Genomic DNA, 144179 nt, shown 5'->3' with positions numbered 1-144179 from the left:
TTTATAGCTCCCTAAGAGTTTGACGAACGGGTCCGTGAACGCGATTCCAGATATATTTACCTCTGAATAAACTGCCTTTATTACACCATATCCACATCCAGTAAACTTGTGATTATCAACACTAACCTCATCGTTGTGGCGGCGGACAGCTAGCCTGTATCCCTCGTCATCCAGTTGAGTGAGTGGCAATGTCTTTTTTCGTTCGTACCAATTTTTGGAAAATCCTCGGGTGTAGGACTTTCCGCCTTTAGTAGAAACCTGTTGAATTATTAAATTTGGTCTGGGAGGTCCTAATTGTTTCGTTGCCAATTTATCTTAATTTGTTCGCCGACAAAAAGGAACTTCTTTCAAACAATCCACTCTTTTCTCAGTTACGTTCATGGTTACGTAACGTATGACGAAAGCGCGTAAGTGCAAGCCCACAGACACCCATTGAGATTGTATTGAAGGCTCTGAAATTTGAAAAAAATAGATTTTACATGGGAGTCTATGACAGAAGTTCTGGGCGATTTTCAATCTGACTGAAATCGCCCCAAAAGGGGGTGGAGCCATTTGAAGCACGACTTTAGCCTGATTCGACATTTAGTGGCAGTGTGGCACTGTGGCAGATCAGACGTATAGATTACAACACTGATAACTACTGTTGCCGTGATATAATTGATTAGAAAAAAAATCCCTTCCTTTTCCCGTTTGGCAGTGCGTCGCCCATATCGCCCTATTGAACAGGCCGTCCCTGGTAAGAACGATACGTGCTTTCATGTCAGAGTCTCCAATAACACCAGAGAAAGTCGCTAGATTTGTCGCTAGCCGCTTTTTTGAAAATGTGTTGCTAGAGGGGTCTGAATACTCGCTAAATATAGCGACAAAGTCACAAAGTTGGCAAACCTGCTCACTAAACACACATGCTTCATGTGTAAATGATGTATGCACGTTGGAGTGTGCCCCTGGATAACGTACATTTAAAAAACAAGAAAGTGGCGCCATTTGGTTTGCTTAATATAAGGAATTTGAAATGATTTGTACGTTTACTTTTGATACTTAATGATATTTAAAACCAGTTACTTTTAGACTTTTACTCAAGTAGTATTTTACTGGGTGACTTTCACTTTTACTTGAGTCATTTTCTATTAAGGTATCTTTACTTTGGCTGGGGGGGCTTTACTTGGCTCATCGCGCTCTAGCGACTCCTTGTGGTGGTCCTCAGCTGAACGGTGTTTCCTCCGACACATTGGTGCAGCTGGCTTCCGGGTTAAGTGAGCGGGTGTTAAGAAGCAGCGCGGCTTGGCGGGTCATGTTTCAAAGGACGCATGACTCGACCTTCGCCTCTCCCGAGCCCGTTGGAGAGTTGCAGCGATGAGACATGATCGTAATCACGAAATTGGGGAGAAAAATAATAAATAAATCACATTTACATAAGTATTCAGACCCTTTACTCAGTACTTTGTTGAAGCACCTTTGGCAGCGATTACAGCCTCAAGTCTTCTTGGGTATGACGCTACAAGCTTGGCACACCTGCACTTCCTGCCATCCAGGACCTCTATACCAGGCGGTGTCAGAGGAAGGCCCTCAAAATTGTCAAAGACTCCAGCCACCCTAGTCATAGACTGTTCTCTCTGCTACCGCACGGCAAGCGGTACCGGAGTGCCAAGTCTAGGTCCAAAAGACTTCCCAACAGCTTCTACCCCCAAGCCATAAGACTCCTGAACAGCTAATCATGGCTACCCAGACTATTTGCACTGCCCCCCCACCCCATCCTTTTTACGCTGCTGCTACTCTTTTAATTATTTATGCATAGTCACTTTAACTCTACCCACATGTACATATTACTTCAACTACCTCAACTAGCCGGTGCCCCCGCACATTGACTCTGCACCGGTACCCCCCTGTATATATAGCCTCCCTACTGTTATTTTATTTTACTCTGCTCTTTTTTTTCTCAACACTTTTTTTGTTGTTGTTTTATTTTTACTTTTTTTGTTAAAAATAAATGCACTGTTGGTTAAGGGCTGTAAGTAAGCATTTCACTGTAATGTCTGCACCTGTTGTATTCGGCGCATGTGACCAATAAAATTTGATTTGATTTGGGGAGTTTCTCCCATTCTTCTCTGCAGATCCTCTCAAGCTCTGTGAGGTTGGATGGGGAACGTTGCTGCACAGGTATTTTCATGTCTCTCCAGAGATGTTAGATCGGGTTCATGTCCGGGCTCTGGCTGGGCCACTCAAGGACATTCAGAGACTTGTCCCAAAGCCACTCCTGTGTTTTCTTGTCTGTGTGCTTAGGGTTGTTGTTCTGTTGGAAGGTGAACCTTCGCCCCAGTCTGAGGTCCTGAGTGCTCTGGAGCAGGTTTTCATCAAGGATCTCTCTGTACTTTGCTCCGTTCATCTTTCCCTCGATCATGACTAGTCTCCCAGTCCCTGCCGCTGACAAACATCCCCACAGCATGATGCTGCCACCACCATGCCTCACCGTAGGGATGGTGCCAGGTTTCCGTCAGACGTGACGCTTGGCATTCAGGCCAAAGAGTTCAATCTTGGTTTCATCAGACTAGACAATCTTGTTTCTCATGGTCTGAGAGTCCTTTAGGTGCCTTTTGGCAAACTCCAAGCGGGCTGTCATGTGCCTTTTACTGAGGAGTGGCTTCCGTCTGGCCACTCTACCATAAAGGCCTGATTGGTGGTGTGCTGCAGAGATGGTTGTCCTTCTGGAAGGTTCTCCCATCTCCACAGAGGAACTCTGGAGCTCTGTCAGAGTGACCATCGGGTTCTTGGTCACCTCCCTGACCAAGGCCCTTCTCCCCCAATTTCTCAGTTTGGCCGAGCGGCCATCTCTAGGAAGAGTCTTGGTGGTTCCAAACTTATTTTATTTAAGAATGATGGAGGCCACTGTGTTCTTGGGGACCTTCAATGCTGCAGAAATATTTTGGTACCGTTCCCCAGATCTGTGCCTCGACACAATCCTGTCTCGGAGCTCTACGGACAATTCCTTTGACTTCATGGCTTGGTATTTGCTCTGACATGCACTGTCAACTGTTGGACCTTATATAGACAGGTTTGTGCCTTTCCAAATAATGTCCAATCAATTGAATTTACCACAGGTGGACTCCAATCGTTGTAGAAACATCTCAAGGATGATCAATGGAAACAGGATGCACCTGAGCTCAATTTCGAGTCACATAGCAAAGGGTCTGAATACTTATGTGAATAAGGTATTTCTGTTTTTAATTTTTAATAAATGTATTAAAAATGTCTAAAAACCTGTTTTCGCTTTGTCATTATGGGGTATTGTGTGTATATTGATGAGGAGCGTTGTTTAACAAAATGTGGAAAAAGTCAAGGGGTCTGAATACTTTCCGAATGCACTCTATTTGTCCTTAGGTCCTGCAGATGTTGACAATGCACGCAGAGAGAGTTCAGCCGCAGACAGTGACCCCCCTGCAGGAGACGGAGAGGAAGTAAAAACAGAGCCCACATCAAGAGACACTGAAACTGATGAACACATCAATGATGCTCTCACTGATCAAAACACAGGGCAATAGAACAAATGAAGAAGTTTCATCTACTGATGTAACAGAAACTACAGAGTGCAGCAGCCTCAGAACAAACAGATATTTCCCAAAAGGAAGAAATCCTTTAACTGTGACCAGTGTGGGAGGCGTTTTCATCTGAGCAGCTTTCTGAAACTGCACAAGCGAGTTCACACGAGAGAGAAGCCTTTCTGTTGTGGCCACTGTGGAAAGAAGTTTAAATACTTAACTTCTCTCAACAAGCATGTCTTGGGTCACTCAGAAGGGAGGACTTTCGGCTGCACAGTTTGCGGAAAGACATTCCGTGAGGAGAGAGCAGTAAAGTCACACGAGTTTGTTCATTCAGAGTCAAAACCATTCAACTGTCTGACTTGTGGACAGGGTTTCACAACAAGAAACAGTCTTATGGTGCACCAGAGAATTCACACAGGTGAAAAACCATATAGCTGCGCTATGTGTGGAAAGAGTTTTGCACAATCCAGTTACCTCACGACACATAAGAGAACACACTCCCTCGACAAGCCATTTAGATGTGCTCAGTGTCAAAAGGGTTTCATGACTGAGCGGGCATTGAAATCTCACCAGGTAGTGCACACGGCTGAAGGCAATTAAATGTGAGATATGCGGAAGCAGTTTTGGTCACGAGGTCAACCTTAAAAGACACAGTTTGATTCACACAGACACTAAACCGTTCAGCTGTAAGGTGTGCGGAAAGCAGTTCAACCAATCCAGCACCCTCAAAGGACACATGCAGGTACACGAAGGATTGAAGGCCTTTATGTATGACATTTGTGGAAGAACGTTTGTATACAATTACGCTCTGAGAAACCAGCAGCAGACACACATGGATGATGAAAAGAAGGACAAACACAGGAAACCACAAAGTTGTGAGATGTGTGGGAGGCGCTACAGCTCCATTGGGACACTTAAAATACACCAGCTTCTTCACACAGGTGAGAAGCCATTTGTTTGCTCTACATATGGCAAAACCTTCACCCAGCGAGCCGCTTGTGTCATACATCAGAAGGTTCACACTGGAGAGAAGTCTCACGTGCGGCGTGTGTGGGAAGAGCTTCAGTTTGCCAAACAGTCTTAGACGACATGAACAAATTCAAACTGGCGAGAAACCTTACACATGTGAAACTTGTGGGGTGACCTTCCGTATCAGCGGTAACCTTAAAAGGCATATGTGGGAGAGAGGCCCTTTAGCTGTGAAGTATGTGGGAAAATGTTCAGCCAAGCTAATAATGTCAAAGCTCACATGCAGGTCCACAAAGGAGAAAAGCCATACTCGTGACAATTGTGGAAAAAGCTTTGCCTATGTAAGACATTTCAAAGAACACAAGTGTGCCAGTAGATAACCATTTGCAGCACTGTGAGGATTGTATCACAACATTTATAGCTAGGGGTACCTACATGGTTGACATCATGTCATTGTTATCAGCTTTTATTAGAGAGTGGGCATTAAAAAGTAAGTCTGTTAGTTTTAGGGTTGATGATGCTGTAAACCGATATCTGGGCATTTGTTGAGCAGGAAGATTACATGGTCTCAGTATTATCATTCCAAGTGATTTATTTGTATCAAAACTTTTTTTGTTCTTTTGCACTTTTTGTCAAATCGCATAAGCTTATTTTTTCTTTAAGGGACACATCGACATTTACTGGGGGGAGGGGTGGTCCAAAATAGGGGAAGAGGCGACTCCGGGATGCTGACCTAAACAGAGGTGCAAAGAAAAAGTCCAGTGTCTGTGTTCTTTTGCCCATCTTAATCTTTTCTTTTTATTGGCCAGTCTGAGATATGGCTTTTTCTTTGCAACTCTGCCTAGAAGGTCAGCATCCCGGAGTCGCCTCTTCACTGTTGACGTTGAGACTGGTGTTTTGCGGGTACTATTTAATGAAGCTGCCAGTTGAGGACCTGTGAGGCGTCTGTTTCTCAAACTAGACACTCTAATGTATTTGTCCTCTTGCTTACTTGTGCACCGGGGCCTCCCACTCCTATTTCTATTCTGGTTAGAGACAGTTTGCGCTGTTCTGTGAAGGGAGTAGAACACAGCGTTGTACGAGATCTTCAGTTTCTTGGCAATTTCTCGCATGGAATAGCCTTCATTTCTCAGAACAAGAATAGACTGACGGGTTTCAGAAGAAAGTTCTTTGTTTCTGGCTATTTTGAGCCTGTAATCCAGATACTCAACTAGTCTCAAGAAGGTTTTCAGCTGTGCTAACATAATTGCAAAAGGGTTTTCTAATGATCAATTAGCCTTTTAAAATGATAAACTTGGATTAGCAAACACAATGTGCCATTGGAACACAGGACTAATGGTTGCTGATAATGGGCCTCTGTACGCCTATGTAGATATTCCATTAAAAATCTGCCGTTTCCAGATACAATAGCCATTTACAACATTAACAATGTCTACACTGTATTTCTGATCAATTTGATGTTATTTTAATGGACAAAAAAAGTGCTTTTCTTTCGAAAACAAGGACATTTCTAAGTGACCCCAAACTTTTGAACCGTAGTGTATATCTGTATAGCAGATGCTATAGCCTACAAATAAATACATTGTGAAGCATTTGCGAGTGCGACACACTAGCCTGGTAGGGAGTCAGGGACATTAAGCGCTCAGCATTTAAACCACTTTGTTGTATTAAATCATTATAGTCTATAAATTGCACATAGGCTGTGACTTAGAATTAAATAGAAATTAAACGAAAAATGCCTTATTAGGCTCAGTCTACAGTGACTTTGAGTAAATTTTTAGAAACACCAGTTTGGCCAGAGTCTGTGGCTTCAGGCTCATGCGATGATGCCTGGAGAGCAGGCCAGCAGCTGAGAATATCCTCTGCTCTTGCAGAGCCACCGGGGATGCTAAACACCCTTTTGGTCACTCTCGCCAGGCTGGGCAGGGATGCAGAGTTTTTTTTATATATATATATATATATATATATATATATATATACACAGTGGGGGAAAAAAGTATTTAGTCAGCCACCAATTGTGCAAGTTCTCCCACTTAAAAAGATGGGAGAGTTTTTCATCATAGGTACACATCAACTATGACAGACAAAATGAGGAAAAAAAATCCAGAAAATCACATTGTAGGATTTTTAATGAATTTATTTGCAAATTATGGTGGAAAATAAGTATTTGGTCAATAACAAAAGTTTCTCAATACTTTGTTATATACCCTTTGTTGGCAATGACACAGGTCAAACGTTTTCTGTAAGTCTTCACAAGGTTTTCACACACTGTTGCTGGTATTTTGGTCCATTCCTCCATGCAGATCTCCTCTAGAGCAGTGATGTTTTGGGGCTGTCGCTGGGCAACACAGACTTTCAACTCCCTCCAAAGATTTTCTATGGGGTTGAGATCTGGAGACTGGCTAGGCCACTCCAGGACCTTGAAATGCTTCTTACGAAGCCACTCCTTCGTTGCCCGGGCGGTGTGATTGGGATCATTGTCATGCTGAAAGACCCAGCCATGTTTCATCTTCAATGCCCTTGCTGATGGAAGGAGGTTTTCACTCAAAATCTCACGATACATGGCCCCATTCATTCTTTCCTTTACACGGATCAGTCGTCCTGGTCCCTTTGCAGAAAAACAGCCCCAAAGCATGATGTTTCCACCCCCATGCTTCACAGTAGGTATGGTGTTCTTTGGATGCAACTCAGCATTCTTTGTCCTCCAAACACGACGAGTTGAGTTTTTACCAAAAAGTTCTATTTTGGTTTCATCTGACCATATGACATTCTCCCAATCCTCTTCGGGATCCTCCAAATGCACTCTAGCAAACTTCAGACGGGCCTGGACATGTACTGGCTTAAGCAGGGGGACACGTCTGGCACTGCAGGATTTGAGTCCCTGGCGGCGTAGTGTGTTACTGATGGTAGGCTTTGTTACTTTGGTCCCAGCTCTCTGCAGGTCATTCACTAGGTCCCCCCGTGTGGTTCTGGGATTTTTGCTCACCGTTCTTGTGATCATTTTGACCCCACGGGGTGAGATCTTGCGTGGAGCCCCAGATCGAGGGAGATTATCAGTGGTCTTGTATGTCTTCCATTTCCTAATAATTGCTCCCACAGTTGATTTCTTCAAACCAAGCTGCTTACCTATTGCAGATTCAGTCTTCCCAGCCTGGTGCAGGTCTACAATTTTGTTTCTGGTGTCCTTTGACAGCTCTTTGGTCTTGGCCATAGTGGAGTTTGGAGTGTGACTGTTTGAGGTTGTGGACAGGTGTCTTTTATACTGATAACAAGTTCAAACAGGTGCCATTAATACAGGTAATGAGTGGAGGACAGAGGAGCCTCTTAAAGAAGAAGTTACAGGTCTGTGAGAGCCAGAAATCTTGCTTGTTTGTAGGTGACCAAATACTTATTTTCCACCATAATTTGCAAATAAATTCATTAAAAATCCTACAATGTGATTTTCTGGATTTTTTTTCTCAATTTGTCTGTCATAGTTGACGTGTACCTATGATGAAAATTACAGGCCTCTCATCTTTTTAAGTGGGAGAACTTGCACAATTGGTGGCTGACTAAATACTTTTTTTCCCCACTGTATATATATATATATACAGTACCAGTCAAATGTTTGGACACACCTACTCATTCAAGGGTTTTTCTTTATTTTTACATTGTAGAATAATACTGAAGACATCAAAACTATGAAATAACACATGGAATCATGTAGTAACCAAAAAAGTGTTTAAAAAAATCTAAATATATTTTATATTTGAGATTCTTCAAAGTAGCCACCCTTTGCCTTGATGACAGCTTTGCACACTCTTGGCATTCTCTCAACCAGCTTCACCTGGAATGCTTTTCCAACAGTCTTGACGGAGTTCCCACATATGCTGAGCACTTGTTGGCTGCTTTTCCTTCACTCTGCCGTCCGACTCATCCCAAACCATCTCAATTGGGTTGAGGTTGGGGGATTGTGGAGGACAGGTCATCTGATGCAGCACTCCATCACTCTCCTTCTTGGTAAAATAGCCCTTACACAGCCTGGAGGTGTGTTGGGTCATTATCCTGTTGAAAAACAAATGATAGTCCCACTAAGCCCAAACCAGATGAGATGGCGTATCGCTGTAGGTAGCCATGCTGGTTAAGTGTGCCTTGAATTCTAAATAAATCACAGACAGTGTCACCAGCAAAGCACCATCACATCTCCTCCTCCATGCTTCACGGTGGGAACCACACATGCGGAGATCATCCGTTCACCCACACCGCGTCTCACAAAGACACGGCGGTTGGAACCAGAAATCTCAAATTTGGACTCCAGACCAAAGGACAAATTTCCACCGGTCTAATGTCCATTGCTCGTATTTCTTGGGCAATCAGGTCTCTTCTTTTTATTGGTGTCCTTTAGAAGTGGTTTCTTTGCAGCAATTCGACCATGAAGGCCTGATTCACACAGCCCCCTCTGAACTGTTGATGTTGAGATGTTTCTGTTACTTGAACTCTGTGAAGCATTTATTTGGGCTGCAATTTCTGAGGCTGGTAACTCTAATGAACTTATCCTCTGCAGCAGAGTTAAGTCTGGGTCTTCCATTCCTGTGGCGGTCCTCATGAGGACCAGTTTCATCATAGCGCTTGATGGTTTTTGCGACTGCACTTGAAGAATCTTTCATAGTTCTTGAAATGTTCTGTATTGACTGACCTTCATGTCTTAACGTAATGATGGACTGTCGTTTCTCTTTGCTTATTTGAGCTTGTTACGTTCTCCCCTAGGGTGTAGCTCGTCTGAGGAGGAGACGTAAATGCTTGTGCCTGCGCACACAATGTAAACTAGATGGATGGGGAAGAAATGTGCAGTGTAACTAACTAAAATAACCAGACACAACAACCAGAACTCAATATTAGCCCTCTGGGGACGTTTAGAAAGGTACTAAACAAAATAATATACAACACCCATAAAGAAACAGTAATAAAACAAAGACCAATCAAACAAACCAGGGATGGTAAGAGAAGGGAATGTTTGGGAACGGGGTCCATGTAATGAAAGTAAACAAAAGGTCCCTCCACTTCTACACACCTAATCCTTCCTAACACACTCTAAGCCTTAACCCGCTTTCCTACCTGTTACCACAAATACAGGGGTGACACTTGCCCGGCTAACCTAGTGTGTAAAACAGTGGGTTATCTACGTATGAATGTACACCCATGGGCAGAACTACCTTTCCCTTCTCCAGGACCCAGGTAGGGTGGAATACAGCAGGAGGACAGGCTGGAACACAAACAAAGATAAATCAAAACAACCAATAACCAAATCCTCAGACAAACAGCCAAACAAAAAAGTGCCCCCTCTCTCTCTTGAGCTCACACAGCAAACAGTTTATATACTCTAGTCAATCAGTCACTCAACCACAGCTGCCAGGACTCCGGACCGAAGCCACGCCCACCATCGTCAGCTGCAACTCAGCACACCTGTAAAACCAGAACACACAAACAGAACAACCATTCTGTTACTTGAACTCTGTGAAGTGACACTGTCTGTGATTTATTCTTCAAAGGAAGAAAAACATGTCACACGTAACAGAGCTGTTCTTGCCATAATATGGACTTGGTCTTTTACCAAATAGGGCTATCTTTTGTATACCCCCCCCCCCCCCCCCCCCCCTACCTTGTCACAACACAACTGATTGGCTCAAACGCTTTAAGAAGGAAAGAAATTCCACAAATGAACTTTTAAGAAGGCACACTTGTTAATTGAAATGCAAACCAGGTGACTACCTCATGAAGCTGGTTGAGAGAATGCCAAGAGTGTGCAAAGCTGTCATCAAGGCAAAGGGTGGCTATTTGAAGAATCTCAAATATATTTTGATTTGTTTAGCACTTTTTTGGTTACTACATGATTCCATATGTGTTATTTCACAGTTTTGATGTCTTCACTATTATTATACAATGTAAAAAAACTGTCAAAATAAAGAAAACCCTTTGAATGAGTAGGTGTGTCCAAACTTTTGACTGGTAGTGTATATGTAGGCCTAAAGGTTTTTAGGCAAAATAACCCAATCAAAACGGAAAGCTCCTTGAAAGTTGGAATATGCCAGGCCTATTGGGCCAAAATCAATGATGGCCTATTGTATAGATTGTATGAAGGAAACTTAAAAGATCTGATTTTTCGTTTATAAATACTTTGCTACAATGACACACTTAATTAGCTACCCACCTCGTTCCTTTCTTTTAGCATGTGCACGTAGTAAGTCCACCATCATGCTTTCGGGATTCCACAATGATTATTTAGTCGTGGACATGACATCACCGCTCTTGCTCTTGGTCCTCATCTTTGTAAGTCACCTTGATTTTGCACCTGTGTGTTGTATCTGTTTCTTTTTGAAACTATTTAGCGAACTCCATGACAGTAGTTAAAGCAATGGGCAATGGGCTATATTAGCACACAAGTAGACTACAAATGCATACTGAGCCGGGCATGCCCAGAGCTAGTGAAGTGAGCGCTATTGCAAGAAGGCGGACACTCCAGCCTTTAGTAATCTCGCTCTGCTCTCCAGTCAAATTGGGCACGCTCCCACTCACATACTCTGGCCCTGATACATTTAGTACTCAAATCTCTGACAACTGAACCGTGAGGTGGACAATTATTATTTTAGAAAGTAGCCTAAAAACCAATAAAAAAAATAGGCTATCAAGTTTTGCATATGCTACACATCGAAACACAAGGAATAGTGTTTTTGTAATTTGTTATAGCTGTTTAAGGACACTTACATTTGGCTCATTTGACCAACATCCCTCGTTTATTGATGGCGCCAGGTCGGATTTGAATGTCCGGTAAATTAAAATATTCCCTGTCATGTTGTCCAGTGCCAAATTTTCCTAAAGAAAACTCTGAAATGGCATATTGGTTTTATTAAGATTTTAGAATATTCGCATGAAAATCTGGCGCCAATTGGATGGAAACCTAGCTATAGACACCTTAAAAAGACTCTGGCAGGTGCTCTAATCCAGTTTCACTTTGATTATGCCCCCATATCATGGTTTACCAGCAGCCCCAAACATCTAAAGAATAAACCAGCCAAACAAGCTTGTAAGAATTGTACTTAAACGTCCCCTCATACTCATCTGGAGGTTGAGCATATTTCGTCTGTCTCTGGAATGTGTCTGTATCTATGTAATTGTATATGTATTTATGTAAAAATATATATATAATGGGACCACAATGGAAATAAATCCCTGACTTCGTGGAATACCGGTCACTTTTTACAATATTTGTGTTTATATGTATTATTTTAACTGACAAATAAAATCAATCAATCCAAACTGTGCAGCAGCCAATTGATGAATGGAAAGAGACATCTGTTACAAAACACCAAAAAGTTGAATTACATTCGGAGATTGTCAAGCCAAGCCTTCAATGCCTACAAGGTAGGGAGGGATGTATTTTCTGTTTGTCGAGATTGACATAATGTCTTTATTGTAGTGTTGAAAACGCAAACTATGATATTGAAGTGCCCTAAGTAGTCGGTATGCTTTGTTTATTGGTTGTGTGGTGCATTGGCACAGAAACCTGTTGATGGAAAATGTGTTGCATAGATTTTATATAATTATAAATATGGCATCAAAATGTAGAAAATCTTATTTCCCCCTAGCTGATCATTGTCTGCAACCGGCTCTGATTGTGAAGTAATGAAACAGGCAGGGAGAGTGAGCTCCTCTGTAGTGGTCGGAGAACCGTCAAACTTCTGGCCCCTAGCCCTGTGTGGCATTGACTGTGCCACAAAAGCATGCTGAAGTGGCAAAGTCGATATCCACGTTTATAAACACAGAACCGCAACAGTTATTGTTATTTTGGATCTTAAACATTATTTTGAGTTAATTATATGAGGGGGGAGGGTGTTCCATTTATTTTACAGTACAAGGGGTTGGACCAGCCCATGACACCTTGAGTTGGACCAGCCCATCCCGCCCAGTAAATTTCAATTCTTAACCATATATTAACATTCCCTACACACCTGCAAAGCAATCCTTGGATTCTTTGGAAGTGCAAGTGCATTTCACTTTTGTCAAAATTAAAAGTTCATTTGGCAGGAGATGCATTTGTTTGTAATGATTTCTGCGATTTTTTAATAGTGTATGAAATATTTTTCTTTAACAATAATTTCTGTCTACCAGTACATTTGCCACCAACATCACTCTTTCCCATATAGCTCATTTATAACTGAAAACAGTTACTTTTATTTTGAAATACAAAAAACTGTCGTCACTAGTTACCACAGCCACAAAGTCATAAACCCCGCCCATTTCTACAATTTATTTTCTTAAAATGTGATTTTAAACTCAACCTTAACCACACTGCTAACTTAATGCCTAACCCTAATTTAAGACCAAAAAGCAAATGTTTGTTGTCATGAATTTTAACGATATGGCCACATTGACTTTGTGGCTGTAGTAACTAGTGGAAACTACTAAAAACCCATGCCTCGACCTGGAAGGACATGTGACGTATGTCGTTCGAGTTGTTTCAGGTCAGTCGGACAACAACACTGCAACAGCACTAGCTACACTTATTTTGTAGTTAACGTTACATAGCGCTAGATCAACTTGGCCAATAGCGCATATTTACAGAGATTTGTAAGTGCGTTGTGATTTCGACAAAAATGTCAATTTTGCAAGGACAGATTGGATCCATTTTGGAGATAATGGTCAGCGCGACTGTTACAGAAATTAGCAAAGTTATCGAGGGTACTGCCTCGTCTGAAGTGCCAACAACGGGAGAGAATGCGAGTGAAACACCAAACGAACAGGTATATCTGCTGATTGTGTAAAGTAAGGCATTTTGTAAACTAGCCCGCTAGTTAATTGTATGGACGTTGCAGCCTCCACTCCACCCTTGGGCGTAATCATTACGCCGAAACCGTAACGGAAAACGCAAACGTGAGTTTCTATTGGACAAATTCAAGAAGAGCCCTTCCCATTTCGTTACGTTTGCTTCAGTTTGGTTCTTAAAGACACACTATGCAGAAATCTTTCCGCCATTTCCTTGTTGCTAAAATTGTAGTAGTTCGCCTAATATCAGTTTGTGACAAAACAAGTAAGTATAGTGTAGAGAATCATTGTACCATCTAAACCGCTGTGAAATCTTTTCCATAACCAAAAATATTGTGTTTTCAGCTGTTTGTAGCTGTTGTACAAAAGTAAAATATTCAGAAAACGAAATGTAAGCAGGGGAAACATAGAAATAACTCACATAGAACAGATCTACTGCTTCTTAGGCTTGTTTTCAATGAGCGTGACAGATCAATGAGAATGACAGATCTATAACTCATGCCTTTGCAGCTGAATGAACACTGTTTTAGGGATGAACCGGTCCACGGGGATACCAGTGTAGTGCCTGCTGCATACAATGCGTTAGGATGGTAAGATGAAATCATCAATATCGCCAATGACAGCTTTTGGGCTACATTCTAAACTGAAGACCATGATTAGTTGGTTATTGGAGTCAGGTGTGTTAGTAGCAAAAGTGTGTCACCAGCCAGCCCCAGAGGAAGAGGCGAAGCGAGAGGGGTTACTGGGCCCAAAATCAGTTTTCTCCAGCAGGTGGCATTTGTAACGTTTTTTTCGCTCACAAAGCGAGGAGTTGTTGTTTGGATGTCAATGAGTATGGAATTTGGTTAAAACCAAATGGAATGGCTTATTTGATCGAATAGAAGTTTCATAATGATTAGGTTGTTACAAGTGTACTGATATAAGTAGGACACGTGTCATCCCAGCTACTTTGAGCTGTGCCTGGTCGTCACTAGTTACCACAGCCACAAAGTCATAATGCCCGCCTATTTCATTCTTACAGCGGCCACTAGAGTATCTGGTCAATATAATAGATCTGTGCCATCCCTTATCCCAGGGCCAGCGTTATGGTGGGGCCTGGCCCGCCATACCGTACCTCCTTGCCCATCCAAATAAAATATTTAAATATTTATGATTTATTTGACCAAGACGTGTCTACAGAAAGACTCGGTGCCCCTCTGTCTCAGTATTTGTAGCCCATGGATATGATGCTGTCTGGACAAAAATAGTATGGCATGTCATACTCTTTTTGGCCAGACAGCATCAGATACATGGGCTACAAATACTGAGACAGAGGGGTGCTTTTTCAATCGCTCAGATGCTTTCTCTGGTGATATGGTAGTTTCAGCCACTTGCGAATTGAAGGAAAGTTGGCGGGTGCGCTGTTCTGATGCTGGAATTATTTTCGGATGAAGGTAACCTACTTGAAGTGTATTGTTTGACAATCAGATGAAAGCATGACTGGTTGTGTCTTTACTATAAAACCCACACTAGAACCGCTAAAGCAGTCATTTGGACTGCTCATGAATAAATAAATAAATGTATTACTCCATCCTTAACTATTCCTTTAATAAGTCTATAAAACACACTGTAGTTGTTAGAATCTTAATATCGCAAACAGAAGTAGTATTATAACCAGTTTTAGGAGGGCATGTCATTTTAAATGGTTTTCCCCCGTTGCCTCTCCTCCCGACAGTAGGGCCTGCGCCCCTCCTCCCAATAGTTGAAGCTGCCGTGCCCAGTTGATAATCACCCCGATAAGTGCCTCAACTGAACCTAAACTATACCAAAACTAATTTCACACATCACAACAGATCAAATAAATGAAGTGAAGTATGATGGTGCAAATGGATGAGTTGATGAGCGAGGGGAAGCGGACAATGCATAATTATGTAATCACCAATTGTAAATTACGGAAAGGGCGGGCCATTCTATTGTATTGATCTATTCTAATTATAGTCACTCCACCGAATCCAAGCAGTCCTATCAGTCTACTCTGGCCTTGGAGTACATAGTCAGTGAGGGCGTGCATCATTCACAATGGCAAGAAGACCAAAACAAATGGATGCACATGCTGCGTTAGCTTTGCTACCAAATCTGAATGAAAACGACTGATGGTGGGGAATAAATTAATCCTGATGACATCTGATTATTCTTCTGATTCTGAGCCTCAGTCTGAATTTACACCTCCGAGGCTTAAGTGTCAAAAAGCCAGAATGGTGCGCACTCAGAGAAGAAGGGACGGCACCGTTTGCAGAGAACAAGCCAGTGACAATGCTACTGTCCGATTATCAGCACAAAATGTTATCACTGAGAGGGCAGGCCCTAAATAACATTAGCAACAAACTCACCAGCGTCGTTTATGTGACATGCTCTAACTGATGCCATTGCATGAAGACCACACCATGTAAGCACGAGCATACAATAATTGACTATTTTTGACTGCTGTCTTTTCGACACTTACAGTATATTCATTAAAATGTAATTGCTTTTGTGCTGATTTTCACTGTTTATGAAGCACACCTGACACTTATAATGATGTTTAGGCTACTGATGTTTTCATAATTTGGCCGCGCATGTTGCTGGCGGTGCGTCTTGGTGGTTGGGGTATTTTGTAATCTGTTACCGTGTTCCAACACATACTTTCAGTTTCATAGTTATAACAAAGGCACTCCACAAATACAATTGATAGAACACTTGAATTAGTGTTTTTTGTTTTATCCTACAGTAACAAACTAATAAATGATTTTGTGTTATAAAAAATAAAAAAATCTGTATATTCTGTTACCAAAACCTTCATAAACACAACCAAATGATAATTTTTGCGATAGCGTATATGAAATGTATTAATTACACTGTTGGAGTGTTGCAGTCAGAATGACTGCTCATTAGCTTGAAGGGGGGTCCCTCGTGGCCCAGCGGTTCTAGGAGGTCCCGTGAAAGAAACCATGCCCCTCTATGGAAATCAAATGCCCGTCCAACTGATTTGTTCTGGTGCCGGCCCTGCCTTAGTCTGGAGACCTGACATTGAATTTCATTGGATTCAGCATCGGGCATAAATGAGCGTTTGGATCAGGAAAGTTTCCTCTCACGACCTCTACAAGCCAGAATGTTACCAACCGCACAGACAACCGGTAAAGTAAGTTAAAATATAATTTGATTTAACATTCTGGCTTGTAGAGGTCATGAGAGGAAACTTTCCTGATCCAAACACTCATTTATGCTTGATGTAGAATTCAATGAAATTCAGCGTTGGTTTTCCAGGCTTCCCATACCTGATCTAGGGCTAGCTAGGGTATGTGTTCTACGTCTGGTGGATTTAGCTAACACATTACACTAGTACTTGCCACAGGGTTGGCTCAACTGGAAACACGTTTGTTTAATTTAGAGCTACAAGCATTTATCATTTTCGGCAGAAATACTTGTCAGCGACGTTTATAATGGTAACTAGCTAGTTAAGTAAACTGAAGTTTGTTCTGTGAATAATCTGTATGCCCTCAAACTTGCTTTTGCTCTTTTCACTCAGTTGACCCAGTTGACTTCTTTCGTGGAGATACTGGCTAAGGAGGCTGTGGACAAAATCTACAAGCTATTCAACGAGTGCTCCTCTGTTCTGCATCTGGAAGTGTCTCGGAGTCAAACTGAGAATGAGGACTTGAAGAAGAGGCTAGACGCGGTTGAGACCGAACTGAGGACTGTCTTAGAAGGGAGTGGAGGACAAGAGAACATGTCAGCAAATGGCTGCTGCAGTGAAGTCAAGATCATCCACCAGTTAAAAGGCACACAACCAGGTGAGAGTTGGCATTATTTCAGATTAGCCATCAATGGGGTTTTAGATTGCTTTGGTACACTGTTACTAAAACCAGTACTTTTGAATTCAATGCTAACCTTTTTGATTTTGACTGCAATCTTTTTCAGGCTTATGCGCTGGTGATGCAGAAGTGAAACGATCCCCCATCCTCCACCTGTGGAAAGGGAGAGTTCCCTCAACTGTAAACGAGGTAGGTCTATTTGCATAACTGACAATATTCTGTTAAAGGTTTAGTTCTTGGATAGCTGTCTGGAATTACTAGGGGATACAGAAAGTAATAACCTATTTACTTGTCTGTATCTGTATCACACAAGTATCATTATGCACCATTTGGTACCAGGTAGTTACCAATTGTATTTAATTATTTGAAGTGAGTACAAGTAGAAGCATTTAATCTCTTTGTGATGATTTCTGTTGTATGATATCATTATATATAGATCGGACTCTAAACCTGCGTTCCATTAAATCACTTTCCCTCTCCATCTCAGCACTCCAACATGGAGGACACGATCGAGTCAGTTATTATCAAAGAAGAAGGGTTTGAAGAATACCTGTACAGCAGCACCTCAGACCCAAGTCCTTTTATAGAAAGCCAGGCCCAGGAGTTGAGTGACCCAGAGAACCCTACAGAGGACCCAAAGGACAAAGGCGGCGACGCAGGGCCAAAGTGTTTGAGAAAGCCAAAGATCACAGGGGCTCGTCGGGCAAGGCCCAAAAATGAGAACCACCTTAGCTGCAAGCACTGCAGGAAGACATTCAGCAAACTGATCCAGCTGAAAGCTCACCAGGCCATCCATGCGGCAGCGGAGAAACCTTTTATCTGCCAGCAGTGCGGTCGAGGTTTTTCCTTTAAACGCAGTTTTGATGCACACCAGCTGCTTCACACAGGAGAGAGACCGCACACCTGTGGCGAGTGTGGTAAAGCTTTCACCCTAAAGCAGCTGCTCAAGAATCACCAGAGACTCCATGCAGGGTTGAGACCGTTCCGCTGCGACGAGTGTGGCAAGAGCTTTAACCGGGCCCACGGTCTTAAGATGCACCAGATCGTCCACACGGGAGAGAGGAAATACAGCTGTGAGATCTGCAAGAAGAGTTTCAGCATACCAGGAAATCTCCACAGGCACCAGCGTATACACACTGGTGAGAAACCGTTCCGTTGTGATACATGCGGGAAAAGCTTCAACCAAGCAGACACTCTGAAAGGACACCAGCGGATCCACACAGGAGAGAGGCCATTTACCTGTGAGACGTGCGGGAAGTGTTTCATTCAAAGAAGTGCACTGAAAATGCACCAAAGAACCCATGCAGGAGAGAGCGCCTTCCTCTGTGTGGTGTGTGGGACAGTCCTGGCTTGCGTCAACTCTCTCAAGACACACCTTCAGACTCACACAGCAGAGATGCCTTGTATGTGCTCAGTGTGCGGTAGTAGTCTCAGTTCACTCACTCACCTCAAATCGCACCAGCAACTCCACACTATGGAGAAGCCGCACAGCTGTGGCCTCTGCAACAAGAGCTTCAAGTCGGTCAGCTACCTGAACATACACATGAAAACTCACACTGGGGAGAGACCATTCACCTGTGATGTGTGTGGAAGGATGTTCACTCAACACAGCAGCCTGAAAACCCACCAGGCGGTCCATACTGGGGAGAAACCTTTCAGCTGTGAAACGTGTGGGAAATGTTTCAGCAACACTGGGAACCTCAACAGGCACCAGCGGATACACACTGGAGAGAAGCCTTTTAGCTGTGACCTCTGTGGGAGGAGCTTCAACCAGGGCAACAGCCTCAAAGCCCACAAACAAATCCACACAGGGGAGAAACTTTACATGTGCGACAAATGCGGAAAGAGTTTTTCCTACCTGAGGAATCTGAAAGATCACAAGTGTTACTATATCTAAAACCAATAGGCATAGCCTCTTATTGCGATTGACCACACTTGGTTTGAACAATTCTCGGCATTCAAAATGCATTTATAGGTCAGTGAGTGGCATACTAACATATGAAGTATACTGATCAGATTGGTTGCCAAGAAAGCCTTTTTCAAAGTATTTAATTTGAAACATGACTTGTTTTAGAAATCAACTATGATTTTGAAAAATGAATAACCAGTTGCCTTTGTTGGGTAGAAGGACTTTGAGTAGATTGGCTGGTGGTCCAGTAACTGTTCAATGGAGCAGAGCCTAATTTATTTGAGAAGGATATACAGTTAGGGAAAAAAAGTATTTGATCCCCTGCTGATTTTGTACGTTTGCCCACTGACAAAGAAATGATCAGTCTATAATTTTAATGTTAGGTTTATTTGAACAGTGAGAGACAGAATAATAACAAAAATATCCAGAAAAACGCATGTCAAAAATGTTATAAATTGATTTGCATTTTAATGAAGGAAATAAGTATTTGACCCCCTCTCAATCAGAAAGATTTCTGGCTCCCAGGTGTCTTTTATACAGGTAACGAGCTGAGATTAGGAGCACACTCTTAAAGGGAGTGCTCCTAATCTCAGCTTGTTACCTGTATAAAAGAGACCTGTCCACAGAAGCAATCAATCAATCAGATTCCAAACTCTCCACCATGGCCAAGACCAAAGAGCTCTCCAAGGATGTCAGGGACAAGATTGTAGACCTACACAAGGCTGGAATGGGCTACAAGACCATCGCTAAGCAGCTTGGTGAGAAGGTGACAACAGTTGGTGCGATTATTCGCAAATGGAAGAAACCCAAAATATCTGTCAATCTCCCTCGGCTTGGGGCTCCATGCAAGATCTCACCTCGTGGAGTTGCAATGATCATGAGAACGGTGAGGAATCAGCCCAGAACTACACGGGAGGATCTTGTCAATGATCTCAAGGCAGCTGGGACCATAGTCACCAAGAAAACAATTGGTAACACACTACGCCGTGAAGGACTGAAATCCTGCAGCGCCCGCAAGGTCCCCCTGCTCAAGAAAGCCCATATACAGGGCCGTATGAAGTTTGCCAATGAACATCTGAACGATTCGGAGGAGAACTGGGTGAAAGTGTTGTGGTCAGATGAGACCAAAATCGAGCTCTTTGGCATCAACTCAACTCGCAGTGTTTGGAGGAGGAGGAATGCTGCCTATGACCCCAAGAACACCATCCCCACCGTCAAACATGGAGGTGGAAACATTATGCTTTGGGGGTGTTTTTCTGCTAAGGGGACAGGACAACTTCACCGCATCAAAGGGACGCTGGACGGCGCCATGTACCGTCAAATCTTGGGTGATAACCTCCTTCCCTCAGCCAGGGCATTGAAAATGGGTCGTGGATGGGTATTCCAGCATGACAATGACCCAAAACACACGGCCAAGGCAACAAAGGAGTGGCTCAAGAAGAAGCACATTAAGGTCCTGGAGTGGCCTAGCCAGTGTCCAGACCTTAATCCCATAGAAAATCTGTGGAGGGAGCTGAAGGTTCGAGTTGCCAAACGTCAGGCTCGAAACCTTAATGACTTGGAGAAGATCTGCAAAGAGGAGTGGGACAAAATCCCTCCTGAGATGTGTGCAAACCTGGTGGCCAACTACAAGAAACGTCTGACCTCTGTGATTGCCAACAAGTGTTTTGCCACCAAGTACTAAGTCATGTTTTGCAGAGGGGTCAAATACTTATTTCCCTCATTAAAATGCAAATCAATGTATAACATTTTTGATATGTGTTTTTCTGGATTTTGTTGTTGTTATTCTGTCTCTCACTGTTCAAATAAACCTACCATTAAAATTATAGACTGATCATGTCTTTGTCAGTGGGCAAATGTACAAAATCAGCAGGGGATCAAATACTTCATTCACTCACTGTACATCTGTAACCTTTCTTGTCTTGTGTACCTTTTTATTACTGTTGTTATCTCATATTTGTGAGCCAATGGTAAATAAAACTCTTGAAATGAGTCCTTCGTTTGTGTGTATATATTTTGAAGCATTACTTGTTGCTTTCTGTGCATATAGTCCCTCTTACAGCTGCAACATAACATTGAGCAAATTAAAGGGTTGTTGAGGGAGAAAGAAAATGGTTTATAAGGGAGTGGCTTGTCAGTAGAGTGCAACATGCCTGAAACCCTGATGAAGACAGCTTGCAGTCGAAATGTTGGTTATTAAATTATTGCATCGGAGCTGCTAGTGTGCTGCTTTAAATTTTTTTTGCTAATTATCGGCTGCCTGCAAGTTGGTATCCCTCTATGGTGCCTTATGAAGTGCCTCAGGTATGACTGATATTTTGACAATTCCACAATAACAAAGACTCACATGGATATTATGTAACAAGGAGAAACAACAGGAAAGCAAATATATTTATCAGTCCATTTTTGGCACTGATATAGCAGATCATCCAGTTCACATGAAATTAATTAGAATTGTGTCAATGCATGAATTCCTCCATGAGCGGACTGTGGACTTGTGGTGTGCCTCCCATCTAGAGGTCTGCATTACCAGCAAATGTGTTCCCAAACCCAAGCCATACCTCAGCCAATGTCACTATGATAGAACTGTGCAGTGCTCTCTTCCCTTCCAAGAGAAAAGTGGATGTTTTAACTGTTTCCTGAATCGAGCCAAACTAGTTTAAAAAATGTTTTTATATGAATAGGCCAAGGCAACGCTGTAGGTCATGTGAAAAGAAGTGTACATGTGACCAGAAGATTATTATCTTCAGCACTAATAGAAGTTGACTATGCTAGGGTGATATGGTAGGGTGAAATGTTTGTGCAATAGATATTATGCCGGCACATTCATAATTCATGTTTGGTTACCTTGGGCACTTCAAATATGTAAATCCTCATAGGGTAATCAATTAAAGATGTTCCTAATATTGTTGCACACTTTACATTGATTAATTCATTTAATTTGTGGTTATGGTGGTCTGCCTCGCACCCATCTATGATCAGCCTTCCTGAAAATCACAAGTCTACGTACAGTGGGGAAAAAAAGTATTTAGTCAGCCACCAATTGTGCAAGTTCTCCCACTTAAAAAGATGAGAGAGGCCTGTAATTTTCATCATAGGTACACGTCAACTATGACAGACAAATTGAGAAAGAAAAATCCAGAAAATCACATTGTAGGATTTTTAATGAATTTATTTGCAAATTATGGTGGAAAATAAGTATTTGGTCACCTACAAACAAGCAAGATTTCTGGCTCTCACAGACCTGTAACTTCTTCTTTAAGAGGCTCCTCTGTCCTCCACTCGTTACCTGTATTAATGGCACCTGTTTGAACTTGTTATCAGTATAAAAGACACCTGTCCACAACCTCAAACAGTCACACTCCAAACTCCACTATGGCCAAGACCAAAGAGCTGTCAAAGGACACCAGAAACAAAATTGTAGACCTGCACCAGGCTGGGAAGACTGAATCTGCAATAGGTAAGCAGCTTGGTTTGAAGAAATCAACTGTGGGAGCAATTATTAGGAAATGGAAGACATACAAGACCACTGATAATCTCCCTCGATCTGGGGCTCCACGCAAGATCTCACCCCGTGGGGTCAAAATGATCACAAGAACGGTGAGCAAAAATCCCAGAACCACACGGGGGGACCTAGTGAATGACCTGCAGAGAGCTGGGACCAAAGTAACAAAGCCTACCATCAGTAACACACTACGCCGCCAGGGACTCAAATCCTGCAGTGCCAGACGTGTCCCCCTGCTTAAGCCAGTACATGTCCAGGCCCGTCTGAAGTTTGCTAGAGTGCATTTGGATGATCCAGAAGAGGATTGGGAGAATGTCATATGGTCAGATGAAACCAAAATATAACTTTTTGGTAAAAACTCAACTCGTCGTGTTTGGAGGACAAAGAATGCTGAGTTGCATCCAAAGAACACCATACCTACTGTGAAGCATGGGGGTGGAAACATCATGCTTTGTGGCTGTTTTTCTGCAAAGGGACCAGGACGACTGATCCGTGTAAAGGAAAGAATGAATGGGGCCATGTATCGTGAGATTTTGAGTGAAAACCTCCTTCCATCAGCAAGGGCATTGAAGATGAAACGTGGCTGAGTCTTTCAGCATGACAATGATCCCAAACACACCGCCCGGGCAACGAAGGAGTGGCTTCGTAAGAAGCATTTCAAGGTCCTGGAGTGGCCTAGCCAGTCTCCAGATCTCAACCCCATAGAAAATCTTTGGAGGGAGTTGAAAGTCTGTTGCCCAGCGACAGCCCCAAAACATCACTGCTCTAGAGGAGATCTGCATGGAGGAATGGGCCAAAATACCAGCAACAGTGTGTGAAAACCTTGTGAAGACTTACAGAAAACGTTTGACCTGTGTCATTGCCAACAAAGGGTATATAACAAAGTATTAAGAAACTTTTGTTATTGACCAAATACTTATTTTCCACCATAATTTGCAAATAAATTCATTAAAAATCCTACAATGTGATTTTCTGGATTTTTTTTCTCATTTTGTCTGTCATAGTTGACGTGTACCTATGATGAAAATGACAGGCCTCTCTCATCTTTTTAAGTGGGAGAACTTGCACAATTGGTGGCTGACTAAATACTTGTTTTCCCCACTGTATGCTGCCTGTCAGTTACATTGAGCATGGCAGAACCTCTGTGTTTAGACCAAACTCACCAAGACTAAAGACCTTTGGTTATTTTCCCCAAGGTTCTCTGACGTACTCCATGCACATAACAGCAGAGAACTTGTCATATAGATTAAGGGGCACTTCCTAGCCACCCAGACACCCTTCAGCAGCACCCCACCTAGAATGCAGTGCAGGAGGTGAGGGACCAAACCTTGTTCCGCTGTCGGGTGCCTGACCTGACCCCGTGTTCCACAGTTTCCTTAATTTCTTTCCATTTAGGGTTAATCACATTCAACCTCATAAAAGGATGACCCAAGGCTCACTCACAAATGCTCAGCAGTAATGCTCCTCAGCACTTGTAGGCTAATGTACAGTGCCTTGCAAAAGTATTCATCCCCCTTGGCATTTTTCCTATTTTGTTGCATTACAACCTGTAATTTGATTTTTATGTGGATTTCATGTAATGGACATACTCAAAATAATCAAAATTGGTAAAGTGAAATTAAAAAAATAACTTGTTTAAAAAAACACTTTTAAAAAAATCAATGAAAAATGCTGCGTGCATATGTATTCACCCCCTTTGCTATGAAGCCCCTAAATAAGATCTGGTGCAACCAATTACCTTCAGTTGCATGAAAGCAATAAACATAACCATCTGAAAACAAGAAAGAAACCGCCAAAGGATGTCACAGAAAACCAATACCTAGAAGCCAAGCTGTAAGCACTGTCAGCATCTCTAGGGGAAATTTGTTTCTGGGGCAGCATGCAAAGCTCACACAGGGCTTTAATAAGTGTGCAGGCTGTGAAATGGGTTGGCTGAGTGTGGAACACATGGGTTCATCCTGTAGTTTCTGGGTGTTGTTGATGATCCAGTTACTGATGTACAGGATGGGTGATCTGCAAGAGCAGTCCCAGGGGTTCCCCTCCAGGTGGAGGACCTTCAGGCTTTCCAGAGGCTCCAGTGTCCCATTCACAAGAGCACTGAGGCGGTTTGATGTCAGGTGCAGTTTCTGGAGGTGGTGAAGGCCTTGAAACATGTCAGGGTGTAGCAGTTCAATCTGGTTCTTGTCCAAGTCAAGCTCCTGTAAGTCGGCCAGGGGGGCGAAGACTTGAGGGTGCAAGGCCACCAAGCAGTTGTTCTGGAGAAGGAGTGCAGTGACACATCCTTGAAGGCAGCAACGGGCACAGAATCTAACCTGTTTCATTTTAGTCATTTAGCAGACGCTCTTATCCAGAGCGACTTACAGTTAGTGAGTGCATACATTTTTCATACTGGCCCCCCGTGGAAATCAAACCCACAACCCTGGTGTTGCAAGCGCCATGCTCTACCAACTGAGCTGCAGTTTCCTCTGGTAACCTAATTCATGTTAGGTTACCTTGGGTACTTCAAATTGCTATGTTAAGTGTACAAATATGCAAATCCTCATAGGGTAATCATTTAAGGATTTCTGCCTCGCACCCATCTATGATCATCCTTCCCTCCGATCCTCATTCCTGAAAATCACAAGTCTACATTTGCTGCCTGTCAGTCAAATTGGGCATGGCAGAATTGTTATGTTTACCGACCAAACTCACAAAGACCTTTGGTTATTTTCCCCAAGGTTCTCTGATGTACTCCATGCACATAATAGCAGAGAACTTGTCATATAGATTAAGGGGCACTTCCTAGCCACCCAGACACCCTTCAGCAGCACCCCACCTAGAATGCAGTGCAGGAGGTGAGGGACCAAACCTTGTTCCGCTGTCGGGCGCCTGACTTGACCCCGTGTTCCACAGTTTCCTTAATTTCTTTCCATTTAGGGTTAATCACATTCAACCTCATAAAAGGTTGACTCAAGGCTCACTCACAAATGCTCAGCAGTAATGCCCCTCAGCATTTGTAGGCTAATGTATCTTTGACTCTGTACAGTGGGTACGCAGTGATGTCTAGTGGCATTTAGACTAACGAGCAGTTGTATCTCTGTTTGAGTGTGCGACTGCATGTCTTGAGTTGGAGAGAGTATGTACGTTTTATATCCATGGATGGGCAATTAGTCATACATTATGCAGTAAATGCCTAAAGTTTATTAACTCTGAACAACACTCTTTTTAGTCTAATTCACATCAAGATCACACATTATGGCAGATATTGTAACATATCAAGAAATTAAATGAAATAATTACTTTTATTTAAAAGAAAAACATAAAATATTTAAAAATATCATTATTTACACTACATCCACTTAAATTATTTACAATGCATGTGCAATAGACAGTTGCATGAAAGCAATAAACCATAAACATCTGAAAACAAGAAAGAAAACCAAAATGAGGAAACCGCAAAAGGATGTCACAGAAAACCAATACCTAGAAGCCAAGCTGTAAGCACTGTCAGCATCTCTAGGGGAAATTTGTTTCTGGGGCAGCATGCAAAGCTCACACAGGGCTTTAATAAGTGTGCAGGCTGTGAAATGGGTTGGCTGAGTGTGGAACACATGGGTTCATCCTGTAGCTTCTGGGTGTTGTTGATGATCCAGTTACTGATGTACAGGATGGGTGATCTGCAAGAGCAGTCCCAGGGGTTCCCCTCCAGGTGGAGGACCTTCAGGCTCTCCAGAGGCTCTAGTGTCCCATTCACAAGAGCACTGAGGCGGTTTGATTTCAGGTGCAGTTTCTGGAGGTGGTGAAGGCCTTGAAACATGTCAGGGTGTAGCAGTTCAATCTGGTTGTTGTCCAAGTCAAGCTCCTGTAAGTCGGCCAGGGGTGCGAAGACTTGAGGGTGCAAGGCCACTAAGCGGTTGTTCTGGAGAAGGAGTCTACGTAGATCACCCAGGGTGTAGAAGGTGGCATATGGGAGATCACGGAGCTGGTTGAAGCTGAGATGGAGCTCCTTTAGGGCACTTAACCCATCAAAGCCTGTAGGAGCCAGTGCTGTGAGGCGGTTGTTGTCCAAATCCAGCATCTTGAGGCTTCGAAGCTCAGAAAATACGCCTGTGGGAAGATCTTCTATCAGGTTTTCATTCAACAGGAGCTCTCTCAGGTCACCAAGGGTAGAAAACTGCTCAGGGTGAATAGCTGTGAGACGGTTGTTGAAAAGCTTCAGGGAGTGGAGTTTAGCCAGACCATGGAAGATGGACCTAGGGAGAGACCTGAGGTGGTTATTGTCCAACTGTAGCTCCCTGAGGTACTTGGTCTTGTGGAATAGGCCTCTGGGAATCCTGCTTAGTGCGTTGTTGTCCAGGTAGAGTTTCCGTAGCCTCCTCAGGCTGAAGAACAAGGCATTGTGTAGGTCAGCTATCTGATTGTTGGCCAGCTGGAGTTCCCTTAGCTTAGACACCATGTGAAAGAGCCCTGGTGGAATGTACGAGATCTTGTTGCTGTCAAGCTGCAGCTCTCTCAGCCTAGTTAGGTTGTGAAACAGGTCCTCTGGAAGGTATGTCAGGTTGTTGTGGTAGAGATCCAGGAGCTCCAGTCTGCCTATATATTGAAACACTTCAGAGGGAAGGGATTGGAGGTTATTGTAGCTCAGATCCAATTGACCGAGATGGGATAGACCACTCAATGAGTGTTCAGCTATTATGCTCAAGCAGTTATTATTCAAAACCAAAACCCTTAGATGGCTGAGCTCAGAGAAAGCATCTTCTGGTAAGAAGGTGATGCTGTTCTTCTGGAGGTACAAGCTGTGCAGCTGTGACACATCCCTCAGGGCAGCAACGGGCACAGAATCTAACCTGTTTCCACTGAGGTCCAGATGACTCATGTTAACTGCTCCCCTGAATGTGCCATTCCCAATGCTAACCAAGTTGTTCTTGGACAAAATCAGCTTTACCAACTTGGAGGAGTTCTCAAACACCCCTTCCTCAAACTCCACAATATTGTTGCTGCTCAGGTGAAGGTCAGTGAGTGCAGGGGCTCCACTCAGTGCCCCGTACTGCAGGCTGTTGATCTGGTTCAGCGTTAGAATGAGCGTCTTCAATTGACCAAGGCCTTGGAGAGATCCTGGGTGCAGGGCCTCCATGTGGTTCTCACTGAGGTCCAGGAAGGTGAGAGCTGAGAGGCCTTGGAGCTGCCCAGGGCCCAGTGAACCCAGGAAATTACCCCTGAGAAACAGCTTGACCAGGCTGCTCATGTTGGGCCAGATGAAGTTGGAGGTCAAGGAGACATTGAGGCGGTTCTTGGTGAGATCCAGGACCTGCAGCCGCTCCAGTCCACTGGTGGGGAATGCCTGGATCAGGTTGTGGGCCACATAAAGCTCCTCAGTACCATCTGGGAGGTTAGGGAACTTCTTCAGCCTCTTGTCCGGGCAGCTGACTGTAACTTTGTCCAGACATTCACAGGGTGAGGCAGGGCAGGTAGCAGCTACTGAGATGAGGGCCATGATGACCGTGCTTAAAATCCCCATCATCGCCAGGAACTAATGTTGATGTGACAGGGAAGAAAAGGGTGCCAATGTGAGATGTGAAACAAATATATGAAACTTCTGTTGAGCCATAATTCCTGTTTACCGGTACACATCCTGCTCAACAGTTTCAATGTAATCTATGCATTTCATTGTTCCTTTCTTTGGATATCCAGTACAATGTCTTGTTAATTACTTGAAAATCTTGCGACTCTATAAACTTGTTGGATGCATTTGCAGTACAGAATGAAAACATTTCATCACAAATTCAAAATGCTTGAGTATGAGCCAAATTAAAAGTTTTAGCTTCACTGTCTAAGTAAATACATAGTGGAGTTTGTCTATAAACATGTCAGCACTGTGTAGCAATGAGTACATTATAATTACACTGTGCTTGCCAACTTAATAAATATATACAGTGTTTTGCAAAAGTATTCATCCCCCTTGGCGTTTTTCCTATTTTGTTGCATTACAACCTGTAATTTAAATTTATTTTTATTTGCATTTCATGTAATGGACATACACAAAATAGTCCAAATTGGTGAAGTGGAATGAAAAAAATAACTTGCAATCTAAGTGTCACATGATCTCAGTATATATACACTTGTTCTGAAAGGCCCCAGAGTCTGCAACACCACTAAGCAAGGGGCACCACCAAGCAAGCGGCACCATGAAGACCAAGGAGCTCTCCAAACAGGTCAGGGACAAAGTTGTGGAGAAGTACAGATCAGGGTTGGGTTATAAAAAAAATACCCGAAACTTTGAACATCCCACGGAGCACCGTTAAATCCATTTAAAAAAATGGAAAGAATATGGCACCACAACAAACCTGCCAAGAGAGGGCCGCCCACTAAAACTCACGGACCCGGCAAGGAGGGAATTAATCAGAGAGGCAACAAAGAGACCAAAGATAACCCTGAAGGAGCTGCAAAGTTCCACAGCGGAGATTGGAGTATCTGTCCATAGGACCACTTTAAACCGTACACTCCACAGAGCTGGGCTTTACGGAAGAGTGGCCAGAAAAAAGCCATTGCTTAAAGAAAAAAATAAGTAAACACGTTTTGGTGTTCGCCAAAAGGCATGTGGGAGACTCCCCAAACATATGGAAGAAGGTACTCTGGTCAGATGAGACAAAAATTGAGCTTTTTGGCCATCAAGGAAAACGCTATGTCTGACGCATACCCAACACCTCTCATCACCCCGAGAACACCATCCCCACAGTGAAGTATGGTGGTGGCAGCATCATGCTGTGGGGATGTTTTTCATTCGGCAGGGACTGGGAAACTGGTCAGAATTGAAGGAATGATGGATGGCGCTAAATACAGGGAAATTCTTGAGGGAAACCTGTGTCAGTCTTCCAGAGATTTGAGACTGGGACGGAGGTTCACCTTCCAGCAGGACAATGACCCTAAGCATACTGCTAAAGCAACACTCAAGTGGTTTAAGGGGAAACATTTAAATGTCTTGGAATGGCCTAGTCAAAGCCCAGACCTCAATCCAATTGAGAATCTGTGGTATGACTTAAAGATTGCTGTACACCAGCGGAACCCATCCAACTTGAAGGAGCTGGAGCAGTTTTGCCTTGAAGAATGGGCAAAAATCCCAGTGGCTAGATGTGCCAAACTTATAGAGATATACCCCAAGAGACTTGCAGCTGTAATTGCTGTAAAAGGTGGCTCTACAAAGTATTGACTTTGGTGGGGTAAATAGTTATGCACGCTCAAGTTTTCAGTTTTTATGTCTTATTTCTTGTTTGTTGCACAAGAAAAAATATTTATACAAACCCTCCAAAAATCCATTTTAATTCCAGGTTGTAAGGCAACAAAATAGGAAAAATGCCAAGGGGGGGGGGGGGGTGAATACTTTCGCAAGCCACTGTAGTTTCCCTGTCACTTACTATAAAATGGGACCTAACGGATTGCTTGGGAGTGACACAATCTGTCTTTCCAGTAGATTCCCTTATGTAAAATGTAATCATTAAAACTTTTATTGATTTAAGGGGCAACCTGCAGTTCAAACAATAACAAAGCGTAACCCCGCCACTGTTTTGGTAAAAAGCTGGGGCTGCAAAAATGTAACACTCTCAAATTCATGGATACAAGGAAAATTATAGTGTAAACCATGTTTTGATGCTATCCATTGTTTGTTTACAATTACAATGTTTACTAACAAAGGAGTAAAATAAGCTTATATTTTTGATTCTGATGGGGTACGACAGTTGAACTAAGCTAATGAGGCATTATATTCTTCAAAAATCAATGGGTATAATATCATTAATTTTTAAGTCTAAAATGGATATAGCAAGGCAGATTGCCCCTTTAAGGAGTTGCATGTTTATCATGTTTTAGCAATGACAAAAGTGTCAAATGTGTGCATGCATTTAATTCTGACTTTGAAAGTAAGAGTAAACGCACAGTTGCATAAAAATATTTAATCAAAAATGCTATTCACTAATCATAAATCAACTTACCTTTGAGGAGGAGAGATTCTTGCTGCATGTGATAGTTGTGAGTCATAAATTGTGAAAGGCACTGAGATTGATAGATTGATTCTTCATTTTAAAGGTGAGGTTTTTAGGAAGTGTCTGAAACTTTTTTTCAGAGTATTACAATAGCAACAGAAAATAATTCCCAATAGGGCAGCGCAAATGTTGTGGTTTAGAGCCCTTATCTGTGACATCAGATCAGTCTCATATTTGATTACCACAGAAGACTAAGCAGGTGTCTAGATGTGAGAGATGCATGTCAGTACCAAGAAAATGAAAGAAACCACTTCAAAGCTTTATCTGTGACTGCACTGCAATCAGTCTAGTCTGTGTCTAGGGGTAAAGTATACTGAAACTATCTTGCTGTGTTTGATAATGTAGAAAATGCAAAAGGCACACACATTTTGATGGAAAATATAGTATTTGTAACCTTATTGTAACATAACATTATTATTGTCCCCTGTAGCTCAGTTGGTAGAGCATGGCGCTTGCAACGCCAGGGTTGTGGGTTCATTTCCCACGGGGGGGCCAGTATGAAAATGTATGCACTCACTAACTGTAAGTTGCTCTGGATAAGAGCTTCTGCTAAATGACTAAAATGTAAAAAAAATAGTAATGTACTGTGCTCATAGAGAGAGAGAGAGAGAGAGAGAGAGAATGCAGCAATGGTCTATTTAGCTGGTTTACTTTCTATTTCCTTCTGTTTTTTTAAATGTCCTTCTATAATGTATTAGTTTAAATCCCAAGCGTATATCTGAGAGCCTAGAAGCATGGCAAGTAAGGCTATGCTAGATGAAAGGGAGACCGTCCTTAACAGGCATGACTAGCACGACTAGCTCTTTTTGTTTCGAGTGGCTCTTTTCTTTTTCACCCTTTTAAGCATCTTGTGATCAAGTTGATCTCATAATAGACACAGATATAAATGATAACAGTAGAGAGTGGGACTATTCAATTTGTGACCCAAAATGTGGCAAGAGGTTCATATAAGTGCTGAAATAGTTGCAACTTGAAACAAGGATGAAAAGATTAAAGTAGTGTAGGCCTATGTGCTTCCCCTGCTGTTTGAAATAGGCTTCCCTATGCTGCACTCTATCATCTCTCTTATATAGACTACACAAATGGAAGAGGGTTTTGGGGCTCAAAGCTGCAGGCACTCATCATGTCACAATTCTATGGTTAAAAGGGGGTTTTGCTGACGATGCACCAAAACACTGCCACCACATAAGCAAAAGAACCATTGATAACCACAAGATGACGCCATCACAACAGTTATAACGATGCCGCCTGCCATGATGAGGCTACTACTCCACTAGGTGGCCCTCTACAACATACACAATTGCAACACAGCACAGAGAGCAAACAGGATGACATTGCAACTTCTCACCAACATGATGTTATCTAAAAATGTAAATCAACAAACAAGGTCAACATAGCAAGCAAAAGTATGATAACTATACATGAGATATTTAGAAACATAATTCCTAAAAAAGCCAATTTCAATGGTTTTATTTATTTAACCAGGCAAGTTAAGAAAAAAATCTTATTTAAAATGACGACCTACACCAGCCAAACCCAGCCAACGCCGGGCCGGTTGTGATACAGCCTGGAATCGAACCAGGGGGACTATAGTGACGCCTCAAGCACTGAGATGCAGTGCCTTAGACAGCTGCACCACTTGGGAGCCCACTGGAAGTATGGTAACCTAACCAATTCATTATTTTGTTGCCCATATACTCTTGAAAACCATAATGTATCAAATCAATGGTCTATATTTGGTTCCTTTAACAATTTGCATTCAAATAAACAGTTGGACAACATCTTCAAGCATATTTGAATTACAGTCAAGGCTCATCAAATATAATAATGATTATATTGCCTGATTTTGTTCACAAAAAGGTATTTGTAAACTTTGAACAACAACATCCTGGGCTTCAGGGCCAGTCAGGATTGGACAGACGCTTGATTAAGGGCAGAGCATGGCCTCCAGTGTGCCTCCAGAGCTCATAATCTCTGCCAGATTAGAGATTAATGCAGTGGGGGGTTGGCGCTGCCTACCAACAGCTGTAATTAGAATGTTGAGATGACTAGCTCTGAAATACAGTAGGTCAACTGGAATAGAGAGAAGTTACAGTACTTTGTAACTCTCCTCCAGTGGTGTCAGCACAGAAACAACCAGTGTCCGAGGATATGTAAAGCATTTTGGAGTTTGGATAACAGCTGATACCGTTCATGTTGCCATGTGATGTATAGGCCTATACTGAGTATGCCTGTTTTTTTTATTATAATGTAGAAGTCAAATAGTTGAAATGGTTCAACATTCTCTCAGCTGAAGTTGTAAGGTAACATGTTTGGAATTAATGGACTACTAATGGGTTATTAATAATTACTAATACTATTAATTCATGAAGCTGTATCAAATCAGATCTGCCAAGAGTCTTGAGTCAGACAGTGGGGGCCCTGTCGGACTGTGGACCTGACTGGAGGCGGTTTGTGTTCAGTTCCTCAGGGTCAACCAGGGTTGCAGTGGCGGGGCTGGGCCCTGGTCGATCACCCTGACCCGCTCCGTGTGCACACATCACTTACAATTATGTCCAGGCTCTCTCCATGGTACACACTGTGGAAAGAGCAGCATCAACTGATGCCCACACTTTACCTGCCTTCGCACATACCCCATTAGGAGTATTGAAAATTCCACATAAAGCAGTTCCCAAATGATTTGGTCCCAAATGACTGCCTAATGATGCTTAGGGACTAGATGCTGATTAGAGAGAGTCTGACGCGTGGAACTTGTCAGGTTCACACTGTTTCTCAATAGTGACTCACACACTGCTTTTCTGTGCTCTCACACTGCTCTTTCACCCATGCAAAACCAAGAAAAGCGCTAAACCAACATTCACTATATGCCTATCTCAATAACAAAATACCAAGGGCCCGGGGACCACAGCAGAATGAGGTGTTCATGGGCCCGACCCTCTCGTGTCCGATTTGTACAGGTGAGATTATAGTCTTTGGTGGTGTGCTTCTGCTCTCATCACCCACTTGGTATAATCTATAAATAGATGTGAATACTATAGCTAGATTAAAACATAGAAATGCTATACAGGAGAGAACAGATGGTTTGTTCTCACAACAATAGACATTACAAGTGGAGGGGAAATTAAGTACAAGTGCAGTAGTTGTTTGTTGCTTTGTTTAAGTGTGTCTTCTTCAGACAGTGCCCTGTCGCCCCTGTTATCAAATGCCCAAGAGATGCTGTCTGCAGTGTCAAGTGTTTACATTACTGTACAGAATATTGCTTGCCAGCGTGGTTGACGTGTCGTTCGTGCTGGTAACTGCTGTTCTACGGATGAATGAATGGGGGGGATTGTCTCTTTAAGAACATGGGGGAAGGGTGTGTTACTGAGCCTCCGACGCAGCCCTGCCTATTCTTTTTCTTGACGTTCTTCCCTCTTGCTCTTGTCATACAGTTTGGGGATGCCGTTTTCTCTAGTCAACTGTTACAACTGATAGTATTAAAGGATATCTGCGAGAGTCAAAGATACATACTTTTTCGAACGTTGAGTATTATTCGACGGCTACTTTTTCGGAAGTGGTCAATCGCGAACAGAAAGAGAAATGGGGTAACTGTACATTCGCCGATGCTCTATCCGCAATTGTCATGTCGTTGTATTGTTTCTTTTGACGGTTAATTCTTAATTAATCAACTATGAAATGTGGGTTGACAATTAGGCTTAAGTCGTTCAGTGTTTTGCCTTGGGAGTGGTTGGTTTTGCGGGCATCATTTGCCCCCCCCAAAAAATACATAGTTTTCAACGACAGACATCCACCCATGGTCGTGGTACGCGCAGACTACCTGACCTATGTTTTTTGTTTTAACAACTGTTTTTTATCGGATCTAACAAACTGCTCTGTTCCAGACATACACTTACAGTCATCACTGGACAACACAGAATTGCTTTCTAAAAATATTTTTAGTATAGTAATGGTGCGATAGTGAGAAGAAACCTATTTTGGGTTAATTTATTTTCCAAAATGAGGCACAGCATTGATGTCTTTCTTCACATGAAGAATCAGCCAAACATGAAGTGGATAGCATAGTAGGCTATTCAGACAGTTTTCTAGACAACTGTCTGTGTACTGTCGTATCGGTGCTGCCTTGTTACAATGAAAATTAGTATTGTTTGAGAATACAATTTTGTCTCACTGCTCTCAAACCTGGGGTTGCCGGTAGGATAGGCATCTATTGCCTTGGAACACTGGCTAGGCGGTGGAGCGGCCAATGTCGACTGTTATCTTCGGTAGAATATAATCCTGAATATACCCACATACATACAAACCAAGTAGGCCTTTAGCCTAATAGAAAGGATACCTCAGGGACAATGTCTTCTCGTGCAGCACTACCTGGGAACGAGCGGAAATCGGACCTCGTAAGTATTTAATACATTTTACTGTCTTATATAATATTTTGTTGATGTCTGACAGTCGTGTGCATCGCACCCTATAAATGGAACAGTGGCATGGAATCAAGCAAGGTGACATGTCAACGTATTAAAAAACGACAGGAGGATGCATAAAGCCGATACAATCATTATTGATTGATTGGGGGTAGACTGACTGTAGCCTATTTGCACTGCTGTTAAAACCATCATTCATTCACTCTGTACATTTTGTTCAAGTGAACAGAATAACCCATAATACATCATTTTGAGAGAACACATGCTGTCCCTAGAAAATCTGGAAATCAATAATGATACAACTGTAACACTGTCCTACCATTATGTAATAATATGTCAATTCAATGTGAAACGAATGTGGCCTAGCTAATGCAGTGGCAGGTTTGTATACGGTCTCTCAGGCACATATATGTCACTTTGGTTTCAGTGTTTATGTTTCACACACACTTTTTTTTTTTAGGAATGGTGAAAAGAGGACATTTAGTTAATCACCATCGAAAAGCTCTATACCTCTTCTAATTCCCATCAATCATGAAGGGGATGTTTGGCTTGAGTCTAGTTTGCTAAGTACAGTATCAATGGTGTAGAATAACAGAGCTTAAAGGGACAAGTAGCTCACCAGTTTCGCACAGACCTTCTGGACGGATGACTGGCATTTAAAGCTAGACAGTTGTATCTGTTTATTGACAGTGATCCTCTGCCAGACATTTTTAGAAGTGTGACAATCCACCCTGTATTTTGATCACAACATTGGACAGGCCCCAGTTTATTTATGTATTTATTTACATAGACGAACAATAGGTAAATAGACAATAATATTAGGCCATGCCCACATAACATATTACGTTGTACTGTCTGCTGATTGTTGTTGCTTTTATTTGTTGATCATCCTCTGCTACAATAAATAACCATTCAAATCCTATATCAAAGCAGGCCTCACATTATCATGGCAATGACTTGGTCCTTCCTGGAAGGAGTGGCATACAAGAGTGACACCCTCAAAGGCAGATAGATTCACTACAAATGCATTTGAGTTGAATTGACATAGCACTATTGACAGGTGGATATATCAGAGAGGGATAGGGTCTGTCTCACTCTGCTATGCCCAACCTCATCCATAGTATTAGGGCATGGCAGGATGTTGGTTGATTGGTGGGGTGGAGGGCTATATTAGGACAATATTATGTTACTACACAATACATGGCCTGAGCTTACATTGTTTTTCTAAAATATTTATTAAAAGAAAGGGCATAGAAATCTAAGAGACATTGATGAAGCAGGTCATGCTTGTTGTCCTTTTCAGAAAGGACAGACTTCCAGAAGGACTTCCATTGTTTGTTTACGTCACATCAAGTGACAAGATAAGCGTAAATATTTGATAACATGATTCTCTTAATTACAACCACTTTATGTTCGCTTCGAGGAATACAACACAGAGTCTTGTGTGAAAGCCCCTGTTGTTCAGAATTACTGTGTGATCTCGCTCTCCGTGGCTGATGTGAGTAAAACACTCGCAAGGCTGCAGGGCCAGACGGAATACCAGGGTGTATTCTCAAAGCATGCGCAGGCCAGTTGGCAAGTGTCTTCAAGGACATTTTCAATCTATCCTTGTCCCAGTCTGTAATCCCAACATGTTTCAAGCTGACCACCATTGTCCCTGTTCCGAAGAACTCCAAGGTAACCTGCCTAACCTGCCTATATGACTTTGAAAGGCTGGTCATGACACATATCAACACCATCATTTCAGAAACCCTGGATCCACTCCCAATTCGCATAACGCCCCAACAGATCCTCAGATGACGCAATCTCAATTGCACTCTCCCACCTGGACAAGAGGGGAAATAACTATGTGAGAATGCTGTTCATAGACTACAGCTCAGTGTCCAACACCATAGTCCTATCCAAGCTCATCACCAAGCTGGGGACCCTGGGACTGAACACCTCCCTCTTTAACTGGATCCTGGACTTCCTGACGGGAAGGCCCCAGGAGGTGAGGGTAGGCAACAACACCTCCGCCACGCTGACCCTCAAGACGAGGACCCCTCAAGGGTGTGTGCTTAGTCCTCTCCTGTACTCCCTATTCACCCACCACTGCTTGGCCATGCACGATTCCAACACCATTACATTTGACATTTTAGTCATTTAGCAGATGCTCTTATCCAGAGCGACTTACAGTTAGTGAGTGCATATATATATATATATATATATATATATATATATAATTATTATAAAAAAATAAAAAAAGATTCAAGTTTGCTGACGACACAATGGTGGTAGGCCTGATCACCGACAGTGACGGGACAGCCTACAGGGAGGTCAGAGACTAGGCAGTGTGGTGCCTTGAGAACAACCTCTCCCTCAACGTCAGACCAAGGAGCTAATCGTGGACTACAGGAGAAAGAGGGGAGAACACACCCCCATCCGCATCGACAGCGCTGTAGTGGAGCGGGTCAAGAGCTTCAAGTTCCTTGGCGTCCACATCACTAAGGACTTAACAGGGTACACACACACACACAGTTGTGAAGAGGGCACGACAGCGCCTCTTCCCCCTCAGGAGGCTGAAAAGATTTGGCATGCTGCACCATCGAGAGCATCTTGACTTGCTGCATCACCGCTTGGTATGGCAAATGCACCACCCTTGACCACAAAGCGCTACAGAGGGTGGTGCGGACAGTCTAGTACATCACTGGGGCCGAGCTCCTTGCCATCCAGGATCTCTATATCAGGCGGTGTCCCAGCCACCCAAGCCATAGACTGTTCACTCTGCTACCATCCGGCAAACGGTACCGGAGCATCGGCTCTCGGACCAACAGGCTCCGAAACAGCTTCTACCCCCAAGCCATAAGACTGCTAAATAGCCATAAGACTGCTAAACACACATATACACACACACACCGACACAACACAAACAGACATACAGTGGGGAGAACAAGTATTTGATACACTGCCGATTTTGCAGGTTTTCCTACTTACAAAGCATGTAGAGGTCTGTAATTTTTATCATAGGTACACTTCAACTGTGAGAGACGGAATCTAAAACAAAAATCCAGGAATTCACATTGTATGATTTTTAAGTAATTAATTTGCATTTTATTGCATGACATAAGTATTTGATCACCTACCAACCAGTAAGAATTCCGGCTCTCACAGACCTGTTAGTTTTTCTTTAAGAAGCCCTCCTGTTCTCCACTCATTACCTGTATTAACTGCACCTGTTTGAACTCGTTACCTGTATAAAATACACCTGTCCACACACTCAGACTCCAACCTCTCCACAATGGCCAAGACCAGAGAGCTGTGTAAGGACATCAGGGATAAAATTGTAGACCTGCACAAGGCTGGGATGGCCTACAGGACAATAGGCAAGCAGCTTGGTGAGAAGGCAACAACTGTTGGCGCAATTATTAGAAAATGGAAGAAGTTCAAGATGACGGTCAATCACCCTCGGTCTGGGGCTCCATGCAAGATCTCACCTCGTGGGGCATCAATGATCATGAGGAAGGTGAGGGATCAGCCCAGAACTACACGGCAGGACCTGGTCAATGACCTGAAGAGAGCTGGGACCACAGTCTCAAAGAAAACCACTAGTAACACACTACGCTGCCATTTTGCAACGCCATGCCATACCCTGTGGACAGCGCTTGATTGTAGCCAGTTTCCTCCTAGAACAGGACAATGACCCAAAGCACAGCTCCAAACTATGCAATAACTATTTAGGGAAGAAGCAGTCAGCTGGTGTTCTGTCTATAATGGAGTGGCCAGCACAGTCACCGGATCTCAACCCTATTGAGCTGTTGTGGGAGCAGCTTGACCGTATGGTACGTAAGAAGTGCCCATCAAGCCAATCCAACTTGTGGGAGGTGCTTCAGGAAGCATGGGGTGAATTCTCTTCAGATTACCTCAACAAATTGACAACTAGAATGCCAAAGGTCTGCAAGGCTGTAATTGCTGCAAATGGAGGATTATTTGACGAAAGCAAAGTTTGAAGGACACAATTATTATTTCAATTAAAAGTCATTATTTCTAACCTTGTCAATGACTGCATTTCCTATTCATTTTGCTATATTTCCTATTCAAACTAATTTCATACATGTTTCCATGGAAAACAAGGACATTTCTAAGTGACCCCAATCTTTTGAACGGTAGTGTATATATTTGTTGTTGTTGTACTTTTGCGTGATATCCATTTGGTAGTTACAGTCTTGTCCCATCGCTCCCCTACGGACTCGGGAGAGGCGAAGGTCAAGAACCATGCGTCCTCCGAAACACAACCCTGCCAAGCCGCACTGCTTCTTGACACACTGCTCACTTAACCCGGGAGCCAGCTGCACCAATGTGTCGGAGGAAACACTGTCCAGCTGGCGACCGAAGTCAGCTTGCAGGTGCCCGGCCTGCCACAAGGAGTCGCTAGAGCGCAATGGGACAAGGAAATCCTGGCCAGCCAAACCCTCCCCTAACCCAGACGACGCTGGGCCAATTGTGCGCAGTCTCATGGGTGTCGCGGCCGGCTGCGACACAGCCTGGGATCGAACCCGGAGCTGTAGTGACGCCTCAAGCACTGCGATGCAGTGCCTTAGACTGCTGCGCCACTCGGGAGGCCACACTGTTAAACTTGATTATATTTACAGCACATATAATCAAATGAACAGACTCCTCTCATCACACCTAATGTTTTTGATATGGTCAAAAGTAGTCAATGTTTCTACTCAAACAATGCACTGAGACAATACTATACTATCTTAAAGTTCCAATGCAGACGATTTTAATCTCTATATCAAATCATTTCTGGGTAACAATTAAGTACTTTACTGTGATTTTGACAATATTAATTGAAAACAAAGAAACACAAATAGCTTCTTAGCAAAGAGCAATTTCTCAAGCAAGAATTTTGCTAGAACTGTCTGTGAGTGGTCTTGACCAGGTTTGCACACACTGCAGCAGGGATTTTGGCCCACTCCTCCATACAGACCTCCAGATCCTTCAAGTTTCGGGGCTGTCGCTGGGCAATACGGACTTTCAGCTCCCTCCAAAGATGTTCTATTGGGTTCAGGTCTGGAGACTGGCTAGGCCACTCCAGGACCTTGAGATGCTTCTTACGGAGCCACTCCTTAGTTGCCCTCGCTGTGTGTTTCGGGTCGTTGTCATGCTGGAAGACCCAGCCACGACCCATCTTCAATGCTCTTACTGAGGGAAGGAGGTTGTTGGTCAAGATCTCGCAATACATGGCCCCATCCATCCTCCCCTCAATACGGTGCAGTCGTCCTGTTCCCTTTGCAGAAAAGCATCCCCAAAGAATGATGTTTCCACCTCCATGCTTCACGGTTGGGATGGTGTTCTTGGTTGTACTCATCCTTCTTCTTCCTCCAAACACGGCGAGTGGAGTTTAGACCAAAAAGCTCTATTTTTGTCTCATCAGACCACATGATCTTCTCCCATTCCTCCTCTGGATCATCCAGATGGTCATTGGCAAACTTCAGACGGGCCTGGAGATGCGTTGGCTTGAGCAGGGGGACCTTGCGTGCGCTGCAGGATTTTAATCCATGGCAGCGTAGTGTGTTACTAGTGGTTTTCTTTGAGACTGTGGTCCCAGCTCTCTTCAGGTCATTGACCAGGTCCTGCTGTGTAGTTCTGGGCTGATCCCTCACCTTCCTCATGATCATTGATGCCCCACGACGTGAGATCTTGCATGGAGCCCCAGACCGAGGGTGATTGACCGTCATCTTGAACTTCTTCCATTTTCTAATAATTGCGCCAACAGTTGTTGCCTTCTCACCAAGCTGCTTGCCTATTGTCCTGTAGGCCATCCCAGCCTTGTGCAGGTCTACAATTTTATCCCTGATGTCCTTACACAGCTCTCTGGTCTTGGCCATTGTGGAGAGGTTGGAGTCTGAGTGTGTGGACAGGTGTATTTTATACAGGTAACGAGTTCAAACAGGTGCAGTTAATACAGGTAATGAGTGGAGAACAGGAGGAATTCTTAAAGAAAAACTAACAGGTCTGTGAGAGCCGAAATTCTTACTGGTTGGTAGGTGATCAAATACTTATGTCATGCAATAAAATGCAAATTAATTACTTAATAATCATACAATGTGATTTTCTGGATTTTTATTTTAGATTCCATCTCTCACAGTTGAAGTGTACCTATGATAAAAATTACAGACCACTACATGCTTTGTAAGTAGGAAAACCTGCAAAATCGGCAGTGTATCAAATACTTGTTCTCCCCACTGTATATATACAGTACCAGTCAAGTTTGGACACACCTACTCATTCAAGGGTTTTTCTTTATTTTTACTATTTTCTACATTGTAGAATAATAGTGAAGACACCAAAACTATGAAATAACACACATGGAATCATGTAGTAACCAAAAAAGTGTTAAACAAATCAAAATACATTTTTCATTTTAGATTCTTCAAATAGCCACCCTTTGCCTTGGTGACAGCTTTGCACACTCTTGGCATTCTCTCAACCAGCTTCATGAGGAATGCTTTTCCAACAGTCTTGGAGGAGTTCCCACATATGCTGAGCACATTTTGGCTGCTTTTCCTTCACTCTGCGGTCCAACTCAACCCAAACCATCTCAATTGGGTTGAGGTCGGGTGATTGTGGAGGCCAGGTAATCTGATGCAGCACTCCATCATTCTCCTTGGTCAAATAGCCCTTACACAGCCTGGAGGTGTGTTTCGGGTCATTGTCCTGTTGAAAAACAAATGATAGTCCCACTAAGCGCAAACCAGATGGGATGGCGTATCGCTGCAGAATGTTGTGGTTGCCATGCTGGTTAAGTGTGCCTTGAATTCTAAATAAATCACTGACCAGTGTCACCAGCAATGCACCATCACACCTCCTCCTCTGTGCTTCACGGTGGGAACCACACATGCGGAGATCATCCGTTCACCTACTCTGCGTCTCAGCAAGACATGGCGGTTGGAACAAAAAATCTCAAATTTGGATTTATCAGACCAAAGGACAGATTTCCACCGGTCTAATGTCCATTGCTCGTGTTTCTTGGCCCAAGCAAGTCTCTTCTTCTTCTTGGTGTCCTTTTAGTAGTGGTTTCTTTGCAGCAATTCGACCATGAAGGCCTGATTTCACGCAGTCTCCTCTGAACAGTTGATGTTGATATGTCTGTTACTTGAACTCTGTGAAGCATTTATTTGGGCTGCAATCTGAGGTGAAGTTAACTCTAATGAACTTATCCTCTGCAGCAGAGGTAACTCTGGGTCTTCCTTTCCTGTGGCGGTCCTCATGAGAGTCAGTTTCATCATAGCACTTTATGGTTTTTGTGACTGCACTTGAAGAAACTTTCAAAGTTCTTGACATTTTCCGGATTGACTGACCTTAATGTCTTAAAGTAATGATGGACTGTCGTTTCTCTTTGCTTATTTGAGCTGTTCTTGCCAAAATATTGACTTGGTCTTTTACCAAATAGGGCTATCTCCTGTATACCCCCCCTACCTTTTCACAACACAACTGATTGGCTGAAACGCATTAAGATGGAAATAAATTCCACAAATGAACTTTTAAGAAGGCACACCTGTTAATTGAAATGCATTCCAGGTGATTACCTCATGAAGCTGGTTGAGAGAATGCCAAGAGTGTGCAAAGCTGTCCTCAAGGCAAAGGTTGGCTACTTTGAAGAATCTCAAATATAAAATATATTTTGATTTGTGTAAACGATTTTTTGGTTACTACATGATTCCATATGTGTTATTTCATAGTTTTGATGTCTTCACTATTATTCTACAATGTAGAAAATAGTGAAACTAAAGAAAAACCCTTGAATGAGCAGGTGTGTCCAAACTTTTGACTGGTACTGTATACCACAGGATGTTGTTACTGGCCCTCTAACAAAAAACACATGTTGGTGGTCCTTCATGTGACAGAAATGTTGCAGGCCAGGTATCGAAATGATTGACCTGCTCTTGGAGTCAACTGGGTCACACGCTCCTCTTGTTTGAAATCTCTCCATGGAAACCCAGGGGGTCTTTCGCTTCCCAGTCCACTTTCCTCCAAGTTCGAGATCTATGCTGAGAGAAAAGGTGGTGGCGTAACACAAGAAAGCCCACACCGGTCTCCTCCTATCACGTTGCTCGTGGCGTACCTCCCAGAAGGCCCAATCTGTAATTAAAGTTATTTTAGATTGTATCGTCTTCCTCGGTCTCGTTCCCTGGGACAGCCTGGGGGTGTGTGGGAGAGTGAAAACGTGTTGCATGGAGGTTGACTTAGTGTATCAGGATGTGTGCACAGTAGGGTGGGACGGGGCTTCGACATGTTCAAGATTTTGGTAAATTATTGTTAACAACAAACCAGACCTGTGAGGCTGTTGGCCTAAAATGCGGCATTTCTTGAACAGGGCTGAGGGTAGCATATTTGGCTCAGTAAACAGTTGATACAACCACCATTTTCAATTTTCACATTAGTTTTGCTGCTAGAATTGATAATAGGTCTGTCTACACAGTGAAATAGACTACTGACCAGAAGATGAGATGATGTTCAAACTCCAGGTGGGATTTCACTTGTGTTGTGTCCTTGTGTAAGACATCTACCTATATCCTTGTACATCAATCTGTGTAAGCCTAATCAATTTAATACCATGTCTGTAAAGCAAAGGAATTTGGTATGAAGGGCAGGCTAATGATGCTTATTCAATGCCATGTTATCTCCCTATCATCATAACTCGAATAATAAACCTAACACACATGGTGGCACACATTAGTCATCCAGATTTGAGATTTGCATAATCGCACTTGCTTCGCACCTCCCGCTCCAGCACGTCCCAGGAATCCAAGTCGTTATGAGTCAGGCCACTAAGGCGGTCTTCACGCTGGTACAGTTTCGCACACCTCTGCATTATGACATCCTCTGTATGCCCCTCTTCTCTCGCTTCTATCAGCACCATCTGGTAAAGGGACCATTACGTTCACTCTCCAGTTGCCCAGCCAGTCTTATGAATTGAGCTCATGTAGGCCTAGTTTCCAAATCCTAGTTTCTGTTGTTTTGATCAGTACCTTTACTTCCCTCTATAAATGTATTAACCAGCTCAGCTTGCAAGTTCAGCCCATATACAAAGATCCCTCCATATTGTGAACAAACTCTTAGTCATACATTTTTCATATAAATGTTTTGTTTTATTTACCTGTCAATAGTTTATGCTCCCTTTGCAAATAATTCTCAAGCCTATCTGAATGAATTAACAGGTTTTTCTTGATGGCACAGAACAGAGCCATTGTGTGGCCTTGGATTGATGGATTCATGATTTTGCTGTCTCTACATGAAAATGACTCCTCAAATCCCATTGGAGCCATTCAGGTCACGTAGGAATGTTCAGTCTGTTGATTTGCATTGAACAGAACCTTGTATCAATGGTGGGCTATACTTGACCTGCTCATCTTGGTAAAGATGACTATTGTCTTGTAGAAATTAACTTGATTTACTCTAATTTATATGACCAAGTAAGCCTAAGTATCAGGCTAGTTTTTGGTTGTGTTGAACTGGTTTAGTTGGAAAGCTTTCAGGACAGGTGTCTATTTTAATTGCTTCAAGAACATTAGCACACAGCTCCCTGCTCTGTTACGTAACCGCTGCACTCTGGTGTAATTTTACCTGTGTGTCTCCAGGGCTGAGTGTAGGACTAGGCGATATATCGCGAAAACCAGTATAATGGTATGGATCCACATTTTTACAATGCCATCTATAAAGGTATTTTGATACAGTGCTAAATAAATGTAAAGTTCTACTTCGCTGTCAATTTTGTCCTAGTCACTTAGAATGAATGTGTTGCCTTAATAGGGTCATTCAGTACTCATAAAACATATTAAGAACTTTTAATATTCTGAAACTTAAAATACAGCGGAAAATATTGTGATATGATATTTTGTCCATATTACCCAGCCCTAGCTGAGTGGGTTACCTAGCGATGCATAAGACATCTGTTTCACCTGGACCTACAGTCGCTTTCCAGAGTGACTAGGCTGCGCTAGAGGATTCCACTCCTGTGTTCGACTGCTACATTTTCATTGAGTTAGAAATTGCAACTGATTTTCAGCTGGGTGAATTGAGTGAACATTACAGAAGTGTCACATTCAAGTCAAAAGGTAGTCTGTTGGGTCAACTGTTTCAATTTCCACAACTGAAATTTAGCATTTTCTGGATACAGAAAAAAGGAATGGCCATTTTGTGGAAAGATTCTTCACCTAAATTTCATAATGACAAATTATTTAATCTGGATGAATGATTATTGGAAAAATTAAGATACAGGCCTCCTTGTAGCTTTTGATATAGATGGTAGAGTCATGAGTGCTAGTTTCATTTCATGCCTAGTTTCATTTTTTTTTTTTAATAGTGGACTCATAGAATATGGTAGGATCTATCCTATTTACATAAGCCTAGCCATTTTCACTGCACAGTACTGCTCGTCCTCCCCTGGCCTCGACGTGGAGCGTCTGTTGATGTTGGAAACGTCTTCAGCAGAAGGTCAGATGTGTTCCATGCGCCTCCTGTGTGGGGTTATGACCAGAGCACAATTGCAAAAGCTGAGCGATATGGTAGGCTTATTACAGTGATAGGCCAGTCTAGTAAAAGGGTTTTCTGTGCACAAAGCATCCGGTTTCTCACTTTGCATACTGTAGTAAAATGTACCTTCCTATTGAAGGCTAATGGCCCTGTCTCTCTGAGCCAGTGCTCCTGTGTTCTTGCTGGTGTTTAGGCTGTTTCAAATGGCAGTGCTGTATAGATGAAGTGTATAGGCAATGCAGTGCACTGTAAGTGGCTTTGGATAAGAACATCAGTTAAATTCATTTCAGGCTTCTTCAGGCGTCTAAGTTGCATTGATTAGAGAACCTGACTGAGCAGATTGTGTGTGGTTTGTGTGTCGTATGTGTGTGAAACCAGAGAGCCATGGCGCCCTGTTTCTGTGTCCACTAGAGGATGAGAGAAAGAGAGAGGGATATCCGACACAGGGAGAAATAAAGCAACCAAAATAAGCAGTAGTGCTTGCTTCAGTTCTGTTTTCATCTGCCTCTGTTGATGTGTGTTTGTGTGCACTCGCACGTGCCTGTGAGTGTGGGGGATTATTAGACCTGTTGCAATGGAAAATTCACTTCAACGGAAGGAGAGAGTCTGTCCCGTCACTCTTCATTAATGGGTTAGATGACAGTGAGTGCAACTCCCCAAACCTGTCACCTAATACAACATGAACAGATTTGTATCTGTTATTCGCTTAGTTTGTATAAAACCTTATCCTATGAGAGATGGAACATTTCCTGCTTTGAAAGCGAGATTCTCTGTCTGTCTCTGTCGCTGTCTGTCAGTGTGTGTAAGGCCATTTTGTTTTGAACAAATTTGTTGAAGAAGTACTGAACGTGAAAGCTTCAGGCACATCTGAGGCAGATTGTTAAATTACTCAAGTTTGACCATCCTTCTCTTCTGCTCTTCAGACAAATACTTTTGGGAAAGACTTCACTCACCTCTTCGGGTGCTGAGATATACTTAGGATTGAATGATCCTGATGATAGCTTTAGGGGTTCTTCTAGCATTATATAGGTTAGGGTCCAAGCCCTGGGGGGGTGGACCCTTCCTGCTGTAGTGTTCTTTGCCGTTAGCATATGGTCTTCACATTTCAAGGTTTTGTTTGGCCTTCTCAGCTGACGCCAAGGTGAGACGTGTGCTGTGAACCACACTGGCTGCAGTGGCTGTCTCTCTAGTGTTCTGAAGCCATTATCCGCAGTGGCTTCTCAGCTGTGTTGCTCATGGTTCTGGTAAAATCCCAGTGGTAGTTTACCGACTTGACTGACTGAGGAGAGTTCATTCAGTCATGAGTCATGCTGTAGAATTAACTGGCAGGCAGCTGAGCAGACTGTCTGGGACTCCCAAAGAATAGAGCATGTTAGGTCATTGCTGCAAACTAATCTGCCCTCAACCAACACAACGGGATTTGCCAAAAGATCAGTCAACGCTCTGGATTAACGGCAAAGCAGTTTTGTGTGAAAATGTACTGACATGTAACTGCTGTGGAGCTAAAAGTTATTGAAGGGGATTGATACTGGCAGAAGAAACTACAGTTTACCAGCTCAGAGTCTGACATAGCACAATATCTGTCAGAATGTAGCTTGGTGCCAATGAATAAAGTAGGCTAATGTTGGTTCTATTGGGATAATATGTTTGGCCATAGTCTCTCAACAGTTTTGGACGCTGTCATTTTCACACTCCGTTTTTTACCAAGCTGGATTTCCTTGTCAGCCAGTCCAGGAAACACTGCACAGTTGGATGACGTGACAACGTGGCATGTCCCCGTGCTTGTCAGGACAGTAAGTGACACTGGCTAGGGTCACAACTTCCTGTTGCCCAAGTCCTCTTAGATGGGTGCTAAATAGGCTATATATCAAGCATTTATGAACAGAGACATTCCAACTATCCACATTTGTGGACATAGAATTTGTCATTGGTAACACTTCATATACCATCATATCTTTAGAGGCTACAGTGAGATTATACTCCATGGACAGATCCAGCCTGAGTGAAACACTGTCATCACAGGCAGAGAGAGGAAGTCTGAGAGGGGGTTATGAGGCGGAGGGCATTGTGCAAAGACTGGATGCGTGGTGGCGGGATGGTGTAACCCTGACCCATCCTCAATCCTCCCCAGCCCCAGCCCCATCACGCAAACCACACATCACAGCTTAGCAGGATGCCTCCTATTATTTTGTTATGCCACACAATAGTCATGTGATCAGAGGCAAACATAGACACGAACCGCCCCCAAGCACTGTCCAGCCTTACTCAAAGACGGAAGTGGTTCACATTTGTCTACAGTGGTACGGCCATAGACACATGGTACAGATTATACAGTATCTCACAAAAGTGAGTACACCCATTATTTTTGTAAATATTTGAGTATATCTTTTCATGTGACAACACTGAAGAAATGACACTTTGCTACAATGTAAAGTAGTGAGTGTACAGCTTGTATAACAGTGTAAATTTGCTGTCCCCTCAAAATAACTCAACACACAGCCATTCATGTCTAAACCGCTGGCAACAAAAATGAGTACACCCCTAAGTGAAAATGTCCAAATTGGGCCCAAAGTGTCTATTTTGTGTGGCCACCATCATTTTCCAGCACTGCCTTAACCCTCTTGGGCATGGAGTTCACCAGAGCTTCACAGGTTGCCACTGGAGTCCTCTTCCACTCCTCCATGACGACATCACGGAGCTGGTGGATGTTAGAGACCTTGCACTCCTCCACCTTCCGTTTGAGGATGCCCCACAGATGCTCAATAGGGTTTAGGTCTGGAGACATGCTTGGCCAGTCCATCACCTTTACCCTCAGCTTCTTTAGCAAGGCAGTGGTCGTCTTGGAGGTGTGTTTGGGGTCGTTATCATGTTGGAATACTGCCCTGCGGCCCAGTCTCCGAAGGGAGGGGATCATGCTCTGCTTCAGTATGTCACAGTACATGTTGGCATTCATGGTTCCCTCAATGAACTGTAGCTCCCCAGTGCCGGCAGCACTCATGCAGCCCCAGACCATGACACTCCTACCACCATGCTTGACTGTAGGCAAGACACACTTGTCTTTGTACTCCTCACCTGGTTGCCGCCACACACGCTTGACACCATCTGAACCAAATAAGTTTATCTTGGTCTCATCAGACCACAGGACATGGTTCCAGTAATCCATGTCCTTAGTCTGCTTGTCTTCAGCAAACTGTTTGCAGGCTTTCTTGTGCATCATCTTTAGAAGAGGCTTCCTTCTGGGACGACAGCCATGCAGACCAATTTGATGCAGTGTGCGGCGTATCGTCTGAGCACTGACAGGCTGACCCCCCACCCCTTCAACCTCTGCAGCAATGCTGGTAGCACTCATACGTCTATTTCCCAAAGACAACCTCTGAAAATGATGCTGAGCACGTGCACTCAACTTCTTTGGTCGACCATGGCGAGGCCTGTTCTGAGTGGAACCTGTCCTGTTAAACCGCTGTATGGTCTTGGCCACCATGCTGCAGCTCAGTTTCAGGGTCTTGGCAATCTTCTTATAGCCTAGGCCATCTTTATGTAGAGCAACAATAATTTTTTTCAGATCCTCAGAGAGTTCTTTGCCATGAGGTGCCATGTTGAACTTCCAGTGACCAGTATGAGGGAGTGTGAGAGCGATGACACCTAATTTAACACACCTGCTCCCCATTCACACCTGAGACCTTGTAACACTAACGAGTCACATGACACCGGGGAGGGAAAATGGCTAATTGGGCCAATTTGGACATTTTTACTTAGGGGTGTACTCACTTTTGTTGCCAGCGGTTTAGACATTAATGGCTGTGTGTTGAGTTATTTTGAGGGGACAGCAAATGTACACTGTTATACAAGCTGTGCACTCACTACTTTACATTGTAGCAAAGTGTCATTTCTTCAGTATACTCAAATATTTACAAAAATGTGAGGGGTGTACTCACTTTAGTGAGATACTGTATATGTTAGCACTCATGCTAACCTATGCTTACAGGCTTTTATTGGCCTGTATACATTACTTGTAGGTTGCCATACAGACCTAATAACTCAGGGCTGGCCTCACCTTGCCCAGTGATGCACAGGAAACTGAGTGTGCCTCCAGGCTGCCATCATATGACTGGGTCTGGACTACTTTCCTCTGTAGGAGGTGTAGCCTTGAGCCTGAAATTCTTTCTCTGTTTACCAGCTTCCTTTAGAAGAACATGGTGGAGAGCAAGAGAACTTAGACTAGAAACAAGTATAGCATACTTGTTCGGTGTACTGATGTGTTCTTGTTGGGTGTACTGGTGTGTTCATATCACTTCCTGTTGTTGTAGTTGTGGGCTATGACACGACATGTATCTCTTTATCGCTCTGCTTCACTATGACTAATTCTGCATTTATTTCAGCTGGTTGAATGTTATTTTGTGGAACATTTGAGATTCTATCCATTCCCTATTGTTTACGCTCAAACGTATCCAATCTCTCACACTTGATTATTCCTACGCCCTCCAGTGTTCTCATGGCCCACACAGAACATTGTTGTAGCAACAAACAAGTAAAAATCACAGGCTTATAGTCACACTTGGTTTTTGTTGTCGTGTTGTTCAGTTTCACCTCCAAGACTTGTCTGTGACCCTGCTTTGTTGGACTGCTACACTGCTACAACACGCCTTCTGTATCATTTCATAAGAGGTGTGGTTTGAAGCAACGGAGAGTTTGGTTTTAAGAAAGCAGAGCAGAAGCACTCTGAAGGGCGAACTGTCTTGGATAATTATTTTTCATATCAAGGTGTGGTTTGTTTTATTGGGGTTATAATATCCCCCGCCACCCTACCCCCAAATGTCTCTAGTCTTGTCCCCCCCCCCAGTGTGTCTATGTATATATCAGCGATTCCATCTCGTACCCCTCCCACTGCCGTCAGCCTTCATCCCTCTATCTGAATACGTCAGCGTGGCAATCGGATGGAGAGAGAGGAAAAAGGCCACATCTTAGAAACCATCCGAATGCACCCTCTCTCCTGCCCTATTCCATTAGGGGCCCCACATTTCCCTTCCCTCACCACACCTCGCCTAAATTATTCAGTTGATGAATATTTTCACCTTGTCCCTCCACTTCTCCCTTCCCTCCTGCATTGGCACTGTATCATGAGGTCATTAGTGACACTACGTTGTAAAGTGTAATTTCTCTGAAATGACACTGTTGCTTCAGGAACACCATGCTGTGACTCTTATCCAAACTATTCTCAAAACGTCGATAGGGATTTGAAATGATTCAACCAAATGCTGCCATAGATTGTGTTATCCGAACTCTCCGTTTATGCTTTGTTGACTTGGAACATGCTGCGATGGGTAACTCAACGAGCCAGGGCTCCGTGTAGGAGGAATGTTGAGCCGTCATGTCGCGTTGGCGTGCGAACGCAGCTTGCCGTGCGCTACAGTGTGGTGTCGGGCATTCCAGAGCAGATCGATTAGGAAATGCCGAATTGCACCACGCCACCAGTCTCTATTTTATGACCTCAGAGGAGCATGCGTGTGAAGAATGCCAGCAATGTGGGGTGGAATGAGATTAGCTGCCTTCCTTGGCTTCCATTGGCCTCATGAGCCACTGCTAACCCATACATGTTAATGTGTTAGCCTGTTAGCTAGCTTGGCGCTGCTCAGCATTTAATATCAGCCCAATAGCTTTCTCTAATCCCATCAACAGGTTTTTCACAACAGAGACTGATGCATTACTCATGGGCACTCAACAATCGACATGAACAATTCCATTACACAAAACCATTACCAATGTTGCCTTTGGTAGTTTCAGACGTGTAGACATTTGGGGGTTCTAGATCACCAGAATTTCTTAGCTGATGTGTGCTTAAATCACTTGTATGTGTTCTAGAATCATCTATTGGCCCAGAATGTGATTTCACACCATTGATGTCAAGATGCGATGCAGCTAGATGGTTTTGCATTTTGTTTATGATCCCTCTCACTTTTCCCAGCATACCTCTCTCTCGACGAGCCGCTCGGAGAAGAGCACCGGTTGGTCGAGCAGATCACTCGGAGCACGATGCCGGAACTCTATCACCTTGTGTTCGGATGAGCAGCCGCATATCGGCAACTACCGTCTGCTCAAGACCATCGGCAAGGGCAACTTCGCCAAGGTCAAGCTGGCCAGGCACATCTTGACGGGCAAAGAGGTGAGACTGGACTGGGCAGGATATGTGGATGGGCTAGACTGAGGGATGAGGCTGGGGTAGAGAAGTGGGGACTTGACTGAAGAATAGGGTTAGGCTGGTAGGAATAGTGCACATGGCCTATGAGGTTTGTAGTAGGCCATTTGACAGGCTGGTTGTGGTGAGAGCATGGAACATATGGGATGGGTGGATGGTAGTTTTAGATATTATCCTTACATTTTGGACAGAACAAGACTTAGATATTACTTGTTAGATATACTGCACTGTCGGAGCTAGAAACACAAGCATTTCGCTACACCCGCAATAACATCTGCTAAACACGTGTATGTGACCAATAAAATGTGATTTGATTTGATTTGGTTTGTTCTTCTAGTCTGTCATGACTTTTAAGGCCTGTGTAGTTGTAAACATAATTTAACTTTAGCCCATATAGTCATGACACACATTTTTAGGTGCATAATTCCATAGGATTGCTATAAAGTTGAACCTAATGACATGGAACGGGATCATGTGGAGAGCAGTGTGTAGTGAACCATATACATTTACAGTCCTAGTCTCACTCACACTTTGACCGAGACAAACCATGCTGTTAAGCCATTTATGGGGCCTTATGGCTTGTTGGTTTGTTTTGGAGTTTGAGCTTTGGATCAATTAAAATGCCCTTTCGTATGTCACTGTTTTGATATCACTGATCGTAGTGATTTGTCTCTCGCCGTTTCAGGTTGCAATAAAGATCATTGACAAAAACCAGCTCAACCCGACCAGCCTACAGAAGGTGAGTGCTGTTGTGTGGATGTCATGAGAAACAGTTTGGAGATGCAACGATTAAAAGTCTTGTCCAGCAACGAGGCCGAACAAAGCATGCGACGTCACACAGTTTTGCAAGACACAAACAGCATCGAGAACCATTCTCTTCATGTCATTGGAAATAATGATGGTTAGCTTGAATGTAACAGCTTGAATGTAACGTTCCGTAGTCTCCCGAGTGGCGCAGTGGTCTAAGGCACTGCATCGCAGTGCTAGCTGTGCCACTAGAGATCCTGGTTCGAATCCAGGCTCTGTCGTAGCCGGCCGCGACCGGGAGACCCATGGGGCGGCGCACAATTGGCCCAGCGTCGTCCAGGGTATGGGAGGGAATGGCCGGCAGGGATGTAGCTCAGTTGGTAGAGCATGGCGTTTGCAGCGCCAGGGTTGTGGGTTCGATTCCCACGGGGGGCCAGTATGAAAAAAAAAGATAACAAAATAACAAAAAATAATAATAATGTATGCACTCACTAACTGTAAGTCGCTCTGGATAAGAGCGTCTGCTAAATGACTAAAATGTAAATGTAATGTAAATGTTCCTAACGTCATGGTTTTCATTTTGATATTGACTATATTATGCTGGCCTGCACTCTGTCTGTACTCTCTCCCTACACAGCTGATGACTTTCTCAACACCTACGCTACTATCTAGGCTAAACAACTAGGCTAATATCAATATACCGTGACAGGAAGTGGACTCCTGTGTGCTTGTTTTGGTGGACATTTGGCCAGTGAGATGACGCAATGATGCAATGCCTAACCTTTGACCTCGTTCTACTGGTCTAGGAGGCTTATATTGTCTTGGATGTTTTGATGGTTTTGCTGCGGTCCTTGCTATCCAGAATCCTTGGGGCATCCCTACCCCATTGAAGTTGAAATTTAAAATGGTTAGGGTTATGGTTAGGGTAAGGCAGGGTTTCCCAAACTCGGTCCTCGGGACCCCAAGGGGTGCACATTTTGTTTTTTTTCCCTCGCACTACTCAGCTGATTAAAAATGATCAACTAAACATCAAGCTTTGATCATTTGAATCAGCTGTGTAGTGTTAGGGCAAAAACTAAAACGTGCACCCCTTGGGGTCCTGAGGACCGAGTTTGGGAAACACTGGGGTAGGGGTTAGGGTTAGGGTCAGGGTTTAGGGAAGGGACGTCCCAAGGATTCCGGATAGCACTAACAATTTTGTTGCACACATACCAGTGATTTCAGGGCCATTTAAATGGGAAGTTCAGGATTTTACAACTTGGATTTGAGATGGTTTCTAACCCTGAAAGTAGTCTATTTCTCAGATACAGGAGAAACTGTAATCCATTAGGGATGTAGCGATTCACACGCGGCACCTTCAGCATTCTAATGCTAAAATGGCTTGCGTGATATTAGGCTTTATTAGTTGAACCTATGTAATTTGCTAGGTTATTATCTATGCACTGTTTAAAATGGTGTTTGACTGGAATAAAAGTAATCTACCGGTGGGCCTCCCGAGTGGTGCAGCGGTCTAAGGAACTGCATTGCGGCGTCACTACAGCCTGGGGTTTGATCTGGGAGTCCCATAGGGCGGCGCACAATTGTGGGTGATGGTGATTTCAGAACCAAAGTAGAGGGACAAAAAACAGACTACATTGCCCCCTTCATAGTGGTAGTGGGGTGGTAGATGCCTAGTCTCCCTTATGGCACTAACCTAGTCTTAAAAGGAAGATATGCACATCCCTATAATCCATTACAAACTTCAGCTAACTTTAGCCACCACTAGCTAAAAATCTATGGGAGTGATGGGGGCAATGATTTTGAAACATTGACAACTATGCAATGATAATGTGGCTGTCCATAGGCCTACATGAGAGAGAACTGTATAATTGTGCTGCTGCTGTATCATGTGTTGCCCCTCAGTGGAACTAAGTGATTTCTATTTAAGCATGGAGCGATGCACATAACTGTCCAGTGTGGTCAGAGTTCATGGGCAGATGGAGCCTATGTATAGATACATTGCATAGCTGTAATCAGATTAGTATGACTGTAGTAGGCTTTCTTCAGACAAAACCAATTGAAGACAGAGACATGTATTGAATCGTGTATGTCCCTCCTCATTTTGAGGCAATTGAACAGCAGGTTTGAGCTTGGTTTGACCACACATACACAGGCTTATTCCCATTGTGCGTCCCTTTGGTACCCTATTCCCTATACAGTGCATTCGGAAAGTATTCAGACCCCTTGACTTTTTCCACATTTTGTTATGTTACAGCCTTATTCTAAAATTGATTTTAAAAATAATCATCCTCATCAATCTACACACAATATCCCATAATGACAAAGCGAAAACAGGTTTTTAGAAATGTATGCAAATGTATTACAAATAAAAAACAGAAATACCTTATTTACATAAGTAGTCAGACTCTTTGCTATGAGACTTGTAATTGACATTGATCATCCCTGAGATTTTTCTACAACTTGATTGGAGTCCACCTGTGGTAAATTCAATTGATTGGACATAATTTGGAAAGGCACACACCTGTCTATATAAGGTCCCACAGTTGACACTGCATGTTAGAGCAAAAACCAAGCCATGAGGTCGAAGGAATTGTCCGTAGAGCTCCGAGACAGGATTGGGTCGAGGCACAGATCTGGGGAAGGGTACCAAAAAATGTCTGCAGCATTGAAGGTCCCCAAGAAGACAGTGGGCTCCATCGTTCTTAAATGGAAGAAGTTTGGAACCACCAAGACTCTTCCTAGAGCTTGCCACCTGGCCAAACTGAGCAATCTGGGGAGAAGGGCCTTGGTCAGGGAGGTGACCAAGAACCCGATGGTGACTCTGACAGAGCTCCAGAGTTCCTCTGTGGAGATGGGAGAACCTTCCAAAAGTACAACCATCTCTGCAGCACTCCACCAATCAGTCCTTTATGGTAGAGTTGTCAGACGGAAGCCACTTCTCAACGGGCTGGGCCCGCTCAGATTTTTCCAAAAGGCACCTAAAGGACTCAGACCATGAGAAACAAGATTCTCTGGTCTGATGAATCCAAGATTGAACTATTTGGCCTGAATGCCAAGCGTCATGTCTGGAGGAAACCTGGCACCATCCCTACAGTGAAGCATGGTGGTGGCAGAATCATGCTGTGGGGATGTTTGTCAGCGGCAGGGACTGGGAGACTAGTCAGGATCGAGGGAAAGATGAATGGAGCAAAGTACAGAGAGATCCTTGACGAAAACCTGCTTCAGCGTGCTCAGGACCTCAGACTGGGGCGAAGGTTCACCTTCCAACAGGACAACGACCCTAAGCACACAGCCAAGACAACACAGGAGTGGCTTCGGGACAGGCCTCTGAATGTCCTTGAGTGGCCCAGCCAGATCCCGGACTTGAAGCCGATCTAACATCTCTGAAGAGACCTGTAAATAGCTGTGCAGCGATGCTCCCCATCCAACCTGACAGAGCTTGAGAGGATCTGCAGAGAAGAATGGGAGAAACTCCCCAAATACAGGTGTGCCAAGCTTGTAGCGTCATATCCAAACAGGCTGGAGGCTGTAATCGCTGCCAAAGGTGCTTCAACTTATGTAAAATGTGATATTTCAGTGTTTATTTTGGTTGAAATTTGCAAAAAATGTCTAAACCTGTTTTTGCTTTGTCATTATCGGGTATTGTGTTTAGATTGAGGAGAAAAAAACGATGTAATCAATTTGAGAATAAGGCTGTAACGTAACAAAATGTGGAAAAAGTGAAGGGGTCTGAATACTTTCCGAATGCACTGTATAGTGCACTATATAGGGAATAGGGTGCCATTTGAGACGCAACCCCAGTCACCCATCATAATCAGTTCACTTGCTACTGAGAGTGTCCATACGTGCTGATGATGGCTCCTCTAGAGACCGCTGTAGGCTTTGTATGAGCATGGTGAGGCATTCACACCTCCCATGTGAGAATTGATGCAGATGACATCACACTCATGCTTCCCTGTTGCTTTTGATCAACTGTATTCTCACAGGCATCTGATGAGGTGATCTTTGTCCGTTGCACATATTCGGACCAAACCGTCATCTGTTGACCAATCTTTAGCCTCGTTGTGCTTCCACCCTGTCAGCACAACAGGAGAAGGCTCTTACTTAGGACAATTGAATCAATATAAAACACACAGCTATCGATTGTGGCTCTGTGTAAGGTATTATTTGTCGGCCGCGGATACAGATATGGCTGGCACCAGCCGCTGCAAATGATACTGTTCACAATTAGTTAGCTACTATCGCTTTGCAGACATCCTGTAAAGTAAACATATTTGTAGACCTTTTGTTATTGCTTGCAAGAAACTCCCATCTTCAAGTTTTCAGTGATCAAGTGGCCACCATAGAGTTAAAGGGGTTTCGATTAGTATATCCATTTTGGATATACTGTAGCCATTGATTCTTGAAGAATATAGCTTATAAATGCTGGCTGGTCCAGACTGCGTCCCAAATGGCACCCTATTCCCTATTTAGTGCACAACTTTAGTTGGGAATAGAGTGCCATTAACGATGCACCCTCAGTGTTGAGTGGTTGCCTGGTTGGGGCTGGGGATGGATGCAGGGAAGGAGGGGGACGGGCGTTGTTTGTGATCTCTGCATGCAGATGTGCGCTGGTGGATGGATACTGCTGCAGTAGCGCAACGGGCAGACAGTTGTCCTGTCAGCACTATCCTCCTCCCTTTCAGGACACACTTGACCAGAGCACCAGGTGACTCTCTCTCTCCACACTGTGTCCCTCCCCTCCCTATCCCACTCTCTTTTGTTTTGCAACACTCCCCTGTCCCACCCTGTCTTTAACTCACCCTCCTTCTCTCATCCCACTCTCTGACCTCCTCTCTCTCTCCATACGTCACCTGCGCCACTTTATTCCCACTTTATTTCCTGTCTCCCTCCCTCCCTCCCTTCTCTCATCACCTCTCTTCAGGCACTGCAGAGTAACCAAAGATGTACTCTCTGGTGTCTCTCTGGAGGCTGGGCCCCCCACAGTAGCTAGCGTCCCACGCCCAAGCGGCGGCAGGTGATTTAAGGGCCCAGGCCCCACCCCCTCTCAGCCAGCTGCACTGCTGCAGTACACTTGGGGTAATCTGGCTGCAATCTGCAGGCTTTAATCTGACAGTGACAGCAGGGCTGCAGCAGCAATGCTCCATGTTGGCCCACCGCCCACCGCCCCCCAAACTCACTCACTCTCCCTCTATTCCCTTTAGGGGCTGCATGGGGGATCCCCGGCAGCTGACACACACACACACACACACACACACACACACACACACACACACACACACACACAGTGTGTTTTCCCAGCAGCTTCAGCATGGTCCACAGAGCCATGAGCAGGACAGACACTTCCACCCATCCTAAAACAACCGCCTCATGTATCTGAAACACTCCCAACCACTTACTAACCCCATGCCTATCTATCTCATACCCCCCCATGTCTCTTCAACCTCCTGGGGGGGGGGGGGGGGGGGGGGTATGAGATAGATAGGCATGGGGTTAGTAAGTGGTTGGGAGTGTTTCAGATACATGAGGCGGTTGTTTTAGGATGGGTGGAAGTGTCTGTCCTGCTCATGGCTCTGTGGACCCCCCTATGTTTCCTTTCTACCCCACCCCTCACTCTACCTCTCACTCTTTCAACCTCCGACCCCCTATGTTTCCTTCCTTCCTACCCCACCCCTCACTCTACCTCTCACTCTTTCCCAGTCCCGACCTCGGACTTATTCCACACTAGGCCCTTTAACTTTAAACCCCGATATCCATCTCGCAGTGATAGGCCTCCACCTCCATGTCTCCACCCACCCCATCCTTCACGTTACTTCTGTCCCTCACACCTCACCCACCCTTCAGCCTCTCTGTACCCCCTATTCCCCTCATCTTCCACCTCTCTCTCTGGCCTGGATGATGTCAATATTTTCTCAAGCTTTGTCATTGTCAAGAGTGTGCATATGTCTGTGTGTGTAATCCGTGACCATGTAGGGCCCCGTCAAAAGAGTCTGGTGCTACATTAAGAACCAAAAGGGATTTGGGAGGCAGCCATCCGGCGCTGTGAGAGGGATGAAGGCAGGGACGGGGGCGGGAGGGGTTGTTATCCCTCTATCAGGCCCCTTCAGTCAGGAGCAGCATTCCAGACAGACGAACAATGGGGACAGCCAAACCCAGAGGGGGTGGGGGCCTCCAGGGGGCAAGGGTACTGGAGCTGGGATCCTGAGAAAGCAAGCGACCATGAGATGAGGCAGAACCAAAGAGAACAGACCGTGTGTGTGCCCGCGTTGGTCTGTGTGTTCTAGAGAAAGGGATAAGGACGCTGCCTGACAGTATGTTTGTGCATCAGTGGGTAGTGTGTATCATTAAGATATTAAAGGAATTAATACAGAGGGGGGTGGGATATTTTCCCACACTGTTGAAGGATGATGGGAAGAGTGGTTTTCATTTTGTTCATTCAGGGGTCAGAATATGTGCAGTAATCCAGTTTATGAATTGCTGCCTATGGAGTGCATCCCAAATGGCACCCTATTTCCTTTAGAAAGTATTCACACCCCTTGACTTTTTCCACATTTTGTTGTGTTACAGCCTGAATTTAAAATGGATTCAATTGAGATTTTGTGTCACTGGCCTAAACACAATACCCTATAATGTCAAAGTGGAATTACGTTTTTAGATTTTTCCCCCGAATTAATTAGAAAATTAAAAGCTGAAATGTCTTGAGTCAATACGTATTCAACCCCTTTGTTATTGCAATCCTAAATAAGTTCAGGAGTGAACATTTGCTTGACAAGTCACATAATAAGTTGCATGAATAGTGTGCAACAATAGTGTTTAACATGATTTTTGAATGACTACCTCATCTCTACCCCACACATACAATTATCTGTAAGATCTTTCAGTCGAGCAGTGAATTTCAAACACAGATTCAACCACAAAGACCAGGGAGGTATTCCAATGCCTCGCAAAGAAGGGCACTTATTGGTAGATGGGTAAAAAAAAATGTTTTAAATGGCATTTTAATATCCCTTTTGAGCATGGTGAAATTATTAATTACACTTTGGATGGTGTATCAATACACCCAGTCACTACAAAGATACAGGCGTCCTTCCTAACTCAGTTGCTGGAGAGGAAGGAAACCGCTCAGGGATTTCACCAGGAGGCCAATGGTGACTTTAAAACAGTTAGAGTTTAATGGCTGTGATAGCAGAAAACTGAACATTTCTAAAAACATGTTTAGACTTTTTCATTATGGGGTATTGTGTGTAGATAGGTAAGAAAAAAATGTCAATTTTAATCCATTTAGAATTCAGTCTGTAACACAACAAAATGTGGAATTAGTCAAGGGGTATGAATACTTTCTGAAGGCACTGTAGCACACTACTTTTACATTTACATTTTACATTTTAGTCATTTAGCAGACGCTATTATCCAGAGCGACTTACAGTTAGTGAATACATATCTTTTTATACTGGCCCCCCGTGGGAATCGAACCCACAACCCTGGCGTTGCAAACGCCATGCTCTATCAACTGACCTACATCCCTGCCGGCCATTCCCTCCCCTACCCTGGACGACGCTGGGCCAATTGTGCGCCACCCATGAGTCTCCCGGTCGTGGCCGGCTGCGACAGAGCCTGGATTCGAACCAGGATCTCTAGTGGCACAGTTAGCACTGTGATGCAGTGCCTTAGACCACTGCGCCACTCAGGAGCCTCTCCACTTTTGACCAGAGTCCTATGGGAATAGGGTGCCATTTTGGGATGCAGATATGGACTGTGGTGTCTTCTCTGTTTGGGATCTAATTACTTTTGTTGCTACCCTTTACAGGAAACAATTGAAACCAATTGCTGTAGTTCTGGATAGGCATGTGACTTGGATGTGCATTATTGCTTCTTGCCAAACAGTAAAGGTTGTAGATTTGACTCTGTCAGCTTCTCAGTGTTACAGTTACATTATAGGACATCCAGTCCTAAACTATGGTCAAATAAACATGAGGTGGAGTCCTGAAATAAACTATTGCTTATTATTACCGTCCGTGAATCATTCAAACACTGGAATGAAAAGTGAATCTAAGTGTGTGCTATCTTATACTGAAGGTCAAATCAAATTGTAATCTTATTTGTCACATGCGCCGAATAAAACAGGTGTAGACCTTACCGTGAAATGTTTACTTACACGCCCTTAACCAACAATGCAGTTCAAGGAATAGAGTTACGAAAATATTTACTAAATAAACTAAAGTAAAAAATAAAAAGTAACACAATAAAATTACAAAAGTAACGAGGCTATATACAGGGGTTACCGGTACCGAGACAATGTGCGGGGGGACAGGTTAGTTGAGGTAGTTTGTACCTGGAGGTTGGGGTAAAGTGACTTTGCATAGATAATAAACAGTGAGTAGCAGCAGTGTAAAAACAAAGGGGGGAATTGTAGCTTTGGGGTAGAAGCTGTTAAGGAGCCTTTTGGACCTAGAGTTGGCGCTCCGGTACCGCTTGCCATGCGGTAGCAAAGAGAACAGTCTATGACTTGGGTGACTGGAGTCTTTGACCATTTCTGGGGCCTTCCTCTGACATGCCTAGTATATAGGTTCTGGATGGCGGGAAGCTTGGCCCCAGTGATGTACTGGGCCGTACGCACTACCCTCTGTAGCGCCTTACGGTCGGATGCCGAGCAGTTGCCATACCAGACGGTGATGCAACCGGTCAGGATGCTCTCGATGGTGCAGCTGGATAACTTTTTGAGGATCTGGGGACGCATGCCAAATCTTTTCAGTCTCCTGAGGGGGAAAAGGTGTTGTTGTGCCCTCTTCACGACTGTCTTGGTGTGTTTGGACCATGATAGTTTGTTGGTGATGTGGACACCAAGGAACTTGAAACTCTCGACCCGCTCCACTACAGCCCCGTCGATGTTAATGTCGGCCTGTTCGGCCCTCCTTTTCCTGTAGTCCACGATCATCTCCTTTGTCTTGCTCACATTGAGGGAGAGGTTGTTGTCCTGGCACCACACTGCCAGGTCTCTGACCTCCTCCCTATAGGCTGTCTCATCGTTGTCGGTGATCAGACCTACCACTGTTGTGTCATCAGCAAACTTAATGATGGTGTTGGAGTAGTGCTTGGCCACGCAGTCTTGGGTGAACAGGGAGTACAGGAAGGTATATTGTAGCTGAGGCTGGCTGGAATTATGCCATACCAATTTGGCCACAAACAGTCACCAATGTGTGTTTGAACTTTCAACCCAATCTACCCTCATGCATGTGGGTGCTACACAGGCCAAACTCAATCCGGGTGGAAGCACCTGTAGTCCTGTTCCCTGGGCACCCCTCACCTGAGCCCTGGCCCCTGGAGCTGCCCCTGCTGGGGCCATCTGTCTGGACTCAGCACTCTACTCACCACCACCCCATGGTGCTTTTCTCACCCTGCCTTCACAGTACACATCTCTGGGCCATCTTCCTGTCAGATGGTTCTCTCCCCCATCAGTATACTGTATCACGCCTACTATCGTAGCCAATTAATTCAGCTACAGGCGTTTTTAGTGGTTGTTCTTTCCCAGTAAGTGACAATTCAGCTGGACCTGGCAGATATTTCCATTAATTTGTTGTTGATGCATTATTGGTTCACAAGACACACAGTCCAAACCAGGCCCAGTGTATTCTCAGGCCCTTCCTTCCAAAGTGACTGTGTGGTTTTAGATGGGCTTGTAACGAGATCTCTGTTGAGGGGCCGTGTTGACAACAGCCGGGGCCTTGAAACGCCCCTCTCCACCATGTCCAACATGAAAGGCCTCTCCTCTGCATAATCACACCCCCTTTCCCAGAGAAGCAGCCTGGGTCCCATAGGGACGTGAAGGGGGGAGGGTGTATGGGGAGAGAGGGTTAGGGCAGGGGTGGAGGGGTATTCTATTGGTGGGGTGGGGGGGTTAGACAGTGTAGGCGGTGGCACTTGCATCAGATGTTATTGTTTATGCAGGGAGGGAAGGAGCAGTCATTCATGGGCGACGGCTTGGTTGGCCGTTGGCGTGGATAGACGTTTCTTTCAGAGACAGAGCAGGTTATTCAGTGGCTCTGCTAAGTTGTTTGAGAGGGGAGCTTGTGTGTTCCATTTACCTCTCGCTCGCTTTCTCTCTGGCTCTCGTTCTCTGGTCACATGACAGTGTGGTCAGGGGAAGGAGGGGTGTGCTTGTGTGTGACTGCGTGCGTAATGTTGTTGTGTAAAATATTTGTTGTAGCAATTTACAAAAATATCTGTGCGTGGGTATAGCGAGTGTATATGTGTGTGTCCTGTACAGGCATACTTTGCCTGTGTGTGTATGCGACTATGCGTGTGATTGTTCAGGCGAGAGCTCGGACACAAGGCCTGGATTAAAAGGTCAGAGTGAGGCCTGCAGAGATGCGGCCCAGACAAAAACACAGCCTTGTGTTCAACAACTGCCTGTGTCCACCACTGACTGACCCCACAGTAACCTCGACCCACAATGACACACAGAGAGAACGAGAGAGAGAGAGACAACTTAGTAAATTGCTTTGTGCAAATCCACATGCAAAACAGAGGAGCTCAGAGGTTGATTAATTCTGCCTTGTTGTTCTCTCTCTGTGTTTTCTGCTTCAGAGCGAGAGCGGCTTCCGGTGTGACGGACAGGGTGAGAGGGAGGAGGAGGGAGGGAGGACTGCATTAGACAGATGCATACTGGTGAGGGGCTGTCCCTCCCCCTGGCCTGTCATGTGCTGAGGGTGGCAGGCGGGGCAGGGGTGGCAGGGGTGGGGTGGAGTAGCTCCCCTGGGAAGAGACTGGCCTGGAGATGGGACTAGGACTAGAGTCTGACTTTAGTACCTGGGTTGGCATGGCAACAGTGACGTAGGGCCATTGCCAAGGGAATGGACCAGGAAGTCATTTATGGGCGTGCAAGAGAGGGAGAAAGTGCTAGATAGAAGGGAGGGGGATATGACTGAAGAGAAAAAAAGCAAGGAGGCGGCGGGGGAGGAGAGGAGAGACGAGCTTATCTGATTATTATCTTTAGAGCTCAGGTGAACAGCTGATGCGCTCTGCTCTTCTCAATTCAATTACAGACAGTCTCAAGGGATGTGTGTGTGTTTGATTTGGATTGTATGTTCACGCATGGAGATGCATCATGTCATATAAATTATAACATGCCATCCCCTCTGTGTGGTGTGTTTGTGGCACTCACAGTCGCTCTGGTCCACATTAGCCGCATTATTATGTAACATGTCTGCTTCACACAGGCTGATTCTCTCAGACAAGTGTGTCGGGACAGGACACATGTACACCAGCAGATTTATGGTGGCGTCCAGCTGCCCTGCACAGCAATCTAATAACTTTAACATTGAAAATAACTGTCTAATAACTTTGGCATTGAAAATTGATAACAAGGGAAGCAGTGAGTCAGATTTGCCACCTTCAAATTGTTTTTCAAGAACATGGTTTCTCAGAAGGCTTTTTTCCTTGTACAGTGTTTAATATCACTAGCCTATATCCTACAGTCATGCATCACTAGCCTATAGTCCACTGTATATTTGTTGGGTCTTGATAAACATTTACATTCAGTGCAAGTTCATGGATACAAATGCACAAGACATTAGTACAACAACACTAAACTAGCCCGCTACTTGAAGTTGCACTTGGGAAACAAAAGTAGGACTGTGGACACCGCCTGCTTCAGAATCATGTGGCGCAGCGACAAACCGATCAATATCTTGTGTTGCATCACATACTCTGTGTTTTTGTATAAACATGTCTCCATACTGGTTTAGGTAGGTCATTTTGCAGTGCCACAGCATGAAAGGGAGAGCGTGGCTATTGTTCCGACGATAGGAGCCATATTGAGTTTGTCCTCGGGACAATGCGGGCCTTAGAATACCAGGAATCTGTTTGGTAATGTCCATGCTGCAGGTTGGCTCATCCAATCGCCTCAGGCAACATGCATTATTATGACATCCTTCATGTATTATTAAATCACTACCAGGAAGTAGACAGTCATGCTTACATCATGCTATGGTGGAACTTTCCCCTCGTAAGTAACACTTCAAACAAACAATGTTCATCTATGGCCCTATCCCTAGATATTTGTCCTTGTATTATTTATATATATATTTTTGTCTGAACTGAGAAACACTGGCTGTTTTGAAAGCTCTTCACCTCAGTAAGTATGCTTATGCGCTCCGACGGGCCAAAAACGACGCCTCTGTCTGGCTACATGGGAATCTCTCCCGGCTGTTTTTGAACACCTCTTGGATCCTGTGTGTGTGAGCAATTTAAATCATTGAATCAGGACACTGTACACCAACTAGCCCGGCTCCGTTCTGTTTGCATGTTTATTTGAGAAATGTGTAATTTGCTTGCACAGTCACTGAGGCATACACATTTGAATCATACCCAGTTTCCTTCTCTCTGTTTCCTTTTGTCCTCAAGGCAACCCCAAATATTTAGATCATCCTAACAAGAAAGAGGCATGGGGGGGTTGAGAAAGAGGCATGGGGGGGTGAGACAGAGGCATGGGGGGTGAGACAGAGGCATGGGGGGTGAGACAGAGGCATGGGGGGTGAGACAGAGGCATGAGGGGGTTGAGAAAGAGGCATGGGAGGGTGAGACAGAGGCATGAAGGGGTGAGAAAGAGGCATGAAGGGGTGAGAAAGAGGCATGGGGGGGTTGAGAAAGAGGCATGGGGGGGTTGAGAAAGAGGCATGGGGGGGTTGAGAAAGAGGCATGGGGGGGTTGAGAAAGAGGCATGGGGGGGTTGAGAAAGAGGCATGGGGGGGTTGAGAAAGAGGCATGGGGGGTTGAGAAAGAGGCATGGGGGTGAGACAGAGGCATGGGGGGTTGAGAAAGAGGCATGGGGGGTTGAGAAAGAGGCATGGGGGGTGAGACAGAGGCATGGGGGGTTGAGAAAGAGGCATGGGGGGTGAGACAGAGGCATGGGGGGGTTGAGAAAGAGGCATGGGGGGGTTGAGAAAGAGGCATGGGGGGGTTGAGAAAGAGGCATGGGGGGTTGAGAAAGAGGCATGGGGGGGTTGAGAAAGAGGCATGGGGGGGTTGAGAAAGAGGCATGGGGGGTGGAGAAAGAGGCATGGGGGGTTGAGAAAGAGGCATGGGGGGGTGAGACAGAGGCATGGGGGGGTTGAGACAGAGGCATGGGGGTTGAGAAAGAGGCATGAGGGGGTTGAGAAAGAGGCATGAGGGGGTTGAGAAAGAGGCATGAGGGGGTTGAGAAAGAGGCATGGGGGGGTTGAGAAAGAGGCATGGGGGGGTTGAGAAAGAGGCATGGGGGGGTGAGACACAGCTCCCTGGGTGACGCTCTGTGTTTTGGAAGAATGGGCTGGAACTTCTAAGGAAGCTGGCCGCCTTCTCACACAACCATCAGCACATTCCATCCATTGTGCGTGTTTCTTTCTCTATCCTTCCTGTCTTTCTCCCTTACTCTCCTTCCTTCTCTTGCTTTCGCTCACACTAATACAATGTGAAATGTAACTTTGTGTTTGTCTCTCTTTCTGTCTTTATTGAAGTCTTTCTCTTCCTCCCACAAACCCAGCCCTTGTGACACAGTCTCTCACTGATTCCCCTTTACGTGGTCAGAGCAGGCCGATGCCTCGTCACCCAGGCTCACCATATACAGTTCAAAGAGAGGACTCTCTGGGCTGGTGCAGACATACACTATAATTATCCCCAAGATGCTTGTATGTATGTGCCATCAGCGCTCCCGGTTTCCCCACTTACAGCAGATGTCATAACCAGGAAAGGAGGCTTGTGAATGTGTTCGAGGGAGGGCTGTGTGTTGGTGTGGGTGTGCGACAGTGTGTATATACGATTGTGTGTCACCTCATAACCACAGGGCGTTGAATCACACACAGCAGCGGCAGACGGTGCCCGTGCCGCACCACCGTTGCAGTGACTATGTGATGCGTTGTCCCCACCATTTCTAGAAAGAGAAGAGGCTAAAAGCAGCAGCACCTCCTGTGGGGAGGGAGGCTCTGCTGAGGGAGAGAGGTACTCTGTCTAGTCAGGCTGTCCCTGGAGTGGTCCTCTCTCTAATTAGCAGGAAGCTAGTTAGTGTTAGAGGGGGAGGTGCATCCATTTTCCGACAAGCAGCTGAGCTTCATTATGAATTAATAAATGAGTGACAGTGGTGGAGGCGGGCTAACCTCCTATCTGCCTGTCTGATGTTCAGTTCTTACATTATGAATCAGGGATTTTGATCATCCCCCACTTTCTTACCTATATTCACATGCGCTATATACAGTGGGGAAAAAAAGTATTTAGTCAGCCACCAATTGTGCAAGTCCTCCCACTTACAAAGATGAGAGAGGCCTGTAATTTTCATCATAGGTACACGTCAACTATGACAGACAAAATGAGGAAAAAAAATCCAGAAAATCACATTGTAGGATTTTTAATGATTTTATTTGCAAATTATGGTGGAAAATAAGTATTTGGTCAATAACAAAAGTTTCTCAATACTTTGTTATATACCCTTTGTTGGCAATGACACAGGTCAAACGTTTTCTGTAAGTCTTCACAAGGTTTTCACACACTGTTGCTGGTATTTTGGCCCATTCCTCCATGCAGATCTCCTCTAGAGCAGTGATGTTTTGGGGCTGTCGCTGGACAACACGGAATTTCAACTCCCTCCAAAGATTTTCTATGGGGTTGAGATCTGGAGACTGGCTAGGCCACTCCAGGACCTTGAAATGCTTCTTACGAAGCCACTCCTTCGTTGCCCGGGCGGTGTGTTTGGGATCATTGTCATGCTGAAAGACCCAGCCACGTTTCATCTTCAATCCCCTTGCTGATGGAAGGAGGTTTTCACTCAAAATCTCACGATACATGGCCCCATTCATTATTTCCTTTACATGGATCAGTCGTCCTGGTCCCTTTGCAGAAGAACAGCCCCAAAGCATGATGTTTCCACCCCCATGCTTCACAGTAGGTATGGTGTTCTTTGGATGCAACTCAGCATTCTTTGTCCTCCAAACACGACGAGTTGAGTTTTTACCAAAAAGTTCTATTTTGGTTTCATCTGACCATATGACATTCTCCCAATCCTCTTCTGGATCATCCAAATGCACTCTAGCAAACTTCAGACGGGCCTGGACATGTACTGGCTTAAGCAGGGGGACACGTCTAGCACTGCAGGATTTGAGTCCCTGGCGGCGTAGTGTGTTACTGATGGTAGGCTTTGTTACTTTGGTCCCAGCTCTCTGCAGGTCATTCACTAGGTCCCCCCGTGTGGTTCTGGGATTTTTTATCACCGTTCTTGTGATCATTTTGACCCCACGGGGTGAGATCTTGCGTGGAGCCCCAGATCGAGGGAGATTATCAGTGGTCTTGTATGTCTTCCATTTCCGAATAATTGCTCCCACAGTTGATTTCTTCAAACCAAGCTGCTTACCTATTGCAGATTCAGTCTTCCCAGCCTGGTGCAGTTCTACAATTTTGTTTCTGGTGTCCTTTGACAGCTCTTTGGTCTTGGCCATAGTGGAGTTTGGAATGTGACTGTTTGAGGTTGTGGACAGGTGTCTTTTATACTGATAACAAGTTCAAACAGGTGCCATTAATACAGGTAACGAGTGGAGGACAGAGGAGCCTCTTAAAGAAGAAGTTACAGGTCTGTGAGAGCCAGAAATCTTGCTTGTTTGTAGGTGACCAAATACTTATTTTCCACCATAATTTGCAAATAAATTCATTAAAAATCCTACAATGTGATTTTCTTGATTTTTTTTCTCTCAATTTGTCTGTCATAGTTGACGTGTACCTATGATGAAAATTACAGGCCTCTCTCATCTTTTTAAGTGGGAGAACTTGCACAATTGGTGGCTGACTAAATACTTTTTTTCCCCACTGTATATCTATATCTACAGTGGGGGAAAAAAGTATTTAGTCAGCCACCAATTGTGCAAGTTCTCCAACTTAAAAAGATGAGAGAGGCCTGTAATTTTCATCATAGGTACACGTCAACTATGACAGACAAATTGAGAGAAAAAAATCCAGAAAATCACATTGTAGGATTTGTCCTCCACTCGTTACCTGTATTAATGGCACCTGTTTGAACTTGTTATCAGTATAAAAGACACCTGTCCACAACCTCAAACAGTCACACTCCAAACTCCACTATGGCCAAGACCAAAGAGCTGTCAAAGGACACCAGAAACAAAATTGTAGACCTGCACCAGGCTGGGAAGACTGAATCTGCAATAGGTAAGCAGCTTGGTTTGAAGAAATCAACTGTGGGAGCAATTATTAGGAAATGGAAGACATACAAGACCACTGATAATCTCCCTCGATCTGGGGCTCCACGCAAGATCTCACCCCGTGGGGTCAAAATGATCACAAGAACGGTGAGCAAAAATCCCAGAACCACACGGCGGGACCTAGTGAATGACCTGCAGAGAGCTGGGACCAAAGTAACAAAGCCTACCATCAGTAACACACTACGCCGCCAGGGACTCAAATCCTGCAGTGCCAGACGTGACCCCCTGCTTAAGCCAGTACATGTCCAGGCCCGTCTGAAGTTTGCTAGAGTGCATTTGGATGATCCAGAAGAGGATTGGGAGAATGTCATATGGTCAGATGAAACCAAAATAGAACTTTTTGGTAAAAACTCAACTCGTCGTGTTTGGAGGACAAAGAATGCTGAGTTGCATCCAAAGAACACCATACCTACTGTGAAGCATGGGTGTGGAAACATCATGCTTTGGGGCTGTTTTTCTGCAAAGGGACCAGGACGACTGATCCGTGTAAAGGAAAGAATGAATGGGGCCATGTATCGTGAGATTTTGAGTGAAAACCTCCTTCCATCAGCAAGGGCATTGAAGATGAAACGTGGCTGGGTCTTTCAGCATGACAATGATCCCAAACACACCGCCCGGGCAACGAAGGAGTGGCTTCGTAAGAAGCATTTCAAGGTCCTGGAGTGGCCTAGCCAGTCTCCAGATCTCAACCCCATAGAAAATCTTTGGAGGGAGTTGAAAGTCCGTGTTGCCCAGCGATAGCCCCAAAACATCACTGCTCTAGAGGAGATCTACATGGAGGAATGGGCCAAAATACCAGCAACAGTGTGTGAAAACCTTGTGAAGACTTACAGAAAACGTTTGACCTGTGTCATTGCCAACAAAGGGTATATAACAAAGTATTGAGAAACTTTTGTTATTCACCAAATACTTATTTTCCACCATAATTTGCAAATAAATTCATAAAAAATCCTACAATGTGATTTTCTGCATTCTTTTTTCTCATTTTGTCTGTCATAGTTGACGTGTACCTATGATGAAAATGACAGGCCTCTCTCATCTTTTTAAGTGGGAGAACTTGCACAATTGGTGGCTGACTAAATACTTCCCCCACTGTATCTATATCTATCTATATAAATATATATCTATATCTATATCTATATCTATCTATATATATCAGTGGGACTGTGAAGAGTTCCAATTCTGGGGGGAAAAAAGACTTGAATAATTAAATAAAATTATTTAAATTAGCTTCTGCTCTCTCTCTTTCCTCCAGCTCTTCAGAGAGGTACGGATCATGAAAGGCCTCAACCACCCAAATATCGGTAAGTGCCTCGGCTATAATAATCTCCCTAGCTTCCAGGGTGTAACGCCGCAGGGCATACCCCAGTCCAGAACATCATCAGCCTAACAGACATCCTCACGCAATGTTCCCCTTTACTGTCCAAACAGATGCTGAGCAGGAGTCAGGACATGTGATATGGACAATAGTCCCCCACTGAGCTCAAAATAATCCTCCTTTCCATGGGGATACAGTCACCCAGACCCCCTCGAGGTTGTGTCCCAAATAGCACCATATTCCCTATGGGCCCTGGTCAAACACAGTGCACTATAAAGGCAATAGAGTGCAGTCGCTCATGTAAAGCCAGGACAAGTAGACTACCTCCATTTTTTATAATGCACACGGTCACCTTTAATACTGCATGCAGCTGAACCATAAACTGCTGTACTGTACTGTTGTGCATTTACAGCACATCTCCCTGCTCTAAGGAACACACAGTAAATCACATTGTGCATTATGAACTGTGTGTTGTTTGTCTGTGCCACTATACTGAGGTGTTTGTGTGTGTTACAGTGCAGCTGTTTGAGGTGATCGAGACGGAGAATACGCTCTATCTGATAATGGAGTACGCTAGTGGGGGTGAGCAGAGTACCTCACCTCAAGCAGTATCCCCACTCTCTCCTCCGTTTCTCTCTCTCTCATCTCTTTTCTCTCCACCCCTCCCTCACGCTTTCCCTCTCCCCAGTACCTCTGACCCATCGATTTTCTTCTGACCGCCCACCTCCCTCGCTCTGCACTGTCATGTTCACTTTCTCTCCATTCTTCGCTTTGCTCGTGCCCCCACCTTCTCTAATCCCCACTCTGCTCGATTGTCCATTTTTCCTCCCATTCTGTTTCTTGCCAAATAAGGAGCTAAAAGCCAAGCATGTGCCCCCTCCTGATCTCAACCTCACTGCTTTTTTCCCAGTGGATGTGCCCTCTAGCATGAAGCACTTACTGTTCATAAACACAATACACACACACACTCATGCATTCACTCATTAAGTCACTCTCTCTCTTTCAACTCTCTCACACCACCACCACGTATTCCCATACACATGCATGGGTCACAGACATGTAGACATGCCCATGCATCCGTCACATCAATAAGGCATCCAGATGTGACAGTGGCTCCCTGTACATCATAACCTTTGTTCTATCACCCATTTTCCTCTTTCTTTCTTTCTTTCCCTCCCTTTCTCTTTATTTCTCTCTCTCTCTCTCTCCCTCCATCTCTCTCTCTTTGTCATCATCTTCCTCTCACTCCTCTCATCTTTTCGTTAGCCGGTCAATAATCACTCAGTAAATGACCCAAAGTCAACCATAAGGCCAGGGATCACTGAGATGAATGAGGCCCTATAGGCTCCATAATGAAGATACTGAGGCCAGATCAGTCTCAATTTAATAATCAATCTCACTTATCATACTACTGCTGTGCATGCTTTCCTTTGGCTTAGGGGGCGCCGTACTAATATGGCTGACCCTGTAAAACAACACATTTCACTGCACCTATCCGGTGTATGTGACAATAAAGCATATTTTTAAAGTATTTGTTTTATATTCTCTCTTCTTAATTCTTACATTGCAATTTCTCATGTATATTGTGGCTTATTGTCGGCATCACACACACACTGTATAACTCCTATAAATACACTATATATATATATATATATACAGAAGGGGTGCGCGGATCAGCTGTTTGTTCACCTGCACCCGCCCGCAATTGCTAATAACCCATCCGCAACCGCCCGACTATATGTCGTAAAGTGAAGATCTGAGGTTCGCACCCGACCCTAACCCGCAAATATAGAAAATGTGCTATACAGTCAGAGATGGCCGAGCACTTTTTTTTTTACGGGCCTTTTTAGATAGGCCTATGTTGCTGCTTATAATTTCCGTCATTTTTGCAGGCTATTTGTTAGTCAATGTCTAACAACTTCTATAATTAGATAAATGCAGATTCTCTTCTGTCATTACTTGTTGCCCTGGAAGACTAAATAAACCCTGCTCACCAGAATAATGTCATAAATCGATAGAATCAATGTTTAAATCTAGTTGCCAGGGATTGATTCAATAATGGGATTCAATTGGGAAAAATTCAATAAATAAATGTTTTAAAAAGGGAAATATTTTCTGTGCAACATTTCCAAATTACATCAGTTTAACTGCTTTTAAGACAATTTAAAGATGTGAAACTACCCAACATGGTTCTGATAAGATTGTAGTTCGGCTTGGATGCATTTTTTATGTGGTTGAAATAGGCTACTATCAGCTTTTATGATGCTGATAAAGATAGCACCTTTACTAACTGCAAATTCATTCTCTCAAGATGCTGAAAGAAATCAATCATATTCCAGAGTCAAAATGTACATTTGGTTTATCATTTCACTGTAAGTAATGCTTAATTCTGCAAGAGTTCATGTGAGGTTATAGACCTACAGTCAGTGTCCAGAGTTCAGGCTACTATTCCCTTTAACCCATCTGAACAGTAGTTCCCTTGACATGCCATTTGGAAATCTCCGTCTTGTGACTGTTGAATTTGTATAGCGCCTCACAATCATCACACATAACATAGCCGGCACTGATATCATCTTACCACTTCACCAAATCTTTCCCCAACATTAGACTACTATTCTGGCCCTCCCTTCTATTTATTTTCAAATCTCCATTTCACAGCTTTTCTCTTATTGAATTAAACTCCAACATTGTCATTTTTGCCTCAGTGGATCGAAGATAACATTTTCTGCCCAAGTTCCCAAAAGCATTTGGCAATTGACGTGTATTCGGCGAGCATACAGTTAGGCCTAAAGCTTAGTCTGCACACTAATGCCAGATAAAAGTAACAAAAGAAAAACCTTAATGTAGCCTACAGATATGAATTGCACAAGAATTATACATTTATTGATTTTTAATGCATTGTTTTCTCTATATTCAACACAGCCGCCACCCACCCGCCCTTCATCCACTCCATATTTCATGACCATTAACCCGCCCGCCCCGCAGATATAACCGTGGGGACTGCGGGTTATGAGTCAACCCATGCATCACTAATATACAGTATAAGTGCCTCAATTACACTTTATTCAACCAGATGGTGTTGTAAGCCTGATTCTCTGTTTATTGATGTGGTTTGTCTCTCTCTCCCTCAGGTGAAGTGTTTGACTACCTCGTGTCCCATGGGAGAATGAAAGAGAAAGAGGCGCGGGCCAAATTCCGTCAGGTGAGATACAACCAAAAATTTATAATCACAACAATGGTGCTGAGTTGGCCTGTATTACATTGCAAGCGTTATTATAAGCTTGTAAGTGTCTGTGTTTGGCTTTTTCCCTGTGACTCGTCTAACTCTCCTTCCCTCTCGCTCTTTCTCTCTCTCTTTCTGTCTCTCTCGCTCTCTCCCCCCACTCTCCCTCTCTCTCTATATATATCTATCTAGATTGTGTCTGCTGTCCACTACTGTCACCTGAAGAACATTGTTCACAGGGACCTTAAAGTACGTGACTTGTTCAGATCTGATGACTTGGGCACCTTTTCATTGTCCAAAATGACAACCACTCATTGATATTAAGTATATCAAGATCAATACATTAACGAATGTGGAACACTGATTATCTCTTTCCTGAAATGAGCATACAAACTCAGCCTGAATTGACCAAACTCTCGATCCTTAAAGCTGCACTCTGCTAACTTCACCTGTCTCTGCAGGCTGAGAACCTCTTGCTGGATGCCGACTCCAACATCAAGATCGCAGACTTTGGCTTCAGTAACGAGTTCACCATGGGCAACAAGCTGGACACGTTCTGTGGCTCCCCTCCCTATGCCGCTCCGGAGCTGTTCCAGGGGAAGAAGTACGACGGGCCTGAGGTGGACATCTGGAGCCTGGGGGTCATCCTCTACACGCTGGTCAGCGGATCACTGCCCTTCGACGGGCAGAACCTCAAGGCAAGGCCCACCGCAGCGCAGCCAAATGGCCTTTACTTTGTCTGAGTCCCAAATGGCCCTCTATTCCCTACATAGGGCACTACTTTTGACCTGGGTCCATATGGTGTGGTCAAAAGTTGTGCACTATATAGGGAATAGGGTGCCATTTGGGACGCAAGGGAATAGGGTGCCATTTGGGACGCAGACTGTGTCACTGAGGTGTCAATGTCAAGACGGCGTGTCTGGTTTGGATGTTAGTTAGATGATGCATTATGTGACGTTTTTGCTTACTAATGCTGCCTGTGGTACTGAAGGGTTTTGTTCTGATTAGTTCATGTTCACATTTTATTTTCATGTTCAGATGATCAAGAGAAGGGGCCTGTTGTCTTTTAGTCCATTTGCCATTATTATGTATCATGTTTTAGTGTAACGTTATGTGCATGTTTTGTGTAACGTTATGTTTACGTTTTGTGTAACATTATCTGTATGTTTTGTTCCCCAGGAGCTGCGGGAGCGTGTTCTTCGGGGGAAGTACCGTGTGCCCTTCTACATGTCCACCGACTGCGAGGGCATCCTGCGCAGGTTCCTGGTGCTCAACCCCACCAAACGCTGCACCCTGGAGGTGAGGAAGGCAACTGCAGGCGGCACTCTGACATTCAGTACACGGAAACACACACGCACAACCTGTTTGTGCCATCTTTAACACATAGTTTTATCCCTCCTCATTAGCAAATCATGAACGACAAGTGGATTAACTCTGGCTACGACGGAGAAGAACTGAAGCCTCATTTAGAGCCTGTGGAGGACCACAATGATGCCAGCCGCATCGGTGAAATACCTCTAACTCCCCTCTACTCCCTACCTACATATTGTATGCTTCCCAAATGGCACAGTATTCCATATTTAGTGCACTGGCCCCTGGTGGTAGTAGTAGTAGTAGTAGTAGTGCACTATTGTAGGGAATAGGGTGCTATTTGGGACGCATCCATCCTCTTCTTTCTTTTAGCCTGTATCTCTGTGTAACGTCCCTCATCTCTCCGCTCGCCTTCAGAGGTGATGGTGGGGATGGGTTACACCCGTGACGACATCAAAGACGCTCTGACCACTCGGAAGTACAACGAGGTCACCGCCACTTACCTGTTACTGGGATGCATGAATGAGGTGAGGCACAATGAGACAACGTGTGTGAGAGGGGTGGGAGAGAGCGACAATCCTTCCTCATTAAGGCTTTCTGCGTTGCCTGTCTGCGTTCCCAGTGTTCCCCCTAAAATGTTGAGTTTTTTTAATAGATATATACACTGCTCAAAAAAATAAAGGGAACACTTAAACAATACAATGTAACTCCAAGTCAATCACACTTCTGTGAAATCAAACTGTCCACTTAGGAAGCAACACTGATTGGCTTGCTCCTCATCTCCCTACAGTGCAGTGGCAGACATCAGTTATATTTACGATGGTGTCAACATCATTTAACTTCCATGTATTTTTGAGTAGAATGCCCTTTTTAAAAAGTCACCAGATAAATCTACAAAAAACTCCCCCTCCGCTTCCTTAGCCTCTGCTGCTAACAAAAATCATCGGGGAACACCTGGCGTGCCTGTCTGCTACAATACGTGTGTATGCATGCCTGTGTGTCCACACTGTCCACAGTCACCTGAGTCCTGATCCTAACGTATGTGTTTCTCTGTGTGTGTATGTGTCAGGTGGAGGGCAGTGAGTCTCGGTCAACAAGCAGTCTGAGCCTGGCGCGTGTACGGCCCAGCACCGTCACCAACGGCACCAGTAAACTCTCCACCTCCTCCACCACCTCCGCCTCGGCCTCCTCCTCCCACAGCAAGACCACCCAGCGCAGCGCCTCCACCTACCACCCCCGCAGGAGGCACAGCGACTTCTGTGAGTGGGCTGTCTATTAGCCTGCGTCCCGAAATTCACCCTATTCCCTATATGGTGCACTACATTTGACCAGAGCTCTGTTCAAAAGTAATGCACTAGTCAAATGTAGTGCCCTATAACGGGAATAGGTAGTAGTTACTGTTGATATACACATTACTGTCTGTCCATCTGGGCGTATTATGTGTCATAGAAGCTTCCATGACATTACATCCATTAGTGTCTGACCTAACCTAACTGATGTCCATCACTACCTTTTCACTTGTGTTTTAAATGGTTGTGAAGTAGGATTTCCTTCCATTCTGCCAAGTTTGAGAATGTTTGCTTTGTGTGTATATGAGTGTGAGGTCACCAGTCACCACTTTACAAGTGTGTGAGATCTTCATAATTTGTGCATTGCCCACTCATGTGTCAGTCTATAATATAATAACATCCCAAATGACTTACAGTAGTCCATGCAGACATTTACGTATGGGTGGCCCCAGCAGAATTCCAACCCACGATCTTGGTTTTACAAGCGCCTTGCTCTAACAACTGAACCACACAGGACCAGACTTTGATTCTTATGTCGTATCCTCTTCCCTGTCTGTCTGTTGTGCAGGCGGTCCAGCAGCGCCCCCGTCCCACCCCAAGCGTAGCCCCAGCAATGTGGCGGGGGCAGACAGGGATCTGAAGGAGGAGGGGGGGCGCATGGCGTCCCGGAAGGTCAGCAGCAGCATGGTGGGCAGCCGCTCCATCCAGCCCCCCTCCAGCCCCATGGTCAGCAGCGCCAACAACCCCAACAAGTCAGAGATCCCTGACCGCCGCAAGGAGATTAACACCGCCACGGTGAGCATGCATGCACACACATACAGATAGGCCGTGTTCCAGGCCGACTACAGTGCAGCGTTCCAGGCTGACTACAGTGCAGCGTTCCAGGCTGACTACATGTCAGCAAACCACATATAATAGAGTTATCTGATGCCAGACTGCATTGTCAAAGGCGTGGCACGCAACCATTGGTTGATGCAATGCAATGTGTGCAATGCAGTCGGCCTACAACACATCCTTACAAATAATTATACAATATAAACACATACACACGCACAGGGAAAAGAGGGGTTAACACCATAAAGAGAAAATGTTACAAGAGATGAATGAAACTAAGATCAGTATGCGTGGGAATGAACCAATAACACTTTGAATAGAGAATCGACAGATTAATGCTAAACTAAGATGTGGACAGAGAGAATAGAGATTACACGCTAGCATATAGAGTCCAGTAACAGTATAGGGATGAACAACAACAACAGTGTGAACGTAACAACGGCAGGTAGCTTAGTGGTTAAGAGCGTAGTGCCAGTAACCGAAAGGTCGCTGGTTCTAATCCCTGAGCCGACTAGGTGAAAAATCTGTCGATGTGCCCTTGAGCAAGGCACTTAACCCTAATTGCTCCTGTAAGTCGCTCTGTATAAGAGCGTCTGCTAAATGACTAAAATGTAAATGTAAAATATAAACAACAACAACAACAACAGTGTGAACGGAGAATATGGAGATTAACCTGAGATTAACCCTTTGAAGGGCTCAGAGGCACTCTGACAGGGTGGACTGAGAGTGACAAGAAGAGTTCAACACTGATACTGTGGTTCCTTAAAGTGCACTCCTTTTGACCAGGGCTCATAAGTAGTGCACTATATAGGGAATAGGGTGCCATTTGGTATGCATCCACTGACACTGTGATGTGGGGGGTAGATATTTTCAGAGTCAGGGCTTTGAATAGACATAAACATCCCTAGTGTTATCTGACCATTAGACTGCCATTATATGGAGGAGAGAAGGGTTATAGGATGGATGCCTTTCTGAATTTCACCAAATCACAGTCAATGTGTTATCTATCCAACTGTCATTCTCCCTGCCTTTCAGAACAACGTCCCAGCAAGTGCCATGATCCGACGGAACACGTATGTGTGCACCACGGACCGGAACAGCACAGACAGGCCCTCCCTACTACAGAACGGAAAGGAGAACAGGTGAGCAGAGCGTTTGGGTTTCATGTTTGTGTTTGAGTGTTGCACATGTGCTTCTACATTTGTTGAGTCCTTGAGTATAATAGCAGGGATCCATTCACTTTCTCAGCATTATGTGTGCATACGTAACCTGTGTGTTTTGACTGTACTGTAGTGGTGTGTTTGTGTATAACATTCATTACATCTCTTGACTAGGAGATAAAGAGCTTACCGGTGTGTGCCAGAAGGTGGTGGTAATCATGTGACCTAAAGTCCAGGCACTGGGGGAGGGAGGGTAGGGGAGGAGGTGGAGGGGGAAATCGGGGGCTGGCAGTGTCCCAACTTGACCAGCAACCGCCTTCTAGGCCCTGTCAATGCAATGCCACACTAGACGGGCTGACGGGACACACACGTGCTAGAGCACACACACAGTACAGCTGCACAAACAAATACACGGCTGCATAAACACGATGACAAAATACACAAAATACACAAACCAACACACTCGGAAACATACACAAATAATCATGCTCATACAGACATGCATGCTGTCATACAATTACATGATATACACAGAAATACATGCTCATAATAATCATGCATTACATTCTACACATTTTCAGTTCTTGCCCCTGGCTCAGGTTGAGGGTAAATGATTGTGCTCTGAAACGGCTGCAATTCAACCAAAGGACTCTAATGTGTCTGCCCTACTCGGCCCCTCTCCCTGTGCGTGTGTCTATCAGAGCTCTGGTTATTTAGAGCATTAAGTAAAGCAGCCCCAGGCCAACAGGGGCTCAGCCAGCCTAGCTAACCCAGCCAGTCAGGGAGAACTGTAGGGAGCGGGCCAAAGGGACGAGGGGAGGAGGAGCTCTGCCAAGTGGATGAAAGGATGCAGAGTTAAGGGGGCATGGGGAAGGAGAGGTGGCTACTGCTGGACGTCCACACGCCAGCCACACTTCTCCAAGCAGATGGCTGAAGTCTTCATTTTCAGTCTGTCATTCTCCCTCAAGCCCTCTCTCTCCATCTCTCACCCTCTCTTTCTCTTTCTATGCTCACTTTTCTTTTCTCACTCTTTACCAGCATACCAGTCACACCCCTCCCACATCCCCCTTTCCAGTCTGTCCTTCCCTCCTCCCTGATCCCCCTCAGTCTGTTTCCACCAAATGCCCAGTTCTGATTTGACCTCTGTCTGCTGAAAGCCAACACAAGTGGAAGCTCCTACCCTGTGACAGGCCTGTAATGGTTCACCATCCCTCTGCCTTTACGCTCAACTAACTCCAGCTAAAGCCTTTCTGGCTCAGATCGTTTGTCTCAACCGATACATTAGAATGATGCCCTGGTTTTTTTTGTCATACATTATGGACTGATCACCTCACTGTTAATGGTTGAATGATGGATTAACGTGATGATGATCTGATTGTTTTGTCCTTTCTCCTTTCCTCTCTCAGCTCCATGTCCCACCGGCTGCCCCCGGCCTCGCCCTCCACCCACAGCATCGCTGGGGCCTCGGGGACCTCCTCTTCCTCAGGCTCCCGCCTCACCCGGGGCTCCAGCATCCGCAGCACCTTCCACGGTGGCCAGCTGAGGGACCGGCGGCCTCCCTCCCACGCCCCCCCCACCTCCCCTACCCTGTCCCACGATGCCAGCCCTTTGCCCCACGCACGTACCCGCGCCACCTCCAACCTGTTCAGCAAGCTCACCTCCAAGCTGACACGCAGGTAAGAGGAGAGTGAAGGGAGTGTGAGGAAGCCCTGAGCTTTAGCCCCCCAGTATAGTGACGACAACACTTCTAGGCTAGTTCATAGTGAGGGTAGAATTCATAGCTTGAACCCGTTGACTTTGGATATTAAAGTGAAGGAATTTCAGAGTGTAAGCATCAAATGTGTAAGCAATCCTAGTCTAAACAGCTGAAAGGGACACGCAGCGTGAAATTGGGAGGATTCTAATACATCTGCATTGACTTTCCTCAGATGTTAGTTCTAGTTATACGATGCTGCGCACGACATTGTGAAAGTCAACACTCGTCAGGGATAGCGAGTGCCATTTAAGCAATTAGATCAAATAAAGATAATGCAGTCTAGCAAGGACAAGGATTACAATGAGCTTTCGCTCCTGTTACGCCCCATGTTATTTTACGTGTAAAAGATTTTTGTAAGCAAAGCCCAGTAAACTGCTCATCTGTGTGCACTGATGGAGATAATCAACTTTAGTCTAGATAGCAGGCCTGAACCAAAGGTGAAAATAAATGTTGATTGAGGCATATGACCATGAAGTAGCAACCTAAAGGAGACTAGCGTGTAGAAGAGGCCTTTATGAAATGGACTTGGGGCTTTCCCATCTGGATAGACCCGTTCCGCACGGACCAGAGGACAACTAGACCCGTTCCGGATAGACCTGGTCGGATCCAGACCCGGTCCAATCCGAGTGAGAGAAGCAGCAGAAAAGTCCATTTTTAAGCTATTTTATTAACTGGAGCTGATAACATGCGAGGGAGAGGAGGTAGAGAGAGGTGACGCTCTAGGGGCCGTGCTGTGTGTGTAGGCTACTGTGAGTGTGAGCGAGTGACACAGGAACAGGGAGGAGGGAGGTAGAGACGAAAGCCAGCAACCAACCAAGCCGACTCTCACTATAGTAGACTAAAAGCTGCCATAGCTAGGTTATTTATCATCCAATATGATTACGTAGCACCTGTCTTGACTGCATCAAACCGGGGGAAGCTAGTTAAGCTAGCTAGCAGCTAGCTAGGCTAATTGATGCTGCATGCGCTTTCTCGTCCTACAGTTACAAACGACAACAACTCCATTCAGAATATAAAGTAGCAGTCTACCTGTTGGCTCTTGGTTGTTATAGCCTGTCCTTCTCCTTTAACTTTTAATTCCATAATTTTAATTCCATCTTCCACTGATTAGATATCTCCTAACCTTTGTCCCACACAGAGGCTCTATGACTATAGCCTATTGCCGCTTTGATGACTTAAGATTGACCAACAACAAGCTGTTCGCCACTCTCGTGAAAAGCAAACAGTAGCCGCATAAATTATACAATTTCTCTCTCTCTTTCTCTCTCTCCTGCAGCAGTCACGTTTGGATCTGTATGGGTCCTTCTGGACAAGTCAGTTAAAATTACACATACCCGTGACAATCATATCAGATCCGACCCACACCCGTGACATTATTTAGAAATCTGGATCCGGAACCGCTTGGGTCACGGATCGGGTCTCGGGTATTCGGATCCGTGATGACCTCTAGCGTGTAGGCTACAGTGTTAGATAGTGTGTTAAGGAAAAGCCAGTTAGGCTACTGTAGAGGAGAGCACACAAAGCCCAAGACAGGTGACAGTGACTCTGGCAGTGATACTTAGAACCCTTCCTCAATATGGAGGGCATTCGTCTTAGCCCTAGAGACACAGTGGAGTCAGTAAGGTGTGTGTGTGTGTTTGGCCATCAGTACTCAGACTTACACTGCTGGAGGGTCCGAAATGCTTCTGACGTCCCCCTCTCTCACTCTCTCCTTAATCTGCATTGACTTTCCTCAGGCTTACTTCCTCCTCTATTAACCACAGGCTTCAAACCCCCACTTACCCAGTTCACATCTCCCTACTACACTCTCTCTCTCTCGGTCTTGGCTGTTTTTTGGGGGAGGAGCTTCATGTTTTGTTTCTGTTTCTTAACTACTTTGCTTTTCCTTGTTAACTTTACTTTTCCTTGCCAATCAGCTGCAGTCTTTTATCCTTCTTTTTTCCCCTTTATCCATATCTCTTTCTCTCTCTGTCTTTCTTTCTTTCTCTCTATTTCTCTGTCTCTCTCGTTCTCTTTGTTTCTCTCTCTTCTTCCTCGTAGGGTCAATCTTGACCCCTCTAAGCGTCCCAACTCAAACAAGTCCGTCTCGGGCTGCACTCTTCCGCAGGGATCAAAAACAGTTAGTAAGTTCTTCTTCCCATGTTTCTGGCTCCTTCTGTCTGCCTGCCTGTCTGCCTGCCTGTCTGCCTGCCTGCCTGTCTGCCTGTCTGCCTATCTGTCTGCCTATCTGTCTGCCTATCTGTCTGCCTGCCTGCCTGCCTGCCTGTCTGTCTGCCTGTCAGTCTGTATGCCTGCCTGTCTGCCAGCACCTCAAACCCCTCGCCCACTCCCCTCTCATTCACTGCCTCAGTTTGTGTGCGCTGTGTCTGTTGTCTGGGTTCAGTACAAGAGCACACCCTAGAGGCCACAGGTGACACAGCATACCCTTGACAACAGCAGAACAACAGCCAGCAATGACCCTGCTTTCCAAAGGCTTTTAAAATGTGCACACGCTTGTAGTACTTGATGTAGGAGCAGTTTGGGATCCTCTATACATTCTTCTTGTATTTTCAGTTCATGTAAAGGCAGTTGGTTAATGGATTTATTATTATATGGATATCTACCAAATGATTGTGGCACTTAAAGCAATAATACATGATTGGACATTAAACATTTCTTTATTCTTATCTTTGAAAGTCAAATCAAAGGGGTCTGATGTGACTTTGGACTCTCTGGGCTGTTCTTTACCTTCTCCTAAAGCTTTAAGGTGCACCTCACCCTGATAACCTCACCACTCATTGTGCAGTTGTGTGCCGTCCAGTTGTACTTTTGAACGTGATTGTAAGAGGGTACTCATTTAATGAACTCCATATATTCCTTGCATTGTTAAAACGTCACCAGTCCCAGAGCCAGCACTGTGAAGCTGTTTCAGTGTTTTTGGTTTAGCCTACCTACCTCTTTGCCACAACACAACGCTATCACAAGGCCAAGGAAGTACAGATTGGAGGGAGTGGCGGTTTTGTTTTTAAGGAGCTGCTGCCATGCGTCCTTAGCATCGCTGACACTTTAAACCGGGATTACTTGCGTAATAGAGCCTTTATCCCCGCTCTTAACGGGATCCCCTTCACAGTCCCAGCCAGAGGCACAGGCTTGTCAGTCCTTATCCCCCCTCTCCAATCCACTCCACTCCCCATGGGCTCCACTCAGTCCCTCACTCCCAGAGAGAGATTTGACCCAACATGGCAGCCCAGACGCTATCCCACTGGCAGGTTTGTTTTAAGACACTGGACAGCTCAGATCTCTCCCTTATGCTGTTAAATGGAGATTTTATAGAAGGAAAGCTCTAGTCCTTTCAAGACACACCCAGTTCCTAGAATGGAATTTGGGTTGCCAGGTTGGTGGGGACGGCTTTTGAAATGGGAAGGTTACGAACACGGGGGACACTCTTTGTGGTGCTTGAACAGCAGCGCCCCCTTGTGTGTGTTAGATGTATGTGTAATGGAACATCTCAAAACCTGAGATGTAGTAGTCATTGTGCTTTCGTATGCTTTTAGTAAAAATTTTGGAATACATGTTCTACAAACCCACTTAAAATCCATCACAGCACACGTTAAAATTGTCCAGTATGTCACGCAATGCAAGCAGTAGTAGCTTTCTAGTCTCTTGGAAGCCACCCAAACCTGCCCTGAGCCCTTCCTAAAAACAAAACATTCCTAGTGTGGCTTCAAAGTGTATGTTTTTTATTTGTTTATTTTATTTAATTTACTTTCCGTGCATTTCGAAAGGTTGATGTCACTCTGGCTCTGATGAGTTGATGGTGTTGATGTTGCCTTGCTGAGAAAAGGATTGGAACAGGAAGGGGAGGGGAAAAAGGGATATTTCTCTATTGGCTGATTCATTCCTAACACGCACCTTTGTCTTCCTCTTGAGGGTCACAGACGAACCTGAGAGAGTCTGCAGATCTCCGGTCACAAGGTGAGTGTCTATAATACAGTATGTCCAACTGTGATGAGAACCTCTTTAATTACTGGCCCAAAATCAGTTTCCCCAAACCCAGTTGTAACCACATTCATTATGATCACACAATGCAAAACTGACCCCAGATCAGTTAGGTAGTTGTGGCGGATATCATTTAAGACATTCTGTATCACTCCATGTCTGCCCACCATTGGGCGGTATGACAGCTCCAGGACCAGTAGTTACTAAAGGCATTTCTATTCTCTCCCTCACACTGTAGCCTCGGCTGCACAGTCTCTGGTCAAACAGTCTCTGGTTAAAACCAGCAGGTAAAGCTCAGAGCATGGGTCAATGCAGCATTAGCTCTAAATGCCCTTGGTGTGACTCGTAGATAGTAGATGTGGTACCCTGTGCTAGATGCCTGTGAGTCAGTGCCTCTCTAATTATTTTCTGAAGTAGGATCCTTCTGTGTGTTTTATCAATTGGTTCATCAGTGTGTGATAATAACAACTTCAACTCCCCAACCTTTGACATTAACCTCATTTTCACTTACTCAAATGATTTTAATAAATTAATAAATACCCATAATTATGTAGACATGCAGAAAATGTACAGAGCTTCCACTTAACTTCCAGTCTTAGTTGTGTTGGGTTGGTGGGTGTGTATAGTTGGTAAGTCATGCTGTTGAACTATTGCCTATGTTTCCAAGAGTAGTACTAGTGTGTGTTATTCTGGCTATGTCCACCCCTAAACCTACACCTACCTACACAGCAGATGTGTTTTTGCTAGCTTGTGACCGAGCAAAGTAAGATACCACCGCAAGCTGATTCTGTGACCCACCAGGACAGCATTCCAAATAAACATTTTCCTAATTAAATTAGCTGTGCAAACCACCAGGGTTGGGCTCAATTCCATTTCAATTCCAGTCAGGAAGTACACTGAAATTAAAATTCTCTTCAATGCTTTTCAATGAGGAAAATGTGGAATTAGAACTGGAATTTGGTTTACTTTCTGTATTGACCGGATTTAAATGGAATTGACCACAACCCTGCAAAATACAGACACCTCCAGAAATAATAATGTAATGACCTGAATATAGGAATGGATACAGTTCAGATCATTGAGTGGGGCATGACTGTAGCCTGGTCTAATGAATGAGGTGTGATGGTGCAGCATCACTTAGAATGTTGTTGCCTTGAAGAACACGCGTCCTCAAAAAGGTAAAATTGTGTTGTTAACTTGCCTAACTTGTGGTGCTTCCTAATATTCTATTTTATTGCACTGCGGTATCGTCTGAATTTTGCACCACAGATTTATTTTTCTAGAATTGTCTAATTTATGGCAGCATTTTAAGATGGCAATGCAACTTGTGTGTGTTGTGGATGCTACATCCACTCTTCAGCAAAGACTGTTAAAAACATTTTATATACTTCAATTTCTATTGGCCTTGTTATCTATTTTAATGAGAAATTGAGGAATGGATTTCTATTGCTATTAATAAATTAAGAGTTGTGGCTGTTTAACCAAACCCTATATGATACTAATCTATTTCTCCCCTGTCCCTTTCTTCCCATATACTCACCCACGTTAATGCATCATCTCACCCACACTCCACCTGCATCCTCTACTCTCATTCAATCTCTCACCCCTAATCAATCCCCCACTCCCACCCACCCACGCTTCACCCACTTTGCCCCTGCAGTCGCCATCTACCTGGGCATCAAAAAGCGGCAGAGCCCCGGACCCCCCGATGCGGCTGGGATGTGAGGGTGCGGAGCCCGCGGGACCCGGCGGAGGTGGTGCTGGCGCTGCGCGAGGCGGCCCAGGGCTGCGGCTGCCAGGTCCACCTGGCTGGGCCCTTCCTGCTCTCCTGCACCCACGGGGCGGCTGGCTCACGCGTGGCCTTCGAGGCTGAGGTGTGCCAGCTGCCCGCCGGCCCCGCTGAGACCAGCGGCGTGCGCTTCAAACGCCTGTGGGGGGCGCCGCTCTCCTTCCGGGACATCGCAACAAAAGTGTCCAAGGAGCTGGAGCTCTGAGGGCAACAGGGGGTGGGGCAGAGAGCATCTACACTGGACAGACTGACCGAGGGGGCAGGAGAAGGAGACAGGCAGAACCCGCTACCCCCACTGCCAACCTCACCTCACCCCTGCCAAAGACCCGCTTCTGGTGCCACACGGACACGCAGGCGCACAGGCACGGATGGCCCGGGCCCGCCACTCACAGACCTATGACCTATGAACCCTGCTGAGGCACCTCAATATTATGTGAATCTATGGAGTCGAGCAGTTATTTTTTAATTCCATATTTGCAGATGAAGATATTTTTCGTCAACGTCGTTATGATTATATTAGTTGTCATTCCTTTTTAACAGCTGCTATTTAAAAGGTTTTTCATTTTGTTTTTCTTTTTTTCCCTTCAATGAGCAATTGACGCAGACTGAATGCATATTTAAGAAACAAGGGGCCAGCCCTTTCCTAGACAGAACTATAGAGCAGGGGTGTCAAACTCATTTTGCCCTGGACGCCGCATTCGTTCTTCAACAAGGTCCGGAGGGCAACACTGAAATTGTGTTATATTTCCTCGGGGGCCAAAATTTGCCAAAAATTGTCTATCCACTCAATCCATCATTTTTTTGAATTTTTTTATGCTCCCTGACTGTCTAGCTTTCATTTCAGTGATTATGAACGAGCTGGACACAGTCAATAAACTGTATGAATGTAGGTCCATTGTCTTATCATTTCTACACAGTTTTGATGTGGTTGTATTCATTTAAAAATATTTTTTCCCGCGGGCCAGATTGGACCCCCTCGCGCGCCGGATCCGGCCTGCGGGCTATATATTTGACACCCCTGCTATATAGGGAGACATGCCGAAATGCAGAGACGGACAAAAAACGATGCTGTAAAACAAATGCCACACCCTTCTGCCCATCCATCGTCTGCTCAATTCTGTAAGACCCCCTCTGCTACTCTCGTCAAGTTTCATTTTGTGTTTTGTATATGCGGTATGTTGGTTACCAATGAGCAAGGCTGTCTGACTTCAATGTCCAAAGCGGAGTAGGCGATGACTGCTCTTCTGAGCCACTAACCTTTAGATTTTCTGCGTTTCAGCAGGTAATGTACACAAGCATTCTACATGTTCTTCTGGTAGCACTTTGGTTTAGCAATATCACCTCTTACAATTGTATTTCCTCTTAAATGTTACAGCACATCCACAGGGACAAGATTCCAAACTTGATTTGATATAAGCTGTGTTTAGTATTATGTTGGGGAATATTGATTGTCACATTTCCACAATCACAACCTGGAGCACTTTTTTGTGTAAAATAAAAAAGAGAATTGGATCAACTCCAAATGTTCTGCTCAAAAATAAAATAATATCATTGATCACACAGACTATAACAACTACAGCAATGCTTGTTGAATTGCATTCAGTATTTCTGTCCAATGATTCCTGTATCTGTGGTTCCCTGGTGGATGAGTTCCGAACTGCTCCTCAACTCTGCCCTCAGCAACACTGAGCAATTGGTCAGCAAAACAGGCGTGATGTAGCCGCTTCTCTTCTGGTAGCCAATCAGACTTCTGTATTGCTGAGGGGGGTAGTTTAGAATGTGACCCTGGGTGACCTTGTTGAAATCAACCCTGACACTCTTCTATAAATGAACCACGGTCCCAAGCTGCTCACAATTGATCCAAGTCGGGTAGATAGTCACTCACTCAGGCCTTGACTGTTTGTCACTGGCTTTGGTTTGCACCAATATACAGTAATGATCCTTGTTGCCTGTCAGTGGGTCACAGCAGCAGACATGCCAGAACTTCATTCCCAATTGCTGCAGTGGGCTCTTCTAGTTTAGATCTCTGAACCATGTTTCTATTTTCTCAGCTCAGACTGTTGGTGTCGCTGAATGTTCCTCAACCTTTCTTGTTTGCTGAAAGTCTGTCAGACCTTTGTAAATGGCAGGAAAAATTCATCAACAGAGGAAGATGTTCTCATTACAGAATGTGCTTGTTTGTCCCTGTTACAGTATGATGTAAGTTGTACAGTATGTAACATCCCAGTTATATTCCGTAACCTGTGACACCCCTGACCATCTCCGCCAGCCTGCCCACACTGGACTGCCTGCCCAACACACTCACAAATCTTCAGTTGTTTTCAAACTCCATTTTCTACCTTATTCCTTTTGGCAAAAATATTTATTGCACAAGTGTATGGCAGTAGTCCATAGTAATCAATGACACTACTATGACTTCAGTTTGCCCGTTGCAAGGAATCATGGGAGATGTTAGTTGCAACAGGTGGCCACAAATGTCTTAAAATGTGAAAGCTGTGATTTAGGGCAATTTTTTTGGCAACTTTGCCCAAAATAGGACCTCTTGCCCAACAATTCCCATATGTATTGCTTAAAGCTTAGGACCATGCTTCAACAGTAGGAAGTAGTAGTGCGTTTGAAGCAGTTGCTGTTATCGATAAAACGGGGTGAAATTATGGAAATGACTGACCTGCAGTCCTGCATGTCTCCGAGGAAAATTGTGTGAAGCAAAAATAAATTCTCCTTTCAAACTGACATTTTGGATCAAGTTTCTTTTTTTCCTCACTGTGGTTGATGTGGTGTCAGTAGATTACAGATTGGTCATGTTATGTGTAAGAAGTTTGTTTATTGTACCATGGTTTTAGGGCATTTATGGGGCTGCTGTAGCGTGGTGTGTGTGTGCACACATGCAGCAAGAGTGTGTATGTGCGAGGGCGTGTGTGTGTTTCGAGACCATACATCAGACAGTGGGGTTAATTGTTAACTGGGTCTTGTTTTATTTGCTCAATAAATTTTTACAACCAAAAAACGGATTTAAGATTAGGTGCATACACATAGCGATGGCCCATGGCACCAGACTATGCAATGGTACTTTGTTCCCAGGATGTTACAGAAAGAACGGGACAGATGGTAAAAAGTAACCGTAAGAAGGAGAAAAATAAATGAAGGGAAAGAATTAAGGAAGGAAAAAAGAGAGTTGGATCAGAGTGGAGTGTCTTTAGGAAAAGTCAATGGAGGCAGTCTCCTGCCAGCGTGATGACAAGGCTACTCATTTTTATTATACAAAAAACACAAGTGCCACTTTACTTCTGGGCGGGGATCATGCCGTCGATGGCCTCTCCCTTCTCCAGCTTCTTCTCCATCTCCACCATGAGCTTGACGCCATCCACCACCATCTGCACCTGCTGCACCTCTGAGGAGCCCAGACGATCAGCGTTGGAGATGTCGAAGATTCCACCCACGGAGGCCGTGTCCACACCACCTGCAGGCAAAGAGGTCAAAGGTGAGTCTTCATAATCCTAAACACTGGTGTTCCATGATGTAAATGTCAGGTTAAATATGGCTTTACTAGTCACCTCAGAGATGCATATGTCATGGCAGTGTAATTATATTCTATGGACTATTGCTAGGTACAGTATGACATTAAGACTGTAAGACTGTAAAGAGAGTTAGAGAGTTTGAGAGTAGCTCGTACCTGTGCCGCGCTTCTGCAGACGCAGCCTGGTCAGGATCTCCTCGAACTTGGCATGTGTGCTCAGCTTGGGCAGCTTGACGTGCACGCCACCGCGCAGGCCAGTTCCCAGGTTGGAGGGGCAGGTCAACACGTAGCCGAGATGCTCGTTCCACATGAAGCCGTGATTGTGCTTCTTGAAGACCGCCTCAATCTGCACAAGGTAGAGAAGGACAGGAGACGAGAACGTTCCAGTGAGTGCGTTTTCAGGTGAGAATAGCCAACCGAATGTGATGTGTGTTCGACTATTGACTATAAGAAAAGCCAGCTGTCATCATTGTGAACAAGCGATATAGAACAATCTAGGTATTGACAGTGTGTCAGTCATGTAGGCTCTGTGGCTAGTGTACCTTCTGCAGACCAACACAGAAGCGTCTGAAGACCTCCTTCATGTTGCCTCCCTTCTCCATGGAGATGACACGCAGGTGATCCTCCTCGTTCACCCACACCAAGAAGCTCTTGCTATCGTTGTGCCTTCAGAAAGGAGGGAGTATGTACTACGTGACACACCACTATGATACACTGGGACAACATTATCTGGTTTCACAAATGGTATTGTTTTGGTTCGGGTATTGGTATGGGCCTGTGTCCTGGGCACTCACCAGATTCCTCTTGCGTCGGGCCAGTCACGGGCCATACCAGCGGACAGCAGCAGGGGGGAGACGGGCTTGTCAAACAAGAAGTGGTCGGCGATCAGCTGATCCTGCTCGGCATCGGACATGGCGTTCAGGGGGTAGTACTTTCCCTTGAACTCACCATCCAGTGTGGCCAGGGCTGAGGGGAGAAAGACATAAACATGAGATTGACATGGTCGTGCTCCAAGGCAGCACAGCTGACCCTGATTTATAGTGCTGATTTTACTGAGGGCTCAGACACTCACCCTCAATGGACAGTTTCTCAACCATTCTGCGCTCGCCACGGCTGTTGTGGGGGGGCAGGGTGTATCCCTTGATGCTGCGGCCGGTACGCACACGGCTAGACAGAACGTAGGCGGGGTCAAGATCATCCCCTCCCTGCAAACAGGGAAATGAATTATGTCACTCTACACATATAACTCATTCAAATGCTGTCTAGTCACCACGGTCCACTGCAGCCTTATATATTAGCTAAAAAATCAAGCTCGCAAAAGGAGCAACTCAAATTTAGGAATGTGATTGTCATGACCACTTTCTTCACTCACCTTCAGGTTCTCGAAGTTTAGGTCGGTCTTGTGCTTGTCGGTGGGCTTGTAGCCTCCGTGACGGTCGGAGATGATGGGGTCGAACATATCCTTGAAGACTTCGTAGCACTCTTCATCACCAGCAACGCAGCCAACGGTCATGATGAAGGGGTGTCCTGCAAACAGACAGAGAATAGGTGAGAACTACAGCCACAGGAAAACTACATGTAACAGGCTACCAACAAAGTGCACTACCTACAGTGTCATGTTTCATGCTAATAGTGTATCAGTTAATATCACTAAGAATGTTTTGCTTTCAGGTGCCCTTATCAGCCACCAATCAGAGCTGATCAGGACATGCATATCCTGTGACCTCACAGGGCCCTGACGGGTCTTCCTGTGTGTGTGCTTCCGAGTCTTACCAGGGTTGTCCACACCGGTCTGGGTGCAGTCGTCCAGGGTGAAACCGGAGGGGGTAGACTTGCTCCTCAGCTTTTTGTACATGTCCTTGGTCAGCACCTTGGCCATGTGATTGTTGTGCAGGGAGAGGTCTGGAAACTCCTCATCATCTGAGAATTTCATCTTATAGTCATTGTGGCAGTTCTTCGTCATGATTGCGGCTCTCTTTTGTCCTGCAAAAAGGAGGGGGGGGAAGAAGTGTGAATCTATGTAGGATGATCTGGCACACAGTAACGAAAGCCCTCCCAACTAAATATTCAAGAATGGTGAGAGAACAATATCTGGGTCCCTAGCAACATTTTGTCAAAGAGAGCATGATGGGTTTTCAGAAAAAAATCAAGGAACTGTCCTAGCAATGGCCTAACAATACAACAAATGGTTTGTAGTACTGAGTCTCCTAGTGTCTTATCAATCAGTCTCCTGGCCCCCTCCAGCCACCACCTCATGTTTCCACAGAGAGTGACAGGGGTGTGATCTACGTGCTTTTATGCACTTGGCAGCAGAAGGTATTTTTAGACCAGGCCATCCACCCTACACACTCTTGCTGTGGCTATACTCTGACACTGGCATGCAAGCCACCTTTCCATTCCTTCAAGGGAACACCACCACTGGAGCCTAGTCTGGCTACACCCCAGTAGGTGGTACCAGAGAGATCCAGAGACTGACTTGATTCATTCTCCGGTCATTAGCACAACTGACCTTCATATCAGAATGAATAGGATCTCAGATTAATAACATCTGAACTAAAAACATGCTGAGGAACAATTGCAGACATTATAGAAATTCAATACTTCACATTGCATGTTTTTTTCTGCAAAATATCTAAAATGACTCGGTGTCATCTATAGATCACCACTGGTAACAAATCAACCAGCCGCTGTCCTGTGACTATCCCTCCTCTACAACAGCCGTTAATGATCATGGCTGTTTTCAAACCAGTGCTCTCTTTTACCGACAAAACTTTAAACAAAGTTACAGTTTGCACTCAAGAGGATGATGAGTAAAAACGCATAAGAAGAAGGTTAAAGAAGAAGAAAATGGTATATCTTCCATTTTAGGAAACACTGCAAGAAACTGAAGAGGGGTCCAATGCAAAAAACAAGAAGAACCGATTTCAGGATTCCAAATAGTGCAGCAACTGAGAGGTTTCAATTGCCTAAAGTGTTTGTTTAAAATTCCTCTTTTCTTTTTATGCTGTTTTTCAGGAGTTCTCCTCATTTCTACTTAAAACCCTGTTCCAGAAGCTTGCTGCCTAGTAGGTTTACCTGCACAGTAGAAAAGAAGGAGGTAACGTTCCCGGGATCCACCAAAGCCAATATAGGGGTTGCCCAACTTTGACAGGTGTTAGACCCTAGCTTATATACCCAGACCTTTGCACCCATTGGCTGATTTGTCTTTGAATTCTCTCACTCGATTGGACAGCCACAGCCCCTGATGCCCAGTTTAGTTTCTAAAAGGCAAGAACTTACATCACAACACCCGAGACGGAACAACAGCTGTACCTACCCCCTGAATGGCAACGTCCCCCTCCTCTGATTAGCTACTTGAGGTGGGGGGTTGAAAGAGGGGCTGCAAGCGACAGTTGAAGTAAAGCGACAGTTGTAAAAGATACACTTTCTCCGTGTACACTGTTATAAGTGTTCACACTGAGAGACTGAGGGGTCCTGGGGGAACAAATAACTACTATGTCTAAATGCGTCAGCTAAATGGCATATATTATATTACTAGTTGGGGGATTTCATGGGAATTCTCCCCTACAGTCATTGGATCTCCCTCTCATTCATCTGTAATGTGTTTGGTGTGTATTCCCACCCCCTTGGTCCTAATTTGAATCAGTCAAAAAAAGTGATATGATTTTGCATAGGAATATGGTCATGGTCCCTTGAGAGAGATGGCGAACCGGAGGAGGAGAAAGGAGAAAGCCATTTCATAAACAGTACCTGACAATATGAACCACAAACTGGAACTGTGTCACACACTCCACTTGGATTCAGAGCAATTGCACTTCGCAGAGGTTTTTGTTGAAGCTTATAGTCAATCAAGGTTTAATGTGATTTCACACAAGGTTTAACAATTTTGATGAGGAGATTGTTTAAAACAAGTCTTCCGCACAGTGCCACTGTGTCTCCCAACTAGACAGAATGAACAAGTGGCACAATGTCAGGCTGATGTAAACAGGCCTATTTTGGGTGAATTTAACAAACTAGAGCTTTTCTTATTATCAAGAATTCTCACGGTCCAAATGTTGGTGAAGATTTTTTTAATTAGGCAAGTTAGTTAAGAACAAATTCTTATTTACAACGACGGCCTACCCCGGCCGCCCTATGGGACTCTCAATCACGGCCAGATTGTGATACAGCCTGGAATCGAACCAGGGTCTGTAGTGACGCCTCTAGCACTGAGATGCAGTGCCTTAGACCACTGCGCCACTCAGGATTTCTGTCAGATAACTTATATTTGCTGACATTTTTACTAGTCTCACTCTCTTCCTTTATCCCTCTCTCCCTATTCACTGTATCCTCCGTATTCCCATCCAGTTGAATCAGGGATGCCAGTACAGAACACTTCACTGACTTTATACCTTGGCCAACGTACCACTTTTTGGCTTTAATGGTTATCGTTGGTTATCATTATGTACAGACTGGCTTGGGAGGGGGAATCTTCCTTCGTCTTTATTATCAGGTGAGAATAGCATAGGTATAAATCTGTCGCTTGGCATTTACTGAGAAGAACTACAACTCTGCAATACTGAGCTTTGGTATGGATCACTAGAAGACAATTCCAAAATGTCCAACGCACGTTAGCAGAGTTGTTGCCGTAGATTGCGCACACAAATGGATGAAAGCCCACACTTCAGTGTGCCTTCCTTACTTACCCTCTACCCTGAGCTTTTGTGCTAACCATTCTGTCAGGACAAATCTCCCAACTGTGCTAGATAATATATGCCTTCATGTCTATTTCTAGCAGCATGCCAGGGCCCTGCCAAAGAAAGATACTGTGTCCCCATGGGGTGAAAGTCATAACAAACATGCAAAATATTTAGCTTCTATGTGGTAAATGGCACGTGTGTATATAGATTGTGTATAGACTTGTCTCCCATATAAATCTCATCTTTCTGCCAGACAGGGTTTATCTGTGTGTGTGTGTGTGTGTGTGTGTGTGTGTGTGTGTGTGTGTGTGTGTGTGTGTGTGTGTGTGTGTGTGTGTGTGTGTGTGTGTGTGTGTGTGTGTGTGTGTGTGTGTGTGTGTGTGTGTGTGTGTGTGTGTGTGTGTGTGTGTGTGTATGTATGTATGTATGTACACACACTACCGTTCAAAAGTTTGGGGTCACTTAGAAATGTCCTTGTTTTTGAAAGAAAAGCAATTTTTTTGTCCATTAAAATAACATCAAATTGATCAGAAATACAGTGTAGACATTGTTCATGTTGTAAATAGCTATTGTAGCTGGAAACGGCTGATTTTTTATGTTATATCTACATAGGCATACAGAGGCCCATTATCAGCAACCATCAGTCCTGTGTTCCAATGGCACGTTGTGTTTGCTAATCCAAGTTGATCATTTTAAAAGGCTAATTGATCATTAGAAAACCTTTTTGCAATTACGTTAGCACAGCTGAAAACTGTGGTGCTGATTAAAGAAGCAATAAAACTGGCCTTCTTGAGACTAGTTGAGTATCTGGAGCATCAGCAATTGTGGGTTCGATTACAGGCTCAAAATGGCCAGAAACAAACAACTTTCTTCTGAAACTCGTCAGTCTATTCTTGTTCTGAGAAATGAAGGCTATTCCAATGCGAGAAATTGCCAAGAAACTGAAGATCTCGTACAACGCTGTGTACTACTCCCTTCACAGAACAGCGCAAACTGGCTCTAACCAGAATAGAAAGATGAGTGGGAGGCCCCGGTGCACAACTGAGCAAGAGGACAAATACATTAGTGTCTAGTTTGAGAAACAGATGCATCACAGGTCCTCAACTGGCAGCTTCATTAAATAGTACCCGCAAAACACCAGTCTCAACGTCAACAGTGAAGAGGCGACTCCGGGATGCTGACCTTCTAGGCAGAGTTGCAAAGAAAAAGCCATATCTCAGACTGGCCAATAAAAAGAAAAGATTAAGATGGACAAAAGAACACAGACACTGGACTTTTTCTTTGCAACTCTGCCTAGAAGGTCAGCATCCCGGAGTCGCCTCTTCATTGTTGACGTTGAGACTGGTGTTTTGCGGGTACTATTTAATGAACCTGCCAGTTGAGGACCTGTTTCTCAAACTAGACACTAATGTATTTGTCCTCTTGCTCAGTTGTGCACCGGGGCCTCCCACTCCTCTTTCTTTTCTGGTTAGAGCCAGTTTGCGCTGTTCTGTGAATGGAGTAGTCACAGCGTTGTACGAGATCTTCAGTTTCTTGGCAATTTCTCGCATGGAATAGCCTTCATTTCTCAGAGCAAGAATGGACTGACGAGTGTCAGAAGAAAGTTATTGGTTTCTGGACATTTTGAGCCTGTAATCGAACCCACAATTGCTGATGCTCCAGATACTCAACTAGTCTCAAGAAGGCCAGTTTTATTGCTTCTTTAATCAGCACAACAGTTTTCAGCTGTGCTAACATAATTGCAAAAGGGTTTTCTAATGATCAATTAGCCTTTTAAAATGATAAACTTGGATTAGCAAACACAACGTGCCATTGGAACACAGGACTGATGGTTGCTGATAATGGGCCTCTGTACGCCTATGTAGATATTCCATAAAAAACAGCTGTTTCCAGCTACAATAGCCATTTACAACATTAACAATGTCTACACTGTATTTCTGATCAATTTGATGTTATTTAATGGACAAAAAAATTGCTTTTCTTTCAAAAACAAGGACATTTCTAAGTGACCCCAAACTTTTGAACGGTCGTGTATGTATATGTTTTTACTGTTTTAGGGATGTAATTATTGTTTGGATAACCTTATTTACTATTATATATTGATTTTTACCTTACATATTTTCAGTCTTTAGGCGATGCGCAATGCAGAGAACACCGGAAGAAGAATTATCATTTTATTACCACAGTGAATTATTGTAATGTTTATTTATGTGTCAATTAATCCCATAAGGGATGGGTTGCCAATTGTCGATTTGACACGAAAATAAAATTTCATTAATTTATGCACAACCAGATAGAAGAAGAAGAACAGCATTAGGTTGAATTGAAAGCATCTACTGTATACAACCAAAGTTTGCTGAAGCAGATTTAGAGAGGGTAAGAGTGATAGAGGTTGATTGTCCAGGTCTTGTGCACAAGCCTCCTTCAGTATGTATTATCAAAAGTATTATTAAGTTGATCATTACAAAATTCGGTTTTATATGGAAAAATGTACCTAACATAATACAAAGGGTAAATTGGCGAAGGGTGCCAGCCGGTGGTATTATATAAAATGATTTTAAGATGTTCAGCAGGAGTATGAGATATTGCAGGTGCCTTGTGTCTGAGATCTATTACATATCACTAGTGCAATTACTGACAGATATTAAATCAGAGAGAGCCCATGTGACAACAAAATGATTGATGGGTTTGACGCAAACACTACTAATCCCTCCCATTATGCAAAGTAGGGGGTGGCCAAGAGAAGCTAAACTCAGTACTTATTGACACACTCAGCGGTTTTCTATTGCGACACTACTGAAGCGTTCCGGTCATAGCAATGTAATAACCAAAATGAATGTCAATGACCAGGTTCATATTTCAATGACCAAGTTCATATTTCTTAATGAGGGAAGTGGAATGTGTCTCTGCAATATGTTTCAAACTTGCTATACTCTGTGGTACAAGGCATTCTCTAAAACAGTTGCTACCAACCTAGGGACCGCTACCCCCACGATTGTTTATACCGATCTAAAACAAAGCATAAATACGCAATGCTTTAGGATAGAAAACATTTGTAAAATGCCCGAGGAACATGCGACTCTGCTGCATATGGGAATATATTTGGTTTGTCATTATGACATTCAGAAGCTGAACTATGACTTTCCAAAGGCGAGGAGTCAAGAAATTAGACTTTGCTTGGGAAGTAATCTTACACAATTTGTGACTCAGTCGCTATGAATTGATCTATTCACTTTCTGTAAAATAAAATATGTAGAATTAAATTGAGGGTTCATATAAATAATCATAATAAAACATATTTGGTAGCGGAAAAATACACTACATGACCAAAAGTATGTGGACACCTGCTCGTCGAACATCTCTTTCCAAAATCATGGGCATTCATATGGAGTTGGTCCCCCCTTTGCTGCTATAATAGCCTCCACTCTTCTGGGAAGGATTTCCACTAGATACTGGAACATTGATGCGGGGACTTGCTTCCATTCAGCCACAAGAGCATTAGTGAGGTCGGGCACTGATGTTGGGCGATTAGGCCTGGCTCACAGTCGGCGTTCCAATTCATCCCAAAGGTGTTTGATGGGTCAGGGCTCTGTCATGAGTTTTGTTAAACTACGTAGAATTGCAGGAAATGAGCTTCAAAACTACAACATTTTCCTAGGTCCCTCAAATTAAGCAAAATCAAGCTGGTGGTGTATTTAATATAGGCTTTCTCAATAAACAATAATACATGTGAAAATGGGGGCCCTGGGGAAAAAGGTTAGGGAACCCCTGCTCTAAACCCTTTGTTGTAGAAAGGAACAGCAGAGAAGCAACAAGACAGGTTTAAGTCTGTGTGTATGTGTACATGTATGTATGTGTATTGAGTATAGGGGGAGGTACTCTCAGTGCCCTGACTCTAAGTTAGGGGTGTCAAACGGGTGGTTTGAGTAAAAAACTAACTTTAAAATGACTAAAACTAAATCGAAACTGTGTAGAAATGAATAATGGACCTACATTCATAGTTTCTTGACTGTGTCCAGCTCGGTAATTATCACATAAATGAAAGCTACAGTCAGGGAGTATCGAAAATTCCAGAAACTATTGATGCTCATTTTGAAGGTGAGGAAATGTAACCAATTTTCAGTGCGGCCCTCCAGACCTCGTTGAAGACGAGGGCAAAATGAGTTTGACACCCCTGCTCTAAGTCAATGCCCAGGGTCCAGTTTCACAGCTGTGCCATGCCTATCCTACCCTAATATGACTGACCAAATTAGTCTCTGTCCATGGGTGGTCCTCTGTAGCTCAGCTGGTAGAGCACGGCGCTTGTAACGCCAAGGTAGTGGGTTCGATCCCCGGGACCACCCATACACACAAAAAAAAAATGTATGCACGCATGACTGTAAGTCGCTTTGGATAAAAGCGTCTGCTAAATGGCATATTATTATTATTATTATTATGTCCCCATGCCCCTCCTGTGTGCCCCTGTCAACCCCATAAAACCCCCATCCATCCTCATTATTAATGCACCATGGTCAACAGCATTACCATGACTGCATGTTGGGCACACAACTCACTTTTGCAGCTTATTTGAGGTTCCCTTTTTAAATGGTCATCAACCAATCAATAAAACACATTCAATCTTGTCAGCCAATCAGTCATTTCCTTTGTCAAACTCTTGAGATTTGTAGTTTTGCCTTTTGACAATGTAGAACAAAATACACCTACATGCAGAATACTGTCCATGCATAGGTTTGATCTTCTTACTATTGCAGTGTCATTCTGAATTACGTCTACACACCCGCTCTGCCAACTGAGGCCTCCATGACACATGATGGACTCTCCACCAGGGTGCCTGGGCCCTGCATGTCTCTGTGCTGGTGTGAAGCCAGACCAGACAGGTTCTGCTTGGTGAGGATTCACTGAGGAGGCGATAGAGAAGGAAAAGAGGACTAGAAGGAAAAGAAGGGGAGAGATGGATGCACTCTGGGCCAGTGCCACACTCTCAATTTAGCCTGCCACTTTATCCTCTCTCTGGGCTCCAGCTGCCTGGGCTGGCAGACAGGAGGAACAATTACGTAAAGTTAGCAGCAGCTTGAGGAACAGCGGGGACGGGACAGAGGACAGGGGACAGGGGACAGGGGACCCCCATGAACTAGTAAGACACTCACTAAGCTCTGGAAGCTCCAGGGAGCGGGGGAGGAAACGAGAAGGGGAATGGGAGGGAGTGAAAAGGGGGAAGGGTCGCCACACACAAGACAGCTGCTCCTCAGAGCACCTTGTATTTTATAAAGCGCCTCTGTGATCGGAGTGTGTACCGCAGAGGAGGCTGGTGGGAGGAGCTATAGGAGGATGGGATCATTGTAATGGCTGGAATGGAATCAATGGAACGAAGTCAAGCACGTTGTTTCCATGTGTTTGATGTGTTTGATACAATTCCGTTGATTCCATTCCAGCCATTCCAATGAGCCCGTCCTCCTATAGCTCTTCCCACCAGCACAACAGTGTGTACGTGTGTGTGCACATCAAAGTATGTATGTATTTTTGTGACGCAGTGTTCAAGTGCTGCTATGTGTGAAGAGTAGAATATGTTAGTAGAGTGACAGTTTCTAACTTCATAGTCCCCAGGTCCAAAACTATTTTAAGGTAACACACATTACTGTATAGAGCCTTAGTTACATGGAACACCCTTCTGTCTCAAATTACATAAGCAAACAGCAAAATCAGCTTTAAAAAACAAATAAAACAACACCTCGTCTCTCCCCTATCTGACCTAAATAACTTGTATGTCTATGTAAAGTGATATTTACATTTGACAGACGATCTTATCCAGAGCAACTAGGGTTAAGTGCCTTGCTCAAGGGCACATCGACAGATTTTTCACCTAATCGGCTTTGGGATTCAAACCAGCAACCTTTCGTTTACTAACACAACGCTCTTAACCACTAGACTATCTGCTGCCACATATGTTTTTCCTAACTGTTTTGTCAGCACAGATCCTTTTGTATTTCTATATTTATTTTAAATGTATGTAGCTCTGTCCTTGAGCTGTTCTTGTCTATTTTATTGTTCTGTATTATGTCATGTTTTATGTTTTGTGTGGAACCCAGGAAGAGTAGCTGCTCCTTTTGCAACAGCTAATGGGGATCCAAATAAAATGCTAAATCCTAATTATCTGTCAGTGCATGCAATTGTGAAAATAATGCTTACAAATCAAATCAAATTGTGTTTGTCACATGCTTTGTAAACAACCGGTGTATACTAACAGTGAAATGCTTACTTATGGGCCCTTCCCAACAATGCAGAGAGAAAAAAAAAGAGAAATAGTAGAAGAAAATAAAATAAAAAAGAATAACACGAGGAATAAATACACAGTGAGTAACGATAACTTGGCTATATACACAGGGTACCAGTACTGAAACAGTGTGCAGGGGTACGAGGTAGTTGAGGTAGATATGTTTGTACACATAGGAAGGGATCAAATGTCTAGGCAACGGTATAGATAATACACAGTAACAGCAGCGTATGTGATGAGTCAAAGGAGATTTGTGCAAAAAGGGTCAATGCAGATATTCCGGGTAGCTATTGGTTAACTTTTTAACCAATTGTCTATCAGTCTTACATCTTGGGGGTAGAAGCTGTTCAGAGTCCTGTTGGTTCCAGACTTGGTGCATCGGCGGTAGCAAAGAGAACAGTCTATGACTTGGGTGGCTGGAGTCTTTGACAATTTTTAGGGCCTTCCTCTGACACCAACTGGTATAGAGGTCCTGGATGGCAGGGAGCTCGGCCCCAGTAATGTACTGGGCCATACGCATTACCCTCTGTAGCGCCTTGCGGTCGGATGCCAAACAGTTGCCATACCAAGCTGTGATGCAGCCAGTCAAGATGCGCTCAATGGTGCAGCTGTATAACTTTTTGAGGATCTGAGGGCCCATGCCAAATCTTTTCAGCCTCCTGAGGGGGAAGAGGCGTTCTCTTGCACTCTTCACGACTGTGTTGATGTGTGTGGACCATGATGATTCCTTAGTGATGTGGACACCGAGGAACTAAGCTCTCGACCTGTTCCACAACAGCCCCGTCGATGTGGATGGGGGCGTGCTCGGTCCTCCATTTCCTCTAGTCCACATTCAGCTCCTTTGTCTTGCTGATGTTGAGGGAGAGGTTGTCTCTGACCTCCCTGTAGGCTGTCTCATCGTCGTCGTTTATCAGGCCTACCACCGTTGTGTCGTCTGCAAACTTATTGACGTGTTGGAGTCGTGCGTGGCCACGCAGTTGTGGGTGAGTACAGGAGGGGACTAAGCACAGGGGCCCCCATGTTGAGGGTCAGCATGGCGGATGTGTTGTTGCCTACCCTCACTACCTGGGGGCAGCCCGCCAGGAAGTCCAGGATCCAGTTGCAGAGGGAGGTGTTTAATCCCAGGGTCCTTAGCTTAGTCATGAGCTTGGAGGGCACAATGGTGTTGAACGCTGAGCTGTAGTCAATGAACAGCATTCTCACATAGGTGGTCCTTATGTCCAGGTGGGAAAGGGCAATAGGGATTGTGTCATCTGTGGATCTGTAGGGGTGGTATGTTAATTGGAGTGGGTCCAGGGTGTCTGGGATGATGGTGTTGATTTGAGCCATGACCAGCCTTTCAAAGCATTTCATGGCTACAGATGTAAGTGCTATGGGGAGATAGTCATTTAGACAGGCGTTCTTGAGCACAGGGACTATGGTGGTCTGCTTGAAACATGTAGGTATTACAGACTGGGTCAGGGAGAGGTTGAAAATATCAGTGAAGACACTTCCCAGCTGGTCAGCGCATGCTCTAAGTACGCGCCCTGGTAATCCGTCTGGCCCTGCGGCCTTGTGAATGTTAACCTGTTTAAAGGTCTTACTCACATTGGCTACGGAGAGCGTGATCACACAGTCGTCCAGAACAGCTGTTGCTCTCATGCATAGTTCAGTGTTGCTAGCCTCAAACTGTGCATAGAAGGTATTTAGCTGGTCTGGTAGGCTCGTGTCACTGGACGGCTCGTGTCACTGGACAGCTCGCAGCTGGGTTTCCGTTTGTAATTCGTGATAGTTTGCAAGCCCTGCCACATCCGACGAGCGTCAGAGCCGGTGTAGTAGGATTCGGTCTTGGTCCTGTATTGATGGTTCGTCGGCGGGCATAGCGGGATTTCTTATAAGCTTCCGGATTAGTGTCCCGCTCATTGAAAGTGGCAGCTCTAGTCTTTAGCTCAGTGCGGATGTTGCCTGTAATCCATGGCTTCTAGTTGGGATATGTACGTACGGTCACTGTGGGGACAACGTCATTGATGCACTTATTAATGAAGCCGGTGACTGATGCGGTAAACTCCTCAATGCCATCGGATGAATCCCGGAACATATTCCAGTCTGTGCTAGGGAAACAGTCCTGTAGCTGATACTGACACTGATAGAGTTTTTGCTTATAAGCAGGAATCAGGAGGATAGAGTTATGGTCAGATTTGCCAAATGAAGGGCGGGGGAGAGTGTTGTATGCATCTCTGTGTGTGGAGTAAAGGTGATCTAGATTTTTTTCGCCGCTAGTTCATAGGGGACATGCTGGTAGAAATTAGGTAAAACGGATTTCAGTTTTCCTGCATTAAAGTCACCGGCCACTAGGAGCGCCGCCTCTGGGTGAGCATTTTCTCGTTTGCTTATGGCCTTATACAGCTCATCGAGTGAGGTCTTAGTGCCAGCATCGGTTTGTGGTGGTAAATAGACAACTACGAAAAATATAGATGAAAACTCTCTTGGTAAATAGTATGGTCTCTAGCAATTTGATAGCGCGGGTGGCGATATTTCAAGCTGGGGAGTGAGGTTACAAATCCAACTCTGTTACACATGCACAGATGGAGAATATATCGGCTTCTTAAATAGGCTACTTTTAAACGTCTAGGGAGCAGAGAACTCCCCTAGAAGCGATGATTGCTGTACTATACGAAACATAGAATACGAGACAGGAAGTTAACGCTGGGCTACAGTGACACCTTCTTTGGAATCCACACATGGTGTGACCTCTGAGCGGCCAGTGTCAAACACGTACACCTATGTAGAAAAAAGTATGTTAGCAGTTTGCAGACCCTACAAATAGATCCAGCCTTTGAAATGGGACACCATCAACATATGTGACTATGTTGCATTTGTTGCAAAGTGGAATAGACTGAAGTGGAGTTCTAAAGACTAGACAGAGAAGTTGGTGTTGTTGGTGTATACTTAAGGTCTCACTGTCTGAGTTTCAGATGCCTTCTAAGATATCGGGTAGCATTGTAGTACCATGTACAACTTGATCATATAGATATTTGCAAAGCACTACAATGTGTTTAACACATAGAGGTGTCAGAGCCTCATCACAGTACAGCAGCTTCCCATCGCCATCACTATTTCAATACTTTCACACATTACAGAATCAAAATAACCTTGTAAGATTGTGTGTGGATTGCTGTTGCTATTCAAAAACACATTTTAATGTTAGTGAATGGCAGTGGAAAGCATCTCAGGGCCCTATATTACATGTTCTATGTATGAAAGGTGTACTGTAAATGTGACTTGTACATACTGTATGTGTGACTCATACACATTATGTAATATTCTGGTTGAGTTGAGGGATATCATATCATTGTCGTGCTGTCGGCACCACAGCTTACCTGCCATGGTCAAAATTAGCAACAAGCTAGGAGCCTGCTATCAGGTTGCCTATGGAACACACTGTATAGCTGCAACATGGACGTCTGTAACTGGAGGAGAGAAGGATCATTCCAAACCAAACTCTAGCCCCTACCCATAGACCAATGGTATTCAAACCTAATTTTTTTCACAAGAATCTCTGGGGACCCAATTTTTTGGGCAAGAATTTATCACAACCCCACCCAAATCAATGACACGACCTTAAAGTCGGTCAATTTAGATTTTTACATCAACAAATAACCTTTAATTCATTACATTTTCATCACTTATCAAAACGAAAAGAAACCAATAAATACATTTACTCAATAAAATTGTATTTTTCAAATTATCTTTCTCAAAAACGTTTGTATATTGTCACATACAATGATCTGTACAATGATTTGTTCCCCAAAAAAATTATTATTACAAAAATGACATTAAATTGCCAACCCCACTGCAGTTCCCCTCCACTAGGGGTCGGGACCCCGACTTTGAATACCACTGCCCTAGATACTTCTTGGTAGCCTAGATCTGAAAGGGATCAAATAGGTATGGCAACATCAGAATGTGTCAAAGGGTAGGGGCTAGCTAGACTATAGGTTTGTATGTGATTGGTCCCAGGATGATTGAGAAAGTACACATTGTGATGTATTAATAAGATAACATATTATTCCTCCACAGAGTCAAGCACATATAAACAGTAAACAAAATACATCTTTGGAAATGGGTCCATTAAAATAGTGTCTCTCAGTTTGGGTGTGTTGTGTGTTTGGTGATGAAATCGCATCCATTGAAACCAGAGCCAGTTCCGTCACTTGTGCTGGGCTATGTTTAGTGCCACAGTGTAAAGTTATCCGTCCACCAGTGCCAGATTGGCTGATTAAATTGCATCGACTCAACTGTCATTCTGTATGTCTGTCTATAGTCTATTTACCGATACCTCCTCTCCTCCCCGTGACCTGTGACTTTAGCACAGTTGATTTCTACTGACCAGAATAACGTATCCTAGATGGGGGAATGGCTGAGTGGGTTGTCTATGTACATCAGCGGTTCCCAAAGTAGGGATCGCGACCCTATGTGTAGTCGCCTGATATGAAAATGGGGTCGCGGGAGAATTTCCCAAATCCTGAGAGAAAAATGTATATATACACAGAAACTCACATCAACACCTTTGTCAGGAACCATTGTTAAACGACGAATGTATGCTATTGCTAGCAATCAAGAGGAAAATGACTGAACAACTCAAACTCCCCAGTTTATGCTCTCCAAATGGACATTAGCTGTGAGGGCAGAGATGTCCATGCATTTACTTTTGTTCGCTATACATGTCGGGGGGATGCTATTCACGAGGACATATTGTTCTGTCTCACGATTCCCGAGCATGAAACGGCATATGGGATGTTCAGTGTGCTGCGTGGCTATATTGACGAAAAACAGATTCCATATGGGATCAAATGGTGGGCTTTTGCACAGATGGCTCCATCTATCAAGGGACGGCAGGCAAGACAAAGGGACTCAAAGGGAATACCCTGCCGTCTACCTCTGAGCATTAAATGCCGCGTTCACAACAACTGGGAACTTGGAAATCTCTGACTTCCAACTTCAGTGCATTCAAGACAACTGGGATGTCGGAAATAAACGAGCTCCGACTTGGAATTTTTTAAGGTAATCCAACTCGGAATTCAAATTCGGGAACTCTGGCCTCTTTCTAGAACTCTGACTTTCCGACCTAATGATCATGACATTATGATTTTATCTCGTATTTTTCAGAGTTCCCAGTTGTCTTGAAAGCACCATAAAACTCATGGTAGGCTACCCCTTGCCAGCTCATATCTGTGTGAAGCTGAATTCAGTGCTCTCATCTGCATTAAAAACAAAAATATCGATCCAGGTTGGATGTGACAGCAGAGATGAGGTGCACACTGTCAACCACGCCCCCTGACCCGACATGCATCAAACACACCCATCTCATTAGTGGTGAGATAAGAGACATTGTGTCAGACTAATTTGCAATTGACTGCCCCACATTAAAAGTATGTGATGGACGGTTGCTAGAATGTTTTTCAATTGACTGCCATAGCCCCAAATAAAAAAGTAAACATTGGCTGTTAATTACATACTTTTTTCACATGGGTGGGGTTTTCAGATACCAAAATGGGGTCGTGGGCCAAAAAAGATTGGGAACCCCTGATGTACATGTTAGTATGTATTTTACATTGTTACATTGCTTAGTACTGTACATGTTGCCATGAAGACATTGCATAAGATCCACTACCACCGCCCACCCCCAAACACTCACTAACCTCCATACACTGACTGATACACACTCATCGAACTGTCCTATGATTCTCCCCTCTCAGGCATGGCCAGTATGCACAGAGACAGCTGTCCAGTTGGTGTAACGTTTGCTTGTACCTATTGCCAAACCCCCTGGACACAGACGCATTGATCACATTCCCTGCGATTAACACAGGCTTTCCACAAACCCCTATCTTCTGGAGCCTTAAGCCCTACTGCATACAATGAGCTATGGGAAAACACACACACACATAATGTCCTCTATCAATATTAAACGGACCATCCACTCTGCAAGACTACATGGACGCTGGCTCGCGTTATTACATAGAGGAATGAGGGGATTTCATGGCATAAACCAGGCCAACAACAGTTCAAACCACTGACATTTGGGAGATAATTTGATAAACATCATAGGAATCGGTTAAATAAATAATTACGTGCAGGGCCAGTAATTATATATAATTTTTTATATTGACATCACACTAGAAAGGGAGGATTTCCTTTATTACATTGCCAGAGATATAAATGTAGAACAATATTGGTAGCACAGTTTTGTATTGTTATTAACCTCAAATGTTCTATTATAAGAATTACTTCTCTTTTATTTATTTGTACTGTTTTTACATACTGGCTCTGGCTCAGAGGGAACAGGATAGCATTTGCAGGCCTTAATAAGATTAAAATCACAAAGGTGTCAAAACTAAGGCCAACAATATTCTGGTCCACGCCACTGAATTTAGAATTGGGTGCAGAGTGCACTGCAGGGCCACTGATGCTGTCAAGCAAGTGACCTGACCTGACCTGACCTGACCTGACCCCTGAGCAGTGTTCACCTAGGACATGGGGAGTAGTGAGGCCTAGCGCGCAGGCCTGGCTGCCCTTATAAGGTATGAGTCTGCCTCAGTAGCCACACAAGCCCAGCAGCTGAACCATCAATCACCCAGATCGTATAACTGCCTGCAGACACCCACCGAGTGATCTGCTCTCTGTCTCCCTCTCTCTTCATCTCTGTAGAAGATGCCACTGTGTTCTATAGTGTTCTATAGTCCATGTTGGTCTCTATAGCCTTGTAATGTGTCTCTCAGATTGCTCCTGCTATTGCCATCTTTTCCCATCACTCAGTCTTTTCCTCTGTTTCTTTCTGCTTTTCATGCATCCTTTATCTTTGTAATGCAAATTTCTACATTAATGTCGTAGATTCTGGGAGGCCTGCACATCAGATATGTTGTCCAAGATCCACAGACATCAATACCTTTTAGTTTACTTACATTCTCTTTGTCACGCCTATCTAAGCCATTGCTCTATTACTGAAACTAATGTTAAAGCCTCGTACAACCCTGCCATCGCCACTGTCTCAACTAATACTGCTGCTACTAATGTTTATTTTCTCCCCGGGCCATCCCCCATCCCATCCCACCCTTTTAATCTGCTTTGTTGAAAACTTGCCAAGTTATATTAAGTCCCGACAGGGTTCCACCCCTAATACCACCCAAACACATCCCCAGCCCCCCACAAACATTTCGGCCCCCACCTTTCTGTTATTGCTTGCTGTTTCGTAATCTGCATGATAAATACAATACCATGCAGTTATGTGTGGTGCTACTGGGCATGTTTATGTGTTATGGTGTGTTGGTTACAATGTAACTGACTGTTATTGATAATAGTCACTGACTCAACAAATAAATTATGCACATACCAATTTGTTACTTACAATAACAGTAACACTGTAGCACACCCGCATATAGCCTATTCCAAAAGAATACCAAAGCAAAAAAGATTGAATGGAGAAATAGCCACAAATTTGTCCATATCATCAGAATACTAGTTCTGGTAAGGGATATGTAGCACTTTAAAACTAAAATCTCATTCTATTACAGCCTAATAAATTGAGAGCCTGTCATAGAGCAATATAATTCCCACGGGGGGCCAGTATGAACAAAATAAAATAATGTATGCACTCACTAACTGTGAGTCGCTCTGGATAAGAGCGTCTGCTAAATGACTAAAATGTAAATGTAATAATTTCAATCTTATATATTATATACATATAATAATATTTTTTATATACACGTTTTTATGCATTTATTTAACATAAAATGTGAAAAGAGCAGTTTATCTCGGTGACAGTCGTCCTTGCAGTCCTGTCTGTGCTGGTCTGTCCCATGTCACTCGCAGTTCAGATCACCCACAGATAGATGGCCTTGTCCTCAGAGGGAGATGGCGTCAATCTACCGCGGTGCATGGTGGGAATGATCAGATCAGGTAAGCTGAAATGAGACCGTCTGAGCCGCAAGAACAGGTGAATGATTACTGAATTACTGTAGGCCTGCTGTTAAGGACGTCGTCCAAAGATATCATTTATCTTGGTCCCATAATGAAGAAATAGTGAATGTTTTGACGCGAGCAGTCCAATTAACTTTAATGGGAGCCCGATTGAAAATCGGAGATACGCGACAACAAGAGGTCGACAACTCGCCAAAAGCCTGGAATTAGCAGCAGGTAGGTTAAAAATAACTTTTGTTGATAGTGCTCTTGTTAATGTGTTCACATCAATTTGTTCTTTGACGTGTGGATCATAATTTTGTAGTTTCAATGGCTGCATTATATCCCAATGGTCTTTATTTTCTTCTGCTACAGCCGCCCTAGTGCCGAATTGTCACTGTATGCATATAGTATGTCATCAATACATTTATTTGACTAAATGTATTTATTTTGATGAATAAATGTTTGTCTTTATGTGTCTGTAGCCTACGCAGTATAAGTATTCCAATACCATTTTAAACGGGTTGACAAAGCCACAACAATGCACACACAGGCCTAACCATCTGTTGTTATTGCCTAATGTTATACAAATGCAAATTCGTAATCCATATAAAACCGTGTACACTGTGAAGGCAGACAAAGGTCTAATGTTGGAAAACATCCAAATACAATAGCCTATGGCACAAGTCCTCCTGTACAAGCGCACATGTTGTTTATCTGTCTCTGACAGGTGTTGCTTTTCTCCCATAGAGGATGCTCCTCTGTAGGCCATCATCCAATTTAATATAGGCCTATGGTAATTGCTTCACAATTTCTCATTTAGGTCTACTGACCTGCCAAAGTGTCCTAGTGAGTACATAAAAAGGCCAAAATAATTCATTATAAAAATGATATATTCCAATTTTCTTAATTATGTGAATATAGAACTGTAGGCCTATTCATCCATAAAACATTAAATTAACTAATTTGTTTTGCACACAAGTATGTCAAGTAAGCTTGATTTGTCGATTTTTAATTAGCACCCTTATGTAGACATAACTCCACCCACATCCGTTCCATACGTCAAATGCGGTTGGACTCGAGAGAAAGTTAAGATATCAGACAGGGGAGGTGATATAAATAATACTCTGAGATTTTCACCCTCCAGACATTATTTCCTAAAGGTCTTAGTGATGAAATGCCTATGTATGTTATGTGTTGTAAATGTGAACATGAATTAATGCCTGCATTTCAGATTACTCTGACGTTTTTCTTGCACTGTACCCAATGATTTATGAAACATTGCTTGGTGGTCGATGTCCGCATTGTGGTTTTACAGACGTGTTTAATACGTTTTATTTATGATATTTGGTAACACTTACTTATTTTCCCTCGACTCCAACCCCATTCTACATAAGGGTGATCATTTAAAAAAAAAAAAACTCACAACAGCTCTGACGAAGGCCTTGAGGCCGATATGTAAAGCTTATTAAAGAGCAGTGATACTAGCAAGAGCAGTGTGCAGGTTTCTTATTTTTTCTCATCTTATTTAACTATTACCATGCACCTGCAAAAAAGATAGCTCAGATGTGCGAGTGCCTTTTGAATTTTGAATTATAGTAATTAGAATTAAACATTTCAATTTAATTTAAATTCCAATGGTGTACCAGCTAAATTGCAGGGGTCTGAAGGGATAGGTCCATTCTCTGAATAATCTTTCTATGGTTGAAATGACACCCACCCTGTATTCAACAGCATGTTGTTTCTCAACCGATGGCAGGCACAACACAACAACCTCAGATTATGTAAAGTAGGGTCTAAATTTCAACATATGCGAAAATGAAAAAAATAGGAGTTTATGCGTTTTTAGATCATTTACGTTAAAGGTTTAAAATGACAATTTTAAATAAAAAATACAATGTTTTACTAAGTAATCCAATAGTTTGACAACACTATTTGTAATCTTTTAAATGATATCAAACTCAACCGTTTATCTTTTCCAGTGATGAAGACAATGTCTCATGGTATGGTGGGGTATGCAAAATGTGTCAAATTTGAGTACTTTTATCTCCTGAATGTTTTTGCATTCATGTCCAAAAAGTCATTTTCTGACCACTTCTACCATGGGCAAACATGTATGGAAAGTTACTGTATGTTTACATCAAAAGGGATGATGTCAAAAGTGATTGAATTCAAATGGATTTACCCAAATATTAAATAAGAGCATCACTCTTTTCAACTTTAGATCCATTATAGGTCCCGATCAATTGCAATGACCACTGTTGTTTACCATTACAACTGCCATACGCTGCCCTCCTCCCAGGAGCCACTAGTAAGATATCCTTGTGTTAATGTATGGTCTGCTGCAGCTGGCCTGCCTTTTGGTGTTATGCTGATGCAGTCTCCTGCTCAGGCCCAGCACAGCTCCCTCTCTTGTTCCCCATAGACACCTGTTTCTCCTCTTAGGCGCTTGGCTTCACAGTGCAGCCCTCCTCTCCTGTTCTCCCATTAGTATTGATATGGTGTAAGGGTGATCAGAGGCCTTTTATGCTCATTATTTGAGTTCAGGCTACCCATCTGGTCTTTAAGAAGCCAACTTTTTTTGTTGAGGCAATCCTCTGTAGCCCTGCTACAAGATGCATCAACATGTTATTGCCACAGAGAGCAGGTACCGTGAAATAGAACACCAACCAGAAATATAACACCCACTACAATTTTGTATTTGTAACTGAAACAGGTCAGGGTTGATATTGTTTTGGGTTTAGATTTAATGTCAGAACTGCACTCCAACCATATGAAGAGACCTCTCTCTGGACCTGTTCTCATTGTACTACACATCCCACTACAACCCCTCAATGTGGCATGATGCCCCACTGACCAGGAAGTAGACTACTTCATGTGTTATGCCTTGAGTCATTGAACTGGGCGGCTGTCGGCTCCAGGCTTTATGCCTTCATGCTCACAGGAGCAAAATGACACCGTTGTCCCAGGATGTGTTTTACATACAGACCCATTGGTCTCTGTATTGGCTATTCAATGTTTTCTTTGGCTGCCAGAATGCATAGTCATGGTTATGAAAGGCTGGTCATGGAGTGGCAGGCTGTCAGGTCAGCATACTGTTGTCGTCGGTGACACCCCCCCGTGGTGGTAAACATAGGCTACACTTGTAGTTTTTTACTTTGCACAGAACTTGGAGCATCATTTTATGTTCTGATAAGATGTTTTGTGAAACAGCTATAGGACAGATACAAATGGATTGTTGTCATAATGGGAGGCTTGTGTGCTATTATTCCTTTCTCCTCTGTGTGTTTGTCTTTGTGTGTCTAGGGGCTGCTGTTTGTGAGACATCTCAGTTCAGTACCAGCTGTATTTTACTGTAACTTACTAGTCACAAGTCTCTTTAGCATACTGGCAGTGGTCAAGTTATAGTTGTATATCTGAAGCTAGTTGGTTAGCCTACACATTGTCGTACTGCTTTAGTTCAACACAACACTGTTTACTATGGAGTGTTGCCAATAGCCATATTACCACCAGTGCATAATTACATGCTGCCATTGCACACCCCTTTTGGACCTTTATTCACTTTGTGTGTCCCATACATGCATATACACTGAGTGTACAAAACATTAAGAACACCTGCTCTTTCCATGACATAGACTGACCAGGTGAAAGCTATGATCCCTTATTGATGTCACTTGTTAAATCCACTTCAATCAGTGTAGATGAAGTGGTGGAGAAAGGTTAAAGAAGGATCTTTCAGCCTTGAGACAATTGAGACGTCAAATCAAATGTATTTTGTAAAGCCCTTTTTACATCAACAGAAGTGATATACAGAAACCCAGCCTAAAACCCCAAACAGCAAGCAATGCAGATGTAGAAGCACGGTGGCTAGGAAAAACTCCCTAGAAAGGCAGGAACCTAGAAAGAAACCTAGAGAGGAACCAGGCTCTGAGGGGTGGCCAGTCCACTTCAGGCTGTGCCGGGTGGAGATTATAAGAGTACATGGCCATTAAGGCCAGATTGTTCTTCAAGGTGTTCAAATGTTCATAGATGAAGCAGGGTCAAATAATAATCACAGTGGTTATACAGGGTGCAACAGGTCAGCACCTCAGGAGTAAATGTCAGTTGGCTTTTCATAGCCGAGCATTCAGAGGTCGAGACAGCAGGTGCGGTAGAGAGAGAGAGTCGAAAACAGCAGGTCCGGGACAAGGTAGCACGTCCGGTGAACAGGTCAGGGTTCCATAGCCGCAGGCAGAACAGTTGAAACTGGAGCAGCAGCACGACCAGTTGGACTTGGGACAGCCAGGGGTCATCAGGGCAGGTAGTCCTGAGGCATGGTCCTAGGGCTCAGGTCCTCCGGGAGGGGATGGATAGAGAGAGAGAGAGAGAGAATTAGAGGGAGCATACTTAAATTCACACAGGACACCAGATAAGACAGGAGAATTACACCAGATATAACAGACTGACCCTAGCCCCCCGGCACATAGACTATTGCAGCTTAGATATTGGAGACGGTGGGTCGGGGGACACTGTGGCCCCGTCCGACGATACCCCCGGACAGGGCCAACCAGGCAGGATATAACCAGGCAGGATTGTGTATGTGTGCCATTTAGAGGGTGAAGTAGTAGGTGCCAGGCGCAACTGTTTGTGTCAAGAACTGGAACGCTGCTGGGTTTTTCACACTCAACAGTTTCCTGTGTGTATCAAGAATGGTCCACTAACCAAAGGACATCCAGACAACTTGACAATACTGTGGGAAGCAGCATCCCTGTGGAACGCTTTCGACACCTTGTACAGTCCATATGACAAGTTACAAGTATTTTAAAATTGTGAACCCTCCCCTTCTTCCTCCTCCTCCATACAGGGTTGAGCTGAGAGAGGCACCATGCTGTCGGGGGAGGAGATTCTGTGCAGCACGCGGCAAGTGATAGCGGGCCTGGAGGCGCTGCGCGGCGAGAACCACACCCTCCTGGACAACCTGCAGGAGGTGCTGGAGGGCCGGCCGGTGGCCGAGAGTGGCAGTGTGGAGCAGGAGAAGAGTGGCATCATCCGCCAGTCTCTGGAGAGGATAGAGCTGGGCCTGGGAGAGGCACAGGTGGGGTCATACTGGAGATAGCAGAATGCATGAAGACCGCAGAATGGGTGAAGTTGTATTTTGACTGTATTGGATCTGTACATGTTTATATACACACCTACTTCACTCTCTTCCTCTTTCACTCTCTCTCTCCTCTCTCTCTCTTTCTTTCCCTCTCCCTCCTCCTCCCCAGGTGATGATGGCTCTGTCGGCCCACCTGGGCTCCCTGGAGGCGGAGAAGCAGAAGCTGCGGACCCAGGTACGGAGGCTGTGCCAAGAAAACCAGTGGCTGAGGGACGAGCTGGCCAGGGCCCAGCAGAGGCTGCAGGACAGGGAGCAGGAGGTGGTCACCCTGGAGGAGCAGAACAGACACCTGCAGTTCATGAGCAGCATCCGCAAGTACGACCAGGAGGAGCCCCCACCGGTATGTCACAGACCACCACAACCAGGGTCGTATTCATTAGGCACCAAACGGGGAAAAAAACAGACTGATACAGTGAGGAACTACCAAAACTGCTCATATTCGCTTTCCAATGCAAAATGTTTCGCTATGGTGTACCCTAATGAATATGACCCAGTACATGGTGCATGTGTTTGCCACAGCTTTTATGTTATTACTAAAGCTAAGCTGTTGGTGGCTTACCAGAACAGGTTGCTATGTGTTTCTCTGTATAGTTCAAATAGGCACTCCCCTCAGCTCTGTACCATCAATCTAGTTATGTTTTCTATGTCAACAGGATGACAAAGAAACAGGCTCCACCAAGGAATCCCTAGATGACCTTTTTCCCACGGACGAGGAGGAACAGTCACAGAGTACGTGCACTCGTCAAATGAGCCGGATATTCTTGTCTGGCTATCTGCTGTGCAGACGAGCTATGCATGTATGTGTGTCGGTGTCTCGATGTGACTCTCTGTGTTGTAAAGTCCGTCACTCGCTGTGTGTTTGTGTGTTTATGTACAATATCTTTTTTGGAGTATGTCTATGTACAATATATTTGTGAGTGAGTATGTGTCTATGTATGTTTATGTTCATGTTTGTGTGTGTGTGTGTATGAATGACTCTCTCTACCCCCTCTTGTGTCCTCCTGTCCCCCAGTATCTCAGCCCCATGGTAGTAGTGCGGTGGCAGCGGCCCAGCAGGGAGGCTATGAGATCCCGGCCCGCCTGAGGACCCTCCACAACCTGGTGATCCAGTACGCCTCCCAGGGCCGCTATGAGGTAGCCGTGCCCCTCTGTAAACAGGCCTTGGAGGACCTGGAGAAGTCCTCGGGCCACAGCCACCCTGACGTGGCCACCATGCTCAACATACTGGCCCTGGTCTACAGGTGAGTGGAGCCACGTTAGCCTAGCATAGCTTCCATGCTAGGTCTTACTGTGGGGGATTTCCATAGTGTGGCTAGTTATGTTAGCCGTATGCTAAAGGCTGTTTCGCTCTTCTCTGCAGAGACCAGAACAAGTACAAAGAGGCGGCTAACCTCCTGAATGACGCATTGGCCATTCGGGAGAAGACCCTGGGCATAGATCACCCTGCGGTATGTTCCTCTATAGTCTATAGTGAAGTTCAAGGGTCACCAAAATGGACAAAACAAGAAGTCTAAACCATGCATAGCTAATGGTTTTCCCTAGCACAGTGGAAAATCAGCTACAGTATGTAACCAGTGGTGTAGTGTAGGGTACAAGTTTTTTGCCCAACAGTTTACCCACCTTTTGCGGAAGAACGATTGGAAGTATAGGGAGCGTTTCTTTTTTCACCACGACCGGCGATCAAAGTTTTCCCACCTATTGTTTTTACTACTGCATCACTGTATTTAATTAACAGTACTGTATTTGCTTATAGGTGGCAGCCACACTCAACAACCTTGCTGTACTGTATGGAAAGAGAGGGAAGTACAAGGAGGCTGAGCCACTGTGTAAGAGAGCCCTGGAGATCAGAGAGAAGGTAATGAACCTAGCAGCACTGTGACTAGAAACCCTGCCCTCTGATGGGCTAATGGCAACTCTGAAAGCATTCTGTAGTACAGCACTGCTACAGTACTATATTGTATTATCATTTCTCATTCATGCAAGCAAAAAGTTATATTACCTATTACTCGTTACTTCTTTCAACAATAAATAGTTCCTTATTTCTCCCTGGGAAAAGTAATTTGTTACACTACTCGTTATATTACGTTGCGCGTCCTCACTCAATGTAAACAATGTCGTGTTTCTAGCAGTGGAGAGGTGTTTCTCGCCTGGGCACAGTTGACATTTTACTGTAATATTCTTGTAATTTTGTCCTACCAAATCAAAGAAATGGGAGTACTTCCGTGCTGAGAAACTCGATGTTTTAGACGGTTCTGCCATCTCCCTCACTAAAGCAGTTAGTAGTAGTGTGTGCGAGCGTAAACAGGAACTTGGTGAGAGGACGTCAGACAAACAATCTGGGGTGGTGGATATTTTTTAATATTTTGAGCCATCACAAATACTTATTTGGATCAGTAACTGTAATAGGAAATGAATGATAACACAAGTAACAACCCATTAAAATTTAAATTGGAACAGTAACTCTTTTATATTACTCGTTACCGCATAAAGTAATTGAATTACTGTAACGCGTTAGTTTGTAATGCGCTACCCCTAACACTGCTTATTACCCAAACCTGTCTGTTCATCTCCATTCACCCCCCCCCCCCCACCCCACCCCCCACCCCTCTTGTTGTTGTGGGCAGGTGTTAGGCACGGACCACCCTGACGTGGCAAAGCAGCTGAACAACCTGGCGCTGCTGTGTCAGAACCAGGGAAAGTACCAAGAAGTGGAGCAGTACTACGAGCGTGCCCTGCACATCTACCAGAGCAGGCTGGGCCCCGACGACGCCAACGTGGCCAAGACCAAGAATAACCTGGTGAGGGATGGAGAATAGGAGAGGGAGAATGGAGGGAGGGGTATAAAGGGGGAGTGGACCTGGTTGGCATGGTCACTGGGCTAGATGATACCATATTATGTGTGTGTATAATATGCTATGATTGGGTAGAAGTGGGGGACATTGACCCAAGCTGCATGTGTGTGTCTATCTATCTGAGGTGTGATAGCGCTATTTGTGACTCTAGTATTGCTGTGTTTCTGGCTACAGGCTTCATGTTACCTGAAACAAGGGAAGTACAGACAAGCTGAGGCTCTGTATAAAGAGATCCTGACCCGGGCCCATGAAAAAGACTTTGGATCTGTGGATGGTGAGAGCAAACCCATAATATGATCTTTGAAACCTGCTCTCTAGGTTCAATAGCATTTTTATCCTAAAAGGGTGTATATATTGGAATAAAAAATGTATCTCAGATGTACTGTAAACAGCTAATCGTACTGGATGATGCCACTGATGTGTATCCTCTAATGTTGGTGTCTCAGGTGAGGTGCGGGACATCTGGACCCACACAGAAGAGGAGGGCTCCATGCAGGATGGGCTGGGCAGTCTGAAGCGCAGCGGCTCGTTCACCAAGCTCCGCGAGTCGATACGCAGGAGCAGCGAGAAGCTGGTCAGGAAGCTGAAAGGAGTCGGAACTCAAGATACCACCCCTCCGACTCCTGGGTAAAGACCAAGTCCTCATTCTGCATGTGTTACCTCTCAAAATGGTGCCCAATTTGTTACTCTCACTCTCTCTCTTGTTCTCCCTCAGGATGAAAAGGGCTAATTCTCTGAATGTGCTGAACGTGGGTGCGAGGGAGCGGCAAGAAGCGGCAAGGGTGAGCAGCAGTTTCTGGCCTTTTCTGTACAATATGATTGTTAGTGTTTATTCATCACCTTTCATTTTATGTGCTTCGTATCCTAAGGCATTTCTCTGGCTGTGTGTCATCAAAATGAATGTATATGTCATTGTTATACACATAGTCAGACTAGTCAAGTGTTTTGTATGTTCTTCCAGAACCCCAGCAGCCTGACAGAGAACCGAACCCTGAGCTCCAGCACCCAGAGTCTGGCACGGCGAGGGTCCCTCAGCTACACCTCTGAACACTAGCCCCCCCCTCCCCACATCCAGGAAGTACTCTCACACAGCGCTGGCCCCTAATCCTCTCTCCGTCTCAGTGGATTGGCCTCTTGCGCTTACATGGGTCACTGCAACCCCATTCCCTTTCTCTGTTTGAATCGAACAATGATCCATTATCAGTTTAGGTTTGTTTACTGCACTATGTTGTAGCGGGTGGAGGTCACTGGTACTCCTTGCCTGCTGTCTGCTAGTTTCAGCCCCTGGTGCCCCAGTTCTGAGGTATAGTATAAATTAGGATACACACAGCAATGAGAACTGGTTTTGAGAGACGCAGATTGTATCCGTTTCAGACCAGATTGATCTGGAAATGAAATGACAATCCTTTTTTCTTTTTTATAATGATTTAGTAATGCTGTTGTTGTGACTTACTGCACAAGGAGGGAAATGCTTAAATTATTCAATGATTGTTCATAATTATGAACATCTTGATATTTGCATTTGGCACACTCAACTGCAGTTGGGTCATCAAGTAAGTGTCTGCAGCTATTGGATGTTATCCAAATTAATGTAACTGTGCATGCAAGAAAGGTCTTATTTATACAATGTGGTTTTTAAAACGTGTTACATTCTGATTTTATCTCCTTGTGTTCATGTTTACCAGCGGTACTCTTGTTTTTGGCACTAGATGATTTAATTCCACAATTAAAACAAAGATTTACTAATATCTAGTGAATGTGATGCACAAACCGTGTATTAGCTTCCATGTTAGGTTGTGGTAAAGCACTCTCCTTATTCCACAATACTAGAGCAAAATCTGCACTTCCCAGTCCAGCTGTAGAATGCTATGTAATTATTGTCTAAGGCTTAGCATTCTGTGAAATATATTTAGCATATTTTATTATAAGCTATTTTGATGCCCCAAAAGTAAAAGCACTATGTGCCTGTATGTAATATCTTATTTTTTAATTGGTCTGTTTGGAATACGCAGACGTTTTTTGGGGTAGCTAACTCTAAATTAACTTCCTTCTGGAACATATGTTTAAAAATTATTAGATTTTGTTGATATAGCCTATGCATCTTACTCAGGATGTTATCAAGTCAAGAGTAAATATATGCAATGATGGACAAAAAGCGATTGTTAATTCACTGTGGCGGTATTGCCACGTGATCATTAAAAGGTCTGTCGAGGAGTCACTAATGTAGAAAACCCATTGAGGTGGATGGAGGGCATTAAATGCGGATTGCGACAAGGTCGCCAGTTCGAATCCCAATGAGTCTTGTTTTCCAACCTTAACCAATCATATTTCTCATTTGACGTTCTAAATGACTGAACAGCTTTATAAATGTGGGAAACAAGTGTGGTACGCTCCCTCATGCTGCTGCAGTGGACTAGTCACTGGGATAGGGACCAGAAGGTCACAGGTTCTAATCTTGCCCATGCCCTTCCTTTTAATCGTCTACACTGGTTTAAAAAAAAAAAGGTGTGCACAATCCGATCAGGACACAGAATGCATGTTAGAACCATGTATAAATGGGGCTATAAGCTGACAAAGCACAATAAGGGCTCTACTCAATCTGTAGCAAGCGATTGAGCCGACATACAGTGGGGAGAACAAGTATTTGATACACTGCCGATTTTGCAGGTTTATCATAGGTACACTTCAACTGTGAGAGACGGAATCTAAAACAAAAATCCAGAAAATCACATTGAATGATTTTTAATTAATTTGCATTTTATTGCATGACATAAGTATTTGATACATCAGAAAAGCAGAACTTAATATTTGGTACAGAAACCTTTGTTTGCAATTACAGAGATCATACGTTTCCTGTAGGTCTTGACCAGGTTTGCACACACTGCAGCAGGGATTTTGGCCCACTCCTCCATACAGACCTTCTCCAGATCCTTCAGGTTTCGGGGCTGTCGCTGGGCAATACGGACTTTCAGCTCCCTCCAAATATTTTCTATTGGGTTCAGGTCTGGAGACTGGCTAGGCCACTCCAGGACCTTGAGATGCTTCTTACGGAGCCACTCCTTAGTTGCCCTGGCTGTGTGTTTCGGGTCGTTGTCATGCTGGAAGATCCAGCCACGACCCATCTTCAATGCTCTTACTGAGGGAAGGCGGTTGTTGGCCAAGATCTCGCGATACATGGCCCCATCCATCCTCCCCTCAATACGGTGCAGTCGTCCTGTCCCCTTTGCAGAAAAGCATCCCCAAAGAATGATGTTTCCACCTCCATGCTTCACGGTTGGGATGGTGTTCTTGGGGTTGTACTCATCCTTCTTCTTCCTCCAAACACGGCGAGTGGAGTTTAGACCAAAATCTCTATTTTTGTCTCATCAGACCACATGACCTTCTCCCATTCCTCCTCTGGATCATCCAGATGGTCATTGGCAAACTTCAGACGGGCCTGGACATGCGTTGGCTTGAGCAGGGGGACCTTGCGTGCGCTGCAGGATTTTAATCCATGACGGCGTAGTGTGTTACTAGTGGTTTTCTTTGAGACTGTGGTCCCAGCTCTCTTCAGGTCATTGACCAGGTCCTGCCGTGTAGTTCTGGGCTGATCCCGCACCTTCCTCATGATCATTGATGCCCCACGAGGTGAGATCTTGCATGGAGCCCCAGACCGAGGGTGATTGACCGTCATCTTGAACTTCTTCCATTTTCTAATAATTGCGCCAACAGTTGTTGCCTTCTCACCAAGCTGCTTGCCTATTATCCTGTAGCCCATCCCAGCCTTGTGCAGGTCTACAATTTTATCCCTGATGTCCTTACACAGCTCTCTGGTCTTGGCCACAGGTTGGAGTCTGTTTGAGTGTGTGGACAGGTGTCTTTTATTCAGGTAACGAGTTCAAACAGGTGCAGTTAACAGGTAATGAGTGGAGAACAGGAGGGCTTCTTAAAGAAAAACTAACAGGTCTGTGAGAGCTGGAATTCTTACTGGTTGGTAGGTGATCAAATACTTATGTCATGCAATAAAATGCAAATTAATTACTTAAAAATCATACAATGTGATTTTCTGGATTTTTGTTTTAGATTCCGTCTCTCACAGTTGAAGTGTACCTATGATAAAAATTACAGACCTCTACATGCTTTGTAAGTAGGAAAACCTGCAAAATCGGCAGTGTATCAAATACTTGTTCTCCCCACTGTATGCAGCATTTACCATGAATGCAATCGTCGCTAACGTGGGAACATTGCCTTTAAATTTCAAATCACGCTGAACTTCAGCGATACAGATTAAATAGAGCCCTACGTCTTATTTATGTAGAACTGTTGCTGTTTCATATGGAGAGCTTTCTTTGCAGATTATGTCAATGTTATTGAAAATGACAAATGTATTTTATATCTGGATACCATAGCAGACAAATGTCAAATAAAGTATTGAGTCTCTTCAATCCACTGTGTTCATGCTAGCCTTGTCTGGGTATGTTTCATGATATACCGTATGTACATGTGCAAAAAAAAAAAAAAGTTTAAAACATCCCAACTGCATGGTAGAAACTGTAAACATTTATTTTTCGGGCCTCCCGGCTTATGCAAATGTACACTTAAAAAAGACGTTCTATTTACAATAGGACAGTATTGGAACAGTGATCTTGTCTGTATGACAGACGTGGGTTTGACTGGGTGATGACACTGCCTGGATCTTTTGCAGCATGTCCTCTGACTGCAGCTGCTCCAGTGTCAGCAGAGACAGGCCCAACTGGTCCTCCTGAGGGGGGATGACAGAGAGACATTCAGAGAAAGGAGGGGTTAAGGGGAGACCTGGTACACATTCAGTTGGCAAACATTGAAGAACGTTGCAGGTAGAGATGTCATGAATATTTTTTTTAAATGTACCCCCTTTTTTGATCTTGTCTCATCGCTGCAACTCCCCAACGGGCTTGGGAGACGAAGGTGAAGTCATGTGTCCGCCGAAACATGATCCGCCAAACCGCGCTTCTTAACACCCACCCACTTAAGCCGGAAGCCAGCCGCACCAATGTGTCGGAGGAGAAACTGTTCAACTGACGACCGAGGTCAGCCTGCAGGCGCCCGGCCTGCCACAAGGAGTCACTAGAGCGCGATGAGCCAAGTAAAGCCCCCCCGGCCAAACCCTCCCCTAACCCGGACAATGCTGGGCCAATTGTGCGCTTCCCTTTGGGACTCCCGATCACGGCCGGTTGTGACACAGCCTGGGATCGAACCCAGGTCTATAGTGACGCCTCTAGCACTGCGATGCAGTGCCTTAGAACGCCGCGCCACTCGGGAGGCCTGACCTGATTTCTTATTCTACATGTCAGACAGGTGTCTAAATAACATTTGTTTCCACAACCTTGGAACCCTGCTAAACATGTCCCTTTACTGTGATATGCTATACCTGTTTGAAGGGCTGGGCCATCTGGCGTAGGAAGTGTTTGGACAGCTGTACCGTCTCGTCGATGGTCAGGTTAAGGCTGCCATCAGTGAGGTGCTCCTGAATCCACCGGGGCAACTTCCCTCGCTTGTCAGCCCGGGCATAGCGCTGCAACACGAGAGAGAAACAGGATCTTAGGCTTTGTTCCAATTCTCTTCAATAGCCTTTTTTTATTTTACACATATTTGTTACCACTGATGTGGAGGCACTAGATAGGTAACAGCATTATGGAACAACCTGCTGGGACCTCTGTGCATTATGGCTTTTAACTTCCAGAATTCCACAAGAGGAATTTATAAATTTTTATTAGGATCCCATTAGCTGACGCCATAACATCAGCTAATCTTCCTGGGGTCCAATACAGAACTAAAACTACATGAAACATTTAAGTAGACATTACAGACAATTAAAAGAAGATAAAATTATCAGGGTAGAGTCTGTATCAATGATCAAACTTTTGGACACACCCAAGTTCCAAAAGGTCCTCACCTTGTCTGCGAAGATCATCAAGCCGTAGTCAGTCTTGCCCCTGATGGCGCGGCCCACACACTGCGCTGCGTGCCGCATGGCATCAAACGTCAGGAAGTCATTCTCTCTAATCTGGAACTGGTCCCGCAGGTACTCCAGACGAGCCTGGTAGAGATGGACAGAAGAGGAGAAGGATAAATATTTTGGACAAACAGACCATTAGGATTAAAGGAAGTAAAGTGAAGGAATAACAGAGAGGGTTGAGGAGGACATATGCAGAACAGAGGAACATAGACCAAAACAGTGAATAAAGCAGAAGAGAAGAACAAGGGAAGGATGATAAACAACAGGAGTTAGACTGACCTTCAGGATCCGGCTCTGTGTGTAAACGTAAGGCACTCCGAACATGATCACTGCGCGGCCAAAGTAGTGGACTGAGGGAGACAGTTTCATATCACTCATCTCTTCAAATAACTACACTGAACAACTCACTGTACATGAACTGTGTTGTAACTTTGGCGGCCATTTTGTATTGCAAATGAGACTGATGGAGGCTGTACTACTATGCTACAGGAACTAAACACTCACCAAAGTCGATTCCCTCGGACACCTTCCCCCTGGCCACAGACAGCAGGATGGCTCCTCTGCCGTTCTCACAGGCCTGGGGCACAACGGACAAGAGGTCAGAGGTCACAGACAACGACAGAAGACAACCTAAGACAGTCAAAGAAAGGGTCTCCTGACCTCCTGATATTTCTCCAGAGCCATGCTGGTCTCTGCTACGTCTGGGGTCTCGATGAAGATCAGCTTGTTCCTCTGGACGTTCTCCAAGATGCCCTACAGACAGAGACACAAAGGGACAAGCGGACAACGCTTACTCAACTTCTAGATTACTACCCTTCAAAACATTTCTTTTCTGGGCACAATTCAATCTGCTGCCAATAAAATACTAACATAGATATGTCTATTGCTATAACAGTACAGACAGAACCACACGTTATTCACATTTATTCTGACTTCCATTTGTGGACCGTGTGTACACACCTGCTCATACCACGACGCCACAACGTTCTCCATGTAGGTGTAGCTGGTGAAGAAGGCCACGATGCAGTCGGGCACGATCGCAGTCATCTCCAGCAGCAGGTTGCCATAGTTACGGATGACAGCTGAAAAATAGAACCCAAACCAGGTTTATTTCAATGTTTTGTTTATCCCAACTAAGGAAAGGAGAGGCTAAGCTCACAAAGAGGCAAGGCAAGCTTACAATATTTCGATACAATGTAACAATCACTAACCAAAATCTTTGTGTCTCAAACTTGGAGGTCATGGCCACCTGGTCGTTCCCCCTCCCCACCACCTGAAAGACAAAGAGCTCAGTGTCACCCCCTTGCATCCTTTCTGAAGCTCAGCATAACTTGGATTAACCACTCAGGTCATATCATGTAGACGGTTTCTGAGGTTACTCACAAGAGGGCAGAGGCAGGTGCGTGCCAGCGTCATGGTGAAGGATGCCGCGGTAACAGGCCGGAAGTCCAGGATTCGGTGGTAAATATCCAACGGTGAAAGGGTCTGTGGATAGAAACATGATCAGAAGTAGACAGCCACAGGGTAGGACAGCCAAGCCAACACACAGCCAAGGGATCTTGTGTTAGGATCAATGGAGTGAAGTGATGATCATACTACTCAACTGACCGCTGAGGACACCTACAGGCAAAATAATATACAGAAAATAATATTAAAACTATCAAACTTCTTTACATTTCTGTTTTCATCGCATGCAAATTCATTGATAAACTGTAATTCTGAATGGTGGTAAAGAAATCATTAAAATGCTGCAGATTTAAGGGGGAATCCCCTGTTGATAAAGTACTGAGAAACACAAAGAAAAGCCATGTGTCCCTCATTAACACATGTACATGGACAAGACACAGCACTAAGTTTACAAATAGCCCTCTAGCCCGACTGCATTGGAATGTGAGTGGCCCCATCTTGGACAGATGAGACCATCAGCAGGTGGTTTATAATCACTAGGCCACAGTTAATCTAGGAACAGGAGGAGAGAGAGAAGAGGGAGGGAGATTACCCCTGACGTAATGATGACAGATTGGAAGCGCTCGGAACACAGGCTTGATGGCAATGGAAGGGTCCATACAGCTGAAGGGAGAGGAGAGAAGAGCCAGGGCTAGAAGTAGATCCGAGATAAAAAGCGTAAACCAACACACATTGGTGTTTCTTTATGCACTAGCCCATAAAATAAAGGCTGTTTAATATCTGAAACTACATGAATGCCTGAACCTGGATTTATGCCACACATAATAAAATAATTGTTCATGTTTCTCTCAACTAGATCCCAGATAAGATGAATGACAAATCACTTCTTATGGTGCATTTAAACTATCCAATGGCACAATGAGTTACTAAGCAGAGTGTATACATCAGTCATTCACTTCCATCCTGATGGATTATTTCACCCTTGGCTCTTGTAGTGGCACAACATCTCATCCATCAATATCACACCGTTCTGCTGACAAAACAAAATACGCTCGACACAAATGAACCCCACCTGAAGTGCAGCACGGGGTTAGCAATGGTGGGGGTTCTGTCTTCAAAGGGTTCAGTGATGATGGTGAAGCCTGAGGGTGGCAAGGAAAGGACAAAGAAAGTAAATAACTGCAGAGCTGTAGCGGTAACAGTCAGCCTAAGGAGGTTCAGTACCTTTGCTGTAAGTGCTGACCAGAGTGGCAAAGTTGGAGATAAGGGTGATGGCTGAGAAGTCCGCAATTTTAATTTTTGTTGGGTCATTTAGCAGACGCTTTTATCCAGAGCGACTTATATATATATTTTTAGTCATTTAGCAGACGCTCTTATCCAGAGCGACTTACAGGAGCAATTAGGGTTAAGTGCCTTGCTCAAGGGCACATCGACAGATTTTTCACCTAGTCGGCTCTGGGATTAGAACCAGCGACCTTTGGGTTACTGGCACAACACTCTTAACCACTAAGCTACCTGCCGATGTCCGCAATCTCCAAAGTCCTCAGCAACGGACGCAACCTCTTGGCACAGAATCTAGATAAACAAATAGATATGTAATATAAGAATTAAGGAGGAGTTTCTAGAAACTTCTTTCAATGTACCAAAGACACATAATCCTCGATGGAATCAGTTAGGTCTAGGAGCATCCGTTTTGCATTGCCCGGTGCCCTGGTGGACAGAGTTGGCACATGTTAGGGCCATTCCATTGGTCCTAAAGTGGAAATCTCCACCAACCAATGGCACCAGGCTATTCAAAACTAACACAAAAGTACTGTAGAAGTCACCTGAGGGGCTGGCGGTCAATGCAGACCTTCTCGAAGATGTCTGAGGAACGGTGGAGCGCTCTCCTGAACCACATGGTGAATCCTCAGCCTGGCCTTCAGGTACTCTAGGAAACGCTTCATGAAGCCCACAAAGTGCTCTGCCGTGCGGATACTGCCAGGCACCGCCTCTGGAGGCGGAGAGGGAAAGACGTAAAGAAAGACAGTGCGGGGGAGGGAGGACAGGGTATAGAAAGGGAAAGATAGATACATTAAACCTTATTTGAGCATAAATCGATACAAATATAAACAAATACTCAATAACGTTGTTTTCGACTGGACTCCAGGGGGCTAACCTTGGAGGATCTCATCTGGCAACATGCGATTGGACATGTACAGTTGAAGTCGGAAGTTTACATACACTTAGGTTGGAGTCATTAAAACTCGTTTTTCAACCACTCCACAAATGTCTTGTTAACAAACTATAGTTTTGGCAAGTCGGTTAGGACATCTACTTTGACGGGTTCTGTCTCCTAGAGATGAACGTACTTTGGTGCGAAAAGTGCAAATCAATCCCAGAACAACAGCAAAGGACCTTGTGAAGATGCTGGAGGAAACAGGTACAAAGGTATCTATATCCACAGTAAAACAAGTCCTATATCGACATAACCTGAAAGGCCGCTCAGCAAGGAAGAAGCCACTGCTCCAAATCCGCCATAAAAAAGCCAGACTACGGTTTGCAACTGCACATGGGGACAAAGATCGTACTTTTTGGAGAAAAATAGAACTGTTTGGCCATAATGACCATCGTTATGTTTGGAGGAAAAAGGGGTAGGCTTGCAAGCCGAAGAACACCATCCCAACCGTGAAGCACGGGGGTGGCAGCATCATGATGTGGGGGTGCTTTGCTGCAGGAGGGACTGGTGCACTTCACAAAATAGATGGCATCATGAGGAAGAAAATTATGTAGTTATATTGAAGCAACATCTGAAGACATCAGTCAGGATGTTAAAGCTTGGTCGCAAATGGGTCTTCCAAATGGACAGTGACCCCAAGCATACTTCCAAAGTTGTGGCAAAATGGCTTAAAGACAACAAAGTCAAGGTATTGGAGTGGCCATCACAAAGCCCTGACCTCAATCCTATAGAAAATGTGTGGGCAGAACTGAAAAAGCGTGTGCGAGCAAGGAGGCCTACAAACCTGATTCAGTTACACCAACTCTGTCAGGAGGAATTGGCCAAAATTCACCCAACTTATTGTGGGAAGCTTGTGGAAGGCTACCTGAAATGTTTGACCCAAGTTAAACAATTTAAAGGCAATGCTTCCAAATACTAATTGAGTGTATGTAAACTTCTGACCCACTGGGAATGTGATGAAATAAATCATTCTCTCTACTATTATTCTGACATTTCACATTCTTAAAATAAAGTGGTGATCCTAACTGACCTAAGACAGGGAATTTTTACTAGGATTAAATGTCAGGAATTGTGAAAAACTGAGTTTAAATGTATTTGGCTAAGTTGTATGTAAACTTCTGACTTCAACTGTAGATGTTCGTCTCCCTGGCAACGTTGGCCTCTTTCAGGCCCTCCACCAATCGTCTGTATTCCTCTTTCAGTTTGGCTAGGTCTGTCTCCTTTATCCTTCAGCAGAGGACAAGAGGTTGAGATGACATCACAACACTCTACACTTTTGGGGCAAGAACAACAAACTGGTTCAGTCGGTCTCATTATAGACTCCTTGTACGTTCTCCTTTGTACACATAAAATGACAGCGGTTCTAGTGCTGCTCTCCACTAGTCCCCTGAGTGTATGACCCTGAGCAGTATGACCTTACTTGAGAATGGTGTTCTGTAGGGTCTCCACGTTGGCCTGACTGTGGTCCAGAGTCCTCCTGGTGATGTGACGCTCATTGAGTCGATGCACACATTGTCTGAGGAGGATGGAATATCAGCTTGTGGAGGCTTGAAACAGTGGGTTTTTTAAACAAATGGGAAACTTAACAGGTGGCTGTCCTTACCGATGTTATATGCTTCGTCAAAAACAACCACCGATTTCTTGGAGAGCTCCTTTGAGACAAGGTCTGCAATCTTTGGGTCCAGGAGGTAGTGATAACTGTAAACTATGATGTTGGCATGGAGGATCTGTGTTAAGGAAAGAAGCTAAATGAAAAACATCACGACTAGTATATCTCCTTCATACAGTAATTAATGCCACAGAGTTTCTAAACCCAGAGGTGCAACATTGCGAGACTTGCGGGAACACTTGCGAAACAGACCAAGCAGACCAGGCCAGGGTTTGAGAAGTGAAAAATTCTTCATTAGTTGTTAATTTTGTCGAAATCTAAAGGCACAACCTAGATTCGAGCCAATCTCTTAAGTAGTTGAACATGTTATTACTCCAACCTTGTGAAAGTGACAAACGTACACATTTTCATTTTTGTCAAAAACAACTTTATATAGAAGGAGTGCCTTTGATTTGATGGCCTGCACATGCTCAGTTCAGTGAAGGACGACTATTAGACCTGATGACGTGCTTTTACGCATGAGTTTAGATAGCCAACGTCGCCTACAAGTGTGATCGGGGATTTCTACTGGAGAAGCAGTTTCTTCCTATCTTCATACTGTACTGTCTTTAGTAATGCTGTCAAATATAACATGCTACAAAAACATCAGATGCTATGACAATGGGCTATTCTTACCGAATAGCGTGCTAGGTAGTGAGGGCACAAGACTTTCCTCCAACCAAAGTCCTTCAGATCGTCCAGGTTGTAGACTCCAGCGGGGAGGGGCACCTGCTTTCCCATAGCATCAAACTCCTGGAAAAGACAGAATCAGTCAGTCAGACAGACAGACGGAGGCATGGAAGTCCCAGATCAATCTCTTTGTCACAATCCCAAGCTCCTCACCTCATAGAAACGGCACGAAGGCAGGCTTGGGTTGCTGTGCTGTTGGGCGCGGATGAATGGCGTTACAGGACCACGGTTAGTGGGTGACATCGTGAAGATATACTGTCGTCAGTGTACTGACCGCTAGGGCCGGGCAATGAAGTTGTCTACCGCGACCCTTTACAGACTAGAACGCAGTACACTAACATGTCGATAATTGACAACTTTTCAGACAATTTTAAAAAGTGCCACATCATAAGCCTATGTACCTTTTCAGACAGTAGAATTCTGCTCCTGCATAACACGTTCTATTGTTTCGCTGACAACAATAAACGTTGCTGATTGAAGGGCTGCTGTGTTGTTTAGGCAGTTTTTTAATGGTAGGGTAGCAAGATGTGCTGTCGTTCTACTAAATGTCTTGGTAAATTGCGATATTTAACCAACTTTAAAGTACTTTTTTAGGAAAGAGTGGTCTGCACGCAGGCAGCTGGCAGGCTAGGATTGACTGTTCTTGTCGCCTAGTGATGGAATTTAGTCTCGCTTTAGAAAATCTGTGGAGGGAGCTGAAGGTTCGAGTTGCCAAACGTCATGCTCGAAACCTTAATGACTTGGAGAAGATCTGCAAATAGGTGTGGGACAAAATCCCTCTTGAGATGTGTGCAAACCTGGTGGCCAACTACAAGAAACGTCTGACCTCTGTGATTGCCAACAAGGGTTTTGCCACCAAGTACTAAGTCATGTTTTGCAGAGGGGTCAAATACTTATTTCCCTCATTAAAATGTAAAATCAATTTATAACATTTTTTACATGCGTTTTTCTGGATTTTTGTTGTTGTTGTTATATACCTACCATTAAAATTATAGACTGATCATGTCTTTGTCAGTGGGCAAACGTACAAAATCAGCAGGAGATCAAATACTTTTCCCTCACTGTACCATTATATCTGAAAAGCGTAATCGATACAGGCTATACTGGTAGCCTACTGTAATTTCATATTATGAGACAAAAACACCCCCATCGAGGTATATAAAATGGGCTATTGGCACTCCTACCTCGGGGTGAACACAGGTTTTTCCGAGAGGAGAGCGCCAGAGCCAGGAAGTTGTTCTTCTCTCCAGTCTCCTTAGAACAGAACTCCATAAGCTTCCTCAACTCCTCCACCACCTGATGGAGAAGGGAGCAACATGGCATCAGAGAAGGGGGTGAGAAACATATGTTCTTCAAGGACAGGGGAGCACACAGAGAGGTGAAGGAGAAGAGAGAGAGAACACCTTCTCCATCTCAGGAACAGTTCGGGAACAGTAGATCAGCTTTGTGACTTCAAGGGGATACTCCTGTCAAATAGAGGAGAGATCACTGTATAAGTGAATTGTCAAAGAGGACCAGATGGTGATAAAGATAACGGACGTATCTTGACTCACCCGCTGATATGCAACAATCAATGACAGAAGAGAGATAGTTTTCCCGGTTCCCGATGGCATCTCCAGAACTCCATGTCCCTTTGGATAAACAATGTGTTACCATCATGCGTAGGGCCATAGCATTAGGATAGGTCTACAACAAGTGGCATGTTGCTGGGTCTCTCGATTTACCTTGGCATCCAGGGTCCTCTTGAGTTCCAGCATGTAGGAATATTGCTCTGGGTAAATGTAGTTATATGGGAAATAGACTAACAACCCTTCGATGTTGAGCCTAGAATAAAAGGTATTCCAAAAACAAATGCATGTAAGAAGAGTGTAAGTGCAATAGTCATTGTAAGGGCATTTTGACCAGGTAATATTCAGCCTGTAGCATCAGCTAAATCAAAGAAACCTATAAATAGCTAGCTAACTCCCCAATTCAGCTGTGGCTAAGTTCGTTCCAAAACACATTGCACGGTGTAATGTTTACAGTTTAACCAGCCAACTAGCTTATGATAGCCAACTGCTAGCTGTTAAGTTGCGTCAATTCAAATCTGGTATTGGGAACAAAAGAGGTCAACACGACTTCTAAGATATACAGTGGGGAAAAAAAGTATTTAGTCAGCCACCAATTGTGCAAGTTCTCCCACTTAAAAAGATGAGAGAGGCCTGTAATTTTCATCATAGGTACACGTCAACTATGACAGACAAAATGAGATTTTTTTTCTCCAGAAAATCACATTGTAGGATTTTTTATGAATTTATTTGCAAATTATGGTGGAAAATAAGTATTTGGTCAATAACAAAAGTTTCTCAATACTTTGTTATATACCCTTTGTTGGCAATGACACAGGTCAAACGTTTTCTGTAAGTCTTCACAAGGTTTTCACACACTGTTGCTGGTATTTTGGCCCATTCCTCCATGCAGATCTCCTCTAGAGCAGTGATGTTTTGGGGCTGTCGCTGGGCAACACAGACTTTCAACTCCCTCCAAAGATTTCTATGGGGTTGAGATCTGGAGACTGGTTAGGCCACTCAAGGACCTTGAAATGCTTCTTACGAAGCCACTCCTTCGTTGCCCGGGCGGTGTGTTTGGGATCATTGTCATGCTGAAAGACCCAGCCACGTTTCATCTTCAATGCCCTTGCTGATGGAAGGAGGTTTTCACTCAAAAGCTTACGATACATGGCCCCATTCATTCTTTCCTTTACACGGATCAGTTGTCCTGGTCCCTTTGCAGAAAAACAGCCCCAAAGCATGATGTTCCCACGCCCATGCTTCACAGTAGGTATGGTGTTCTTTGGATGCAACTCAGCATTCTTTGTCCTCCAAACACGACGAGTTGAGTTTTTACCAAAAAGTTATATTTTGGTTTCATCTGACCATATGAAATTATCCCAATCCTCTTCTGGATCATCCAAATGCACTCTAGCAATCTTCAGACGGGCCTGGACATGTACTGGCTTAAGCAGGGAGACACATCTGGCACTGCAGGATTTGAGTCCCTGGCGGCGTAGTGTGTTACTGATGGTAGGCTTTGTTACTTTGGTCCCAGCTCTCTGCAGGTCATTCACTAGGTCCCCCCGTGTGGTTCTGGGATTTTTGCTCACCGTTCTTGTGATCATTTTGACCCCACGGGGTGAGATCTTGCGTGGAGCCCCAGATCGAGGGAGATTATCAGTGGTCTTGTATGTCTTCCATTTCCTAATAATTGCTCCCACAGTTGATTTCTTCAAACCAAGCTGCTTACCTATTGCAGATTCAGTCTTCCCAGCCTGGTGCAGGTCTACAATTTTGTTTCTGGTGTCCTTTGACAGCTCTTTGGTCTTGGCCATAGTGGAGTTTGGAGTGTGACTGTTTGAGGTTGTGGACAGGTGTCTTTTATACTGATAACAAGTTCAAACAGGTGCCATTAATACAGGTAATGAGTGGAGGACAGAGGAGCCTCTTAAAGAAGAAGTTACAGGTCTGTGAGAGCCAGAAATCTTGCTTGTTTGTAGGTGACCAAATACTTATTTTCCACCATAATTTGCAAATAAATTCATTAAAAATCCTACAATGTGATTTTCTGGAAAAAAAATTCTCAATTTGTCTGTCATAGTTGACGTGTACCTATGATGAAAATTACAGGCCTCTCTCATCTTTTTAAGTGGGAGAACTTGCACAATTGGTGGCTGACTAAATACTTTTTTTCCCCACTGTACTAGTATTTTAATTAATGCAAACACTTCAATGGTAAATATGATGTTCGTATATACGGGTCCACTGAAATACCACACAGGGCACTCAGAGAACTGATCCATTGTTCTAAGTTCTTCTCCAAATACTCTGACAGAGATAGTTCCCGCTCCCTGCTGGCCAATCAGAGTAGAGACTGAGCGTGGTTTAGACTTACTCAGCCTATCGTTGGCGCACAGGCTGGTCCCAGCCCCTTGGCGCTTCACTGTTGCCAGGTGTCTAGTTGTTTTGCAACTTCAGACATAGTCTGTTCCTCTCCACTGTAGCAGAACACATGTCCTTGAGCGCGGTTTAACAAAGAGGCAGTGTGTATGTGTCTGTGAGAAATACAAGTCTGTCTCACCCTACTCCCTAACATTCCTCACATGAATCACAGCTTGTTATGTTAAACAATTTATATCAGTACAGTACAAACCTATTATGTTTAATCATTAATGCATTCCTTCCAAGCTAGGCATCACATCTAGTTATAAGAACATAGATCCCCACATAGCTATGTTAGCAAAGAACTGACTTGCTGCAAGCTAACGTTTACTAGCTACGTTAGATAGCTAGCTAACTTTGCCCTGTCTGAGAATCTCTCTGCCACGAGCACTTACTTCATTTCGGTGGATTTCTTGCACCGGTGAGCTAGCTGCTTCTTTGGGTCAGTCACTTTTTTTTCTTTATTCACAATAAATAGATGACTAGCTAACTTATTGGCAAAACAAAACCCTTCAACTAGCTCGCTAGCTATGTTCCACACATTAGATTTCTTCAGAAATTCCCTGTCCACACAAAGCCCACTTTTTGCTTCTCAGATTGGCTGCAGAATTTGAAGTTAGTCAATTGGTCTTCTCTGATTGGGTTTTGTATGGATTCCTCAATGGAAGTACGTCCCATTCCTTTAATCAGAACTAACTAGTCAAATATCCAGTAAAATCTTGTGCTGAATCGCATTAGTGGAAACCAAGACTGTTCTCAGAGCAGACCTGGTTGTTTGCAGTTGAGTCGCGTCGGGGGAAATGTTAGCATTTTAGCTAAACCCTTTTCCAAACCTTAACTTAATTGTCCTAACCTGCCAAGTTAATTCTCCTCAACTGCTGCGTAAATTCTCCTTACCTGCTATGACACTTTTACTAGTCAAAACCGGCAGACCTGCCTGAGAGCAGTGTGAGTATCCACTAATGCGATACAGCCAGCCAGGGAGGTTCAGATAACTATTGTGCGGTCTTTTATTCAACTTCATAAAACGAAGCAAGAAAATAACTGAAATACTGCAGACTAAAGAAATAAAAAAGATTTACCTGAACAGAACATTCTATTTAAATTCAACATGAGCAGAAGGTATTGTCATAAGAGTACTAAAGGTACTGCCTATGTTGTTCATTTGACAAGTTGTATGGTAGGGGAGAGTGGGGTAAGTTGGGCTTTTTTTTACATTCAGCATTACTCCATCAAGGGAAATATGGTATTCTTTCTAACAAAGATATCTACATATATTTCAGGACTTTGTGTATCCCTGGAAATAATCAGAATTCATGTAAACATTACAGTTTGAAAACATACTGTAGCTTGTCCAAAAAGAGTGGTCTCTTGGCACAACTTACCCCAGGAATGGGGTAAGTTTAGCCTCGGGACAGGGTAAGTTAAAGGTAGACTCAGCGATATGACGTAGATGCAGAAAGGAAACAGCATAATGAGTCAATTTCTGCAACAACTAAGAGCATTGAAGCGCCAGGCTCAACTACTCTGCTGTTTTGGTGCCCAGACTACCATGTTGTCAACTCGTGTACATGCACAGATACTCTATGTGACTGTGTGAGAGCTAAGTTTTGCATCTCACTCATCTCAATATCTGCAGTGCTGCTTGTGGCAACAAATATTCTGTACTGAATTAAGTATCATTTAACACAGGCTTAACACCTAACAAACAAACTTTGTAATTATTCTTTTTTTTTTTTACACTTTTAACATAGGCCAGGTCCTGTTGTTACCTCATATCCCAACAATAATGCCTTGCATTACGCCTGGGAAGAAAACATTTCAATTTGCTCAACTTGCCTTTGGCTCAACCATTGGCTAAACTTAACCCATGGCCATTGGCTCAACTTACCCCAAGGCAAACATTTGGACTATATTAGCCCACACACCTACAAGGTTGCACTTTTATGCTAGGTTTAGGACCTCACATTAAAGTTTATAGAGACCCCAACTGATGTATGGAACAATCTTAGTATTATCTACTTTGGTTTAGATACAAGTATCATAAAACCTCTAATAAATACATTTGACTTGGTGAAAATCAGTTTTTTTTACCTAACTTGTGTACCACTTTTTCCATGAGGTTTCTTCCTTCACAGACGCCATGAAATTATTACCTTTTCCTAAATATTTGGTCAAATTATGAATTTTGTGTATAGTTTCATAGAAACAAGGGTGGCTCAACTTACCAATTTTACTCAACTTACCCCACTCTCCCCTAATAGGTGGTGTGGTGGGATGACCTCAATATTAGAAAAGATAAGCCAGAAGTTGCAGTTTCCTCAGAATTAGGGCTGTCCCCGACTAAAATAAATCTTGGTAGACTGAAAGTAGTCTGTTCTTTCGACCAATTGATTGCTCAAATTTTTTTAAGGTGTATTTTTCCATATATAGACACCCTATGTGTTTTAATAAAATCAACTATATGCATTGAGCTTGTCTGATGCTTTAAGCTTACGGTTTGATGCCTCAAGAGGGTGCCAGATATCTAGATAACCAGAAGAAAAAACCTTAACCTGACCCAACTATTCTCCTCCCGCTCCTGCTGACTTTCGCAGATTCTGCCGTTACTCTCCTGAAGTTGTCGGTAATATACACCAGGAATCAGCAACCTTTTTCATGTGGAATGACAATTTATCTTACCATTTCTACCGATCTGTGTGCCAGTTATTTTTTTCATATGCACATTTTCGTGAAACAGTTATATTTAATTTATAATAATGTCTTAATATCTCAAAATAATTGTCCTGTGGTTAATCAAAATTATATCCAAATCTAAATGAAAATGATACCAACCTAAAAAGTAGAATATTAGCTCAAAAGTATTGTGGAGCTCCTGCACCTAAATATAAACAGTACCGGAACCTATTTATAAGTCAAGCACTGATAAGAAACCTATTTTATAATGTTTCCACTGGATCAGAGCATTACATTTTTCCCTTTCACGCTGAGTGGTTATCGAAAGGGAGAGAGCTGCAAAGATTGAGGAACTATTGTAATTCTCAATGGATGTAAAAACAGACTTAATTTGCTTGCTGTTTGAGATGAAGAAAACATTACTTTGAGAAGCTCCACAGGTCATTAGTGGTGGTGCGTTAAGCCAATCAGAAATACTATCAGATCCCCAAATGGGCACATTTATATGCCTACATTTGCGCGCAGGCCAGGTAGCCTATAGACCTACTATGCATGCGAGTCCTTACTCAACATTGACAGGAGCGCGCCAAACAAAAGACAATTACTAAATTGACAGAACTCGTAAATGGAATTAAATTAACCAAAACGTGTTTCTCACAAGTGCAGCATAGGTTGTTCATTCTGCAAACAATGTGTCCACTCCGACAATGAGAACAGGAAGACTGGAATAATAATATTGGATGCATTAAAATAAATCTCCGTAACAAAAATTGTAGATTAGAAATTATAGGAATTAATGGTAAATGTACTACTGGTGATATACACTACCAGTCAAAAGTTTGGACACACCTACTCATTCAAAGGTTTTTCTTTGTTTTGACTATTTTTTACATTGTAGAATAATAGTGAAGACATCAAAACTATGAAATAACACATATGGAATCATGTAGTAAACAAAAAAGTGTTAAACAAATCCAAATATATTTTATATTTGAGATTCTTCAAATAGCCACCCTTTGGCTTTGACAGCTTTGCACACTTTTGGAATTCTCTCAACCAGCTTCACCTGGAATGCTTTTCCAACAGTCTTGAAGGAGTTCCCACATATGCTGAGCACTTGTTGGCTGCTTTTCCTACAAAATATATTTTGATTTGTTTAATACTTTTTTTTTTAACTACATGATTCCATATGTGTTATTTCATAGAAAATAGTACAAATAAAGAAAAACCCTTGAATGAGTAGGTGTGTCTAGTAACTTTTTACTGGTAGTATATATATATATATATATATATATATATATATATATATATATATATATATATATACACACACACACACACTACCGTTCAAAAGTTTGGGTCACTTAGAAATGTCCTTGTTTTCCATGAAAACATACATTAAATTAGTTTGAATAGGAAATATAGCAACATGCATAGGAAATGTAGTCATTAACAAGGTTAGAAATAATGATTTTTAATATAAATAATAATTGTGTCCTTCAAACTTTGCTTTCGTCAAAGGATGATCCATTTGCAGCAATTACAGCCTTGCAGACCTTTGGCATTCTAGTTGTCAATTTCTTGAGGTAATCTGAAGGGATTTCACCCCATGCTTCCTGAAGCACCTCCCCCAAGTTGGATTGTCTTGATGGGCACTTCTTACGTACCATATGGTCAAGCTGCTCCCACAACAGCTCAATAGGGTTGAGATCCGGTGACTGTGCTGGCCACTCCATTATAGACAGAAAACCAGCTGACTGCTTCTTCCCTAAATAGTTATTGCATAGTTTGGAGCTGTGATTTGGGTCATTGTCCTGTTGTAGGAGGAAATTGGCTCCAATCAAGCGCCGTCCACAGGGTATGGCATGGCGTTGCAAAATTGAGTGATAGCCTTCCTTCTTCAAGATCCCTTTTACCCTGTACAAATCTCCCACTTTTCCACCACCAAAGCACCCCCAGACCATCACATTGCTTCCACCATACTTGACAGATGGCATCAAGCACTCCTCCAGCATCTTTTCATTCGGTCTGCGTCTCACAAATGTTCTTCTTTGTGATCCGAACACCTCAAACTACGATTTGTCTGTCCATAACTCTTTTTTCCAATCTTCCTCTGTCCAGTGTCTGTGTTCTTTTGCCCATCTTAATCTTTTTCTTTTTTGGCCAGTCTGAGATATGGCTTTTTCTTTGCAACTCTGCCTAGAAGGTCTGCATCCCGGAGTCGCCTCTTCACTGTTGACATTGAGACTGGTGTTTTGCGGGTACTATTTAATGAAGCTGCCAGTTGAGCACCTGTGATGAGTCTGTTTCTCAAACTAGACATTCTAATGTATTTGTCTTCTTGCTCAGTTGTGCACCGGGGCCTCCCACTCCTCTTTCTATTCTGGTTAGAGACTGTTTGCGCTGTTCTGTGAAGGGAGTAGTACACAGCGTTGTACGAGATCTTCAGTTTCTTGGCAATTTCTCACATGGAATAGCCTTCATTTCTCAGAACAAGAATAGACTGATGAGTTTCAGACGAAAGTTATTTGTTTCTGGCCATTTTGATCATGTAATCGAACCCACAATTGCTGATGCTCCAGATACTCAACTAGTCTCAAGAAGGCCAGTTTTATTGCTTCTTTAATCAGCACAACAGTTTTCAGCTGTGCTAACATAATTGCAAAAGGGTTTTCTAATGATCAATTAGCCTTTTAAAATGATAAACCTGGATTAGCAAACACAACGTGCCATTGGAACACAGGACTGATGGTTGCTGATAATGGTCCTTTGTACGCCTATGTAGATATTCCATTTAAAAAATCAGCTGTTTCCAGCTACAATAGCCATTTACAACATTAACAATGTCTACACTGTATTTCTGATCAATTTGATGTTTTAATGGACAAAACATTGCTTTTCTTTCAAAAACAAGCTTTTGAACAGTAGTGTATACATATATATATAAAAGAAAGGAATGATACAATGAAACAGCATCTAATTTCCATATTTATTTAATACATTAGTTATATACATAACAATTGGAAATACACTGTAATATAACAACACAATAGAAGAAAATGCTGAAGGATTCGATGCAAGTGCACAAATTGCACAGCTGTTACAAAAGAGAAACCTTCTCTCGTCATTCCACTACAATTAAAGGATTTTGAAGAAGCTGTACATTTCTGATACTTTGATTCTAATGCACATTAGCCCCCAGGAAACAAAATGTTGACCTCAGTTTTCGCCCTGCTAGAACTGTTGCACTTTGTGTGTCATTCTTACATCTGCCACTAGATGGAACCTAGTACATAGCATACTCCAGTCTTAGATTTACATTTTAGTCATTTAGCAGACGCTCTTATCCAGAGCGACTTACAGGAGCAATCAGGGTTAAGTGCCTTGCTTAAGGGCACATCGACAGATTTTTCACCTAGTTGGCTTGGAACCAGCGACCTTTCGGTTACTGGCACAACGCTCTTACCCACTAAGCTACCTGCTTGATAGTATTGTCCTGACATAGAACAGTAAAATTCAATCAGATGTACATACAGAATTTTAAAAAATGTGTGCCTGGAAGAATATCAACAATAAACAAAAAATAACACAAAAGCACAAACCTTGCAGGCTTCTTAAGTATATTAATTGTATTTTCAGGCAACTACATTTCATCTTCCCGAGTGGCGCAGCGGTCTAAGGCACTGCATCTCAGTGCTTGAGGCGTCACTACAGACCCCCTGGTTCGATTCCAGGCTGTATCACAACCAGCCATGATTGGGAGTCCCATAGGGCGGCGCACAATTGGCCCAGCGTTGTCCGGGTTTGGCCGGTGTAGGCCGTCATTGTAAATAAGAATTTGTTCTTAACTGACTTGCCTAGTTAAATAAAGGTAAAATAAAAATCTACCGAGCTTACTTAGGGAGTTAGTAAAGTATGAATTATGTGCCCTAACAATAGTTAAATGCTGAAAAACATGTAAAATGATAGTCTGCGAAAATGTAGACAACATTTGGGTGGGAGAAATGATTGTCTCTCCCCCATTGTGAATCTGAATATCAAAAGACAAATGGTTGGTTCTGAAGTTGCTGTGTTTCCAGTCTGGAAATTACATAGCCCCACAGTTCCAGCGTCTTAAGTCCCAGGCTTTTTAGCCTGTCAGTCCTGGCACTATCCTCTGTCTCTGTCTGTTTGTTGGACCAGCCCAATCATCATTAGGCTATATGGAGGGTGGCAAAAAAAAGTGTCCCAGACACCTCATTGCACAGCAGTGTCTAATCCCCTTTCCCCCCCCCATCTGCTCACAACTCACAGCGGTCATCAACGCTCTTGTAGCGGTCCATGATCCTCAGCACGTCCTCCAGGATGGACGGCCCCAGGTCCAGATCCAAGCCCATCAGGGACTCTGAGCGGGAGACACCGGGAGAGAACCTAGGGCACACGGTGGGCGACTCACTCCGCTCACTCCCCAGGTCCTCATTGCTCAGGCCAGCGTCTGAATCCAGGCTCAGCCCCCTCCGAGGGTCCAGGGGGCCAAAGCTCTCTGACATGGAGTCCTCTGAGGAGACCTCTGAGAAGGAGCCGTAGGAGGGCACCAGGTGCCTGAAGGAGGCAGAGTAGCTACGGTCGTGGCAGGGGCCCATGTAGCAGCCGACACCCTGGTCACACACAGACATGGAGTGATGCTGCTGCTGGTTGTTGTGGTTGTGGTTATGGTTGTTCGGCTGAAGTTGGTGTTGTTGCTGCTGGGACGGGGGGGTCGAGTCCTCCAGGTGGAGCCGAGGCGGCTTGGGCGGGGCCTGCTCGGGGGCGATGAACACAGGCATGGAGATGGTGCTCTTCAGCAGGCTGGTGGAGTGGTGGTAGGGGTTGCGGTGGTTGTTACAAGAGTGGTTGGGTCCTTTGTCGTTCATGGGGTAGGCTTCATCCTGCTGCCTCTCCATACTGTGGGAGCGTGGTAAGCAATTCAGGGCGGGCAACATGTCCATCTTGCCCTGCAAAAAGCCCACGTCTCCGAACATGTCGCCCTCCCCCTCCGGCCCGACATGGGCACTGTGGCGCATGTCCCCTAGTGGGGGGCTAATCATGTCACTGGACAGGTCATCTCGCAGCTTGAGCTTCTTCCCCCGCTTGGGTGTGGTAGTCTTTAAGTACATGGGCGTCTTGGCTGGCATGTTTCCCAGAATTCAGTGTGTGAGGGGATCGTCTCTCAGTGATGAGATTTGCACCTCCTTTTAATTTTTTTTTTTTTTTCCTTTGTCCGCTTCTTGGTGATCACAGTGGCATGTAGGCCTTGACCTGAGATCAACGCACTCTCAAAAAGTCACCATTATTCAATAAGGGTGGTGGGTGTTCCAGCTTCAAAGCCTCCCTTCTTCCTTATCCTTTAGCCTCTCTGAAGATGAAGAATCCTTTGGCTGCCTTTATGTCTGCTGATTCTCTGACGGGGCTCAGTTGCTTTGGGAATGTGACATCAAAACGCTAGTCTTGGAGGTCTGTGGAGCAACAGAGAGAAAGACAGAGAAAGATATTTACAACCTTGGAGCCAGAGGACAGAAATATAAGGGGAAACACTTCAAGAATCTTTGTGTTTGCTGAGGGGGACTGGCTGAAACCACCCAAAAATGCCTTTAGTTTTACATGGTAGATGATGAGTGCTGATTTGAGGTTTGTGTGGGGTGTTGCAGTGAATCCCACAGTTAATCATACATCCTCTGGAATTCGTTGCGCATTCCAAGGACTTGCTAGACTTTTGTGGAAACACAATTTGCCAAGGATTTTGTGTGCGTCTCCCTGTGTGGTAACCTGTTATCAGGGCCTCTTTGTGGTTCCGTTGCTGAGAAAAACATAGTGTATTATTCAGCTGCATACATACTGAGGGAGCAAGAGAGATTAACCTTCAAAACTAACACTTTACATACAAAACTAACACCTTACATACAAAACTAACACTTTTCTTCTCCAGAGCTGTATGCACATTACACTAATAAGCATTTAAATGCATGTTAACTGTAGCCCTTTTCTTCAAAGTCCATTTGGATGACAGACATAAAAAATCACGAGTTGCTCATCATGATCTGTGGTCTTTTGCATAGCATCTTTATTCCCGCTGATCATACACTATACAAAAGTATGTGGACACCCCTTCAAATTAGTGGATTCAGCCATTTCAGCCAACCCTGTTGCTTACAGGTGTATAAAATTGAGCACACAGCCATGCAATATCCATAGACAAACATTGGCAGTAGAATGGCCTTCCTGAAGAGCTCAGTGACTTTCAATGTGGCTGTTTTTCATGGTTCGGGCTAGGCCCCTTAGTTCCAGTGGAGAGAAATCTTAACGCTACAGTATACAATGACATTCTAGATGATTCTGTGCTTCCAACTTTGTGGCAACAGATTGGGGAAGGCCCTTTCCTGTTTCAGCATGACAATGCCCCTGTGCACAAAGCGAGGTTTGGAATGAGAAGTTTGACGAGCGGGTGTCCACATACTTTTGGTCATGTAGTGTAGTTCTACAGCTGTGCTCTAAGCTGATAATACTGCTGACTGCATTCAGCTGATGACATTATCGTTAATCATCTCAGTTAATGGAATCCCCACCAACCCTAGGTCTTTACGCCTATCTAGCCATCATCTTATATTCCAGTCAACTGTTCTGTTATGAAAACCTTCTTCATCATGAGTCATGCATTTAAAAGTTAAAACAATTTCAATGTCTCATAAGGCTTGAGGGGATTTGTGTATGAATCATATCTTTCATGAGTTATTGTACTGTTGTCTAACTTGATATGTGTTGAAATTTTACACATTTTCTACCGCAGCCAGTCGACTCCTGGCATCTCTAACCGTCATGTTAATTTTAACACGAGCTTCACATATGAAGCTGCTTGAGATCTTTATAAGAGGAGAGGTGTTGAGACTTGTTGGTGATGGTTTTCACACTGTTAATTGACCACAGAGTCGTTGGCCACATTGTGACAAGGCATTGTGTCACTGAGTAGTGAAGTCAGATGGGGGCTGATAGTGAAAGATTGCCCTGGCAATGGGACTATACCATTTGCGTGACACACCCTCAGATAAGATACAAACAGCCTACTATTCTCTGAGACAGACAGAGAGATTGAATGCTCCTTCTTGAGTTGGAAGTAAACAACATTTCACCCTTCTATCTCTATTATGTGTCTGGCAGATTGTATGCAGGGAAGTGAATCTATAAACATGCTGTTTGACAAACACAATAGGGGTAAAGTGCTGGGCTGGCCCATGCATGCTGAAAGTCCTGGTGCTGCATGGCAATGCTATAATCCTGTCCTGCTCCACTCTTCATTCAGAAGGCCCTGGGCCCTGCTCCTCACCTATTTATGGTGAGGGATTTACCCTAATTCCATCACAGAGGAAGTTTGATCAAACACACACAGTCACACACAGTCACACACACACACAGACTAATGATAAGACAGCTGGATGAAAACTGACAAAAATGTTGATTTACTCATCACAAAAGTGACAGATATGCCTAAATATTGTTAATGGGGTTAATTAAAGGTCCAATGCAGCCATTTTTGAAAAATGTCAATATCAAATCATTTCTGGGTAACAATTAAGTACCTTACTGTGATTGTTTCAATTAAAATGGTAAAAAAGAAACAAAAATTGCTTCTTAGCAAAAAGCAATTTCTCAAGCAAGAATTTTGGGAGTGGTCTGAATGGGGAGGGGAAAACTTTTCAAACAGCTCTTACACTAAAATGGCATTATCATCCTTTTCAGAATTTCACAGTATATTTCCAAAAACTCATAGTGTGGAAATATATATAAAACAAAGGAAAATCACGTTTTTGATTGCACTGGGCCTTTAAAATATATTCTTTAATTATATATTTTGTTATTATTTTCCTGGACATATTTGTAACATAATTATTCAAGTCAAACACCTTTGTAGTTTCTTTCTGCCACATATGGTCTCCATTTGCGTTGTGTATGAACAGGTTATACCATTATACCGCCATTTCCGCACTCTTGTTACATCTCTAGCCGACCAAGGAAAGTGCCTATTAAGAAGTTGTGAATCACTCCTTGTCCTGAAACTCCTAGTTCCGCCATCCTAATGGCACGTAGTCCCCTAATCAGAATGCGTCTTGCGTCATGTGGTTTACCTTTTGCTTAGTTTTTATGTCTTCTGGTGATCAATGTGTTTTTGCAATAAAACCAGAACCACAAAATAACCCAAAGCCCAATCTATTAATAATTCTACTAGTGTATTTTGCAGTAGGTGTAAGACATTATCCATCCGTTTTTGGAAAAGGGAATACTATTGCGCAAACTTATTGCCTGTCAACTTTAGCATCATTCATTTATGTTGTGCATATTATGTAGCCTACCTAGACCGTATAATTTACTCAAACCAGCAGTGAATTCAATCAGTTCAATGTTGATGAGGTAATGCGTAAGCATCGAAATGTATGGCCAATGTAATGACTTTGTCATCTGGCTTGTGGAAAACAGATTTCTGGGTTTTAAATTAGATTGCAGAGAGAAAGGCTCTGATTTCTTGTCGTGATTAAGGTCCCATGTTCTTGTGACCTTGAGTAAAAGTATCACTCAGACCCATACTGCTTGAATCAACGTTGTTTCCACGTCATTTCAATGAAATTATGTTGAACCAACATGGAATATACGTTGAATTGACGTGTGCCCAGTGGGTGGGTTGTACCGACACAAGCCTTATGTAATAGTTAGGCTCTGAGATCATCCAATTTCCGGACACCCCCCAGTTCACTATTTGGTAGGCTACCACTGTAGACCTGCTAAACCACACACACAGCTCGGCAATTTTAAACGCGATTATTTTCCGAGAGTAATACATAGGTACTACGTTTGTAGGCCTATAGGACACACGCTTGAAGGAGTAGCCGTTCAAGTTTATTCAAGAGGCCATTGATTAGGGTATAGCAGAGGGCTATTATATAATGCTGTAAATAATGGGATGATGTGGGCTACAGTATTATATGATTATAAGGAATATACCCAAACAAAAGTACGAACACGTTTATAGCAAACAACTGAATTTAAAGTGGCCTTCTTCAACATTATTTATTTTATATCTATTTGATAGAGCATTGTGAGGGTCGCGTTGCTCAAACTGGATGACACCTCTGGTAGTGGAACACCCTGTTATATCATACGCCCTATATATTAAGCTTGTAATCTTCTTAAGATATTAGATCCATCATAATCAGATGCAGACAGCGGTTCTGAAACATCGAATTCTATCCGTTACCAAATTACGCACATTTAAACTGCTCATCTCATGTGAAGACTGTCATTTCAACAAATGTAGATTTTGTTGTTACTAAACAAACAGGGGTATAAACTGTTTTCTAATTTGCAGGCAGGCGAAATACAACCAATATATTCTTCTTATAATTTAGGTGAGAGATATTCGGACACATAACGGACAAGTGACAATCGCTTGCAGCCATAATTACTTGGGAAACAACTGTTTTAATTTCGTAATTATAGCCTAAACAGAAGTAAATAATACATTATTAAGTGAATACTTGCCTACCTTATAGAGGAATAGCTATATTTCCACAAGGAAGAATCACGGTGCTGTGTCCACGGTTAATGCGTCAGATTCTCTGGTTAGTATAAGAACAGCTAAACCTCTTACTGCGAACTGTTTCTGGAGTCAAGGAGCCTAGCAAACAGTCTGGGTGGAGAAGGGAGGGGGCGTGATGGTTGTGAATGAAGAAAGTGAAAGGGGATCCTGTGATGCGCGCTCTTGGGTGCAATTAACTCTTGATAATGTAAGTAAGCTAAATAGCATGTAGCAACAGATTATTCCAAAACAATGGGAAAGTAATTAATCACACAGTCTATTA

General features: G+C 43.9%; 6 protein-coding genes and 1 pseudogene across 7 annotated transcripts; 3 read left to right on the top strand and 4 right to left on the bottom strand.

The window, feature by feature from the left end:
- The first annotated feature begins 16130 nt into the window (after positions 1-16130).
- Positions 16131-19390, top strand: LOC311101315 (uncharacterized protein). Its single transcript, XM_084142441.1, has 4 exons — positions 16131-16461; positions 16849-17113; positions 17241-17323; positions 17622-19390. The coding sequence occupies exons 1-4, from the start codon at positions 16432-16434 to the stop codon at positions 19029-19031; spliced, it is 1788 nt and encodes a 595-aa protein (XP_083998567.1). The 5' UTR covers positions 16131-16431; the 3' UTR covers positions 19032-19390.
- A 6603-nt stretch (positions 19391-25993) lies between these two features.
- Positions 25994-28048, bottom strand: LOC311102066 (uncharacterized protein; the record flags this gene model as incomplete). The annotated part of the gene is made up of 1 exon (XM_084143286.1): positions 25994-28048. The coding sequence occupies one exon, from the start codon at positions 28046-28048 to the stop codon at positions 25994-25996; it is 2055 nt and encodes a 684-aa protein (XP_083999412.1).
- A 5927-nt stretch (positions 28049-33975) lies between these two features.
- On the top strand, positions 33976-88065 carry LOC311101841 (MAP/microtubule affinity-regulating kinase 4-like). The gene is made up of 17 exons (XM_084143053.1): positions 33976-34954; positions 51462-51659; positions 52378-52431; positions 69930-69978; positions 70509-70574; positions 73124-73194; positions 73408-73464; positions 73677-73913; positions 74395-74514; positions 74622-74721; positions 74944-75053; positions 75596-75785; positions 76384-76610; positions 77685-77791; positions 79216-79485; positions 83475-83519; positions 85204-88065. Exons 1-17 carry the CDS (start codon positions 34907-34909, stop codon positions 85535-85537), a joined length of 2283 nt encoding a protein of 760 aa, XP_083999179.1. The 5' UTR covers positions 33976-34906; the 3' UTR covers positions 85538-88065.
- A 250-nt stretch (positions 88066-88315) lies between these two features.
- On the bottom strand, positions 88316-91968 carry ckmb (creatine kinase, muscle b). The gene is made up of 8 exons (XM_084142580.1): positions 91925-91968; positions 90623-90832; positions 90222-90376; positions 89922-90054; positions 89644-89815; positions 89392-89515; positions 89006-89195; positions 88316-88792 (listed from the first exon to the last, which is right to left on the bottom strand). Exons 2-8 carry the CDS (start codon positions 90810-90812, stop codon positions 88614-88616), a joined length of 1143 nt encoding a protein of 380 aa, XP_083998706.1. The 5' UTR covers positions 90813-90832; positions 91925-91968; the 3' UTR covers positions 88316-88613.
- Positions 91969-107730: 15762 nt separating this feature from the next.
- Positions 107731-118013, top strand: klc3 (kinesin light chain 3). Its single transcript, XM_084142888.1, has 12 exons — positions 107731-107974; positions 112581-112811; positions 112984-113214; positions 113528-113603; positions 113887-114115; positions 114235-114322; positions 114628-114729; positions 115499-115672; positions 115901-116000; positions 116173-116353; positions 116442-116508; positions 116688-118013. Exons 2-12 carry the CDS (start codon positions 112602-112604, stop codon positions 116778-116780), a joined length of 1551 nt encoding a protein of 516 aa, XP_083999014.1. The 5' UTR covers positions 107731-107974; positions 112581-112601; the 3' UTR covers positions 116781-118013.
- A 2239-nt stretch (positions 118014-120252) lies between these two features.
- Positions 120253-129471, bottom strand: LOC311101526 (general transcription and DNA repair factor IIH helicase subunit XPD-like; annotated as a pseudogene). The gene is made up of 23 exons (XR_014615755.1): positions 129391-129471; positions 129220-129297; positions 129070-129132; positions 128851-128962; positions 127820-127921; positions 127613-127729; positions 126932-127055; positions 126749-126844; positions 126458-126555; positions 124937-125103; positions 124626-124685; positions 124335-124393; positions 124183-124252; positions 123703-123773; positions 123087-123188; positions 122915-122976; positions 122664-122785; positions 122364-122456; positions 122208-122280; positions 121983-122053; positions 121641-121784; positions 121116-121259; positions 120253-120467 (listed from the first exon to the last, which is right to left on the bottom strand). The product of XR_014615755.1 is annotated as a general transcription and DNA repair factor IIH helicase subunit XPD-like (transcript).
- Positions 129472-137291: 7820 nt separating this feature from the next.
- Positions 137292-143971, bottom strand: LOC311102086 (cdc42 effector protein 2). The gene is made up of 2 exons (XM_084143307.1): positions 143864-143971; positions 137292-139790 (listed from the first exon to the last, which is right to left on the bottom strand). Exon 2 carries the CDS (start codon positions 139467-139469, stop codon positions 138597-138599), a length of 873 nt encoding a protein of 290 aa, XP_083999433.1. The 5' UTR covers positions 139470-139790; positions 143864-143971; the 3' UTR covers positions 137292-138596.
- Positions 143972-144179: the final 208 nt, after the last annotated feature.

This window comes from Coregonus lavaretus, assembly GCF_964263955.1.
Source record: "Coregonus lavaretus genome assembly, chromosome: 26".
Taxonomy (NCBI): domain Eukaryota; kingdom Metazoa; phylum Chordata; class Actinopteri; order Salmoniformes; family Salmonidae; genus Coregonus; species Coregonus lavaretus.
Note: the sequence above shows the minus strand (reverse complement) of the source record. Positions and strands in the feature narration are given on the sequence as shown.

Excerpts from the sequence above, each read along its gene's own strand:
- klc3 (XM_084142888.1), top strand. The coding sequence starts at position 112,602 with ATGCTGTCGGGGGAGGAGATTCTGTGCAGCACGCGGCAAGTGATAGCG. Across the intron at positions 116,001-116,172 it reads AGACTTTGGATCTGTGGATG|GTGAGGTGCGGGACATCTGG; the intron begins GTGAGAGCAAAC and ends TTGGTGTCTCAG. Across the intron at positions 116,509-116,687 it reads AGCGGCAAGAAGCGGCAAGG|AACCCCAGCAGCCTGACAGA; the intron begins GTGAGCAGCAGT and ends ATGTTCTTCCAG.
- LOC311101841 (XM_084143053.1), top strand. The coding sequence starts at position 34,907 with ATGTCTTCTCGTGCAGCACTACCTGGGAACGAGCGGAAATCGGACCTC. Across the intron at positions 70,575-73,123 it reads AATGGAGTACGCTAGTGGGG|GTGAAGTGTTTGACTACCTC; the intron begins GTGAGCAGAGTA and ends TCTCTCCCTCAG. Across the intron at positions 73,195-73,407 it reads CGCGGGCCAAATTCCGTCAG|ATTGTGTCTGCTGTCCACTA; the intron begins GTGAGATACAAC and ends ATATCTATCTAG.
- LOC311102086 (XM_084143307.1), bottom strand. The coding sequence starts at position 139,469 with ATGCCAGCCAAGACGCCCATGTACTTAAAGACTACCACACCCAAGCGG.
- ckmb (XM_084142580.1), bottom strand. The coding sequence starts at position 90,812 with ATGACGAAGAACTGCCACAATGACTATAAGATGAAATTCTCAGATGAT. Across the intron at positions 89,816-89,921 it reads TGAGAAACTGTCCATTGAGG|CCCTGGCCACACTGGATGGT; the intron begins GTGAGTGTCTGA and ends TTCTCCCCTCAG. Across the intron at positions 89,196-89,391 it reads TCTGTGTTGGTCTGCAGAAG|ATTGAGGCGGTCTTCAAGAA; the intron begins GTACACTAGCCA and ends TACCTTGTGCAG.
- LOC311101315 (XM_084142441.1), top strand. The coding sequence starts at position 16,432 with ATGTTACCAACCGCACAGACAACCGGTAAA. Across the intron at positions 16,462-16,848 it reads CCGCACAGACAACCGGTAAA|TTGACCCAGTTGACTTCTTT; the intron begins GTAAGTTAAAAT and ends CTTTTCACTCAG. Across the intron at positions 17,114-17,240 it reads GTTAAAAGGCACACAACCAG|GCTTATGCGCTGGTGATGCA; the intron begins GTGAGAGTTGGC and ends AATCTTTTTCAG.